The sequence below is a fragment of the Salmo salar genome, chromosome ssa03 (assembly GCF_905237065.1).
Source record: "Salmo salar chromosome ssa03, Ssal_v3.1, whole genome shotgun sequence".
Taxonomy (NCBI): Eukaryota; Metazoa; Chordata; class Actinopteri; order Salmoniformes; family Salmonidae; genus Salmo; species Salmo salar.
In genome coordinates, this window is record NC_059444.1 from 10,637,244 (window position 1) to 10,751,374 (window position 114,131).

The window sequence follows — 114,131 nt, forward strand, 5'->3', positions numbered from 1 at the left end:
AGCGTCACAAATTAAATAATTAAAATTAGAAAACATTGGTAAAATATTATATTGTCATTTAAAGAATTATAGATTTACATCTTTTGAACGCAATCAACTTGCCAGATTTAAAAATAACCTTACTGGGAAATCACACTTTGCAATAATCTGAGCACTGTGCCCAGAAAAATACGCGTTGCGATACAGACTAGACGTCATGTTGGGGAGATCTAAAATCGAAAATACTATGTAAATAATCCATTACCTTTGATTCTCTTCATCAGATGTCACTTCCAGGTATCACAGGTCCATAACGAATGTAGTTTTGTTCAAAAAAGCTCATCATTTATGTCCAAAAATCTCCGTCTCGTTAGCACATGATGTAAGCCAGCCGGACTTCTCGTCATGAACGAGGGGAAAAAAATATATTTCCGTTCGTTCAAACATGTCAAACGTTGTATAGCATAAATCATTAGGGCCTTTTTAACCAGAACATGAATAATATTCAAGGTGGACGAATGCATAGCCTTTTATAACGTATTGGAACGAGGGTACCCAACATGAAGTAGCGCGCCAGGTGTCTAATGGGACATCACCGTTCCATGGCTCTTGTTCGGTCAGATCTCCCTCCAGAAGACTCAAAACACTTTGTAAAGGCTGGTGACATCTAGTGGAAGCAATAGGAAGTGCCAAAATATTCCTAAACCCCTGTGTTTTTCAATGGGATAGGTTTAAAGTCAATACAACACATCAGGTATCCACTTCCTGTCAGAAAATGTCTCAGGGTTTTGCCTGCCAAATGAGTTCTGTTATACTCACAGACACCATTCAAACAGTTTTGGAAACTTTAGAGTGTTTTCTATCCATATATAATAAGTATATGCATATTCTAGTTACTGGGTAGGATTAGTAACCAGATTAAATCGGGTACATTTTTTTTTATCCAGACGTGCAAATGCTGCCCCCTAGACCCAACAGGTTAAGAGCCCAACAAACAAGACTTGGGTCTTAGCTTTTATAGGAAAGTACAACCTCTTTTGTCTGTGGCAGTTTAGCAGATGTGTGAGAACCTGGTGGGAACATAGCATACAAACAAGTACAGAATAAGAGTAAATCTTAGGCATAAGATTTCTAGTCTGCAGCTAGAAATTACGTAAACCTAGGACGAGAATACCGACAACCGCCGAAGCATCTATTCTATGAGAACATTTCGGAATTGTACTTTGAAGTATCCATTATAACCACCTATAACCACGAAAGACTTTGACTTCAATGAAAGTTAACCAGAGACTCTGATGAACCCTACAGGACGATCAAGGATTCCAACAGAGAAGAAAACAACAACATACGGGCGTAAATATATATACATTGCAATTATTCTCAAATGAGCGGCCGTTCATGTGCAAAGGATTAGCATTTCAATTCATATAATTATAGACTGTATGTAATAAATCCATTGTCTTTCCTGCTCTTTCTCAGTCCCCACCCCTTTCTTTTGACAACCAAGCCGTCATATCGGCTTAACCCACTAGGGACTTTTCTATCATTGTTAGTAACTGTTTGTTTTATGTATTCCTGTGGTTAGTTAGTTAATAAATAAATAAATAAGCCAATTTGTATATTGCTGATTCATCATTTATGCTAGGGTTCGTGCAGATAAGCAAGAATTTTACGACATTCAGATGAGACTGATAGAAGTTAAAGAATAATTAATGATTGACTGCTATTGATATAAAAGATCTTCAGATCTTTAAGAGTGGATTCGGGAGATAGCCGCTCTACATAAACTAATTGCCCCGGATTCCTAATGAGTTAGTTATTGCCTGATTAATTTAATAAAATAATTAAATGTTAGATAATTGATTTGAAAATATCATGTCATCTCATTTAACCATAGTAAAGAGACGACAGACAGTATGGTACCCTGAGAGTGGCATCAGTAGACCATCAGAGGGTAAGCTTTGGGTGCCCATTTGATAATTGATGCCTTTTGAAGCATTTAAACTCTTCAAATGTGCTGAACCATGATGGAGAGGCATTGGATGTGGTGGCGGGCAAGTTGGTGTTAAACACCAGATCTACCACTTTTAAAAGAAACTCCAAAACCCCTACCACTGTTACTTTAGACCCAGGCTGTGTGGTGCAAGATTGAATGGTGGGACTTGAGGCAGAGGCAAATCTTCCTCTCTGGTGTGGTCTTCTTCTCTGGTGTGATCTTCTTCTTCCTCCTGTCTCTCTTTCAATGACACACACAACAAAAACTATTGGTTATGTTCAGGTTTTGTTAATATTTGCAGTGGATTACGTGACTTCCAATTCAGCTCGCTAGCTAGTTAAAGTTATGTGGTCTTACCTTCGGCATGCTACATCGATCTGGTATTTGGATCCCAGGTCCACTCCATTCTTCTGGCTGCACAATTTCTCCCGTTTGATGAAAAGGTACGCATGCGGTTTTTCCACTTGAGAATTAGAGTTAGCCCCTTGGTTCATCCGCAGAAGGCATACAGTGGGGAGAACAAGTATTTGATACACTGCCAATTTTGCAGGTTTTCCTACTTACAAAGCATGTAGAGGTCTGTAATTTTTATCATATGTACACTTCAACTGTGAGAGAATCCAGAAAATCACATTGTATGATTTTTAAATAATTAATTTGCATTTTATTGCATGACATAAGTATTTGATCACCTACCAACCAGTAAGAATTCCAGCTCTCACAGACCTGTTAGTTTTTCATTAAGAAGCCCTCCTGTTCTCCACTCATTACCTGTATTAACTGCACCTGTTTGAACTCGTTACCTGTATAAAAGACACCTGTCCACACACTCAATCAAACAGACACCAACCTCTCCACAATGGCCAAGACCAGAGAGCTGTGTAAGGACATCAGGGATAGAATTGTAGACCTGCACAAGGTTGGGATGGGCTACAGGACAATAGGCAAGCAGCTTGGTGAGAAGGCAACAACTGTTGGCGCAATTATTAGAAAATGGAAGAAGTTCAAGATGACGGTCAATCACCCACGGTCTGGGGCTCCATGCAAGATCTCACCTCGTGGGGCATCAATGATCATGAGGAAGGTGAGGGATCAGCCCAGAACTACACGGCAGGACCTGGTCAATGACCTGAAGAGAGCTGGGACCACAGTCTCAAAGAAAACCATTAGTAACACACTACACCGTCATGGATTAAAATCCTGCAGCGCACGCAAGGTCCCCCTGCTCAAGCCAGCGCATGTCCAGGCCCATCTGAAGTTTGCCAATGACCATCTGGATGATCCAGAGGAGGAATGGGAGAAGGTAATGTGGTCTGATGAGACAAAAATTGAGCTTTTTGGTCTAAACTCCACTCGCCGTGTTTGGAGGAAGAAGAAGGATGAGTACAACCCCAAGAACACCATCCCAACCGTGAAGCATGGTGGTGGAAACATTATTTGGGGATGCTTTTCTGCAAAGGGGACAGTAAGACTGCACCGTATTGAGGGGAGGATGGATGGGGCCATGTATCGTGAGATCTTGGCCAACAACCTCCTTCCCTCAGTAAGAGCATTAAAGATGGGTCGTGGCTGGGTCTTCCAGCATGACAACGACCCGAAACACACAGCCAGGCTCCGTAAGAAGCATCTCAAGGTCCTGGAGTGGCCTAGCCAGTCTCCAGACCTGAACCCAATAGAAAATCTTTGGAGGGAGCTGAAAGTCCGTATTGCCCAGTGACAGCCCCGAAACCTGAAGGATCTGGAGAAGGTCTGTATGGAGGAGTGGGCCAAAATCCCTGCTGCAGTGTGTGCAAACCTGGTCAAGAACTACAGGAAACGTATGATCTCTGTAATTGCCAACAAAGGTTTCTGTACCAAATATGAAGTTCTGCTTTTCTGATGTATCAAATACTTATGTCATGCAATAAAATGCAAATTAATTACTTAAAAATCATACAATGTGATTTTCAGGATTTTTTTAGATTCCGTCTCACAGTTGAAGTGTACCTATAATAAAAATTACAGACCTCTACATGCTTTGTAAGTAGGAAAACCTGCAAAATCGGCAGTGTATCAAATACTTGTTCTACCCACTGTATGTTGATTGGACCAGCCGTGGGGACGTCAGCTAGTCTTTTAGACACGACACAGGCTACATGGTGCAAGGACTTAGTATGGCGTGACAGAGCACACAGTGCATCTGTCCTTTTGCTGGTCATTTTCGACCCATGTTTATTGCTGACTCCATGACTGAAGGAACTCTCTCGTAGGCTCTGGGGTTCGCAGCCATTTCAAAAGAATGTGTGCTCTACAAGGCGGCAGAATGGTGACAATACCCAAATCTGCGTACGCAAGTATGATTGGTCAAAATAATGACAAGCCTCCAAACACGCCTCTTGATCTTGTGACACACACAGAGACGCAGGAGGAGGGGTACAGAAGGCAGATGTACATTTTAACATGAGATCATGAACAGAGTTGTGAAAATTGAGGACTGGCCCCAGTGACTATCTTGGCTTACTGGCCCGACGTTACTTTTCACTGGCCCCGGGCCAGCAGGCGATCTTTAATGCAACTCAGGTAGCAGCTAGGCAGTTCAAATAATATCAAGGTTTATAAATAGTGGCATTCTCTCCCCCTGCAGAGAGGTATACTACGATGCAAGCTAGATCTACTCTGGGTTTTATAACGCTAGCCAGCTTCAGATAGCTTCACATTCCAGCTCAGGCTTTATCCATGTTACGAAGGTGGATATTTATCGTCCACCCGCCGCTTACTTGAGCTGGTCTTGTAACTCTGCGTGCTCTGAGCTCTAATTCTATGGGTGAATCAGTACTACTTTTTTTTATTTGTGCTGAAATTAAAATGAAAAAAAAGTTTCCTTGCAAATTCAGCAGGCTATGGTGTGAAATAGGCTTTTAGTCTTTATTTTGTTACGTATCGTTAATGCCATCTTTGGTGTGCACAAGGACCTTTTTTACCATTCCTGTCTATAAAATACTTAAGTTGTCACGTCCTGACCAGTAATTAGGGGTTATTTGTTATTTATAGTTTGGTCAGGACGTGGTAGGGGGTATTTGTTTTATATGGTTCGGGGTGTGTGTGTATGTAGAGGGGTGTTGGATTTATGTGTTCCGGGGTTTTTGGTTTATGTTCTTGTTTTGTTTTCTAGGGTTTCTATGTTGTGTATTTCTTTGTTGGCCTGGTGTGGCTCTCAATCAGGAACAGCTGTACATCGTTGTTTCTGATTGAGAGTCATACTTGGAGCTTTTTTTCCACCTGTCCCTTTGTGGGTAGTTGTTTTTGCATTGCTTTTGTGTAGCCTGCAAAACTGTCATTCTTTGTTTATTGTTTTTTCGTGTTCACATATAAATAAAATAATGATGAGCATGCAACCCGCTGCGCCTTGGTCTAATCCCTTTGACAACCGTGACATTAAGTCCTACAAGAAGTTTTAAATGCATTCTATAATTTCAAAATTTGTTATGTGATATAGGTATTTTAACAATTTAACACAAAACTCTGGCCTGGATTCAATCAGATCGAGCGTTAACCAATGTTGTCTGACATCCAAATAGCAGATGTTTTGGAGGTGTAACTGCAGTATGAGCTGACATAGCAAACAGCGGCTGCTCATGTTTTCAAAACCACTCCCTTCCTTATTATTCCTACTGTTACTGTGATGTTCAAAATGGCGCTAGAAAGTGTAGGCTCTATCGATAATAGAAATGACTCAAATGTCAAACCATTGATGTTAGGCTAGGGATTTATGTCTGTCAGTCTAATTAGTGTTTGAACTTGTAACGGTGCTGCATGACTTTCAAACGCGGCTGCATGGGATTTGTCAGATTATAGTCAGGTGTGGTTTCGTTGCATCAAATGTAAGTCTCTGTGATAAGGTAACGCAACGAGCCGCTTGTGGATTTGACAGCTGTAAACAGTAGCAACCCGTCATCCAGTGCACCTGTTCTGAGCCCCACATTGTGAGACGTTTTACGATCCCGTGACCAATTGTGCTAAAGTGTACATTTTTTCACGTTGTTTTGTACATAATGTTTCTGCCACTGTGTCTTATGACCGAAAAGAGCTTCTAGATATCAAGACAGCGATTACTCACCCCATACTGGAGGAATACTTTTTCTTCAACGAGTTGGACGGGAAGGATTTACTTCAGATGCCCAGGAAAGCCCTCATCCCTGTCATTCGCAGGAGAAAGAGACGGAGGAATCCGGGTGTCTTGTTAGGATCCGTCGCCGAGAGGGTAATCTACCTTTACCATCGGTTTTATTAGCCAACGTACAATCAATCTATAATAAAATAGACGAGCTACGATCACGTATATCCTACCAACGGAGATGACTGTGGACTACATGAAAAGGAGGACCGAGCACACCCCCATTCTCATCGACGGGGCTGCAGTGGAGCAGGTTGAGAACTTCAAGTTCCTTGGTGTCCACATCACCAACAAACTATCATGGTCCAAACACACTAAGACAGTCGTGAAGAGAGCACTACAAAGCCTATTCCCCCTCAGGAGACTGAAAAGATTTGGCATGGGTCCTCAGATCCTCAAAATGTTCTACAGCTGCACCATCGAGAGCATCCTGACTGGTTGCATCACTGCGTGGTATGGCAACTGCTCGGCCTCCGACCGCAAGGCACTATAGAGGGTAGTGCATACGACCCAGTACAGCACTGGGGCCAAGCTTCCTGCCATCCAGGCCCTCTATACCAGGCGGTGTCAGAGGAAGGCCCAAAAATTGTCAAAGACCCCAGCCACCCTAGTCATAGACTGTTCTCTCTGCTACCGCACGGAAAGCGGTACTGGAGCGCCAAGTCTAGGTCTAAAAGGCTTCTTAACAGATTCTACCCCCAAGCCATAAGACTCCTGACTAGCTAATCAAAGAGCTACCCAGACCCCTCTTTACGCTGCTTCTACTCTGTTTATTATCTATGCATGGTCACTTTAACTCTACCTACATGTACATATCACCTCCATTACCTCGACTAAACGGTACCCCCTGTATATAGCCTCGCTATTGTTATTTTACTGCTGCTGTTTAATTATCTGTTACTCTTATTTTCATTTTTTTTTTCTTATCTATTTTTTACTTAACACGTTTTTCTTCTTAACTTCTCAAAGCATTGTTGGTTAGAGCCTGTAAGTAAGCATTTCCCTGTTATATTCGACGCATGTGACAAATAAAATTTGATTAGATTTTTTGCTATAAAAAATGAGGGGGTTGCCTGTATTGCATGTTATTTTGGCATTGATACGTGTCACATATTAGTTTGCAAACAATGTAAAAAATGTATTTAAAAAAACGTTGAGTTAATAAAGCCTCCATACAAACATGGTCTCTTTTTTTGCTCTCTTGAGTAAGGCAGCTCCAAAATGCAGGTGTTTCAGCCTAGCTCAGTGCTTTCTGTGGTGGTGGGGCAGCCAGCGGAAAATACGGAGCATAGGGGCTGGTAATGTTCTCTAGTTACGCTGTAATTGGACTCAGTGTTCTGTCACTCATGGGGACACTACGTCTCTGCCAAATCTAAGGGTAGAGCTCGAAAATTCAAGCCCCTTGGGTGCTGACATTGATTTACATTAGAAGTGCCCATCCAAGAAGGCTCATGGTCATTGGCCACATATAAAATGACGTCAAATACAGTAGCTGTGTATGGACTGATCATGTCAACATCATACTTTCAAAATCTTAGCTAGCAGTCGTCATCATGAGTAAAGTCGACAATCTACTGGCAAATCCTTGTCATTTGAAGAGACATTATAGATAAAACATATCGGTGCTCATTGGACATGAACATGGGTTGAGAGAAGCTGGGTGAGAGAATGCCAAGAGTGTGGAAAGCTGTCATCAAGACAAAGGGTGGCTACTTTGAAAAATATAAAATATATTTTGATTTGTCTAACGCTTTTTTTGGTTACTACATGAGTCCATTTTTGTTATTTCATAGTTTTGATGTCTTCACTATTATTCGACAATGTAGAAAATAGTAAAAATAAAGACTAAAAAAGTCAACTTTTGACTGGTACTGTAGTTTATTAAATAACACACATTTTAGTGCCAATACTGAGCAAATGGCGGTCTACCATTTTCAAACAACATCCGAAAACTGCTACCTGTGAGACTGTAATTTCTAAAACCCTTTTTGTCTTGTCCCCTAACTCATTTCATTGGTGGCCATACAACAGTTGCAACAAATAAATTAAAATGAAAAGTCACAATTCCAACATAACATTTCTTCTGAATTTTGCCATTCACGTTTTAGACGATAATACCTTGAAACCAGAACTATTAGTCTGAGAACAATGAGTATGTTTACATGCACACTAATAATTCGATATCAAACTGATTTATGACAGTAGACAGATTATACAATAGTCATGTAACCACCTTACTCTGCTTATCTTAATCGGTGTAAGGTCAAAATAAAAGTAAGCATATGCCGATTGCTCAGAAAACCATTTTTTTTTTTTTTTTTTATCTTTCGATTTATTAGGACATGTAAACACCTTAAACGGCGTTCCAGCGGTGTATTTGATATGCACATTTTCTAGCACCAGCCAAGCGAGCCTCCCTCTTAAGCACAAGTGAAGTGAGTTCGGAACTACTGAATGTATGCGTAGTAGAAGTAGTTTTCAAATACAAACTTTATATGTCCAAACTCAGAATCAAATATTCTTACTAGAAAATGTTTTTTGATTGCCGATTTTCGGCATTGATCAGAGTGCCATCAGGTAGCCTGATTTCATATGTGTCCGTGTAAACAGGATTATTAGAGAAATCGTTCCTCTTGCAAAGCATGTAAACGTTTTAATTGAACTATTATATTAATCCGACTATCCACAATAATCACATTATTGTGTGCATGTAAGTCACACTCAATGAGAGCAATTCTTTTTCACACCCTGCATTAACTCATTTCTTAGATGACTAGAATAAAATACAGTCGTCTGGTACATGTATTGTATGAAATGAAAGTACAACATTGTAGTACCGCATCAATACGCACACAGTGTTGTGTCTTGATGGGCAAACAAGCACACTGGTCCATGAGTCTTTCTCTCTGAGAGTCTTTTCCTTTTTTCCATTGATTTGTCATTCAGGTCCTGATGTTCTCTATTGATTCTTCAAACCACCAATGAGGCTTTATTTTTACCTCCCTGTGAACAAGAAGCATAACCACACACAATAAGATGAATTATATTAATTGTGAACCTTATTGTCATGATCAGTAAAAGCCAAAACAATATTAATTATTATTGTCATCGTCAACATCCTCATCCTAATCAACAGTATGGAAAAGCAATGGTTGAAACTAGGTTCTTCAGAATAGGGAGAACCTTAGAATGGGAGTTTTCCCCAATATTATATAAAAAAAATCTCTGCTCTCTGCCCCCTAAAAATATTAGATAAATCAGGGGACATTTCAATGTGAACCAGCAGATGGAAAGGGGGAGGGAGAGAGTGTCTTTTTGACATGCTCAACAGACATCAGAGATAACTGCTGAAAAACAGCCATTTTACTGTTATAGACACCAAAAATGACAGGCAATTTAGAAAAACTGTGAATTAAACTAGAAGATAATGATTGCCTATTTGGGTTCTTCTCAACTTGAAATAAAGACAAGTAAAACACAGCATTTGTTATGGAGCAAATTCCTAGCCTGGTACCAGATCTGTTTTCCTAGCCTGGTACCAGATCAGTTTTCCTAGCCTGGTACCAGATCAGTTTTCCTAGCCTGGTACCAGATCAGTTTTCCTAGCCTGGTACCAGATCAGTTTTCCTAGCCTGGTACCAGATCAGTTTTCCTAGCCTGGTACCAGATCAGTTTTCCTAGCCTGGTACCAGATCTGTTTTCCTAGCCTGGTACCAGATCAGTTTTCCTAGCCTGGTACCAGATCAGTTTTCCTAGCCTGGTACCAGATCTGTTTTCCTAGCCTGGTACCAGATCAGTTTTCCTAGCCTGGTACCAGATCTGTTTTCCTAGCCTGGTACCAGATCTCTTTTCCTAGCCTGGTACCAGATCTCTTTTCCTAGCCTGGTACCAGATCTCTTTTCCTAGCCTGGTACCAGATCTGTTTTCCTAGCCTGGTACCAGATCTGTTTTCCTAGCCTGGTACCAGATCTGTTTTCCTAGCCTGGTACCAGATCTGTTTTCCTAGCCTGGTACCAGATCTGTTTTCCTAGCCTGGTACCAGATCTGTTTGTGCTCTTGCAAGACAGACCATAGGAGTTGTCAAGACAACACAAACAGATCTGGGACCAGGCTAATCCCTGCATTCTATGGACTAATCATATTAAGTCAAACGAGTTGTGGATCTACAGCATAGGTGGCCATTCTTAGCCGCAGTGAGCCTGTGTCGGTGCAGGCTTTTGTGCAAACCAAGCCATAACAAACTCGATTTTAAAAGTCTTGACAGAAGACTATGATTTGCTGATCATTGCTATCAGGTGTCTTACTGCTTGGTAGTGATGGGTTGTTGGTGAACGAACAGATGTTTTTAGTGAACCTCAGGAACCGAATTGCATCTGTAAAAGAGCCGCTCATTTGGCTCTCTGAGTAAAGACTTGCCAAAGTGCCAAAATTAAGTATTTTTACATGTCCCTCCATGCACCCGCTGTGACTTCTAGGAAGATTTTAACCCACTTAACCCCAAAATGTCAAGTTTTCACCATCATTGTGAAGCCCTAGTTATTTTGTTGCTTTTACAAGTCATTTCTGAAGATTATTATTTATTTACTGTGATTTCATTTACATCTGTTCCTCATTTTAAAGTCAACTCTGTTATGTGAACTGAACTCTCATTTTAATATAGTGAAATTATTCCTTTTTCAATATTTTTTTTCTAAAGAAATAGACATCAAATTGTAAAAGCAGGTGAGCTGGTCCTACTCTTTTTGGCCAATTTTTCTGGTGTTTTGTGGTGGAAAACTGAGCGGGTTGAGCATAACACGCTAACCATAGAACAATGTGTTTTTTTATTTATTTTTAGCTTGCATTCAATTGCCCCTCCCTGTTTCACACAATAAGCTTCCATTCCCCCCATCAGACATGGTTATATGGCTGATTTTAAAATGAAATCGTCAACCCTGTAGTAAACGTTTTTATTTAACCTCTTGAGATGGAAACATTTTTTATTAAGTCTTTATGACAGAATGTAAACATTTTTGTGAAATGTACATGTATTTAAATTTGCACCAAGTTTACTCTTCTCAAAAGGCACTGAATTGGTGGAACGGTCCTACTATTGCTTTATGAGCTACAGACAATGATTATCTGTAGGTAAGTTGTAAAAACATTCCCTGAAGATGGTGATTCCTGAGTCACTGCAGGAACAACAGGTAGTCGGGGGGGAAAAAAGCCTCATTCTGGTCCACGCTCAATTTTTGCAATGTGCTATTTTTAATCCAAATAGACGGCTCATTTAGGTGAGCGGAGCCAAAAGATCTGGAATGCCGTCACTACCGCTTGGCTGGAACAAAAGCCTACACCCACTGGCCCTTACAGTGACACTTATAATAAACACTTCTAATTAACACGTTTAAATTGAACCAAACATGTCACCTGAGTGATAACTGACCTCTCTCAATTGTCAATGTCTGATAAGTGGTTTTCTATCTGAAAAGAAGAAAACAACACAGTAAGCAGTGATACTGTTTTAACCATTCAGCATTCAGGATTAGACTCACCCATTGTATATTGTTTAACAACACACAGTGGCTTACTCATAATGCTGCTTAGGTATCATCCACATAGGGCTCTGGGCAAAAGTAGTGCCCTACATAGGGAATAGGGTGTCATTTGACCCCATTCAGCCTTCAGATGTACGATGACAGACTAACCTCTAACTTGACATTTAAAAAAAATTCTGTAGTTCTGTCGTTGAGCTGTTCTTGTCTAATGATGTTCTGTATCATGTCATGTTGACCCCAGGAAGAGTAGCTGCTGCTTTTGCAACAGCTAATGTGGATCCTAATAAAATACCTAAAATACCCCTTGGCCTCCTCACCATATCGTTAGTGCCTTCATCGTCAAAGACATCCTCGTTGGCTTCGTCTGTCATCTCTCCCGCCTCCATGTCTCCGGAGAGGTCCGCTGTCTTGGCACGGAGACACTTATACACTCCTCCCTGTTTCCTCTGGGCTGCTGGGGGAAGGGGGGGATGAGAGAGAGAGAAGATGAGGTCAGGTTAGAGGTTTGTCTGACACTCACACAACAGGACACACACAGTCTGAACACGCTTACCTGCCTCTGTGCAATGCTGTCTCTCAATCCTCTCCAGACGCCCCAGTAGAGAGTCGATTTTGGTCTTGATCTGGGACAGCTCCCGTTTGATGGTTACCAACTGGTCGGTCTTTACTGGGAATATACAAAAACAGAGACAAATTATGTTTTTTGAAAAGAATATGCTTCTTAACTGTGACTTCACCAAAACAGTTCTGTCAAAGAGTAGGAGACAGAGCAGTGCAGAAGTAGGAGAGAGGGGAGGATAGAGATAGAGGTGAGAACGGAAGGAGAGGGGAGGACAAAGAAAGGAGAGGGGAGGAGAGAGGTGAGAACGGAGGGAGAGGGGAGGACAAAGAAAGGAGAGGGGAGGACAGAGGAGCCGAAGACAGAGATAGGACAGAGAGAGGGGAGGATAGAGGGAGAAAGAGTAGGACAGAGGCAGGCAGAGTGACTAGAGTATTAGACATACGCATAGGTCCTGCAGCTGAAGACCCAGAAGTGAGAGGTAGAGGCGAGGACGGAGGAAGAGGTCTGGAAGAAGAAAAGGAGTCGGAGCAGGTCCTGACCGGCAAGGAAGATTTGATTCTCCGCAGGGACGGGACCACGACACGAGAGCGTTTGGCAGGTATCGGCGATCGGATGGGGGGCTCCACCACGCGTCCATGATACTCAAATAATCTGGGGAGACGAGGAAAGGAGAGGGGCAAAAGTTTTAAGAAGTAATTAAATAGGTAAAGTGGAGTACATTGTTTTCCAAAGAAAATACTAGAATGGAACAGATCAGAACGATTTCCATACCTGCTGTAGAAATCCTCTCTGTAATAGTCGTAGTCAAACTCATAGCCACTGTAAAGACAGAAATAGAGATGTACATACAATATGCCACTGATACACTGACAAAACAATACAAGGGATGTTGATCAGTCCCTGGTATGGTTGGATGACACTGATTTTGTCCCTACTCAAGGGCTAGTATTAATGTAAGTGGGTTTTAGTGTAAGTGGTTTTATAAATGAAAGTGGGTTTTTAGTGTAAGTGGTTTATTAATGTAAGTGGTTTTAATGAAAGTGGTCTTCCAAGAAGGAAGTGGCCATAGCTTGTCGCTCTCTGGCACAAAAAAAAGGTTTGAGAAACGGTCCTTTAGCCAACTCTATTTATAGAGTAGTACAGAGTGTTTCTACGGTTGTCCTGCTCACAGAATGACAATCTATTTCTATGGTCATGCTATGACCCTGACCTGTAGAGAGAGGAGAGGGGCCTCTTGGAGCCCACCACCTTTGGCCTGTAGGGTCTCGGCTCTCCCGCCATGTTGATGTCTGGAACACAAACACAGCAGCTTCAGGATCACTGTCTGAACACCTCACACAGACCACACACACTTTTAGGATCCATGGCCAACTGTCAGCTAATAACTTTAACTTCTAACTCTATTCATAATGTGTACCAGTCTGGTTTTAGACCTGGACATAACACCGTTTCAGCAGCTGCACTTGTGTTAAATTGCTTAGATGATAAGAAATCATTGTGCTGCCCTATTTATAGATCTTTCCAAGGTCTTTCGCACTGTTACACACTCATTCAAAGGTTGACTGAAATCAGGCTTATTGCAAGTGGTCAGACAGGACACAATGTGTGATTTTTGATGGTGTCAAGTCTAAGACCTGTAGCTAGCTAGCTAGCTAGCTAAACAATAAACCATAATCCCAACTCATGATGTTACTACCCTGCATGAATCTGCAGGTAGCTAACCAACCAGATCCAATGTTAGTTAACATTAGGCTATAACTAGCAAGGCAAATGGTTCTGAGATACGAATAATATTACTACACAGATCATACAGTTAACTTTAGCTAGCTGACCTAACAGCAGTCAAGCACCCAAGCCAGCTGGCTAATGTTGGCTAGCTTGCTAGCTACTTCCAGACACAAATGAGAGAACAGCTCACTGACCATTTTACTCGCCCTATTGAAATGGATACTTGCATAGTGGATTATTTTGTTAAACAATGAACCATAATCACAATTTATTGACGTTAGTACCCTGCATGAATCTGCAGGTAGCTAACCAACTAGATGGTTGGCTAACCAATGTTAGCTAACCAACCAGCTAGAACTAGCAAAGCAAATGGCTCTGAGATATGAATAACTAGCTAGCTAACAGTACACTATAACTTGAAATGAAAAAGATTTTGTCAAAATTAGAAACGTGTAATATCTGAAAGTGTAGCTAGCTAGACTCTTTTCTGTATACGTGGAATGGACGCTTCTCCCTGTTATGGATGCCATGGTTGACCTTAGTTTGAAGATGTAATCCGGGGACAGGTGTTTTCTCCATCTCCTTAGCTATCATACTCTAATTCCACTGATTTCAAAACTCGGTCCTCTAGAAAGTGAAGAGCAGCACTTATGCAGTTCTACTACGCAATATACAGTGGCAAGAAAAAGTATGTGAACCCTTTGGAATTACTTGGATTTCTGCATAAATTGGTCATAAAATTGTATCTGATCTTCATCTAAGTCACAACAATAGACAAACACAGCCTGCTTAAACTAATAACACACAAACAATTTATGTTTTCATGTCTTTATTGACCACACTGTGTAAACATTCACAGTGCAGGGTGGGAAAAGTATGTGAACTCTTGGATTTAACCTCAACCAAACGTTTTCTGTTGTTGCAGATCAGACCTGCACAACGGTCAGGAGGAATTTTGAACCATTCATCTTTACAAAACTGTTTCAGTTCAGCAATATTCTTGGGATGTCTGGTGTGAACCGCTCTTTTGAAGTCACAGCATCTCAATCGGGTTGAGGTCAGGACTCTGACTGGGCCACTCCAGAAGGCGTATTTTTTTTCTGTGAAGCAATTCTGATGATTTACTTCTGTGTTTTGGGTCGTTGTCCTGTTGCATCACCTAACAGCAGTGGCTTCTTCCGGGGTGTCCTCCCATGAACACCATTTTGGTTTAGTGTTTTACGTATCGTAGCCTCGTCAACATAGTTGTTAGCATGTTCCAGAGATTTAGCTGACACTCTAGGATTCTTCTTCACCTCATTGAGCATTCTGTGCTGTGCTCTTGCAGTCATCTTTGCAGGACGGCCACTCCTAGGGAGAGTAGCAACAGTGCTGAACTTTCTCCATTTATATACAATTTGTCTTACCATGGACTGATGAACGTCAAGGCTTTTAGAGATACTTTTGTAACCCTTTCCAGCTTTATGCAAGTCAACAATTAATCTTAGGTCTTCTGAGATCTCTTTTGTTTCGAGCTATGGTTCACATCAGGTAATGCTTCTTGTGAAAGCAAACTCCAATTGTGTTTTTTTTATAGGGCAGGGCAACTCTAAACAACATCTCCAATCTCATCTCATTGATTGGACTCCAGGTTAGCTGACTCCTGACTCCAGTTATCTTTTGGAGAAGTCATTAGCCGAGGGCAGGTATTCCCAAACTGGGGTACGGAAAATAAAAATGTGATTCACATTTTCAAACAGTCAATTTATATTTTCCAACGAGGCTATTCATTTGGGTGAGTTTTTTTTTCTTCTATAAATATCTGGGGTTTTGGATTGACAAGAATTTAATATTTAAAAAACACTGATGAACTAGTTAAAAAGCTAAGATTTAAAGCGGGCTTCTTTTCTAGAAATAGATCTTGCCTCTCCCGAAACAGCAGCAAGCAGATTGTACAGTCAACTTCCCTACCAGCTCTGACTCAATTTACTAGAATGCAGCATCCATTTCTCCTAAACCTTTGGATGCCGTCTACCGTGGCGCCCTTCGCTTTATCACAGGTGACAGTTTTAATACTCATCAAAGCGTCCTGTATCAAAAGCTTGGCTGGTCCTCATTAAAATCCCGTAGATCTCTTGCTTTCTCCCTTTTTGTTTACAAAGCCCTACTACACACTCTTCCCGACTTACCTAACTTCTTTATTGAAGTATAAAGACATGAGTTACCAAACCAGTTCACGGGGTTAGTTAAATTCCTCGGGTCTCCACTGAATTAGGTAAATCCGCATTTAAGTTTTAATGCGTCTCACTGCTGGAACAATTTGCAGAACTCATTACAATTGGATGTTCTGGTGCCTCTCTGGCAGTTTAGGGTGTTGATTGAAGACCTAGCAGCTGAGGAATGTAACTGTTTTGTATCGATTGCCGTTTTGTTTTACATTGTATTGGTTGTCGTATTGTTGTGATCTGAGAATGACACCCTGGTCTCAATGGGTTTTCCCTGAATAAATACAGAGTAGTACAACAGATAAGGAAACATCTGCACACACTGACAGCACTGACTCACACCTCATCCCTGTCCCATTCAGAGTGGCAGAACACTGGTCGGGGGCTGAGATGATATCAGTGTTGAAGCGTCTGTCTGTCTGCTCAATCCTATGAGCCCTGAGGGTCTCTCAAGGTAATAATATAGACAGGCACAAGCACGTAGACACAGCAAACACACACACACACAGCTACATCAGAGACAGCTACAGTGGATCACACAGTGCCTTTCTTACATTCATACTCATGTGAGGGTCTTGATGAACAACTCATCCATTCCATAAAAGACACTCTCCCCTGGAATCCTGCTGAGGTCACTAATGATAGAGTGGCACTCAACAGAGTACGCTCTCCCCTGGAATCCTGCTGAGGTCACTAATGATAGAGTGGCACTCAACAGAGTACGCTCTCCCCTGGAATCCTGCTGAGGTCACTAATGATAAGAGTGGGACTCTAAGTGAACACTGTGCCGTTCAGCCAGGGAACACACAGTACTGTGATTGATGTCATTATACTAATCATATAATTGTGTGCTTTGGGGTTGTGTAAGAGAGTGCGTGCATATGGTGAGAGACAGAGTGTGTGTGTGTGTGTGTGTGTGTGTGTGAGAGAGAGAGAGTACATGTGGGTGTGTGTGTGTGTGTGTGTGTGCGCGCAAGACAAGGTACACACACATGAATGTGTTGCTAAGCAATGACCACGACTTAAGAACATGCATATAAATACAATTTGAACTCTGACCTTTTACAATGTTCTATTTTGGCTAAAAGGATATCAAAGGACATCTGAAGTGCCAAACCATCCCCATTTAGCAGAATGTACACCATTAGCATTGCTACATTAACTTGTACTCTCTTCAAACCATTCTTATCCCTGTCCACAGGCCTTGATGGAGGGAACAGCCTGTGTTTTAGAGACCATCAAAGCTGCTGCTGAGGGCTCTCAGTCACTTGGTCTATGCCTCCCTTTTAGGAAACTACAGTATGGTACCTCTATTGGACTAGCTATGTCCTCTTGCCTACGTACAATAAAGTATAGTTGAGTGAGTGAACAGCAGGTTGTGTTCATGATAAGAGTTTTTTGAGAGTTTCGATGCGCCTTGAATTTGAATGTGTGAGAGACCTCTCATGTTGTTGGTAACAGATACCGTTAGATAATAACTGTGCTTTTAAAGTCTGGATGTCTGGGAGAGCCAAGTATGAGTTATCTTTGTTTAAGGGCATGGATGTCATGGTTGTCATAGGATGAAGGAGCGGACCAAAGCGCAGCGTGTGTATCGTTCCACATTTTCTTTATTAAACTGTGAAACTATGCAATACATACAAAATAAACTGAATGAACAAAAACAACAAACCGTGACGAAGAGTTACAACATACACTTACTCAAAATCAATCTCCCACAAACCCAGGTGGGAAAAACACCTACTTAAGTATGATCTCCAATTAGAGACAACGATGACCAGCTGCCTCTAATTGGAGATCATCCCAAACAAAGCCCAAAATAGAAATACAAAACTAGAACGTAACATAGAAAATCTAAACTAGAAAACCCCCCTGTCACGCCCTGACCTACTCTACCATAGATAATAACAGCTTTCTATGGCCAGGACGTGACAGTACCCCGCCCCCAAAGGTGCGGACTCCGAATGCACCTAAAAAAAATGGAGGGTTAGGGTGGGTGACTAATGTCTATGGCGGCTCTGGTGCAGTACGAAGAACCTTCTCATCCCGCGGATCCTCCAGCAGAGGAGGCGGCTCCGGTGCGTAACCACCGCTCCGCCTGCTGATCCCTCCGCTTTTGTGTCACCGGACCCTGGATCATCGCCGAAGGACCTGGACCGCTGCAGGCTCCTTGGCCGCGGGCCGTCACTGCAGTCTCCGGGCTGTGGATCACCGCTGGAGGCTCCGGGCCGTGGATCACCGCTGGAGGCTCCGGGCCATGGATCATCACTGGAGGCTTCGGACCGTGGATCATCACTGGAGGCTTCTTACATGGAGCCGGAACAGGTCTCACCGGACTAGGGAATGTCGCTGGAGGCTTCTTACGTGGAGCCGGAACAGGTCTCACCGGACTGGGGGACGTTGCCGGAATCTCTGGACTGGGAAGGCGCACTGGAGGCCTGATGCATGGGGCTGACACAGGTGGTGCTAGACTGGTAACACGCACCTCAGGGCGAGTGCGAGGAGCAGGAACTGGGCGTACCAGGCTGGATAGACTCACTGGAGGCCGGGTACGTGGAGCAGGCACAGGATATACTGGGCCATGGAGGCGCACTGGAGGTCCCGAGCGTAGAGCTAGCACAACCCGTCCTGGCTGGATGCTTACTTTCGCCCGGCAAATGCGGGGCGCTGGCACTGGACGCACAGGGCTGTGAATACGCACTGGCGACACAGTGCGCAGAGCCGCCACAGGATATCCTGGACCGAGAAAGCGAACTGGAGACCAGGAGCGCTGAGCTGGCACCACCCTTCCTGGCTGAATGCTCAACCTAGCTCGGCGAATGCGGGGCGCGGGCACAGATCGCACCGGGCTATGAATGCGCACTGGCGACACAGTGCGCATCACCGCATAACACGGTGCTTGCTTAGTCACTCGCTCCAAACGGTAAGCACGGGGAGTTGGCTCAGGTCTCCACCCTGACTCTGCCAATCTCCCCGTGTGCCCCCCCAAAAAAGATTTGGGGGGCTGCCTCTCGCACTTGCCTCGTGGTTGGTATAGTGCCTCATAATATCGCCGCTCCGCTTTCGCTGCCTCAATCTCCTCTTTAGGACGGCGATACTCCCCAGCCTGCCTCCAGGGTGCTTTCCCGTCCAGTATCTCCTCCACGTCCACTGGTCCATTCCATGCTGCTTGATCTTATTGTGGTGGGAGATTCTGTCACGGTTGTCGTAGGATGAAGGAGCGGACCAAAGCGCAGCGTGTGTATCGTTCCACATTTTCTTTATTAAACTGTGAAACTATGCAATACATACAAAATAAACTGAATGAACAAAAACAACAAACCGTGACGAAGAGTTACAACATACACTTACTCAAAATCAATCTCCCACAAACCCAGGAAGGAAAAACACCTACTTAAGTATGATCTCCAATTAGAGACAACGATGACCAGCTGCCTCTAATTGGAGATCATCCCAAACAAAGCCCAAAATAGAAATACAAAACTAGAACGTAACAACATAGAAAATCTAAACTAGAAAAAAAACCTGTCACGCCCTGACCTACTCTACCATAGATAATAACAGCTTTATATGGCCAGGACGTGACAATGGCTGATATCTATGGCTCAGTATATGGCTCTATCATGCAGGAGACTGGCAAAATGGAACTTCTTTTTTGTGATCAAATGTTTTTATTGTTTTTGGTAAACAGAATGGATGTTTGTTTGTTTTTTTATTTTTTTTATTTACTATTTGATATTCTACAAGTGTATCCATCGGCGCTCCCTACCAGTCTATTCTCCATATAGCTAATAGGGATGAGCAAACTTGTTTTTCCACAGACAAACTTGGCACAGAGGTTTGGCACCTCATACCAGCCAGAAAGAGCCTCTCCTACAATCTTAGAAAAAAAGGGTTCCAAAAGGGTTCTTCAACACTCCCCGTAGTGGAACACTTTTTGGTTCCAGGTAAAAACCTTTTTTAGTTCCAGGTAGAACCATTTGGGGTTCCATGTAGAACCCTGTGTGGAAAGGGTTCTATATGGAACCCAAAACGGTTCTACTTAGAACCAAATGGGTTCTACCTGGAACCAACAAGGTTCTCCAATAGGGACCGCGAAGATCCATTTTAGTTTCTAGAAAGCACTTTTGTTTCTAAGAGTGTATAGCCCCCCCTGATGCTGAGCCAAGACGGGCGCGTTGTAGAGCATTGCACTAGATAGCCAACAATGCGCATTTTACCCGATGTTTGCGGAGATCGCATTCCCAATAAACGCTGTGCATGTCGGCTGTAAAGTGTAAATCGCCTTTAAAGGTCAAATGCTATGCGTTTGTCGATAACATGCCTTGGATTGACTAGATAAAATAACTTTGACTTCAAGCTAAGGCTTCTTTTCCTAGTATCCATACTAAATTAATGCTCCTCTATGGATTTAGTGACCTATAGATACCAGGTCAAAAGGCCCCTGGCTTTGCACAATATGACTCTATAGTCAACACTGTAACTGCAATCCGATCGCCCTTTTTCGACGATGCACCATTAAAAGGTCATCTCCGATTGAGCTGACATATGCATCGTTTACCATGAATGTGGTCTTCGCGAACGCAGGAATATTGCCTTTTAAAGCCGCATTGTCGACAGCGCTATACAGATTGAATCCCTGCCTTAGGCTGCCCACTACCTTGACATTTTAAAGCATATTATGGCATTTCAACTCAAAAACACTCAACTTCAAAAATAATCCACTCAATAGAACTCTCTATACTATAACTGCAAGTAGGCTTCCAAGGCATTATCAAAGGCATATGATGACATTCCAAAACACTCCTTACATCAGTGTTTCACAAACTAGGGGTCGCGACTCCACATGGGAAATTCAGATAAAATAAATATGTCGGTAACCTCCGGTAGCCGCTAGATGTGGTTTTAATAAACAGAGTGGTTTCTGGTTTCTTCCTACAAATGTGGCTCGGTTTAAGTTACAAAATATTATGACCTCATCACTGAAAGATAAGACTCTCAGGAACACGTATGTCTTCTGCTTCCCTCTACAATGCCCACAAGGACTCATTAGAACAGAGTGGACAAGACCAGGCACTAAATCAGACTGGGGGGAAAATATCATCAATGTTATTCTTTTCAACACAGAAGCTCATACAACATTATTGCCTGATGATCGTCTGAACTTCCCAATACCTTTCTGATGCATACTTTCTTTAGATGGAAATACTGTCAGACTGATTTGTAACAGACTGTCATAGCCCCAATTAAAAAAGTAAACATTGGCCGTTGATTACATCATTTTCTTCACATGGATATCAAAATGGGATCGCGGGTCAGAAAGGTTTGGGAACCCCTGCCTTACGTACATACACAATCCTTGTTATCTCATTTGCTATTACTGTTGACTTGCTGTTGTCTCCACTTCAGTTCTCTTTGGAATCAACTACCTGAGGTACTCACTTTAATGATTTAAATTAGTGACTGGGGCAATACTCTGTCTGTCCACTTAGAGGAGGTCCATCCCTTTCATACTAGCCTTGAATGTGTTTTTCTGAGGACTTTCTCATGGAGGAAGCAGGGAGCTAATCAATAAGTAATTTGGTGAAGGTTTATATATGAGAGAGACTACTCTTCTACCTGTTGCATCTGTCTCATCCTCATACACAACACACGCATCTGTCTCATCCTCATACACAAAACACACGCATCTGTCTCATCCTCATACACAAAACACACGCATCTGTCTCATCCTCATACACAAAACACACACATCTCTCATCCTCATACAAAACACACGCATCTGTCTCATCCTCATACACAACACACATCTGTCTCATCCTCATACACAACACACGCATCTGTCTCATCCTCATACACAACACACACATCTGTCTCATCTTCATACACAACACACATCTTCATAGTAATTTGCTGTAGGGTTGGTTGGTAAAAAAAAATTATATATATATATATATATATATATATATATATATATATATATAGAAGCCTAATGTGAGAAGCGCAAATTGTACTGTACATAATGTAATACTGTAAATACAAGAATGATGTAATTAATACATCTTTACATAGAAACATGACTAACTACTCACATCTTTACATAGAAACATGACTAACTACTCACATCTTTACATAGAAACATGACTAACTACTCACATCTTTACATAGAAACATGACTAACTACTCACATCTTTACATAGAAACATGACTAACTACTCACATCTTTACATAGAAACATGACTAACTACTCACATCTTTACATAGAAACATGACTAACTACTCACATCTTTGATTGCGGCGTCTGCCCTTATTATACATTGCCATGACGAACTGGAAACGGTTTCATGGAAGTAGAGATGCTCTATTCTAGTCGGAGTCCCAAAAATGGACTGCCGACAGTACTAGGCAGGACTCACAGTGCCTCCCTGGACTGTACCATGGCACAGCCGATCCGGGGGGGGGACTACAGCATCACACACACTCACACACACACAGTCTGAGTGGATTAATCAATGGACACATGACAATCAATATACACAATGTAATATGGGGAAAAATGCACCAAATTATTTCGTAATCTTCAACATACTGTAGAAATGCTACCAAAAAGAATTTACTGAAACTTGTTACAAATGACGGAGTCCACCATGATTCACCAAGTAATATTTTGAAAGAGGAAGCAAAGTACTTTAAGGATATGTTTTCATTTCAGTCTCCATCTCCACTAATCAAAGTTAATTGTAAGGATGTTTTTTCTATTAATAATGTAAAATTAACATCTGTACAGAAAGACTCATGTGAAGGCCAAATTACAGAGGAGGAACTTCCTGATGCAATTAAAGCCTAAAGTCTGGGAAAACTCCAGGGCTGTATGGCATACAAGTTGAGGTATACCAATCCTTTTTAGATATACTCAGAGGACCGTTATTAGCATGTTTTAACCACTCCTGTACAAATGGTAGATTATCAGATACTCGACACAAAGTTCTGATTTTATTATTACTGAAACAGAACCCAAGTGGTAAGTATAAAGATCCAGTCCATTAAAAAAATTGGAGGCCCTTTACACTTCAGTGTTGTAATGAAAAAATTCTAGCAAAATGCATAGCACACAGAATGAAAAAGGTATTGTCGTATATTATTCATCCAAATAAGACTGCTGTTTTACATGGACGATACATTGGAGATTACATAAGACAAGTACTGGAAACAATAGAACACTATGACAAATCTGGGAAATTATCTCACTACAATACAATTTAATAGCAAGTTAGCAAAAATAGATAAGATCTTGCATGGAAAGGAAAATACCTGTCTATTTGTGGAAAAATCACCCTGATTTTTAACTCTTTAGTCATATCTCAGTTTACCTATTTGTTTATGGTCTTGCCTACACCTAGCAACTTGTTTTTTAAATTATATGAGCATATTTCCATTTTATTTGGAATGGCAAGCCAGACAAAATTAAACGGGCCTATTTATATAATGAATGTGGAAGGCCGCAATGATTAAATATTAAAGCATTAGATCTCTCACTAAAGGCTTCAGTCCTATAAAAGTTATTCTTAAATCCGAACCGGTTCTCTAGCAGATTAGTAGAAATGTCTCACCCCATGTTCAAGAATGGCCTTTTTCCCTTTATTCAGATTACCTCTTACTTTCGGTTATTTGAAAATGAAATCATCTCCAAAATATTGCTTTTTTAAAAACAAGCCATAGAAAGTTGGTTGATTTATGTTTAATTCACCAGAAAATACAGAACAAATATTATGGTTAGACTCAAATATACGAATTGTTAAAAAACACATTCTTTTTGAAGATTATTTTTTTTAACGGTATAATCTTTGTAAATAATATCATAAATAAGACTGGTGGAGATATGTGATACATGCAGCTAACAAAAATATATGGAAATGTCTGCTCTACTCAAAATTACAACCAACTAATTGCAGCATTACTGTCACGTCCTGACCCTAGTAAGATGTCATTTTCTATAGTAGAGTTGGTCAGGGCGTGACGGGGTGTTTTTGGGTGGTTTGTCTTTTCTATTTCTATGTTTAGTTCTTGGTTTTCTATTTCTATGTTGGAGTTTTGGGATGATCTCCAATTAGAGGCAGCTGGTTCGCGTTGTCTCTAATTGGAGATCATATTTAAGTTGGGTTTTTTTCTATTGTTATTGTGGGTAGTTGTTCTCCGTTTAGTTGTATGTTGCCTGACGGAACTGTTTGCTGTCGTTTTTGTTTCTTTGTAAAGTGTTTCGTTTTTCATTAAAGTATAATTATGAGCACTCAACACGCCGCGCCTTGGTCCCCTCTATACGACGAACGTTACAGAACTACCCACCACGATTGGATCAAGCAGCGTGCCCGGGCAGAGATGGATACCTGGTCGATGACCGAGTGGACCGAAAGGAGAAACTGGACTTGGGGCCAGGTAATAGACAGGTATCGTAGCCTACCGGGGAAGAACAAGAGGCAGCCCCAAAAAACTTTTTTGGAGGGGGCACACGGGTAGTTTGGCTGGGCCAGGGGTGAGACCTGAGCCAACTCCCCGTGCTTATTGTGGTGAGCCTGTGCCTGCTCCTCGCACTCTCCCTCCAATGCGCCTCCAAAGCCCAGTACGTCCTGTGCCTGCTCCTCGCACTCTCCCTCCAGTGTGCCTCCATAGCCCAGTACGGCCGGTGCCTGCTCTGCGCACCCAGTCCTCAGTGCGTCTCTCCAGTCCGGTGAGACCTGTTCCAGCTCCACGAGAATAGCCTCCAAAGATAATCTATGGTCCGAAGCCTGTAGAGATGATCCATGGCACGAAGCCTGTAGGGATGTTCCATGGCACGAAGCCTCCAGAGGTAATCCATGGCCCGGAGCCTGTAGAGATAATTCATGGCAAGAAGCCTGTAGGGATTATCCATGGTCCGGAGCCTGTAGGGATAATCCATGGCAAGAAGCCTGTAGGAATGATCCATGGTACGAAGCCTGCAGCAACGGTCCCTAGTCCGGAACCTATAATGACGCTTCCCAGTCCGGAGCCTCCGGGGACGCTCCTCAGTCCGGAACCTCCGGCGACGCTCCTCAGTCCGGAACCTCCGGCGACGCTCCTCAGTCCGGAACCTCCGGCGACGCTCCTCAGTCCGGAACCTCCGGCGACGCTCCTCAGTACGGAACCTCCGGCGACGCTCCTCAGTACGGAACCTCCGGCGACGCTCCTCAGTACGGAACCTCCGGCGACGCTCCTCAGTACGGAACCTCCGGCGACGCTCCTCAGTACGGAACCTCCGGCGACGCTCCTCAGTACGGAACCTCCGGCGTCGCTGCTCAGTCCGGAGTCTTCGGATGGCGGCCTGCAGCCCCGTGTCTTCGGCGGCGGCCTGCAGCCCCGAGTCTTCGGCGGTGATCTACAGTCCGGTTCCGACGACGACGATCCACGGTCCGGTGTTACAGAAGCAGAGGGATCTGCGGGCGGAGCAGGGGTTACGCCACGAACCGGAGCCACCTCCGCTGCTGGAGGATCTGCTGGATAGTATGGTTCTGGGTACTGCGCTATAGCCTCCATAGACAATTATCACCCTCCCTACCCTCTTGTTTTGTGGTTTCTTTTGTTGGTTTATGTTGCATTCGGAGTCTGGACCTTTGGGGGGGGGTACTGTCACGTCCTGACCCTAGTAAGATGTCATTTTCTATAGTAGAGTTGGTCAGGGCGTGACGAGGTGTTTTTGGGTGGTTTGTCTATGTTTAGTTCTTGGTTTTCTATTTCTATGTTGGAGTTTTGGGATGATCTCTGTTACGGATACAGGTATCCTGTGTGTGTATCCTGTATGTGTGTGTTTCTTGTCTCTCCTTCTCCCCTCACAGGTGACAATCATCACTCCCCAATCAGTCATCAATCAGTCCCCAATCAGAAGACACCTGTTCCTTTTCCCTCAACCTATCACAGCTCCTTTCCCTTGGTTTAAAAACCCAGTCAGTTGTTTTCTCCCCAGCTCATTATCTCGCTAGCTCATTCTCACTCTGTGATCAATCTTTGTGCTCATTCGCTCTTGTGTCCAATCTCTATCTCCCTGTGTCTCTCTCTATCTCTGTATTGATCACTTTTGTTTTGCAACTACATGTCACATTTGTCCGGTAATCCTGTGAGTATTGTTTTGTTGTTTGACTGTTTGTTTGTTTGGTGGGAAAAGGGGGTACCAAGACAAGTCGCCCATGGGCATACATTACCCGTAGGAATACTGTGTCTAAGTACCCTAGTTAGAACTGGGCGGACCACCCACTGTATTTTTGGTTAGTTAGCTAGCTGTTGTTGAAATAGGCTAGTCTAGCTTAGGGGTGGTTTTGGATTATTGTTTCTTTGCTTGGGTCCCGCTCAGCCCCTTTTCTCACACCCCCCTTACCGTGTGTTTAAACAATAAACCTTTAGTGTTTGACGGTAGATTTCAGTTGTCTATGGTTTTTGTTCTCACTGTTACTTTTCACTATTATAATTTGCAGGATTTATGTTACGGGTCTCAGTTCCATCTCCCTTAGACTGCAGGGCCAAAGGGATTCGTAACAATCTCCAATTAGAGGCAGCTGGTTCGCGTTGTCTCTAATTGGAGATCATATTTAAGTTGGGTTTTTTTCTATTGTGTTTGTGGGTAGTTGTTCTCCGTTTAGTTGTATGTTGCCTGACGGAACTGTTTGCTGTCGTTTTTGTTTCTTTGTGAAGTGTTTCGTTTTTCATTAAAGAATAATTATGTGCACTCAACACGCCACGCCTTAGTCCCCTCTATACGACGAACGTTACAATTTCCGCAATAATGCAAGAAGCAAGCGGAAAGGGGGAGAAAGTAAGAAACTCTGCATTAAAGACAAAAACTGGTTAAAGAACATTATGATAAATAAAAAAGTATACCAGCTTCACTTAAAGACCAAAGAATTGACAGCTGTACAGATTGCAAAATAGTTTGTTCCAATGACACATAGTTTCTGAACTGATACACAAATCAATACCGGATTTAAAACTTTGGTTTTCAATTTAAATTATTTTACAAAATTCTTGCAACAAATAGAATGTTATATATATGGGGGATACAGATTTTTCTGCGAAGAGACAGAATCATTAGATCATTTGTTTTGGTACTGTCCATAGGTAGCTTGTTTTTGGTCGCATGTTTAAGAATGGCTGAAGAAGTACAACATTTACCTGGAGCTGATTCCGCAAATAGCACTACTGGGTGATTTTGAATAGTCACAGTCAATAGATCAATAATTTAATAATACTCTTAGTAAAAATGTGTATCTTAATTTACAATCTGTAGAAACTATGTGAATAGAAAAGTTCAGAACTTGGGACAAAAAAAGGATTAAACGGCAAAGCTGTCATCGAGGCAAAGGGTGGCTACTTTGAAGAATCTCAAATATAAAATATATTTTGATGTAAAACATTTTTTTGGGTTACCACATGATTCCATATGTGATATTTCATAGTTGTGATATCTTCACTATTATTCTACAATGTAGAAAATAGTAAAAATAAAGAAAAAACATGGAATGAGTAGGTGTATGCAAACTTTTGACTGGTACTGTGTGTGTGTGTGTGTGTGTGTGTGTGTGTGTGTGTGTGTGTATACATACAAAAGTATGTGGACATCCCTTCAAATTAGTGGATGGATTGTCACGCCCTGACCTGAGAGAGACGTTTTGTTTCTCTATTTTGGTTAGGTCAGGGTGTGATTTGGGTGGGCATTCAAGATTTGTAGTTCTTTGTTGTATTCTATGTTTTCTATTTCTATGTTGTTAGGTTCTAGTTTTGTATTTCTACGTTGGTTTGTTTGGGATGATCTCCAATTAGAGGCAGCTGGTCCTCGTTGTCTCTAATTGGAGATCATACTCAAGTGGGTTTTTTCCACCTGGGTTTGTGGGAGATTGTGTTTTTGAGAAGTGTATGTTTCACCTCTGCGTCACGGATTGTTTTTGTATTTCAGTTTATTTGTATGTATCGCATAGTTTCACGCTGAAAATGAAATGTGGAACGACACACACGCTGCACTTTGGTCCGCTCCTCCTTTCGACAACCGTGACAGAATCTCCCACTTCCAAAGGACCAAGCAGCGTGATCAGGATTGGACTTGGGAGGACATTCTGAACGGCAAGGGATCATGGACGTGGGAGGAGATCCAGGCTGGATGGGATCGCCTCCCATGGGAACAGGTGGAGGCAGCGAGAGCAGAGCGGCGACGAGAAGAGGAACTAGCCTGGCAATGAGGCAATTACAAGAGGCAGCCCCCCCAAAAGAATTGGGGGGGGGCACACGGGGAGATTGGCAGAGTCAGGGTGGAGACCTGAGCCAACTCCCCTTGCTTACTGTGGGGAGAATAGGACTGGTCAGGCACCGGGTTATGCGGTAATGCGCACGGTGTCTCCAGTGCGCAGCCACAGCCCGGTGTGCTCTGTGCAAGCTCCCCGCAGTTGCCGTGCTAGAGTTGGCATTCAGCCAGGAAGGATTGTGCCGGCTCAGCGTTCCTGGTCTCCGGTGCATCTCTTCGGACCAGGTTATCCTGCGCCAGCTCTACGCACGGCACCCCCAGTTCGCCAGCACAAACCAGTGCGACCTGTTCCGGCACCCTGCACTTGCTGGGCTAGACTGGGCGTCCAGCCAGGACGGGTTGTGCCAGTCATAAGCTCCAGACCTCCAGTGTGCCTCCAAGGCCCAGTATACCCTGTGCCTGCTCTGCGCACCCAGCCTCTAGCGACGTTCCCTAGTCCGGTGAGACCTGTTCCGGCTCCACGTATGAAGCCTCCAGTGATGATCCATGGTCCGAACCCTCCAGTGATGATCCATGGCCCGGAGCCTCCGGCGAAGATCCACGGTCTGGTACCTCCGGCGACACAAAAGAGGAGGGATCAGCGGGCGGAGTGGGGGCTACGCCCCGAACCAGAGCCGCCACCATAGGTAGATGCCCACCCGGACCCTCCCCTATAGGTTCAGGTTTGTGGCCGGGAGTCCGCACCTTTGGGGGGGGTACTGTCACTCCCTGACCTGAGACGTTTTGTTTCTCTATTTTGGTTAGGTCAGGGTGTGATTTGGGTGGGCATTCGAGATTTGTAGTTCTTTGTTGTATTCTGTTTTCTATTTCTATGTTATGTTCTAGTTTTGTATTTCTATGTTGGTTTGTTTGGGATGATCTCCAATTAGAGGAAGCTGGTCCTCGTTGTCTCTAATTGGAGATCATACTTAAGTCGGGTTTTTTCCACCTGGGTTTGTGGGAGATTGTTTTTGAGAAGTGTATGTTTCACCTCTGCGTCACGGGGTTTTGTTTTGTATTTCAGTTTATTTGTATGTATCGCATAGTTTCACTCTGAAAATAAAATGTGGAACGACACACATGCTGCACTTTGGTCCGCTCCTCCTTTCGACAACCGTGACATGGATTCTGGTATTTCAGCCAGACCCGTTGCTGATAGTGTATAAAATCGAGCAGACACCATGAAATCTCCAAAGATAAACATTGGCAGTAGAATGGCTTTACTGAAGAGCTCAGTGACTTTCAACGTGGCACCGTCATAGGTCAGTTCCTCAAATTTCTTCCCTGCTAGAGCTTCCCCGGTCAACTGTAAGTGCTGTTATTGTGAAGTGGAAACGTTTAGGAGCAACAATGGCTCAGCCGCAAAGTGGTAGGCCACACAAGCTCACAGAATGGGACTGCCGAGTGCTGATGCATGTAATACGTAAAAATCGTCTGTCCTCAGTTGCAACACTCACTACCGAGTTCAAACTGCCTCTGTAAGCAATGTCACCACAAGAAACGTTAGTCGGGAGCTTCATGAAATGGGTTTCCATGGCCGCACACAAGTCTAAGATCACCATGCGCAATGCCAAACATTGGCTGGAGTGGTGTAAAGCTCGCCACCATTGGACTCTGGAGCAGTGGAAACGCGTTCTCTGGAGTGATTAATCACGCTTCACCATCTGGCACTCCGACGGACGTCGGAAGCACTCCGACGGACGGGTTTGGCAGATGCCAGGAGAATGCTACCTGCCCGAATGCATAGTGCCAATTGTAAAGTTTGGTGGAGGAAGAATAATTGTCTGGGGTTGTTTTTCATTGTCCGGGCTTGGCCCCCTAGTTCCAGTGTAGGGAAATCTTAACGCTACAGCATACAATGACATTCTAGACAATTCTGTGTTTCCAACTTTGTGACAACAGTTTGGGGAAGGCCCTTTCCTGTTTCAGGATCACAATGCCCCGTGCACACAGCGAGGTCCATACAGAAATGGTTTGTTGAGATCGGTGTGGAAGAACTTGACTGGCTTGCACAGAGCCCCTGACCTCAACCCCATCGAACACCTTTGGGATGAATTCAAATGCTGACTTTGAGCCAGGCCTGATTGCCCAAAATCAGTGCCAGACCTCACTAAGTCCCCGCAGCAATGTTCCATCATCTAGTGGAAAGCCTTCCCAGATGAGTGGAGGCTGTTATAGCAGCAAACGGGGGACCAACTCCATGTTTAATGCCTTTGATTTTGGAATGAGATGTTCGACAAGCAGGTGTCCACATACTTTTGGTCATGTATATATTTACAAAAAATATACATGGTTGATTGGAAATTATGCAGACAATTACATTGATGGAAGCCACAATCTATCTGCAATATCAAAGCTGATCTATCTATCCTCCCAAAAAACAAACAAAATAAAAATAAAAATAACAGTAGACCTCTAAAACACACATGAATAGGGTCAGTCTGTACCTAAACACTACTACTACATCTTATTGAGAAAGCTGATAGCAGCATGCATGAAGGATAGTTGTGACCTGTAGAGACCTGCGCTCTGTAGAGAAGCAAAATAAATGAATCAAACGAGGAATGCTGGAAGTCCCTCAGAATGGATTGTGCCTTGCGAATGACTCATCTGATACAGGTGAAAGGTTAGATTTGTACCAATGATCCTGCTACCTAGTTTCACAATGTTACCCAGCCTGTTCTTACTCTTTAGGTTTAGATTACTGAACCAGCAGATCATGTTGAACGTTAAAATGGATTCAATGAATGATCTGTTGAAAATAGTGTTATCCACTCTGAGACTGCAGAGATTCCTCAGGAAGAACAAGCACCAATTTCCCTTTGCACACATAGCATCCACATTGGCCTCAACTTAGTTTGCTGTCAAGGAAAGTGCCAAAATACACTGCTCAAAAAAATAAAGGGAACACTTAAACAACACAATGTAACTCCAAGTCAATCACACTTCTGTGAAATCAAACTGTCCACTTAGGAAGTAACACTGATTGACAATACATTTCACATGCTGTTGTGCAAATGGAATAGACAACAGGTGGAAATTATAGGCAATTAGCAAGACACCCCCAATAAAGGAGTGGTTCTGCAGGTGGGGACCACAGACCACTTCTCAGTTCCTGTGCTTCCTGGCTGATGTTTTGGTCACTTTTGAATGCTGGCGGTGCTTTCACTCTAGTGGTAGCATGAGACGGAGTCTACAACCCACACAAGTTGCTCAGGTAGTGCAGCTCATCCAGGATGGCACATCAATGCGAGCTGTGGCAAGAAGGTTTGCTGTGTCTGTCAGCGTAGTGTCCAGAGAATGGAGGCGCTACCAGGAGACAAGCCAGTACATCAGGAGACGTGGAGGAGGCCGTAGGAGGGCAACAACCCAGCAGCAGGACCGCTACCTCCGCCTTTGTGCAAGGAGGAGCAGGAGAAGCACTGCCAGAGCCCTGCAAAATGACCTCCAGCAGGCCACAAATGTGCATGTGTCTGCTCAAACGGTCAGAAACAGACTCCATGAAGGTGGTATGAGGGCCCGACGTCCACAGGTGGGGGTTGTGCTTACAGCCCAACACCGTGCAGGACGTTTGGCATTTGCCAGAGAACACCAAGATTGGCAAATTCGCCACTGGCGCCCTGTGCTCTTCACAGATGAAAGCAGGTTCACACTGAGCACGTGACAGACGTGACAGTCTGGAGACGCCGTGGAAAACGTTCTTCTGCCTGCAACATCCTCCAGCATGACCGGTTTGGGGGTTAGTCAGTCATGGTGTAGGGTGGCATTTCTTTGGGGGGCCGCACAGCCCTCCATGTGCTCGCCAGAGGTAGCCTGACTGTCATTAGGTACCGAGATGAGATCCTCAGACCCCTTGTGAGACCATATACTGGTGCGGTTGGCCCTGGGTTCCTCCTAATGCAAGACAATGCTAGACCTCATGTGGCTGGAGTGTGTCAGCAGTTCCTGCAAGAGGAAGGCATTGATGCTATGGACTGGCCTGCCCATTCCCCAGACCTGAATCCAATTGAGCACATCTGGGACATCATGTCTCGCTCCATCCACCAACGCCACGTTGCACCACAGACTGTCCAGGAGTTGGCGGATGCTTTAGTCCAGGTCTGGGAGGAGATCCCTCAGGAGACCATCCGCCACCTCATCAGGAGCATGCCCAGGCATTGTAGGGAGGTCATACAGGCATGTGGAGGCCACACACATACTGAGCCTAATTTTGACTTGTTTTAAGGACATTACATCAAAGTTGGATCAGCCTGTAGTGTGGTTTTCCACTTTAATTTTGAGTGTGACTCCAAATCCAGACCTCCATGGGTTGATAAATTGGATTTCCATTGATTATTTTTGTGTGATTTTGTTGTCAGCACATTCAACTATGTAAAGAAAAAAGTATTTAATACGATTATTTCTTTCATTCAGATCTAGGATGTGTTGTTTATTAAGTGTTGCCTTTATTTTTTTGAGCAGTATATTTGTACTGATCAATGGTCTCCACTGGCTCACCATTGATAAGAGTCCTCATTGGTGTCAGTGAGCTCCAGTAGCCATATGATTGGTAGAAGTCAATAGCCATATGCTTGGTAGAAGTCAATAGCCATATGCTTGGTTTTCTTAACATTCAGTTCCAAGTAGGAGCGGCCACACCATCCAACAAAGGTATTCAATAGAAGGTCACATGTCTGTAGTTGTCTAGAGCTCTCAAGACCCAGTTTCAGACCAAGATTAGACCTCTTGAAACCGGCTATACCCAAACCACACCTTCGGAGACTCATTGTACCCAGTGTATTGAGACCATCTTTTGAATGACTGTCAAATGTTGCAAACGATTCAAATCCATGCTCATTTCACCATCACACAGAAAGAACAATGAAGCCTGTTGAAAATAGAGGCCTCTGTCTCTCCTGGATGACATCTTTATCGTCTAACCTTTTCTTCCACACAAGAAAAGAGGCTCATCATTACCAACTTGTCTCTTTCAATAGCCCACTGACTCTACACCAGTCAATTTGTATTCTCTTGAAGTGGTATAACTTTTCAGTTAGACTGTCCTGGCATTCATGTATCATTGAACAAAGGCTTTTTTCCCCCCTAGACCAAGATATTTCTAACCTTTCTCTATACATTTTAAAGCTGCAATATGTAACTTTTTGGCCGACCCAACAAAATTCCCATAGAAATGTGACTTATAGATCTGTAATTATCATGGAAAGCAAGTCTAAGAAGAGGAAGATCTGTTCTATATGTGTGATTTCTATGCTTCCCGTTTTTAAGTTTTGTTTTTGCATCTTTTACTTTTGGTTTTGTACACCACCAGCTTTAAACAGCTGAAAATACAATATTTTTTGTTATGTAAAATATATTTCACAATGGTTTAGATGCTAGAATGATTGTATACATTATACTTGCTTGTTTTGTCACATAAACTGAAATTAGGCAAACTATCAGAATTTTATCCACTATATTCACAACATGAGATTCAGTTGTACAGGTAAAGATGGTCCGAAGTGGGGGAAACAGCTGTCCGCCCCATGGCCGTTGCTATTGTTTTGTTGACGGTGACAAGGTGGAGGTGGGGAGCGTCGCACAAAGTGATAAAATAAATTGCAGTATATATTCTGCTGTTCTATCGCGAGGACAGTGATGTCCGAGGGGGAAAAAACTGTCAGTTGTTTGCAGAAACGTATTTGTTGTTGTAATATTTCCAACGGGCGTGTTAGTTCCACCAATTAAGAATTCCCGCTTTAAAGTACAAATATCAGATATCACAATGTGTTCTCAGGAAAGATAACGTGAAGCTGTTGAATCTTAATAAGATGTGTTTCACAACTGAGACAAGTGCTGTAGTAGCTTCCATATCTACTCCGCTACCACCACCTAGTGTTCACATTAGGAAAGTGCAGTCCACTCACGTAAATAGTAACTGTAGCCTGGTTCCAGATCTGTTTGTGCTGTATAACTTCTATGGCAAGACAGCACAAACAGATCTGGGACCAGGCTAGTATAACTGTATTACTACTGCTAAAATCAGTAATATTACAAATCAATCACCATGTCAGAGTGGACTGACATGTAGAGATAGATACTACATGATCCTCCTATTGATTTTAAACGACTTATTTAAATTACAATTCAAGAAAATATATATTATCCAGAATAAGAACTATCAACTTGATCATACGGATGCAGAGAACTATTTAAGTAACATTTTCATGGATACATATGCAAGGGTTGAAAGAATATGCATACAATTGTGATATTTTCTCTAGTCTGGTTCAAGATAATAAAATGCTATAAATGACTGCCAACCCTGCATAAGTCTCTGGAAATGTGTTTGTTAAAAACATACATATACAAACCTCAATCAGGACAATACACTTGAAATGCATACTAACCTACACCCAAACAATACACAAGAATCAATGCACAATCCTGTACTGTAGTTATAATAACAGACACAACAAGGCGCTCAAGCACCATTAGAGAGCTCTCCTCTCCTGTCAGAATGGCACAAGGCAAGCAGAAAACCTCTGGGTTTCAGAAATAAATGACTAAAACCAAAGACCATCTTACCTCATACTCCAATCAGACCAGGGTTCAAATAGTAGGTTTTCTTTTAACACTGGAAGTGAGTTGTTTTGACTAAATATGAATTTAGAATTCAAATATCTCTGCCATTTTAAAAGTCATGCCCCCCTCTGTCCTTGACTTTTCCTAAATAAGTATATAACATATTTAAATAAATATATTTACCATTTAAATACGTATATTTAACAAACATATGTTGTAAGAATTTTGATATCACAAACAATGTGTCAAAATAAGTTTTAAGAGGACGTCATTTTTGCCAGAAAGTCACTTTTTTCAAATCCTCATACACCTACAGAGTCACATGCAGGTAAGATATTTTTCTTTCTATATAGTATGAGAAAGAGAAGATTGAGGTTTTCCCAAACCCTCACCATTGCCAATTAACTCTCAAAATGGAAGCGATGAGCTCTATTTCAAAATCAACGTTTTTCCAAGAATAACCACTGTTCCACGCGCTCCACACATAAACTCATGAAAATACATTCATAACAAATTTCACAACACACCTGGGAGCCCAGCGGGCTGCAGGTCTTTTCCCTTGCCCTAGCACACTTGATTCAATTGACCAACTCATTGCCAAACTTGTGACAGGAGTCGAGTGAGTTGGATGCAGGGGTGGGAATGTGTGGCCCCCTTCGGGTCCCGGGGCCAGGACTGGGGGATGATGTCATGGGCCAGATGGTGTCTGAGCCGCTTGTGGAGAATGGCTATTTTAATCATTTTATTTCTCAGTATAGGTAGTTATGTCAGTGGCTACAGTGTGCAGATGGGATTCCATTGTTATTATGACACCTACTTTATGTTATTCATTGTATTTTATTTTCTCTTTTGTGTATCGGTGTGGTGCGATAATGAACTGTGGCTGTTGTATTGATGTCAATGTCTCCATGTTCTCAAATTTGAAAACGAACAAATAAAGTGTGTATATATATATATATATATATATATAAACTCCGCAAAAAAAATAAACGTCCTCTAACTGTCAACTGCGTTTATTTGTATGAATATAACAAGCTTCAACAACTGAGACATAAACTGAACAAGTTCCACAGACATGTGACTAACAGAAATGGAATAATGTGTCCCTGAAGAAAGGGGGGGGGGTCGAAATCAAAAGTAACAGTCAGTATCTGGTGTGGCCACGCATTAAGTACTGTAGTTCATCTCCTCCCCATGGACTGCACCAGATTTGCCAGTTCTTGCTGTGAGATGTTACCCCACTCTTCCACCAAGGCACCTGCAAGTTCCCAGACATTTCTGGGGGGAATGGCCCTAGCCCTCACCCTCCGATCCAACAGGTCCCAGACGTGCTCAATGGGATTGAGATCCGGGCTCTTCGCTGGCCATGGCAGAACACTGACATTCCTGTCTTGCAGGAAATCAGCCATACTGCTTGTTCTGTGCGTGGTGGCATTGTCATGCTGGAGGGTCATGTCAGGATGAGCCTGCAGGAAGGGTACTACATGAGGGAGGAGGATGTCTTCCCTGTAACGCACAGCGTTGAGATTGCCTGCAATGACAACAAGCTCAGTCCGATGATGCTGTGACACACTGCCCAAGACCATGACGGATCCTCCACCTCCAAATCGATCCCACTCCAGAGTACAGGCCTCGGTGTAACGCTCATTCCTTCGACGATAAACGCAAATCCGACCATCACCTCTGGTGAGACAAAACCGTGACTTGTCAGTGAAGACCACTTTTTGCCAGTCCTGTCTGGTCCAGCGACGGTGGGTTTGTGCCCATAGGCGACGTTGTTGCCGGTGATGTCTGGTGAGGACCTGCCTTACAACAGGCCTACAAGCCCTCAGTCCAGCCTCTCTCAGCCTATTGCAGACAGTCTGAGCACTGATGGAGGGATTGTGCATTCCTGGTGTAACTCGGGCAGTTGTTGTTGCCATCCTGTACCTGTCCCGCAGGTGTGATGTTAGGATGTATCGATTCTGTGCAGGTGTTGTTACACGTGGCCTGCCACTGCGAGGACGATCAGCTGTCCATCCTGTCTCCCTGTAGCACTGTCTTAGGCGTCTCACAGTACGGCCATTGCAATTTATTGCCCTGGCCACATCTGCAGTCCTCATGCCTCCTTGCAGCATGCCTAAGGCACATTCACCCAGATGAGTAGGGACCCTGGGCATCTTTCTTTTGGTGTTTTTCAGAGTCAGTAGAAAGGCCTCTTTAGTGTCCTAAGTTTTCATAACTGTGACCTTAATTGCCTACCGTCTGTAAGATGTTAGTGTCCTAATGACCGTTCCACAGGTGCATGTTCATTAATTCAAATCAAATTTTATTGGTCACATGCAGATGTTAATGCGAGTGTAGCGAAATGCTTGTGCTTCTAGTTCCGATCGCAGTAATATCTAACAATTTCACAACAACTACCTTATACACACAAGTGTAAAGGAATGATTAAGAATATGTACATATAAATATATGGATGAGTGATGGCTGTGCGGCATAGGCAAGATGCAGTAGATGGTATAGAGTACAGTATATACATATGAGATGAGTAATGTAGGGTATGTAAACATTATATAAAGTGGCATTGTTTAAAGTGACTAATGATACATTTATTACATCCAATTTTGAATTATTAAAGTGGCTAGAGTTTGAGTCAGTATGTTTGCAGCAGCCACTCAATGTTAGTGATGGCTGTTTAACAGTCTCGTGGCCTTGAGATAGAAGCTGTTTTTCAGTCTGTCAGTCCCAGCTTCGATGCACCTGTACTGACCTCGCCTTCTGGATGATAACGGGGTGAACAGGCAGTGGCTCGGGTGGTTGTTGTCCTTGATGATCTTTTTGGCCTTCCTGTGACATTGGGTGGTGTAGGTGTCCTGGAGGGCAGGTAGTTTGCCCCCGTGATGCGTTGTGCAGACCTCACTACCCTCTGGAGAGCCTTACAGTTGTGGGTGGAGCAGTTGCCGTACCAGGCGGTGATACAGCCCGACCTCGATTGTGCATCTTTAAAAGTTTGAGTGTTTTTGGTGACAAGCCAAATTTCCTCAGCCTCCTGAGGTTGAAGAAGCGCTGTTGCACCTTCTTCATGACGCTGTCTGTGTGGGTGGACCATTTCAGTTTGTCTGTGATGTATACACCGAGGAACTTAACTTTCCACCTTCTCCACTACTGTCCCATCGATGTGGATAGGGGGCTGCTCCCTCTGCTGTTTCCTGAAGTCCACGTTCATCTCCTTTGTTATGTTGAAGTTGAGTGAGAGGTTATTTTCCTGACACCACACTCCGAGGACCTTCACCTCCTCCCTGTAGGCCGTCTCGTTGTTGTTTGTAATCAAGCCTACCACTGTAGTGTCGTCTGCAAACTTGATGATTGAGTTTGAGGCGTGCATGGTCACGCAGTCATTGGTGAACAGGGAGTACAGGAGAGGGCTGAGAATGCACCCTTGTGGGGCCCCAGTGTTGAGGATCAGCGGGGTGGAGATGTTTCCTACCCTCACCACCTGGGGGCAGCCCGTCAAAAAGTCCAGGACCCAGTTGCACAGGGCGAGTTTGGAGGGTACTATAGTGTTAAATGCTGAGCTGTAATCGATGAACAGCATTCTTACATAGGTATTCCTCTTTTCCAGATGGGTTAGGGCAGTGTGCAGTGTGATTGCGATTGCATAGTCTGTGGACCTATTGGGGCAGTAAGCAAATTGGAGTGGGTCTAGGGTGTCAGGTTGGGTGAAGGTGATATAATCTTTGACTAGTCTCTCAAAGCACTTCATGATGACGGAAATGAGTGCTACGGGGCGATAGTCGTTTTGCTCAGTTACCTTAGCTTTCTTGGGAACAGGAACAATGGTGGCCCTCTTGAAGCATGTGGGAACAGCAGACTGGGATAGGGATTGATTGAACATGTCCGTAAACACACCAGACTTGCGAGGGCAAACACATTTAAAAGTTTTACTCACAGTGAAGGAGAGTCCGCAGGTTTTGGTAGCAGGCCGTGTCAGTGGCACTCTATTGTCCTCAAAGCGAGAAAATAAGTTGTTTAATTTGTCTGGGAGCAAGACGTCGGTGGTTTTCTTTTTGTAATCAGTGATTGACTGTAGACCCTGCCATATACGTCTCGTGTCTGAGCCGTTGAATTGCGACTCTACTTTGTCTCTATACTGACGCTTAGCTTGTCTGATTGCCTTGCGGAGGGAATAGCTACACTGTTTGTATTCGGTCATCTTTCCCGTGGCCTTGCCATGATTAAAAGCAGTGGTTCACGCTTTCAGTTTTGCGCGAATGCTGCCATCAATCCACGGTTTCTGGTTGGGGAAGGTTTTAATAGTCACCGTGGGTACAACATCACCGATGCACTTGCTAATAAGCTCGCTCACCGAATCAGCGTATACATCAATGTTGTTGTCTGAGGTTATTCGGAACATATCCCAGTCCACGTGATCGAAGCAATCTTGAAGCGTGGAATCAAATCGGTCGGACCAGCGTTGAACAGACCCGAGCACGGGCGTTTCTTGTTTTACTTTGTGTCTATAGGCTGGGAGCAACAAAATGGAGTCGTGGTCAGATTTGCCGAAAGGAGATCGAGGGAGGGCTTTGTATGCGTCATGGAAGTTAGAGTAACAATGATCCAGAATGCTATCAGCCTGGGTCGCGCATTCCATATGCTGATAAAATTTAGGGAGCCTTGTTTTCAGATTATCTTTGTTAAAATCCCCAGCTACAATAAATGCAGCCTCAGGATATATGGCTTCCAGTTTACATAGAGTCGAAATAAGTTATTTCAGGGCCGTCGAGGTGTCTGCTTGGGAGGGGGGGGGGGGTTATACACGGCTGTGATTATAATCGAAGAGAATTCTCTTGGTAGATAATGTGGTCGGCATTTGATTGTAAGGAATTCTAGGTCAGGTGAACAAAAGGACTTGAGTTCCTGTATGTTGTTATGATCACACCACGACTCGTTAACCTCTTGGGGCTAGGTGGGACGCTAGCGTGCCACCCGTGGTGCACTCCATCAACAGCAGGTGCATTTCAAGAGCGGCAAATTTGAATCCAAATAAATGTCAAAATTCAAATTTTTCAAAAATACAACTATGTTACACCATTTGAAAGATAAACATCTCCTTAATCTAACCACGTTTTACGATTTCAAAAAGGTTTTACGGCGAAAGCATAAATTTAGAGTATGTTAGGACAGTACATTTACAAGAGTTGTGTGTAATGTTTTGTCAAGTCAAAGACAGGGTCACCAAAACCATAAAACCAGCTAAAATGATACACTAACCTTTTACAATCTCCATCAGATGACACTCCTAGGACATTATGTTAGACAATGCATGCATTTTTAGTTCTATCAAGTTGATATTTATATCCAAAAACAGCGTTTTACTATGGCATTGATGTTGAGGAAATCGTTTCCCTCCAATAACCGGCAGTCAAGTCAGCGTCACAAATTAAATAATTAAAATTAGAAAACATTGGTAAAATATTATATTGTCATTTAAAGAATTATAGATTTACATCTTTTGAACGCAATCAACTTGCCAGATTTAAAAATAACCTTACTGGGAAATCACACTTTGCAATAATCTGAGCACTGTGCCCAGAAAAATACGCGTTGCGATACAGACTAGACGTCATGTTGGGGAGATCTAAAATCGAAAATACTATGTAAATAATCCATTACCTTTGATTCTCTTCATCAGATGTCACTTCCAGGTATCACAGGTCCATAACGAATGTAGTTTTGTTCAAAAAAGCTCATCATTTATGTCCAAAAATCTCCGTCTCGTTAGCACATGATGTAAGCCAGCCGGACTTCTCGTCATGAACGAGGGGAAAAAATATATTTCCGTTCGTTCAAACATGTCAAACGTTGTATAGCATAAATCATTAGGGCCTTTTTTAACCAGAACATGAATAATATTCAAGGTGGACTTCCTGTCAGAAAATGTCTCAGGGTTTTGCCTGCCAAATGAGTTCTGTTATACTCACAGACACCATTCAAACAGTTTTGGAAACTTTAGAGTGTTTTCTATCCATATATAATAAGTATATGCATATTCTAGTTACTGGGTAGGATTAGTAACCAGATTAAATCGGGTACATTTTTTTTATCCAGACGTGCAAATGCTGCCCCCTAGACCCAACAGGTTAATCATAAGGCATACACCCCTGCCCTTCTTCTTACCAGAGAGATGTTTGTTTCTCTCGGCGCGATGCATGAAGAAACCAGGTGGCTGTGATAACGTATCCCAAGTGAGCCATGTTTCTGTGAAACAGAGAATGTTACAATCTCTGATGTCTCTCTGGAAGGCAACCCTTGCTCGGATTTCGTCTACCTTGTTGTCAAGAGACTAGACATTGGCGAGTAGTATACTCGGGAGCGGTGAACGATGTGCCCGTCTACCGAGCCTGACCAGAAGACCGCTCTGTCTGCCCCTTCTGCGGCGCCGTTGTTTTGGGTCGCCTATTGGGATCCAATCCATTGTCCTGGGTGGTGGTCCAAACAGAGGATCCGCTTCGGGAAAGTCGTATTCCTGGTCATAATGTTGGTAAGTTGACGTTCTCTGTCGGCGCCATCTTTTCAATTGTTTATGGTTCAATGAACAAGTACGGGAAACAGTGTTTAAACCCTTTACAATGAAGATTTGTGAAGTTATTTGGATTTTTACGAATTATCTTTGAAAGACAGGATCCTGAAAAAAGGATGACGTTTTTATATATGTATATATGAATTACATTTTTTAGACTCTTAGAATGTTTGAGTCAAAATGACTGCTCATTGGCTCAAAGGGGCTCGAGGCCCAGCTTTTCTAGTGTTAAAAAACTTTACTTCCACTTTATTGAGCATGTCTTGTGCAATGGAACAAATGGAATAGTCCAAAAAGTATACTGATGAAAATATAAAGGCAACATGCAACAATTTAAAAGATTTTAGAGTTACTGTTCATAGAAGGAAATCAGTCAACTGAAATAAATAAATTAGGCCCTGATCTATGGATTTCACATGACTGGGCAGGGGCGCAGCCATGGGTGGGCCTAGGAGGACATAGGCCCACCCACTTGGGCGCCAGGCCCAGCCAATCAGATTTCTCCACAAAAGGGCTTTATTACAGACAGAAATGCGCAGACCAGCTGGCTGGAGTGTTTACGGACACCATCCACCATTGTTCCTGTACCCAAGAAAGCAAAGGTAGCTGAACTAAATGACTATCGCCCCATAACACTTCTGTCATCATGAAGTGCTTTGAGAGACTAGTCAAGGATCATATCACCTTTACCTTACTAGACCCACTTCAATTTGCTTACCCCAATAGATCCACATACGATGCAATCGCCATCGCACTGCACACTGCCCTATCCCATCTGGACAAGAGGAATACCTACGTCAGAATGCTGTTCATTGACTATAGCTCAGCCTTCAACACCATAGTAATCTCTAAGCTCATCATTAAGCTTGAGGCCCTGGGTCTGTACCCTACAAAATGAAGGAGCTGTTCATGGACTTCAGGAAACAGCAGAGGGAGCACGCCCTTATCCACATTGACGGGTACCGCAGTAGAGAAGGTGGAAAGCGTCAAGTTCCTTGACGTACACATCACTGACGATCTGAAATGGTTCACACAGACAGTGTGGTCCACACAAGAAGGCGCAACAGTGCCTCTTCAACCTCAGGAGGCTGAAGAAATTCGGCTTGGCCCCTAAGACCCTCAGGAACTTTTACAGATGCACAATTGAGAGCATCTTGTCGGGCTGTATCACCGCCTGGTACGGCAACTGCACCTTCCGCAACGGCAGGGCTCTCCAGAGGGTGGTACAGTATGCCCAACGCATCACAGGGGGCACACTATCTGGAGTCAGTAGATATCTTTATCTGGATCAAAATATTCTCAGTTCCTGTTAGCTCCCCCAGTATGATTAAGTGGCATATGCAAATAATATACACACTCAAAGTCATTGTGATGGAAATGGGGCCCTGGCTGGTGAAATTAACCTGAGTGAATGAATAGAAAGCCTGAGCTCCGTCTCTCATATGGCTATTAAATTCACTCAAGCATTCAAGCCTCTCCTCACCTGCTGGCCAAACCCACAGCAGTATCATGATCACGAACCTAAGCACACACACACACACACACACACAAACACACACATCTTTTGTAATCTGGGAAAATGTAATTCTCTGCATCTGCAATTTATTCTGCAGCTTTGCTCTTTTTTTAACCCTTTCCTACTTCTACAAGTGCGAGAGGTGGAAGAAAATAGGATAGTGTAGAAAACCCCTCTCTTTGGTCTTGGGAGAGAGACCGAACCTCTCTCTGGGAGTTAGAGACAGACCCTCTGGCCCTGGGAGTTAGAGACAGACCCTCTCTCTGGGAGATAGAGACAGACCCTCTCTCTGGGAGATAGAGACAGACCCTCTCTCTGGGAGATAGAGACAGATCTTCTCTCTGGCCCTGGGAGATAGAGATAAACTTTAGGACTCTGTCCCCAGGAGATAGAGATAAACTTTAGGACTCTGTCCCCAGCAGAGGCTACCATCCCCCTGATTTCACACCTCTGTCCTTGGCTACTCCATTGCTAGGGGGTCAGCCAATCACATTCTTTACCTGGTGGGGATCTCAAACCCCCAACAGTCTGTTCTTTAGTTGGACACAGAGGTCCAGAGATACAAAAGGTCAGAAGAACTCTGCACCACCTCAACACAATTCACCCTTCCTACAAGGACAAGCCTCCACCCTGGACTTCCTAACCGTGTGTCACTGACCATAATCCACTGTCACTACCACTAGTCTCTTCTTCCTGTTTGTCGTGTGTCTGTTTGGTGTGAGGTAATAAAGTGTGGACTGTAACTCTGTCTCCTACTGGTCATTTCTGTCCTCTAACTGGGACAGATGTACCTACAATCTAAACCAGAACCTCTTTCAGAGACCACCACATGATGGCGCTCTGTTTCAAGTAGATTACATTAATCGAAGGGTGTGAAAGTCAAAACGTTTTAACAACATTTTATCCTTAACATTAATGCAGCATCTTTCAAATGATTTGCCATCATAGTTAACAGTTGGAAAGTTGAGTCTCGCTTATCAATATCACTGTTCACCGTTTACTCCCGTTTTAACAGGGTTTTATTCCCTTTATGAATGAATAGATTACATTTAAATGTTTATGTCAAATCACCAGTTGGCAACCCATCCCGTATGGGATTATTTAACACATAAACAAACATTACAGTGATTCATAGCGATAATTCAGTGAAAATTCTTCCAGTGTTTTGAGCAGGGAGTTGAGACATACGGTTAACAGCAATTACAAAGCATAAATTCTTCCCTTTTTTAACCAATAGATGCACGTGTTTTCTTTTGCTCTGTGTTTGATTTGTGAGCTTAAACTTGGTGGGCAGGCGTTTGTTAAACATTGAACAAAGTAGGCCCCTATAGACTAATGAATATGCAATTTGACTTCATCGAAACAATGTTTTTGTTGCATATTTCAGTCTGGAACCTGCCTAGGTTTAGGGAAGGGGGGGTGTAACCTAATCTACGTGGCACACTACAGCTGCGCACTAAGCAAAAAAAGCCTAAAATAGACGACACGCATTTATTATTCCTAACTGCAGCACGTGGTTGGAACTCATGTTTCCCTACTGTAATCAACCAGTCCATTTAGAATTTGTTTTAAAGCTGTAGTGATTTGGCAAAAAAATGTATCGTTTTCAGTTTTGTTTAGTGCATACCGTCAGTTAGACACGTCTTTATAGGCAGTCATTTCTGTAGGTCTAATGGGAGGTGAGCAGCACACGTGTGTAGAGGGAGAGGTGGAGGGAAAAGAGAACGTAGGGAGAAGATCTGTGATCACCTGGCTACGTTTATTTTTTTTAGTTTTGAGTCGCTAATACACATAACGAATGGAAGGGACACGAGTTAACGTGAATGAACGGTTGTCTAAGGGACTTAATTTCACCTGCCTCAAAGCAGATTCCAGATACCGCCCTACTGTTTGACTGCCACCTATCGGTCATACCACACAATAGGATTTGAAGTGGAATTTTATGAAATGTTACTTTCTTTTTAACAGAAAACCACAAATAAATGTCTGTTTAATTTGTAAAGATTTGTTTTTATTTGTCACATCCCTGCATTAAACCACATACTTCTATGCTCTTTCTGTCTCTCTCTCTCTACAATACATCTTCACCATATTACTTATTGATTAGCTCCCTGCTTCCTCCATGAAAAATGAGAAAGCCTGTCAAGTCCTCTTCTCTTATTAAATATGAACTATGAACTAGAGTCCAAAAGGTCGCAGCTGATATTCTATCCTGCTTATCATCTATCTGAAGCCATAGTGTTATGTTAGTGGGAGGGTGCAGTGTGACTGCAAGGTTAAAGATGGAATCTGCAGCAGGGGGGAAACAGCGCTACTGGTCGCCCCACCACCGTTGTTATTGTTTTAGTTGCAGAGCTGAGGAGCGTCGTGCAGCGTGGTAAAACAACAATCTGTACATATTGATTAATGTTTTAGTTGTAGAGCTGAGGAGCGTCGTGCAGCGTGGTAAAACAACAATCTGTACATGTTGATTCATGTTTTAGTTGTAGAGCTGAGGAGCGTCGTGCAGCGTGGTAAAACAACAATCTGTACATATTGATTCCTGTTTTAGTTGTAGAGCTGAGGAGCGTCGTGCAGCGTGGTAAAACAACAATCTGTACATATTGGGCTCTTCTATCACACGTGTGATGATGTCAGAGGGGAAAACACTGTGTTTGTTGTTTGCAGTAGCTTCTTTGGTGTTTTAATCTCACAAACTGACGAGGCTGTTTCACCATGAAGGATTCCAGTTTTAAAGTTTAAAGTGATGGGCCCTAGTGCTCTCCTCATTCAGAGATGTATTAAATACACAATCTGGGATATTTCCTGCTGTTATTTTCAAATGATATACTGTACCATATGTAAAAGAGTGGTTGCATACATTTCCCCAGCTCCATCCCTCAGCTAACCATGTTTGTGTTTCTTGGCCTAAGCAAGTCTCTTCTTATTATTGGTGTTCTTTAGTAGTGGTTTCTATGCATGAATTCGACCATGAAGGCCTGATTCACGCAGTCTCCTCTGAACAGTTGATGTTGAGATGTATCTGTTACTTGAACTCCGTGAAGCATTTATTTGGGCTGTAATTTCTGAGACTGGTAACTCTAATGAACGTATTCTCTGCAGCAGAGGTAACTCTGGGTCTTCCTTTCCTGTGGCGGTCCTCATGAGAGCCAGCTTCATCATAGCACATGATGGGTTTTGTGACTGCTCTTGAAGAAACTTTCAAAGTTATTGACATTTTCCAGATTGACTGACCTTCATGTCTTAAAGTAATGACAGACTGTCGTTTCTCTTTGCTTATTTGAGCTGTTTTTGCCATAATATGGACTTGGTCTTTTACCAAATAGGGCTAACTTCTGTATACCACCCCTACCTTGTCACAACACAACTGATTGGCTCAAACCCAAAACCAAAATATTGAATGTTCTTTATGTATGTTTACTATTATATCTGCATTCAATCCTAACTTATTATTTTTATGTTATGGAAAGAAATTCCAGAAATGTAGTTTTAACAAGGCTCACCTGTTAATTGAAATGCATTCCAGGTGACTACCTCATGAAGCTGGTTGAGAGAATCCCAAGAGTGTGCAAATCTGTCTTCAAGGCAAAAGGTAGCTACTTTGAAGAATATAAAATATATTTTCATTTGTTTATCACTTTTTTAGTTACTACATGATTCCGTATGTGTTATTTCATAGTTTTGATGTCTTCACTATTATTCTACAATGTAAAAAATAGTAAAAATAAAGAAAAACCCTTGTTGAAGCACCTTTGGCAGTGATTACAGCCTTGAGTCTTCTTGGGTATGGCACTACAAGCTTGGCACACCTGTATTTGGGGAGGTACTCCCATTCTTCTCTGCAGATCCTTTGAAGCTCTGTCAGGTTGGATGGGGAGCGTTGCTGCACAGTTATTTTTAGGTCTCTCCAGAGATGTTCGATCGGGTTCAAGTCCGGGTTCTGAATGGGCCACTCAAAAACAATCAGAGATTTGTCCCGAAGCCACTCCTGCGTTGTCTTGGCTGTTTGCTTAGGGTCATTGTCCTGTTGTAAGGTGAACCTTCGCCCAAATCTGAAGTCCTGAGCGCTCTGGAGCAGGTTTTCATCAAGGATCTCTCTGTACTTTGCTCCGTTCATCTTTCCCTCGATCCTGACTAGTCTCCCAGTCCCTGCAACTGAAAAACATCCCCAGAACATGATGCTGCCACCACCATGCTTCACCATAGGAATGGTGTAAGGTTTCATCCAGACGTGACGCTTGGCTTTCAAGCCAAAGAGTTCAATCTTGCTTTCATCAGACCAGAGAATCTTGTTTCTCATGGTCTGAGAGTCCTTCTGTCGAGTTCTGGCTGTCGTGCATTTTACTAAGGAGTGGCTTCCGTCTGGTCACTCTACCATAAAGGCCTGATTGGTGGAGTACTGCAGAGATGGTTGTCCTTCTGGAAGGTTTTCAAATCTCCACAGAGGAACTCTAGAGCTCTTTCAGAGTGACCATCAGGCTCTTGGTCACCTCCCTGATCAAGGCCCTTCTCCCCTGATTGCTCAGTTTGGCCGGGTGGCCAGCTCTAGGAAGTCTTGGTGGTTCCTAACTTGTTCCATTTAAGAATGGAGGCCACTGTGTTATTGGGGACCTTCAATGCTGTAGAAATTTTTTGGTACCCTTCCCCAAATCTGTACCTCGACACAATCCTGTCTCGGAGCTCTACTGACAATTCCTTCAACCTCATGGCTTGGTTTTTGCTCTGACATGCACTGTCAACTGTGGGACCTTATATACTGTAGACAGGTGTGTGCCTTTCTAAATAATGTCCAATCAATTGAATTTACCACAGGTGGACTCCAATCAATTTGTAGAAACATCTTAAGGATGATCAATGGAAACAAGATGCACCTGTGCTCAATTTTGAGTCTCATGGCATAAGGGGCTGAATACTTATGTAAATAAGGTATCTGTTTTTTATTTCTAAAAACCTGTTTTCGCTTTGTCATTATGGGGTTTTGTGTGTAGATTGAAGAGGAAAAAAATGGATTTAATCAATTTTAGAATATGGCTGTAACGTAGCAAAATGTGGAAAAGGGGAAGGGGTCTGAATACTTTCCGTGTGTGTGTGTGTGTGTGTGTGTGTGTGTGTGTGTGTGTGTGTGTGTGTGTGTATATATCATATTTGTTTTGCCTGTTTTGTTTGTTATTTTGGCATTAATAGGTGTCACATATCAGTTTGCAAACAATGTCAAAAATAAAATCATTGAGTTAATAAAGCTGCATACAAACATGGTCTTTCTTGAGTAAGGCAGCTTCAAAATGCAGGTGTTTCAGCCTAGCTCAATGCTTCCTGTGGTGGTGAAAATGGAGCATAGGGGTTGGAAATGTTCTCTAGTTGGGCTGTGATTGGCTCAGTGTTCTGTCACTCGTGGCCGCAAAATCTTTGGGGAGAGAAGATTCAAGCCCCTTGGGTGCTGCCATAGATTTACATTAGAAGTGCCCATCCAAGAAGGCTCAAGGTCATTGACCACAGCTAAAATGACGTCAAATCAAGTTCTATCTACCGTAGCTTTGATTGGACTGATCATGTCAACATCATACTTTCAACATTTTTGCTAGCAGTCATCATTATGAATCAGGTCGACAATCTACTGGCAAGTCCTTTTCAATCCTTGTCATATGAAAATAAATTATAGATAAAAAGTATCGGTGCTCATCGGCCATTGGACATAAACATTACACAACAAGTTGAAAATCGCAAATTCAACAATGAGTGGAATCAGTGGCTAACTGCAAGCATTGCGAAGCAATCACTAGTCTGCTATTCAGTGGAATGGGTGTGTGGTAAAGTGTAGGTTTAAGGGTCTTATTTCCAAGCTGAAAAGGATAAACATTTACATGTCATGGGCCAGAAAATGTTGTATTTACTTTGCCACCATGGCCTTTTTTGCCTTTACCTCCATTATCTCACCTCATTTGCTCACATTGTATATATATTTTTTTAAGTTTAAGACAACTGGGAACTCTGAAAAAAACGAGCTGGGGGAATACGTTTTGAACGGTCATCCAACTCGGAATTCAAAGTCGGAAACTGGGGCCTCTTTCTAGAGCTCTGACCTGAAGAAAACTGACGTCGTGATTCAACCTTGTTTTTTTCAGAGTTCCCAGTTGTCTTGAAAGCACCATAAATTCAGAAAATGCCAGACTTTGAAGACAAAGTTCAATGACAAATTTTGCCCACAAGAAGGATGCTGCTCCACCTTCCTGTTCAAGAGAGTACAGCACAACAAGGTGAGTCAAAAAATGTCTTGTGTGCTGCTGCATAAGTGATGTAATATTGGGGAGATATGTATATTATAGCTAAGAAAGTAATACTAAGTGTATGTTGAGGAGTAAGCTGTTAGTAGCCCATGTGCCCCACCCTAATAATTTAGTAACTTAGCCTACTGTTCTGACTTGGTGGTGCACATGTAGCCTATAGCCTGTTTTAGAGAAATGTAATCATTGAATATTGTAAGAGCTTTCATTATCTGCTTATATGCCCCCTTTATTTATCCTACAGTTCTGACTTGGTGTACAGGGAGAATACTGTAATAATGGACCATGTTCTGAATCCTGTCGCTGAACAATTCAAAAGTGCTGAACAAATGTGACTTGTTTCAGGAAACTAGGCTTATGTCGCAGGTTACTACTTTACAGGAGAGCCGTTTGAACGTAAACTTTTTTGTTTTAATCAAAATGCATTTTTTTTGTCAGAAAGGCCTTCTGGAACATGTGAACTTTCATGTGCCTTAATAACAAACCTGTTTGCCATCTGTAAATACAAATACAATTGTTAAATTACGAGCCTAGTTGGCTTAACCACAGAAAAAGTCAGCAACCTTCCCACTAGCCATTATTGGCTGAGATAATGAGTACATGCCGAGAGATGAGTTCAGATTGGTCTGCTATATACAGTGAGGGAAAAAAGTATTTGATCCCCTGCTGATTTTGTACGTTTGCCCACTGACAAAGAAATGATCAGGCTATAATTTTAATGGTAGGTTTATTTGAACAGTGAGAGACAGAATAACAACAAAAAAATCCAGAAAAACGCAGGTCAAAAATGTTATAAAATGATTTGGATTTTAATGAGGGAAATAAGTATTTGACCCCTTTGCAAAACATGACTTAGTACTTGGTGGCAAAACCCTTGTTGGCAATCACAGAGGTCAGATGTTTCTTGTAGTTGGCCACCAGGTTTGCACACATCTCAGGAGGGATTTTGTCCCACTCCTCTTTGCAGATCTTCTCCAAGTCATTAAGGTTTCGAGGCTGACGTTTGGCAACTCGAACCTTCAGCTCCCTCCACAGATTTTCTATGGGATTAAGGTCTGGAGACTGGCTAGGCCACTCCAGGACCTTAATGTGCTTCTTCTTGAGCCACTCCTTTGTTGCCTTGGCCGTGTGTTTTGGGTCACTGTCATGCTGGAATACCCATCCACGACCCATTTTCAATGCACTGGCTGAGGGAAGGAGGTTCTCACCCAAGATTTGACGGTACATGGCCCCATCCATCGTCCCTTTGATGCGGTGAAGTTGTCCTGTCCCCTTAGCAGAAAAACACCCCCAAAGCATGATGTTTCCACCTCCATGTTTAACGGTGGGGATGGTGTTCTTGGGGTCATAGGCAGCATTCCTCCTCCAAACACGGCGAGTTGAGTTGATGCCAAAGAGCTCCATTTTAGAAGGATTACTTTATCCTATCCCAGATATTCCTTAAAGAGGTGGGGTTTCAGGTGTCTCCGGAAGGTGGTGATTGACTCCGCTGTCCTGGCGTCGTGAGGGAGCTTGTTCCACCATTGATTGACAGTACTTTTGTGTTTCTTGCATTTGTGAATAATCACACCAACTGTTGTCACCTTCTCACCAAGCTGCTTGGCGATGGTCTTGTAGCCCATTCCAGCCTTGTGTAGGTCTACAATCTTGTCCCTGACATCCTTGGAGAGCTCTTTGGTCTTGGCCATGGTGGAGAGTTTGGAATCTGATTGATTGATTGCTTCTGTGGACAGGTGTCTTTTATACAGGTAACAAACGGAGATTAGGAGCACTCCCTTTAAGAGTGTGCTCCTAATCTCAGCTCGTTACCTGTATAAAAGACACCTGGGAGCCAGAAATCTTTCTGATTGAGAGGGGGTCAAATACTTATTTCCCTCATTAAAATGCAAATCAATTTATAACATTTTTGACATGCGTTTTTCTGGATTTTTTTGTTATTCTGTCTCTCACTGTTCAAATAAACCTACCATTAAAATTATAGACTGATCATTTCTTTGTCAGTGGGCAAACGTACAAAATCAGCAGGGGATCAAATACTTTTTTCCCTCACTGTAGCATGCTTCTGTCCATTTGATCTGGTCAGTATGTGTAGGTAATCCTGTGTTAACGCGGCTGTTTTTTAAATGCATTGCGTAGTAAAACTGCATAAGTGTTGCTCTACACATTCTGGAGGACCGAGTTTTGAAATCAGTGGAATTAGTACGATAGCTAAGGAGATGGAGAAAACACCTGTCTCCTGATTACATTTTCAAACTAAGGGCAACCATGGCATCTGTGACAGGGAGATGCGTCCATCCATGTTGTATACGGGTAAGATAGTCTAGCTAGCTACATTTTTAGATATTACACGTTTCTAATTTTGACAGAAGGTGGATTCATTTCAAGTTAAAGTATACTGTTTATCTAGCTAATGTTAGCTGGCTGGCTCGCTAGCTAACGTTACGTGTATGATCTTAATATTTGTATCTCAGAGACATTTGCATTGCTAGTTATAGCCTAATTTTAGCTAGCTAACATTGAACCTGGTTGTTTAGCTACATATCTGGTCTTCTACTCCAATTTCAGAGCACTGTGTGCCAGAGTGCTGATGGGATGAACGCTCAACACACCTTGAATATGGCTGGTGTCAGTAAACGTCGGCAAAAAAACATAATTAAATTGTTGCAGCCGCACAGTTACAGTCACCAACGCTCTGGATAATATGAAAATAGCCTAACCAGCTCTGCTGGGTGACTAAAATGGTCAGAGTGGGGTGATCATTTGTGTCTGGAAGTAGCTAGCAAACTAGCCAATGTTAGCAAGTTAGCTAGGGTGCTTGACTGCTGTTGTGAGGTCAGAACGCTCGGATCAACCCTACTCATCGGCTACAGCGTCCAGTGTGTGCTCTGAACACTCCCAGAGTGAAATGCTCTGAATTTATGAATGGACAATCTGACAGCACAGTTGCAGTCATCAACTCTCTGGATAACATAAAACAACATAACCAGCTCTGCTAGGGCGAGTAATGTTCAGTGAGTGTTCTCACATTTATGTCTGGAAGTAGTTAGCATGTTAGCCAATTGGCTTGGGTGCTTGACTGCTGCTGTTAGGACAGAACGCTCGGTTCAACCCTTAAAGAGATGGGTCGGTCTAAAGCTGGGTGTGAACGATGCTGAATGTGTGTAAACAAAGAAGAGCTCTCCAGTTGGTACCAAAACATTCAAAGGTCATTTTCTCAAAATTGAGGTTACAAGTTTATCAACTTTCAAAACAGAATTACTTTCCCATTGTTCCTCAAATGCAGTGTATGATATAACATTTTGTAGCTCTGTATCTCTGCTTTTATCCAATGTAAAAAACACAATTTCAAATTTTGATACATATATTGACTACGTCGGTCCTAGCTCGCTCATTAATGTCTTAATCAAAATTACGGATTGCCTTTTATCCACTCCTCGTTCCCTTATGCCATAGTTTGTACATCTCACAGCTTTATGTAGGCCCTAACAGTTTGTGGGCACCGTTTGTCACCGTTATAGTGCAATTAATGTATTGTTTAGTGTTGTTGTGTAGGGGCTTTTCTGGCATGTATCTAAAAAAAAATGTGGGGATTTTGCCCCACCAAGATTTACATGCTAAAATCGCCACTCATACTGAACGCAATGTACTGTATGCCTCTCTTGTACTCTGCATCAGTGGATCCACTCTGAAATAGCTTGTCCTTTGGAACTAATGATTCATTCAACAATTTAAGAGGCCTCGACAGTGAGTCCAATTGAGAGGCACTAGAACAGTAGAACAGCTGAAGAGAAGCACAGTACAATCACTGATGTGATATCAACAACAACTCAATAGTTATCTTCTTACCACAATATAGACCTAACATATTCCTTGCCTGCAATCCACGAACAAAAAAAAAGAAGTTACCCAAGGGCTGTCCAGCGATGACCCTGGCGTTCTCCCTTTCTACAGCCACTCTTGCGTTCCTCTCGCTGCCGTACTGGACGAAGGCAAAGCCCTTGTGGACGGAGCAACCCACGATCCTGCCGTACTTGGCGAAGAGGGCCTCGATGTCGGCCTTGGTTACCGCCGCTGTGTTGAGGTTGCCGATGAAGACTCTGGAGTTGAGGGAGCGTGGATCATTCTTGTTGGTCACGTTGCTGGTGGGAGTCTTACCAGTCATCCTACTGTACCCTGACCGACTGACCGAGGAGGAGAGAAGAGACGTCAGAGTGTGTAAGGTGGGTGGTTGTGTAGGGGGGAGTGTGTGTGTGTGTGAGAGAGAGTGTATTTCCAGTCATCCTACCACACCGCGCTGAAATGAGAGAAAAAATATGTCAGGGTCAGATACGGTCAGGGTCAGATACGGTCAGGGCCAGATACTGTCAGGGCCAGATACTGTCAGGGCCAGATACGGTCAGGGCCAGATACGGTCAGGGCCAGATACGGTCAGGGCCAGATACTGTCAGGGCCAGATACGGTCAGGGCCAGATACGGTCAGGGCCAGATACGGTCAGGGCCAGATACGGTCAGGGCCAGATACGGTCAGGGCCAGATACTGTCAAGTTAAAGTATTTGAAGTTTATTTGCCATTATGAATACATTGAAAATCTGAGATCACCTAAGCAAGCTCTCACAAAACACAATACTTTCAAGTATTTGAGGGTGTTTTCACACTTGGTCCCTTTCAGACAATGTTTGCAAACTCAGTGCGGTTCTCTTCAGTTTTTCTGCAGTGTGAACACTACAAAGGAACTCAGACCCGTCAAAAGAGGCCCCTGAAGTGAACCGAACCACGACCATCTTGAGAGGTGGTCTGAGTTCGGTTAGCTTGAATTACGTGGTCCGGTTCCCTTTTTTGGGGCAATGTGAACACAATGCTCCCGAGGTTCGCTTGTCATTATTCCTGCACTCACAGTAGACTACTGCAACACTGTTTCCCCTGACATAACCCCTCACATTAGACTACTGACATAACCCCTCACACTAGACTACTGACATAACCCCTCACACTAGACTACTGACATAACCCCTCACACTAGACTACTGACATAACCCCTCACACTAGACTACTGACACACTGTTTCCCCTGACATAACCCCTCACACTAGACTACTGACATAACTCCCCACATTAGACTACTGACATAAACCCTCACACTAGACTACTACAACACTGTTTCCCCTGACATAACCCCTCACACTAGACTACTGACATAACCCCTCACACTAGACTACTGCAACACTGTTTCCCCTGACATAACCCCTCACACTAGACTACTGTCATAACCCCTCACACTAGACTACTGACATAACCCCTCACACTAGACTACTGCAACACTGTTTCCCCTGACATAACCCCTCACACTAGACTACTGACATAACCCCTCACACTAGACTACTGTCATAACCCCTCACACTAGACTACTGCAACACTGTTTCCCCTGACATAAACCCTCACACTAGACTACTGCCATAACCCCTCACACTAGACTACTGACATAACCCCTCACACTAGACTACTGACATAACCCCTCACACTAGACTACTGCCATAACCCCTCACACTAGACTACTACAACACTGTTTCCCCTGACATAACCCCTCACATTAGACTACTGACATAACCCCTCACACTAGACTACTGCAACACTGTTTCCCCTGACATAACCCCTCACACTAGACTACTGTAATACTGTTTCCCCTGACATAACCCCTCACACTAGACTACTGACATAACCCCTCACACTAGACTACTGACATAACCCCTCACACTAGACTACTGACATAACCCCTCACACTAGACTACTGACATAACTCCCCACATTAGACTACTGACATAACCCCTCACACTAGACTACTGACATAACCCCTCACACTAGACTACTGTAACATGGTTTCCCCTGACATAACCCCTCACACTAGACTACTGACATAACCCCTCACACTAGACTACTGTAACACGGTTTCCCCTGACATAACCCCTCACACTAGACTACTGACATAACCCCTCACACTAGACTACTGTAACACGGTTTCCCCTGACATAACCCCTCACACTAGACTACTGTAACACTGTTTCCCCTGACATAACACCTCACACTAGACTACTGACATAACCCCTCACACTAGACTACTGTCATAACCCCTCACACTAGACTACTGACATAACCCCTCACACTAGACTACACGTTTCCCCTGACATAACCCCTCACACTAGACTACTGCAACACTGTTTCCCCTGACATAACCCCTCACACTAGACTACTGACATAACCCCTCACACTAGACTACTGCAACACTGTTTCCCCTGACATAACCCCTCACACTAGACTACTGACATAACCCCTCACACTAGACTACTGCAACACTGTTTCCCCTGACATAACCCCTCACACTAGACTACTGACATAACCCCTCACACTAGACTACTGCTATAACCCCTCACACTAGACTACTGACATAACCCCTCACACTAGACTACTGCAACACGGTTTCCCCTGACATAACCCCTCACACTAGACTACTGTAACAAGGTTTCCCCTGACATAACCCCTCACACTAGACTACTGTAACACTGTTTCCCCTGACATAACCCCTCACACTAGACTACTGACATAACCCCTCACACTAGACAACTGACATAACCCCTCACACTAGACTACTGTAACACTGTTTCCCCTGACATAACCCCTCACATTAGACTACTGACATAACCCCTCACACTAGACTACTGACATAACCCCTCACACTAGACTACTGACATAACCCCTCACACTAGACTACTGACATAACCCCTCACACTAGACTACTGTAACACTGTTTCCCCTGACATAACCCCTCACACTAGACTACTGTCATAACCCCTCACACTAGACTACTGACATAACCCCTCACACTAGACTACTGACATAACCCCTCACACTAGACTACTGCAACACTGTTTCCCCTGACATAACCCCTCACACTAGACTACTGTCATAACCCCTCACACTAGACTACTGACATAACCCCTCACACTAGACTACTGCAACACTGTTTCCCCTGACATAACCCCTCACATTAGACTACTGTCATAACCCCTCACACTAGACTACTGCAACACTGTTTCCCCTGACATAACCCCTCACACTAGACTACTGACATAACCCCTCACACTAGACTACTGACATAACCCCTCACACTAGACTACTGTAACACTGTTTCCCCTGACATAACCCCTCACACTAGACTACTGTCATAACCCCTCACACTAGACTACTGACATAACCCCTCACACTAGACTACTGCAACACTGTTTCCCCTGACATAACCCCTCACACTAGACTACTGACATAACCCCTCACACTAGACTACTGTAACACTGTTCCCCTGACATAACACCTCACACTAGACTACTGACATAACCCCTCACACTAGACTACTGACATAACCCCTCACACCAGACTACTGACATAACCCCTCACACTAGACTACTGACATAACCCCTCACACTAGACTACTGACATAACCCCTCACACTAGACTACTGCAATACTGTTTCCCCTGACATAACCCCTCACATTAGACTACTGACATAACCCCTCACACTAGACTACGCACTGTTCCCCTGACATAACCCCTCACACTAGACTACTGTAACACTGTTCCCCTGACATAACCCCTCACACTAGACTACTGACATAACCGCTCACACTAGACTACTGACATAACCCCTCACACTAGACTACTGCAACACTGTTTCCCCTGACATAACCCCTCACACTAGACTACTGTCATAACCCCTCACACTAGACTACTGACATAACCCCTCACACTAGACTACTGCAACACTGTTTCCCCTGACATAACCCCTCACATTAGACTACTGTCATAACCCCTCACACTAGACTACTGCAACACTGTTTCCCCTGACATAACCCCTCACACTAGACTACTGACATAACCCCTCACACTAGACTACTGACATAACCCCTCACACTAGACTACTGTAACACTGTTTCCCCTGACATAACCCCTCACACTAGACTACTGTCATAACCCCTCACACTAGACTACTGACATAACCCCTCACACTAGACTACTGCAACACTGTTTCCCCTGACATAACCCCTCACACTAGACTACTGACATAACCCCTCACACTAGACTACTGTAACACTGTTCCCCTGACATAACCCCTCACACTAGACTACTGACATAACCCCTCACACTAGACTACTGACATAACCCCTCACACCAGACTACTGACATAACCCCTCACACCAGACTACTGACATAACCCCTCACACTAGACTACTGACATAACCCCTCACACTAGACTACTGCAATACTGTTTCCCCTGACATAACCCCTCACATTAGACTACTGACATAACCCCTCACACTAGACTACTGTAACACTGTTCCCCTGACATAACCCCTCACACTAGACTACTGTAACACTGTTCCCCTGACATAACCCCTCACACTAGACTACTGACATAACCGCTCACACTAGACTACTGACATAACCCCTCACACTAGACTACTGCAACACTGTTTCCCCTGACATAACCCCTCACACTAGACTACTGTCATAACCCCTCACACTAGACTACTGACATAACCCCTCACACTAGACTACTGAAACACTGTTTCCCCTGACATAACCCCTCACACTAGACTACTGTAAATGCTGACATAACCCCTCACACTAGACTACTGACATAACCCCTCACACCAGACTACTGACATAACCCCTCACACTAGACTACTGCAACACTGTTTCCCCTGACATAACCCCTCACACTAGACTACTGCAACACTGTTTCCCCTGACATAACCCCTCACACTAGACTACTGTAACACTGTTCCCCTGACATAACCCCTCACACTAGACTACTGTCATAACCCCTCACACTAGACTACTGACATAACCCCTCACACTAGACTACTGTAACACTGTTTCCCCTGACATAACCCCTCACACTAGACTACTGTAACACTGTTCCCCTGACATAACCACTCAGACAGAAGGTGATGATGTGCAGGTTCGTAGAAAAAAACTTGTGCTGTTTTTGGATATTGATTAATGATTGTCAAGGATGCACAGAAATTCCAAAATATGTGTGGAGTTTTGTACTGACACGATGTTCGGATTATTTGTTTGCCATACGTGATCTATAGGCTGGCAGCTTTATAAACAGTTTTTGGGGTAGGAATAGTGTGAGGTGAGAATGACATATTTGGATAGAATCACAACTAGAGTACAAAATCAAGGTTTTTGCTATCCGGGATCTTTGGAACCTCCCAACTCTGATGTTACCCCATTGAAGTTGATATTTAAAATGGTTAATGTACGGGTTAAGGTTAAAGTTAGGTTAAGGGTAGGGGTTAGGGTTAGGATTTAGTGCAGGGACATCCTAAGGATCCCGGATAGCATTTCTCACAAATTCAAGCCTAGCTCTTAAAGGGGCAGTATCCTACATTCAGTGTACAATTTTCAATTACAGCATTATTTGATCTGCAGTATTCTTCTGCTATTTATTCTCTTACCAATAATATTTACATGTAAATATTATCTTCTGTTTATAATATTTATGTCTAATTAAAAATAAAATAAATCTATTTTTTTTTCTTCCTTTTTCTCATCACTGCAACTCCCCAATGTGCTCGGGAGGCGAAAGTCGAGTCATACGTCCATAACACCCGCCAGCTTAACCCAGAAGCCAGCCGCACCAATTTGTCATTCAACTGACAACCGAGGTCAGCCTGAAGGCGCCCGGCCGCCACAAGGAGTTTGCTTGAGCGCGATGAGCGACTCTGGGTACCTTTCCTCCCCATATAAATGTGGTAACACCCTGATTGATTGACTTTAAAAAACACTTTGGTAAAACCAATGGGATAGATTGAAATAGATAAAGGAATTTGGGTTAACTGTTCATTTTTACGGCATTAATCCTTCCTATAGGTGATCGTTGTAAGCTACCCCATTTCTGAAAATCAGTTTTCATTTGTGCAAGAAGGAGAGTAAATTTTGCAGCAAAAAGAGCATGTAAAGAACAAGTTACGTTCACAAACAAATATAAATACAAATATAAAACCAGAGCGGCTAAGCTAAAAGGCAAAGTCTGTCTGCTGGAGCTGTAGCGCTGCTGGATTGATTGGGAAGCACTAACTTTTCTGGAGATTCATCTTGTAAATTGAGAAGGAGCCAAAGTTCTCCAGAATAGAAAGGATAGAAGGTAAACATGTTACAGGGTTATTTACATAGGTTATCATTATATGCAGATCATTTGTTACTCTATGTTCAACTCCTTCCTGTGCTACACCTTGGAAAGAAGAGGATGCCCGCAAAGTTACTGAAAGGGGGTCAATGGCAACGGCGAATAATAAAAGGGACAGTGGGCAGCCTTGGCGTGTCTCACATTCCAGGGCAAAATAATCAGAACTGGTGTCATTGGTACAGACACTGGCCTGGGGAGATGTATACAAGAGACAGATCCATGAGCTAAATTTGTCCCCAAATCCACATTTTTTTAAGAACAGCAAATAGGTACTCCCACTCAATTCTGTCGAATGCCTTCTCTGCGTCTAGGGAGATTACCAGCTCAGGGGAGTTGGAGAATTGTTTAGAATAAGTAATGTTAAACAGAGTACGAATGTTAAAAAAATGAATATCTGTCCTTTATAAAGCCGGGTTGTTCCTGTGATGTGAGTCCTTGTAAGACTACTTCCAGACACCTAGCTATCACCATCGCCAGCACCTTTACATCCACATTAAGGAGACTTAGGGGCCTAAATGAAGAACAGGAAGTAGGGTCTTTCCCTTTCTCAAGGAGAAGCGCTATTGAAGCCTGTGTTAGGGTAGATGGCAATGAGCCACGTTCAACTGATTCATTATACATAGATAAAAGTAAAGGGGATAACTTGGTGTAGAACTCAGTTGGAAACCCACCAGGCCCTGGAGCCTTGCTGCTCTGCATTGACTTGATAGACTGAATAACTTCAAGGCTGAGAGGAGAATCAAAGTCATCTGCAGTATCAGCCTCAACTGTGGGAGTCTCCAGTTCACTCAAAAATGTAGTCATATTGGCAGTATCTGATGGAAATTCAAACGTACAGTTGAAGTCGTAAGTTTACATACACTCAGGTTGGAGTCATTAAAACTCGTTTTTCAACCACTCCACAAATTTCTTGTTAACAAACTATAGTTTTGGCAAGTCGGTTAGGACATCTACTTTGCATGACACAAGTAATTTTTCCAACAATTGTTTACAGACAGATTATTTCACTTATAACTCACTGTATTACAATTCCAGTGGGTCATACAATAAGTTGACTGTGCCTTTAAACTGCTTGGAAAATTCTAGAAAATTATGTCATGGCTTTAGAAGCTTCTGATAGGCTAATTTACATAATTTGAGTCAATTGGAGGTGTACCTGTATTTCAAGGCCTACCTTCAAACTCAGTGCCTCTTTGTTTGACATCATGGGAAAATCAAAAGAAATCAGCCAAGACCTCAGGAAAAAAAATTGTAGACCTCCACAAGTCTGGTTCATCCTTGGGAGCAATTTCCAAATGCCTGAAGATACCACATTCATCTGTACAAACAATAGTACGCAAGTATAAACGCCATGGCCGTCATACCGCTCTGGAAGGAGACGCGTTCTGTCTCCTAGAGATGAACGTACTTTGGTGCGAAAAGTGCAAATCAATCCCAGAACAACAGCAAAGGACCTTGTGAAGATGCTGGAGGAAACAGGTACAAAAGTATCTATATCCACAGTAAAACGAGGCCTATATCGACATAACCTGAAAGTCCGCTTAGCAAAGAAGAAGCCAATGCTCCAAAACCGCCATAAAAAAAGCCAGACTACGGTTTTTGCAACTGCACATGGGGACAAAGATCGTACATTTTGGAGAAATGTCCTCTGGTCTGATGAAACAAAAATAGAACTGTTTGGCCATAATGACCACCGTTATGTTTGGAGGAAAAAGGGGGAGGCTTGCAAGCCGAAGAACACCATCCCAACCGTGAAGCACAGGGGTGGCAGCATCATGTTGTGGGGGTGCTTTGCTGCAGGAGGGACTGGTGCACTTCACAAAATAGATGGCTTCATGAGGAGGAAAATTATGTGGATATATTGAAGCAACATCCGAAGACATCAGTCAGGAAGTTAAAGCTTGGTCGCAAATGGGTCTTCCAAATGGACAATGACCACAAGAATACATCCAAAGCTGTGGCAAAATGGCTTAAGGACAACAAAGTCAAGGTATTGGACTGGCCATCACAAAGCCATGACCTCAATCCCATAGAAAATTTGTGGTCAGAATTGAAAAAGCGTGTGCAAGCAAGGAGGCCTACAAAGCTGACTCAGTTACACCAGCTCTGTCAGGAGGAATGGGCCAAAATTCACCCAACTTATTGTGGGAAGCTTGTGAAAGGCTACCCGAAACATTTGACCCAAGTTAAACAATTTAACGGCGATGCTACAAAATACTAATTGAGTGTATGTAAACTTCTGACCCACTGGGAATGTAATGAAAGAAATAAAAGCTGAAATAAATCATTCTCTAATATTATTCTGACATTTCACATTCTTAAAATAAAGTGGTGATTCTAACTGACCTAAGACAGAAAATCTTTACTAGGATTAAATGTCAGGAATTGTGAAAAACTGAGTTTTTAAATGTATTTGGTTAAGGTGTATGTAAACTTCTGACTTCAACTGTATACAGGGAGGAATAGAAAGATCTGAAGGTGTCATTGATCCCTGCAGGGTCAGAAATCAAGCTATGAGTGGAATCTTTAATTTGGGGAATAAGACCGGTAGCAGCACAGCGTTCTAATTGGTGTGCGAGCAGACGACTTGCCCTGTCGCCATGTTCATAGTAGGTACCACGTGAACGCAATAATAGCCGTTCTTCATCAAACAGCATTGCTTGCTGTTTGGGGTTTTAGGCTGGGTTTCTGTACAGCACTTTGAGATATCAGCTGATGTACGAAGGGCTATATAAATAAATTTGATTTGATTTGAGATTGAATTCAGATTGTAAATTCAAGCGTTGCTTATATACCTCTGGAGACGGCGTCAGGGCATATTGATGGTCTGAGTCAAGGATGGCTTTAGTGAGTTCTTCTAGTTTAGCTTTCTGAGTTTTGTTTAAGTGAAAAGAATAAGAAATTATATATCCTCTAAGATAGGCCTTAAGTGATTCCCATAAGAGAGAATGAGCGATAGAGCTTGAGTGATTTGAATTTTTTTAAATTATCAATAGAAGTGCAGATAACGTTACAGAAGTCTGCATCAGACAGGAGAAGAGAATTGAATCTCCAGAGAGGAGTACGAGTTTGTCCTGATAGTCCTATGTCGAGGGCTAAAGGTCCATGGTCAGAAATTACAATGGATAAATATTCAGAAGAGGTGACATTTGGAAGTAACTTATGATCAATAAAGCAAAAACCAACAGAGGAAAGCTCTGCATAAGCCTGGAATCGTAGTTATGCATTGCTATGCTAGCCAAATAAAAAGGACCTCCCAAATGTGTAGCTTAAATGACAACCACACAAGACAGTATTAGTCATTTTTATCAGAGTTCAATAACGTTAGTATTTCTGCCGAGTAGAAAAGGAATAGCAACAGGAGAGAAAGAAAATGCCCTGCCTTAAAAGTCAAACATACCTTTGACTTAAAGGCTAGGCTATGCATGCTACCTGGCAAAATAGTAGGTCATAGATCCAAGATATGACTCAGAAGTGACTGTCAAACCAACGCTGGCGTCCTCGTGGGAGTCGAATTGTAGCTTCCCCGAGGCATGTTCAATGTGCAGGGAAGCGGAATGAGAATTTCACTTTCTTCTCATGAAGTTTGCATTTCACATCGAGGAATTTAGCTCTTTTCTTGGCGACATTCGAGCTGAGGTCAGGAAAGATGACCACCTTGCGTTCGCAGAAGTGTAGCTGGTCTCTGCCCTGCCTCTGGAGAATGCGCTCCTTGTCACCGTAGTAGTGAAAAGGACGATAAACACTCTAGGCTTGGAGTTGTCGTCTCCGCCAGCTCCGCCCACCAATGCAGTGGGCTCTGTCCAGCTTCGGGGGTGATGGAACGATGGCCGGACCCAGCACATCCGTAAAGAATTCTGACATGAGTGTGACCGCATGAGGCTTTGTAACAGTTGGACTGGAGTCGGCGGCATTATTACCATTCACGTTTGCCATCGCGGTTGAAACGTTAGTTACAGGTCTTCTGCCCCTCAGGTCGTGTGACATTTGAATCAAAATGGTAACTTCTGAACTCATCAATCAAATAAATGTATGATATGTAAGAAAGTGGAATGCAAAGTACAAATTTGGCAAAAGTAACTAATGTGTAGGAGCCTCGTCCACGAGCTTCTTCTCCATTCACATGCTAAACCGGAACTCTCCCATGTCTCATCTTTCAACTAAATGAAATCTATTTGCTTCCAAAATTACATCTAGCTGTCCGATAACACGATCTGATGTTATAGTTTGTCCTGCACTTTGTAAAAACCCACATTGCATTGAGTGAATGTTGGAAAAAGATCTTGGTTCCTTTCTAAACATAGCAATGTGAATGCAAAGAGGACTCAGACCACAAAATAGGTGAAGTGACCTGGCAAAAGAGTTGAGTCCTCATTCAAAGGCAAGGGCAGTGTAAACACAAAGAGAACTGAGTTCACTTTAAAGACGACTGAGATCAATTATTTTTAAGAGGACTATATGTGAAAACACCCCGAGGTCTGTCTGATTTTGCATGCGTCTTTGGGACTACTCCACAGGACAGTGGAAGCCAAATCAAGTGCATCTCAGCTATTTGTGCCTAGTTCTGATTGGAATGTAGTCTCTCAGCAGACACATGACAACCTCTCACAGCACTGTAACAATAACTGTTGGTAACAACAGCTGATTCCACTGGAGTGGCAGGCAGAACATGAGCTGTGAGTCTGGGGCTAGTCCAGCTCACACACACAAACACACACACTCAAAGAAGAGTCTGCCTGAGAACCCTATCAACAATTAATCTCCTCTCTCTAAGACACTATCTCTCCACACAATTCTCACCATCCCATCCTCCCTTTTCACTCCATTTCTCCATTTCTCTCACCAGCCACGTCTCTCCTCAGCTGTCACACACGGCAACGTTATCCTGCTTTTCACAGCCACAGAATATAAAGAATGGCAAGACAGAAAAACAGACAAACTGATCTGTGACCAGGCTAATGTACCTAACCTGAAAGTTAAGGTTGGTGACCCGTGCTCTATAGAACATTGCAGATGATGAGTAGGTGTGAACTGTAGAGTGCATTGGCTGTGCTCTGCTCTCTAATCTAAACCTACTCACTCTGTTGTCCATGTCACAGTTCCAGTCTGAGGTTTACAGTGGTGAGTCCATTAGCTGACTAATCAACCATCCAGGGGTCCTGTCATAAGTGGTTTTAATGGGAGGAGACGACAGCTGTCTCAGAGCTGTCTGTCTGTTCACTGAACTGGGCTAGCTACTGTAGGAGAGAGCTAATCTCTCCAGCGACACTTCATTACAGTCATTAGGGGCCCTGAGGTCAGTAACCATCATTAAAGCGACAATCAGCAGTTGAAACAATAACTCCCCGTCCCTGTTTCACTAAAAAGCTATGGGATGGGTCTGGAGAAATGTAACCACTCTCATGATATCACAATTGTAGTTTTAACCATGTTTTAAGGCTATACAGTGTTTGTTTTCATTTACAAACATTGGAGTAAAACAACCTGGACTGACCACCTGCTCTGATTTTCCACACCTTAGCACAGATACACTCAGTCATTCACGCACGCACGCACCCAGACATATATACAGTACCAGTCAAAAGTTTATTTTTACTATTTTCTACATTGTACAATAATAGTGAAGACATCAAACTATGAAATAACACGTGGAATCATGTAGTAACCAAAAAGTGTGAAACAAATCTAAATATACTTTAGATTCTCCAAAGTAGCCACCCTTTGCCTTGATGACAGCTTTGCACACTTTTGGCATTCTCTCAACCAGCTTAACCTGGAATGCTTTTCCAACCGTCTTGGAGTTCCCACATATGCTGAGCACTTGTTGGATGCTTTTCCTTCACTCTGCGGTCCAACTCATCGCAAACCATCTCAATTGGGTTGAGGTTGGGTGATAGTGGAGGCCAGGTCATCTGATACAGCACTCCATCACTCTCCTTCTTGGTCAAATAGCTCTTACATAGCCTGGAGGTGTGTTTTGGGTCATTGTCCTGTTGAAAAACAAATGATAGTCCCACTAAGCGCAAACCAGATGGGACTTCGTATTGCTGCAGAATTCTGTGGTAACTATGCTAGTTAACTGTCCCTTGAATTCTAAATTAATCACCGACAGTGTCAACAGCAAAGCACCCCCACACCATCACACCTCCTCCATGGTTCACGGTGGGAACCACACATGCAGAGATCATCCGTTCACCTACTTTGTGTCTCACAAAGACACGGCGGTTGGAACCAAAAATCTCAAACTTGGACTCATCAGACCAAAGAACAGATTCCCACTGGCCTAATGTCCATTGCTCGTGTTTCTTGGCTCAAGCAAGTATCTTCTTCTTATTGGTGTCCTTTAGTAGTGGTTTCTTTGCAGCAATTCGACTATGAAGGCCTGATTCACACAGTCTCCTCTGAACAGTTTATGTTGATGATGTGTCTGTTACTTGAACTCTGTAAAGCATTTATTTGGGCGGCAATTTCTGAGGCTGGTAACTCTAATGGACTTATCCTCTGCAGCAGAGGTAACTCTGGGTCTTCCTTACCTGTGGCGGTCCTCATGAGAGCCAGTTTCATCATAGCGCTTGATAGTTTTTACAACTGCACTTGAAGAAACTTCCAAAGTTCTTGACATTTTCCGGATTGACTGACGTTCATGTCTTAAAGTAATGATGGACTGTCATTTCTCTTTGCTTATTTGAGTTGTTCTTGCCATAATATGGACTTGGTCTTTTACCAAATACGGCTATCTTCTCTATACCACCCCTACCTTGTCACAACACAACTGACTGGCTCAAACGCATTAAGAAGGAAAGAAAATCAACAGATTTACTTTTATCAAGGCACACCTGTTAACTGAAATGCATTCCAGGTGACTACCTCATGAAGCTGGTTGAGAGAATGCCAAGAGTGTGCAAAGCTGTCATCAAGGCAAACGGTGGCTACTTTGAAGAATCTAAAATCTATTTTAATTTGTTTAACACTTTTTTTGGTTACTACATGATTCCATATGTGTTATTTCATAGTTTTGATGTTTTCACTATTATTCTACAATGTAGAAAATAGTAAAAATAAAGAGTAGGTGTTCTCCAAACTTTTGACTGGTACTGTACATACAACTGCTGCTACCAGACCCTTATTATACTGGTCACTTAATATACACTGACCCCCCCCCCCCCCCCCCCTCCACCCCCTTCTCCAATACAGTAAATGTTGGACTATTAATTGTGCCTTCCTGTATTATACTTACGCTAAAATGTTTATTCTATTCTACTGAGACATTTATTTTCTTTGTATTCTTATCTGTTATTATTTCTTGTTGTTATATTGTCGAGCAGGAACCTGCAAGTAAGCATTTCGTTGGACGATGTATACCATGCGTATCCCGTACGTACGACTAATAAAACTTTAAAACTTGAGCTTATATTTTGGGCTCTGATGGGTTACAGCAGTTGAACTAATCTCATTAAGCGTTTCTAAGTTATATTCTTCAAGAATCAATGGGTACATATCATTCATTTATAAGTCCAGAAATGGATGTAGCAGCTGCTGATTGCCCGTTTCACGGTCAGTAGATGTCATTAGTTGATGTGTTAGCAGTGATGGTCAGTTGGTTAGGAATACTCAGTACCCTAGTCAGGAGAAGTTTCCTGATATGTCACAGGATAACCTTTTCTACTCACATTGGCCTCATAGTGAATGTACTCAGCTTGTTTGTGACAGAGAGAGACATCGAGAGAGAGAGTGTCAGTGTTTTTGTGTAACGCTGTGATGACTGTACAACTGAAAGAGAGAAGCCTTTCTTCATACAGCTTTCTGTTTAAAACTGCATCTCAGCTGAGCTCAGACAAAGTTACTCAGCATTATTTCCCACCATAATTACTCACCATTAACGGAACATATCCGAGTGAAAGGGCATTATGTTATTCCTTAAACTCGGTAGGGGTAAAGGGGATTATGTCATTGCTAAAACTCAGTAGGCGTAAAGGGCCTTATGTTATTGCTAAAACTCAGTAGGGGTAAAGATATGATGTTAATGCTCAAATTTAGTATGGGTAAAGGGGATTATGTTATTGCTAAAACTCAGTAGGGGTAAAGGGGATTATGTTATTCCTTAAACTCAGTAGGGGTAAAGGGGATTATGTTATTCCTTAAACTCAGTAGGGGTAAAGGGGATTATGTTATTCCTTAAACTCAGTAGGGGTAAAGGGGATTATGTTATTCCTTAAACTCAGTATGGGTAAAGGGGATTATGTTATTCCTTAAACTCAGTAGGGGTAAAGGGGATTATGTTATTCCTTAAACTCAGTATGGGTAAAGGGGATTATGTTATTGCTAAAGCTCAGTAGGGGTAAAGATATGATGTTATTGCTAAAACTCAGTAGGGGTAAAGGGGATTATGTTATTGCTAAATAAAGCTCAGTATGGGAAAGAAGTATAATTGAAAGAACACTTCAAAGGGGTTCATTCTTTACAATATTCATGAGTCTGCAGATCCTTAGAGCTTATTTCAGTAAGAGGCATGACATGACTACAGGCAACGCTGGGAGAGTGCGTTGAAGCACACTCAGTCTGTGCCCATAACAAACCATATAGTATACCAGTCCAGGGGACTCTTGAAATGTTAGGTGAACATGGTCAGACCACTTTTGTTAAGTAAATAATTATGAAGTATTAAAATCCCACCATATTAAAACTGCAATATTTAACTTTTTGGGCGACCTGAACAAATTCACATAGAAATGTGTGTTATAGATCTGTCATTCTAATTGAAAGGAAGTCGAAGAAGCGGTAGATATGTTCTATGTGTGCTACTTGTATGCTTCCCGTTAAGTTTAGTTTTTGTGTCTTTTACTTTCGGTTTTGTACACCAGCTTCAAACTGCAATAAATACTATATTTTTGGTTATGGAAAATATATTTCACAGCGATTTAGATGGTTCTCTACGCTATACTTGCTAGTTTTGTCAAATAAACTGAAATTAGGCAAATTATTAGAATTTAACAACCAGGAAATGCCAGACTGATTTCTGCATAGTCCATCTTTAACAGTCAGTTACAGTCAGTATAAAAAGTAACAGAGTAACTGCAACCAGGAGAGTAAATAATCCAAGGCCCGTATTCACAATGAGTCACAGAATAGGAGTGCTGATTTAGGATCAGGTTTGCCCTCTTATTCATTAGGATTTAAAAGGCAAAACTGATCCTAGATCAGCACTCCTACTCTGAGACGCTTATGTATACAGACCCAGTAGTATTCCATCATATCCAGGTGTGAGAGAAGTGAGTCATCGTGTAGGTCTGAGAGGAGCTGCTGAAATGATTACTTTCTACCAGCTTCAAACCTTTTAACCTCTGGAGAATTCATACATGATGGAAGCTTTTTTTCGGGAACTGAGATTGTGTGAAAAGAGTGTAACGGAGGTGGCCTGATGAACCAAGAGTGTAACGGAGGTCATCTGATGAACCACTCTTACCTAATGTGGTACTCACTGCCCACCTCTCATAGCCTGGTTCCTCTCTAGGTTTCTTCCTAGGTTCTGGCCTTTCTAGGGAGTTTTTCCTAGCCACCGTGCTTGTACACCTGCATTGCTTGCTGTTTGGGGTTTTAGGCTGAGTTTCTGTACAGCACTTTGTGGCATCAGCTGATGTAAGAAGGGTTTTATAAATACATTTGATTGAAATTTGACTGTAGAATAGGATAGAAAATAATAGAATAGAATAACTACATTTTTTCCCAGAATGAACTTCAGCATCATTCTGTGTGACTGTCCAATTCAGTTGAAAACCAGCCCAAATGCTTTCTGGGTGATTTATCATGGGTATTATACTAGATAATTCAGTTTTTATTGAGTTGAATGTTTCATGAGTATTCTGCAATGCAGCTAAATCCGTCATTTCTCTTTTTAGCCCGCTTTTCCCACAAGTCCTTGTAAACAATGTCCTTTTCATAACTTCCCCCCTCCCTCTCTTCTTTCTTTCTGTTCCCTTATTGTAGCCATACATTTATAAATGACTCAGCTAATATCCCAACAGCAGCAGGCGTTGCTGAATCATTAAAATGCCCCAATTAGCCAATGGCTAATTTGTTGCTAAAAGGATTTAATGAATAGGAGCATCAGATCATTCTACACCCAGTCCAATGGAACCTAGTGGAACCCATAGAAATATAATTACTAGTTCATTTAATAACTAATCTATTTATATGGTGGAACCTCTCCTTCTGCACATATGGATTGCCTTGGACTAATGTTCCTTTACTGGTACACTGAAGTACCTTCAAGGGAACACTTTTTTTTGTAGGCAAGCACAATCATACCTGATTCAACTAATCAAGGATAATGAGATATACTGTAGGGGCAACACATTACCCTTACAGTGTATTAACCTCCAGCGGTTCCAAAGCCTTTGAGGCACACCATGTTTCTTTTGACCTCATCAAAGAATTGTTCTACCTATCCCAGCCTGGGTATGCTTGCAAGAGGATGATGTAGAGGATGCTGTAGTAGAGAGAAAGAGAGAGAGGGAGGGAGGGAGAAAGAGGGAGAGCAAGAGCAACAGAGAGAGTGAGAGAGACAGAAAGAAGGAGTGTGTGACAGAGAGAGAGAGAGAGAGAGAGACATTTTAAAAAAGAGAGCAAAAGGCCTTTGCAATGCCAATCATCTTCAAGGGGCTGAGAACTGGGTTTGTGGCCTGAATATCAACGTTTTACATTTTGACACAACAGAACTGTCACGCCCTGACCATAGAGAGCCCTCAGGGTTTTCTATGGTGTTTTAGGTCAGGGAGTGACTAGGGGGTGTTCTAGTCTTTAATTTCTATGTTGGTGTGAGTATGGTTCCCAATTGGAGGCAGCTGATGATCGTTGCCTCTAATTGGGGATCATACTTAGTGTGGTCCTTTTCCCACCTGCGTTGTGGGATATTGTTTTTGTTTAGTGCTATGTGTGCTACGAACGGCACGTTCGTTTATTTATTTGTTGCTTTGAAGTTTCACTAAAATAAATATGTGGAACTCTTTGATCCACTCATTATAACGAACGTGACAAAATATCCCACCACTACAGGACCAAGCAGTGTTCCCTGGAGGAAAAAGAGAGCTGGAGCATAGGAGGACAGCGACGACGCCGGGGTCCGCGGCCACAGAAACCCCAAGATTTCTTTTGGGGGGGGGGGGGCACAAGGGGCGGTCGGTCGAGCCGAGGAGAGAGCCAGAGACCATCGGGGAGTTGATGGAGCAGTGTGAGTAGGGAGATCGGAGAGAGATGTTGGTTAGGTGTATTCTGCAGCGCATTCACCCTGAAGAGCGTCTTCTCAACCCAGTACGTCCTGTGCCGGCTCCCCGCACTCGCCCTGAGGAGCGTGTCATCAGTCCGGTGAAACCTGTGCCAGCACCACGCACCAGGCCTCCAGTGCGCCTTCCCAGCCCGGTACGTCCTGTGCCGGCTCCCCGCACTCGCCCTGAAGAGTGTGTCACCAGCCCTGAGTCCTCTGCGCTGGTGCCCAGTCCAGGCATGGCGTCCAGTCCCTCTCCATGGCCGGAGCCTTCCTCTGCGCCGGTGCCTAGTCCAGGCACGGCGTCCAGTCTCGCTCCAGGGCCGGAGCCTTCCTCTGCGCCGGTGCCCAGTCCAGGCATGGATTCCAGTCCCGCTCCATGGCCGGAGCCTTCCTCTGCGCCAGTGCCCAGTCCAGGCATGGCGTCCAGTCCCGCTCCATGGCCGGAGCCTTCCTCTGCGCCAGTGCCCAGTCCAGGCATGGCGTCCAGTCCCGCTCCATGGCCGGAGCCTTCCCCCGCACCGGAGCCGCCACCGACGCTAGTTGCCCACCCTAACCCTCCCCATCCAGGTTCAGGTTTTGCGGTCGGAGTCCGCACCTTTGGGGGGGGGTACTGTCAAGCCCTTGGGGTTCTCTATGGTGTTTTAGGTCAGGGCGTGACTAGGGGGTGTTCTAGTCTTTAATTTCTATGTTGGTGTGAGTGGTTCCCAATTGGAGAGAGCTGATGATCGTTGCCTCTAATTGGGGATCATACTTAGTGTGGTCCTTTTCCCACCTGCGTTGTGGGATATTGTTTTTGTTTAGTGCTATGTGCGCTACGAACGGCACGTTCGTTTATTTATTTGTTGCTTTGAAGTTTCACAAAAATAAATATGTGGAACTCTATGCACGCTGCGCTTTGGTCCACTCATTATAACGAACGTGACAAGAACACACTTTTTACATTTATTTTACCTTTTATTTAACTAGGCAAGTCAGTTAAGAACAAATTCTTATTTACAATGATGGCCTACCGGCCAAACGCTAACCCGGACGCTGGGCCAATTGTGGGCTGCCCTATGGGACTCCCAATCACGGCCGGTTGTGATACATCCTGGACTCGAACCAGGGTCTGTAGTGACACCTCTAGCACTGAGATGCAGTGCCTTAGACCGCTGCGCCATTCAGTAAAGGACACACTGAGCAGTTAGACCGCTGCGCCATTCAGTAAAGGACACACTGAGCAGTTAGACCGCTGCACCATTCAGTAAAGGACACACTGAGCAGTTAGACCGCTGCGCCATTCAGTAAAGGACACACTGAGCAGTTAGACCGCTGCGCCATTCAGTAAAGGACACACTGAGGAGTTAGACCGCTGCGCCATTCAGTAAAGGACACACTGAGCAGTTAGACCGCTGCGCCATTCAGTAAAGGACACACTGAGCAGTTAGACCGCTGCGCCATTCAGTAAAGGACACACTGAGCAGTTAGACCGCTGCGCCATTCAGTAAAGGACACACTGAGCAGTTAGACCGCTGCGCCATTCAGTAAAGGACACACTGAGCAGTTAGACCGCTGCACCATTCAGTAAAGGACACACTGAGCAGTTAGACCGCTGTGCCATTCAGTAAAGGACACACTGAGCAGTTAGACCGCTGCACCATTCAGTAAAGGACACACTGAGCAGTTAGACCTACTGCTGTGCACTACTGTCAACTGGCTGGGAGGGTCTACTTGAGGGCGTGGGAGCATATACAACATGCACGCACGCACACACACACCCACTGCACGCACATACACCCTGCATGCACGCATGCACACACACACATACACAATTGATTCTCATTCAAAATCCTATTTCACCTAACCCCTAAACATAACCTTTCCCCCTAAACCTTTTTCCTTGTGGGGACCGGCAGAATGTCCACAAATTTTCCTTGTTTTACTATCATTGTCATTGTGACTCCACAAGGATATTAAAACCAAACACACACACACAGCAGCCAGCCAGGAAGGCTCTCACATACAGTGCCTTCAAAAGTATTCAGACCCCATGACCTTTTCCACATGTTGTTACGTTACAGCCTTATTCTAAAATAGATTTTGTTTTTATTATCCTCAGCAATCTACACACGATACCATAATGACATCACACTACCCCATAATGACATCACAATACCCCATAATGATAAAGCGAAAACAGGTTGTTAGAAATGTTTTCTAATTTATAATAAATTTAAAACATAAATACCTGATTTCCATAAGTATTCAGAACCTTTGCTATGAGACTCGAAGTTGAGCTCAGGTGCATCCTGTTTCCATTGATCATCCTTGATGATCTACAACTTGATTGGAGTCCACCTGTGGTAAATTCAATTGATTGGACATGATTTGTAAAGGCACACACCTGTCTATATAAGTTCCCACAGTTGACAGTGCATAAAAGAGCAAAAACCAAGCCATGAGGTCGAAGAAATTGTCCTTAGAGCTCAGACAAGATTGTGTCGAGGCACAGATCTGGGGAAGCGTACAAAAAAACACAGTGGCCTCCATCATTCTTAAATGGAAGAAGTTTGGAACCAAGTTTGGTTCTCCCCCGCTCAGTTTGGCCGGGCAGCCAGCTCCAGGAAGAGTGGTCAGGGAGGTGACCAAGAGCCTGATGGTCACTAACAGAGCTCTAGAATTACTCTGTGGAGATGGGAGAACCTTCTAAAAGGACAACCACCTCTGCAGCACTCCACCAATCAGGCCTTTATGTTAAGAGTGGCCAGATGGAAGCCACTCTTTAGTAAAAGGCACATGACAGCCCACTTGGAGTTTGACAAAAGGCACCTAAATAGTCTCAGACCATGAGAAACAAGATTCTCTGGTCTGAAGAAATCAAGATTGAACTCTTTGGCCTGAATGCCAAGCGTCACGTCTGGAGGAAACCTGGCACCATCACTACAGTGAAGCATGGTGTTGGCAGCATCATGCTGTGGGGATGTTTTTCAGCAGCAAGGACTGGGAGACTAGTCAGGATCGAGGCAAAGATGAACGGAACAAATTACAGAGAGATCCTTGATGAAAACCTGCTCCAGAGCTCTCAGAACCTCAGACTGGGGAGAAGGTTCACCTTCCAACAGGACAACGACCCTAAGCACACAGCCAAGACAATGCAGGAATGGCTTCGGGACAAGTCTCTGAATGTCCTTGAGTGGCCAAGCCAAAGCCCAGACTTGAACCCGATTGAACATCTCTGGAGAGACCTGAAAATAGCTGTGCAGCAACGCTCCACATCCAACCAGACAGAGCTTGAGAGGATCTGCAGAGAAGAATGGGAGAAACTCCCCAAATACAGGTGTGCCAAGCTTGTAGCGTCATACCCAAGAAGACTCAAGGCTGTAATCGCTGCCAAAGGTGCTTCAACAAAGTAAAGAGTCTGAAAACTTATATAAATGTGACATTTTTATTTTTAATAAAAAAGAAAATCCAAAACCCTATTTTTGCTTTGTCATTATGGGATATTGTTTGTAGATTGATGGGGGGAAAAAAGCAATTCAATCAATTTTAGAATAAGGCTGTAACGCAAAAAGTGAGGCACCAAGATATTTCACATTTTTTTATTCCCCTTGTGTTGATGCCAAATACAGCTTAGTTCGTTCCACCACCCAGCTAAAGTAAATGGGTCATTGGAGTTGTAAGTAATAAGTTGATAGTAAAATATGTACACTTCCTGGTCTGTATGGTCCAAGTGTCATTCTGGGCCCAATAGCAAATCTTCGGCTGTCCCCTTTTTGGTTCCCTTTTTTTCTAAGAGTGTATACATTTGTGGAGAACTGAGAAGATTTGATTGGTATAAGCATTATGGCAATACCTTCACCTAGCCAATCAGACGACAAGGGGGGTGTATTATCATATTTGCTTATACCTGTCAAATCCTCTCAGATGTCCACAAGTACATAGGGAGTAGGAAGTAAGGGTAGATTTGGGATTGGGACATTGTTCCACTGGGAAACTCTGTGGAGGTTGGAGTTAAGGTCAGGCAATGGGGCAAGTGGCCACAGAGTTGTGCAGTGGAAGTGGTATGGGGAATGAGTAACTCAGGTGAGTAACCATGCCTGAGACTAGTTCCCAGAACTATCTAGTCTTTAACTCAGTGGGCTAACTCAATCTTGAGTTTAATACCAGTTGGTCATAGTTGCAGTCAGTGGAAGAGCCCATGCATGCTAAAACAAACTAAAATGGTATGATTACTTTATCTGCTTCCAGGATAATGGTCTAATTACTTTATCTGCTTCCAGGATAATGGTCTAATTACTTTATCTGCTTCCAGGATAATGGTCTAATTACTGTATCTGCTTCCAGGATAATGGTCTAATTACTGTATCTGCTTCCAGGATAATGGTCTAATTACTTTATCTGCTTCCAGGATAATGGTATGTCAAGTGTGTGCGTACTGGTAGCGAAGTCAGGTACAGGAAAGCAGAGTTTTGTGAACAGGCGCTCACTTTATTGAGGCAAAAGTGCAAAATGTGCAAAACAGTCACAAGAATTATGTTTAACAATAAACATCTTAGTGAAATACCACGGAAAAAACAAACCAGTCTGGCGCGTCAACAATAAACACGTAACACAAACAATCTTTCACAAAGACATGATGGGGAACAGAGGAATAAATACATGTAGATTGATTGGGGAATGAAAACCAGATGTGCAGGGAACAAGACAAAACAAATGGATACATGAAAAATGGAGCGGCAATGGTTAGAAAGCCGGTGACGTCGACCGCCTAACGCCGACCGAACAAGGAGAGGAGCCGACTTTGGTGGAAGTCGTGACATGGTCTGATTACTTTATCTGCTTCCAGGATAATGGTCTAATTACTGTATCTGCTTCTAGGATAATGGTCTAATTACTTAACTGCACACAGGATAATGGTTGAATTACTTTATCGGCTTCCAGGGAAATGGTCTGATTACTTTATCTGTAACAGGATAATGGTCGAATTACTTGGGCAACTCCAGTCATCGGGCCTGATTTTTGTCACACTTTTTCCCCAGCCCTAGCTAACACACCTGACTCGAATAATTGACTAATCATGATCTTCAGTTTAGTCCTACTGTTTAGGGGCAGCACTACTGTTCAGTACCACTGTCCTACTGTTCAGTACAATTGTCCTACTGTTCAGTACAATTGTCCTACTGTTCAGTACTACTGTCCTACAGTTCAGTACTATTGTCCTACAGTTCAGTACTACTGTCCTACTATTCAGGGGCAGTACTACTGTTCAGTACTATTGTCCTACAGTTCAGTACTATTGTCCTACTGTTCAGTACTACTGTCCTACTGTTCAGTACTACTGTCCTACTGTTCAGTACTACTGTCCTACTGTTCAGTACTACTGCCCTACTGTTCAGGGGCAGTACTACTGTTCAGTACTATTGTCCTACAGTTCAGAACTACTGTCCTACTGTTCAGGGGCAGTACTACTGTTCAGTACTATTGTCCTACAGTTCAGTACTATTGTCCTACTGCTCAGTACTATTGTACTACTGTTCAGTACTATTGTCCTACAGTTCAGTACTACTGTCCTACAGTTCAGGACTACTGTCCTACTGTTCAGTAGTACTGTCCTACTGTTCAGTAGTACTGTCCTACTGTTCAGGGGCAGTACTACTGTTCAGTACTATTGTCCTACTGTTCAGTAGTACTGTCCTACTGTTCAGGGGCAAGCTGCTATCAAGATCTGGTTTCTCACAGTAGCCATATCAGATGTAGACGCAGTCAGTCAGTCAGTCAGTCAATCTCACTACTCCCAGACAGTCTCCAGTGAGATATGTAGACTCAGTCAGTCAGTCTGTCTGGGAGTAGTGAGACTGACTGACTGGCTCTACATCTCTCACTGGAGGGAGACTGTCTGGGAGTAGTGAGACTGCTGACTGGTTCTACATCTCTCACTGGAGGGAGACTGTCTGGGAGTAGTGAGACTGACTGACTGGCTCTACATCTCTCACTGGAGGGAGACTGTCTGGGAGTAGTGAGACTGACTGACTGACTGTCTCCCTCCAGTGAGAGATGTAGAGCCAGTCAGTCAGTCCCACTACTCCCAGACAGTCTCCAGTGAGAGATGTAGAGCCAGTCAGTCAGTCCCACTACTCCCAGACAGTCTCCAGTGAGAGATGGCTAAGTATTGTTTGCATATAAAGCATATTTCATGCTTCGTTTCCTCCATCTATTATCTGACCTTCCCAGTCTGAATGGTGAAATGGTTTTCAGAAGGCATCCCATCTGTCCAATATCAGCCCATCTTAAGTAGGGCTCAGTCAAGCCTGAAAAAAAGGAGGGGAACCAACTCATAGCTGGTTTCAGCACCAAGGATAGTGGCTGATGCTGTCATTATGGATGAAGCTGGAGTGATCAGACCCCGATCAGAGCCTGTTTTCTGAACTGAATGACTGAGTTACAGCCTGAATAAAGTTTGAGGTGCATTCATGAACATAATCCAATGGTCATTGGTTATTTCACCTCAACATCAGCAAAAGGGAGAGACTTTTTCAGCTCCTAGAATACAAAAACGAAGCGAAACTAAGGTGTCAAGCCTGTGGCCAACTAGCTAACATTAGCTAGCTTAGCTCACGTTGCTTTCTTCAGCTGGCTAGTTATTCGCTAGTTGTTCCCAATGTGCGTAGCTCTCTAACGCTAGATTTCTTAGCATAGTTAGCTAGCTTTCTTGAGTTGTTGTAGGTCGTCTGTGCCTTGGATGTTTTTGGACTATTGCCAAACTTGAACTCCACTTGGATTTACTGTTCTGGACTCTGTGTAGCGCTTGCCACGCTCCCAGCTTTCCACCGGCCTGTACTAGAAACGACATCCCCTCCAAGGTGCTTCTCTCCTGGCTATCATACTGGTACATTGCTGTTTTGATGGCCCCCAGCATTTAATCGCATTGAGTAAGTCACCACTCTCTCTCTCCTTGCTGTTTTTATGCTGGTGAGTTTTGTGCCTTGGTTGTGTTTATTGTGGGTCCTAGTGCTGGCTGGATTCTAGTCTCTAACTACCTTCAGAGACTACGGTGAACGTTTCATCCCATGTAGGACCTGCACCTATTTTGCACAGTTCCAGGATAATATTGTACGGCCAAAATTCCAATGTGGAAACTGTCAGCTTATTGAGGAATATATGTCTGAGCTGGACGAGTAAGTAAATTGAGACATTGCAGTGTATCCTGAATAGGTCCCACTCTAAGAGCTTTTCCTTCTCTACTCCTCAGCCTGGTTGTCATGCCACTGCCTCAACACCGTGTTGTCACTCTCTGACTGACTGGCCAGGGCTGCCCTGGAAGGACCCCTTCCCTAGTGAAGTCACCCCCCCCCCGGCGAATAAGGCAGCATGGGCACTTTATGAGGAGCTGGTGGATGCCACAGTTATCGAACCTGCATCCCAGTGGAGGCACGTCACACACCGTAAGCCCAGTGCTATAGACCACCAAGTGCTAACAGTCAGTATCTGGGTAATATGTGTGAAATGCTTGATAATGTATGTGATTTCAACAGAGAGGTATATTTCCTGGATGACCTAAATATTGACTGGCTTTTATCAAGCTGCCCACTCAAGAAAAAGGTTTAAACTGTAACCAGTGCCATCAACCTGGTTCAGGTTATCAGTCAACCTACCAGGGTATTTACAAACAGCACAGGAATGAAATCATCCACATGTATTGATCACATATTTAAAAGACAATTACATTGGATGTAGTGATCACAATATGGTAGCCTTATCTAGGAAAACCATAGTTCCAAAAGCTGGACCTAATATTGTGTATAAGAGGTCCTACAAGAGGTTTTGTAGTGATTTCTGTGTTGATGATATTTGCTGGTCTGTGGTTTTTAATGAGGAGCAACCAGACGCTGCACTTGACACATTTAGGAAATTGCTTTTTCCAGTTACTAATAAGCACGCACCCATTAAGAAAATGACTGTAAAATCTATTAAATCCCTATGGATTGATGAGGAATTGAAATATGTTATGGTTGAGAGGGATGATGCAAAAGGAATGGCAAATAAGTCTGGCTGGATAATCGATAGCCAAACTGCAAATTGAGAAATCATGTGACTAAACACAGTGAGTGTGGAAGAGGTGAAAAAATATATATTGTCTATCAACAATGACAAGCATCCTGGGTCTGACAACTTGGATGGAAAATGACTGAGGATGATAGCAGACGATATTGCCATCTCTTCAATCTAAGGTTCAAAAAAGTGTGTTCCCTCAGGCCTGGAGGGAAACAAAAGTCATTATGAGACCCAAGAATAGTAAAGCACCCTTTACTGGCTCAAATATCTGAACCTGTTACCAACCCTTAGTAAACTTTTGGAAAAAGTTGTGTTTGACCAAATACAATGTTATTTTACAGTAAATAAATTAACAACAGACTTTCAGCACGCTTATAGTGAAGGGCATTCAACATGCACTGCACCTACATAAATGATTGATGATTGGCTGAGAGAAATTGATAATAAAAAGATTGTGGGAGCGCTTTTGTTTGACTTCAGTGCAGCTTTTGACATTATCGATCATAGTATGCTGCTGGAAAAACATATAGGTTATGGCTTTACACCCCCTGCTATATTGTGGATTCAGAGTTACCTGTCTAACAGATCACAGAGAATGTTCTTTGGGCTCCCGAGTACTCCCTAAGGCACTGCATCTCAGTGCAAGAGGCATCACTACAGTCCCTGGTTCAAATCCAGGCTGTATCACATCTGGCCGTGATTGGGAGTCCCATAGGGCGGCGCACAATTGGCCCAGCGTTGTCTGGGTTTGGCCGGGGTGGGCCGTCATTGTAAATAAGAATTTGTTCTTAATTGGCTTTCCTGGTTAAATAAAAAAATGGATGATTTAATGGTAGCCTCTCCAAAATAACACAAGTAGAATCAGGCATTCCCCAGGACAGCTGTCTAGGCCCCTTCTTTCAATCTTTACTAATGACCTGCCACTGGCTCTGAGTAAAGCCTCAACACTATACATATCAGCTACTACAGCGAGTGAAATCACTGCAACACTTAACAAAGAGCTGCAGTCAGTTTCAGAATGGGTGGCAAGAAATAAGTTAATCATAAATATTTCAAAAACTAAAAGCATTTTATTTGGGACACATCATTCACTAAACCCTAAACCTCAACTCCAATCTTGTAATGAATAAATGTGGAGATTGAGCAAATTGAGGAGACTAAACTACTTGGAGTAACAGTAGCTAAGATGGGGAGAGGTCTGTCTGTAATAAAAGCACTGCTCTGCCTTCTTAACAGCACTATTAACAAAGCAGGTCCTACAGGCTCTACTTTTGTGGCACCTGGACCACTGCCCAGTCGTGTGTTCAGGTGCCACAAAGAGGGACTTTGATAAAATACAACTGGCCCAGAACAGGGCAGCACGACTGGCTCTTAAATGTATACGTAGAGCTAACATTAATAATATGCATGTCAATCTCTCATGGCTCAAAGTGGAGGACAGATTGACTTCATCACTACTTGTTTTATAAGAAGTATTGACATGTTGAATGTACACAGCTCAGACACCCATGCATACCCCACAAGACATGCCACCAGAGGTCTCTTCACGGTCCCCAAGTCCAGAACAGACTATGGGAGGTGCACAGTACTACATAGAGCCATGACTACATGGAACTCTATTCCACATCAAGTAACTGATGCAAACAGTGAATCTGATCAACAACAAAAAAAAACAGATAAAAATACACCTTATGAAATAGCGAGGATAGTGAAGAGTCATACACATAGGGACAATCACACACAACACACACACTATACACACACATACACCTGGATCACCTGGATCACACACATAACATACACTATACACACACAACATACACTCTACACACACATACACCTGGATAGTGTTGTAGTACAGTAGTGGCCGGAGGTTACACACTTAATGTATTGTGAAATGTTGTAAAATGTATTTTAATGTTTAAAAATTGTATTATAATGTATATTACTGCTGCACCCCAGGAAGAGTAGCTACTGCCTTGAAAGCAGCTAATGGGGATCCATAATAAACCCCAGGAAGAGTAGCTACTGCCTTGACAGCAGCTAATGGGGATCATAATAAACCCCAGGAAGAGTAGCTACTGCCTTGGCAGCAGCTAATGGGGATCCATAATAAACCCCAGGAAGAGTAGCTACTGCCTTGACAGCAGCTAATGGGGATCCATAATAAACCCCAGGAAAAGTAGCTACTGCCTTGACAGCAGCTAATGGGGATCATAATAAACCCCAGGAAGAGTAGCTACTGCCTTGACAGCAGCTAATGGGGATCATAATAAACCCCAGGAAAAGTAGCTACTGCCTTGGCAGCAGCTAATGGGGATCATAATAAACCCCAGGAAGAGTAGCTATTAGCTGCCTTGACAGCAGCTAATGGGGATCATAATAAACCCCAGGAAGAGTAGCTACTGCCTTGGCAGCAGCTAATGGGGATCCATAATAAACCCCAGGAAGAGTAGCTATTAGCTGCCTTGGCAGCAGCTAATGGGGATCCATAATAAACCCCAGGAAGAGTAGCTATTAGCTGCCTTGGCAGCAGCTAATGGGGATCCATAATAAATACCAATTGAACAATTCACCCACCTATTAAACCCAGAGATGGAGGCTGGTTTCTGGACCAATGACAGCGTCCAATGTTGTCAGTATGGAGGAGTCTGAGTAGATTAGGCCCTTGTTTAGTTATTTTGGAACTGAGTGGGTATTCAGCCCAGGTTGCCCATATGCCTCTAAACCCCGTTAGCCCACTGAGCTAAAGGCCTTTGTAAATTAGAGGAGGAATTTGTAAAGCGATCCTTTGGGTCATGCTTGAATGAGTCATGGTTTGACACCTGTAAATGTTTTTAACGTGTAAGTATCAATACAGATAGACAGATATAAATGATGTTTTTGAATGGTTATTGTCCATAGTTGGGCTATATCAGCTATCAGCCTGCAGATAAGTTGTGTGTTAAAGCTTCCGGTCTGTATGTCAAGGTCACATCATTAATCAAATGTATCATTAGGGGACCTGCAGAGACCTTCAGCAGACATTTGCATATTGAATGACTGCAGAAAGCCCTCACACTCAAACACACACACAGACACGATTTTAACTGAGCCTCTGCTTTAACTCCCTGAGATATCATGATTGGATTCCACAAAATACCAGTGCAGTGAGTGACTTCTTTCAGGAATGGCAAACAGTGAATAACAACTTCAACAGTGTGAAAGTATGCCTGCTTCCACTCAGTAGAAATGATCTGGAACAATAAATTAGTAGAAATATTACTTGGATTCATTCAATATCTGTCCAGCATCCTGTTATAGCCTATCGTAAACAGGTGGGGAAAAAAGTGACAGGAATTGTAAACAAAAATAACATGAAGTACACGAAAAAAATAACTCCAAGCAAAGTTAAATTCTCACCTAGTTGAAAAGCAAAATCCCATCTCAAAGACCTGAAGACCACAGCAAGATCAAAGACAAGAAGCAAATAAAACCACACCAAAATAAGACAAGAGAAAATGAAAGAAAGAAAGAAAGAACGGGGGATAAGAGTGTCGGAGTACAACTGCTTCAGGGATGAAAAATATAAAGAGCTCCGCAAGCACGTATATTCCAGAGGCTGAATTCTGTGCATCCAACATTCCAATCATTGCATTCAGAAAATTAGAACACACCAGTAAAACCAAAATTTCTCATGTCTGAACACCAAGACAAGGAGGAAAAGAGGACAAAAATATGCTTAGGAAAATGCCATGAAGAAGGTACTCACCGAGTGGGAGAAAAATGTTTCAATTAAAAAAGAAATTGGGCGTAAAGCGGAGGGAGGGTGACGTTGTGTAGGTTTGTGTACCGGATAACTCTGCCTCACTCGCTCGCGCTCTCGTTCACTCTGCCGCTAGCTGGTCATGTGATAAGCATCGGCCCGTTTTTTTTTTTTATTAATCCACTGCACTGGTAGCCTGTAGTTCTCAACTTTATTGTGTTGTTCATTGCAATGATATATTCCAGAATTTGGAGCTGAACTAGACTCAAGCCAAATGTATTCGTATAAGTGCCAAATAGTGTGGTTTGTGTTAGTCAAATCCATTGTTTGGAACCAATGTCTTTGGAGGCTAAACTAACAGTGTATAACTTCGAAATATGGTTAAAACTATCACACTGACCTCGGACTGTCCTTGTCTCCATAGCTCCATCTATGAATTAGAGAGTGGTTACATTCCTCTTGACCAATTCCTCAACTTTATAACAAACCAAGAGATGGAGGCTGATTTCAGCACCGGGGACAGCAGCCAACACTGTCATTATGAAGGGAGCGTGACAGAAATGGCCTCTACCATTGATAAGTCACTCTCTGTTCAGTGCACATGGTCATTCTATGGTACTGCCTGGCAGGGCTCCTGAGAAATAAACGGATAAATGAACAGTAGCATGTCTGCCAAGCAGGGCTCATACTCTGTCTGACACCACATCAATGGCCATGTATCTAAGAAAGAGGGAGGCAAATCTGGTCTTATAGGGAGCCACAATGTCTGCCGCTTTCTTAAAAAAAAAAGTTATTATTATTATTTACTACTGATTGATACATGGGAAATAATTCCCTCTTTACCTCCTTTCACCAGCCTCCTGTGTGATGTGTTGTCCACAGAACCAGACACAGCTAAGACAAAATCATTGTAATTCAGATTCAAAGGATCCACTGTTGCCATTTAAAGTAATTTCCTAGTAAATAACAAGCAACTTTATACATCCTCATGAACGCCTGTTTCCAGTGGAAACAGGACAGTAAAATAAAGGGTTGCCGAAATGTCTTTGTTTTTTATTGATTCAATACCAAGAGCCTTACATTCTATGCATTATATACAGCAATAGGACAATTGGGCACTACTCTATCCTCCTTGTTCAGTCGGTATGGGCCCGATTCAGACTTGAGATAAGTTGACTTAACATGAACTTAAGTAAAAAATGTAAAAAGATTTGACTTAAGTCCATTTTAAATCTACTTATCTCAAGTCTGAATCAGGCCCTATGTGAGGAGAATGGTTGATTCAGAGAGAGTTCAGATAGGTGTCTGGACTCCTCCTGAATGGTGGAGTGTGCATCCATCTGTTTCATTACTCTGTCGATATGGTTGCCCATCTGGTCAGAGCTTTTAGTCTGCTCTCACATTAACCTGTTTCGAAACCTGGGTCTGTCACGGATCCAGCACCTATCACTGACTTCCACCGCCGACACCCTGGTCAACCAGGTATGGGCCCAGGTAGGACGCCAGGTGGCATACTGTCACGCCCTGATCTGTTTCACCTGTCCTTGTGCTTGTCTCCAACCCCCCTCCAGGTTTCGCTTATTATCCCCGGTGTATTTATCCCTGTGTTTCCTGTCTCTCTGTGCCAGTTCGTCTTGTTTTGCGAAGTTTACCAGCATTTTTCCTAGCTCCTATTTTTCCCAGTCTCTGTTTTTCCTAGGCCTCCTGGTTTTGGCCCTTGCCTGTCCTGACGCCGAACCCGCCAGCCTGACCACTCTGCTCATTCTGACCTCGAGCCTGCCTATCCCCTTGTACTGTTTGGACTCGGACCTGATCACTGAACCCCTGCCTGTCCTGACATTGAGCCTGCCTATCGCTTGGTACTGTTTGGACTCTGACCTAGTTTATGAACTCTCGCCTGTCCCCGACCTGCCTTTTGCCTACCCCTTATTGTTATAATAAATATCGGAGGTCAACCTCCTGTGTCTGCATTTGGGTCTCACCTTTTGCCCTTATAGGGTCTCCTGTGCCGCTCCACAAGACTGTGTTAGCCCTCTGAGATAAAGCCTAGGCGTTCATGAGGACGTCTCTGAGAGATACAAATTTGACCTTGTGTTTGTCCTGTGATTCGAGTGACAGTGTGTTACCAGCATGTTGACGTCGCAGCACTCAAAATAATACTGAACTAAGTAAACAATTTAAGTTGCCAACATTCTGAAGTAACACTTACACAAAGTCATGAATTTGTATGAGTATACAAAATAAAAATATCTCAATGTTCTTTCCTCTGTTGTTTAGCAGTGTCCCCTGGTTTTTCATTTGGAAAACGTGTTCATTCCAACCCAGAGAGATTGTTGTTTTCAATGTAAATCAGGTAGGAGTAGACAGTCTGTGAATCAATACAGTAGCCGAGCGAAGTGGAATTAGCTGTCATGCCTTAGGGACTCTTAAATTACACTAGTTTATTACAAGAGGGAAGGACAGAGGTGTGGATTTCCTAGTGTCAAACTATTGGTTGGTAAATTAGTATGCAAAGGCCTTGCCTTAAGAGATCATTTGGCCAACTGGCCTTATTTTGCCCATAGAAATAGTATTTATAGAACGGATATCTCTATTTTATTTCTATGGTTTTGCCAGCCATACCTTTTAAATGTGTACAAAGCAAGGTCTTTCTGTACAAACATGCATACATATTTATGTTGTGGGACATTTTCATCAGGGAAGGGAAAGTTATTACTTAACTGCAATTCTTTCACCATTATGCAGAAGTTTAATGGGGAAAGAGTGTTTAAAGTTCTATATGAAACCCGTTGTGCCCCAGGACACATTAGTAGAGATGCACAGAGCTCTGCTCAACCCTGAAGAGTACTTAAGAGTTCTTAAGCTCTTGATTAATTTAAGTTCTGTAGAAGTTGGAAAATGAATTTTCTTTGCTTTGTCCTAGATACGAGGGAATTGAACCAAGTACACAATGTTGTTCTTCACTGTGTTAAAGTAGTAACTGCAAGCTGAGTAGTGAGTACAACTGTAATTATTATTTTAATATTAAAATGTTGTAAATGTACTGAAACACTAACAGACACAACGTATAGAATGAATAAAATAAATATGATCAGAGGTGGAATATAATGACAAAAACCAGTAGCTTTGAAAATCTGCTACATTCAGTAATGCAGTAATTCAGCAATGCAGTAATTCAGTAATGCAGTAATGCAGCAATGCAGTAATGCAGCAATGCAGTAATTCAGTAATTCAGCAATGCAGTAATTCAGCAATGCAGCAATGCAGTAATTCAGCAATGCAGCAATTCAGTAATGCAGCAATGCAGTAATTCAGTAATGCAGTAATGCAGCAATGCAGTAATTCAGTAATGCATCAATTTAGAAATGCAGTAATTTAGTAATGCAGTAATTCAGTAATGCATCAATTTAGTAATGCAGTAATTCAGTAATGCAGTAATTCAGTAATTCTCTTCACAACAAGCCTATAAATTCCCAATGTGTCATGTGACCAGAACAGAGAAAGACTCTTGAGTTCTGTATAAAAGGGGACAAAGGCATTACTGATAGAAATGACAAAGTTATCCTGCATCCACTTGTCTGCACTTTGTATCTGTATCTAAAATACCATACCACCATGTGCATACTCTATCAAAGAGTTTGGGTGTGCATACAGCAAACCATGGTTTCAAATAGTATTTGATTTTTGTTTTTAATATTTTGAGAATTTTATTGAGCATGCCTGGAGTGGCAGATGGGTTTGCAGTTTTTTGGAACTATTCCATTGGATTCCATTAAGCCAGGCAAGCTCAATCAAACGCTGATAAAGTATTTTCTTTAAATCACATCATATTTGAACCCAGGTACTTTAAAGTTACCTTACATGTCATTCTGTACGGGTTAGTATCGGAATTTCAGAACCAGAATCTATTATTATTATTATCTACGCCTCTTCTTTCCCTCTTGTCTCTCACTCCTCTCCCACATGTCACAGATGAAAAGAACTGAGTTCATCTTTTATAGATTTCAAAAAGCAGCGAGCTGGAGCTCCATCTTAAATCGAATCTTGAAAAGAATCATCTTCTTGGCAGCTGGCTCAATGGAAGTTGAGATGTTGATAGTTTCAGAGTGCTCCTCCATTCAGGGCAGGCTGATTCATGTTCTGTCACCATTCTCTTGAGACCTGTCACACACTGTGTCGTTTTATCAGACCTCAAACCCCACGCTAAGTTCAGAACTGCTATACAGTATAACATTGAATATCATTTTCTTATCCATTGTTGAATGGAAATGTATTTTTTGCTGCTACGTTGCAGGCTATATGCAAATTACACACACACACACACACACACACACACACACACACACACACACACACACACAGAGAGGTTTGAGTACCTGTTTGAGTGTGTGTACGTAGTTGTGGTGGCGAGGGGAGGGGTGGGGGGGGCGTCTCCCAAACAAAACGCTAGGGGCAGGGGTCACAGTTGCATGGCCGTTTAGGACACACCTGTTAAAAAGAAAGTGAATTCCTCTGACAGTTGGTCAACGTCAACAATGTTGTTAGCAGGACATCTGGCAAACATCTGGTAGTCGATCATGACATCTGGTAGTCGATCATGACATCTGGTGCAGAGCCTTTGTGCTGGGTAATATGTTTCTGAACAGACTATAAAAACACAGAAACAAACAAAAGAACTGTTCTGAATACGTGCACAGTAGGGGTCAGTTTGCCTCCCTCCATCGGTGTATTCCTGTTTCACAGTTTACAACTCGGATTGCTCACATTGCTCTGCATTTTTTCTTATTTTTTATGTGAGTAGCTAAATGCACATGAACAAATGGAACATGAGAGTCAAAACGAATTAATGGTAGTCTTCAGGGCATATTCCACCTACCCCGTGTGGACATTTTTGTTATTATTAGAATTTTTTTTCGTAATTTTACCCACTTTTTCATGAATACGATCTTGTCCCATCGCTGCAACTCTCCAATGGGAGTTAATCCAGAAAGAAGCCAGCTGCACCAATGTGTCGGAGGAAACACTGTTCAACTGACGATAGATGTCAGCCTGCAGGCAAACGGTCCGCCACAAGGAGTCAGTAGAGCGTGATGAGCCAAGTAAAGCCCCCCCCGGCCAAACCCTCCCCTGACTCAGACGACACTGGGCCAATTGTGCGCCGGCATATGAGACTCCCGGTCACAGCCGGTTGTGACACAGCCTGGGATCGAACCCCAGGCTGTAGTGACGCCGCAACACTGCGATGCAGTGCCTTAGACTGCTGTGCCACTCGGGAGGCCCCACTTATGTTACTTTAGATGGAGCTTTGGGAGACAGATAGTTCAGCAGTCTAACGTCTGCTGTTAGACTGTAGCTGTGTTGTTGAAAGGCTGAGACAGACAGCTACTGTGAAGCACCGAGTAAACTCTAATCTCTGTCCACATTGACATTCTTGTTCTGTATCTATTGGGATCCTTCGCCCCAAAAATGTAAACGTTTGAGATTGAATCAGCATCTTGACAAGTGAACCAAGAAACTTTGTTCACATTCTCTTGTTGAGGCTATGGGATTTTATCTTGTATTAAACTTTGATGAACATATTTCTTGCAGTCCGCTACTCTCTACTCATTCGTGTACTGAATGTAAATGTACAGTACTGCATCTCAAACTGCAGAAACATTCAGACAGACACTGTTCCACCCAAGTTGAAGTTAATATTGCCTTTTCATGAACGTATACAAAGGCTCATTTCAATTGGTTAATGTGACCGACCAGGGTTTGAAACCCAGGTATCCTGCGGTTTAAAACACTGTATTATCTCTCTGAGCTGAAGCCTTTTACTGCTTGTGTTTAGCCTCATTACCAAACCTAGCTAGCCCTGTTTGAGCTAATTATATTCCTATAGGGTCTCATGGGGTGCTGAGGACTTGCAGAGGTAAAGTCAGCACAAACGCAGCCCCAATGCTGACTCAAGCACCCCGGGCTAACGCTAGGTCTTCTCCAGCCGCCAAGGCCATGACTTAGGGAGGAACGACCAATGCAAGTCAGCTAGAATCTGCACCACAATACTTGAGTGGAGTTGCCAAGTGAATAACAAGCTAAATTCTTGGTTACACATGCACGCAAGTGCACGAACACATGCTCGTCCTAATATTTATTTATATATTTCTTAATTCCATTCTTTTACTTTTAGATTTGTGTGTATTGAGTGTATTGTTGTGAAATTGTTAGATATTACCGCACTGTTGGAGCTAGAAACACAAGCATTTCACTACACCTGCAATAACATCTGCTAAACATGTGTATGTGACCAATAAAATGTCATTTGACTTGACACACACACACACTTTCTTTCCCTCTTTCGCATCTGCTCTCTACACTATCTGATAGTGTTACTGTTACCCCTAAGTTGCCCATCGTTGGCAGGCAGGCGTACTGAAGTGGGATAGATCGATGACAAGGGCTGTCAGAGCGCCTCAATGTTCCTCACAGCTTGATTGTGTTTGAAAGACTCTGTGCCACGCAGCTAATGATTGAAAGAAGTGCACAGTCAAGTCTGATCAGTTCTCCTGACAGCCATCATCAATACTGTCTGTTAGAACAGAAGCGCTCCATTGGACAATGTGACGGGTGAGTCATGAAAAATAGGTAGATACACACCCCCTCTTCAGAACAGTTCGGATCCTCCGCCAATCAGCACAGTGGACATGGTTGATGTTACTAGAGGTTATTGGCATTATTCGTTTTACCTTGATACATAAAGAAAGTGAATAGCTGAAATGTGGTCATTTTAGACCAGAGGTGGGCAACTCCAGTCCTCGAGGGCCTGATTGGTGTCACAGTTTTGCCCCAGCTAACACACCTGACTCCAATAATCACCTAATCATGATCTTCAGTTCAGAATGTAATCAGATTAATCAGCTGTGTTTTCTAGGGATGGAGAAACAGTGGGACACCAATCAGGCCGTCGAGGACTGGAGTTGCCCACCCCTGTTTAAGATGGCGCATATCTTTCTCATTCATTTTGGAGTTGGACCTACACAAAATATTGTGTGGGACACGAGACTCATCTCACCATTAGGTTACTATTTTGATCTGAAAACATTGGATAAACTTTGATTTTGGAGAACACTATCCCTTTAATAATGGCCTCAAAACACTGAAGCAAAGCGCACTGAAATAACACCAGCAAAACCAATTAGGCTGCTTTGCCCCTCTTCACTGCTGCAGCGAATGTTTATGAGTGGAAATAGATCTGAAAAGCACTAGCAATAATATGGGAAAATCTCCACAGGATCTTCCTACACTGTTATGTGTTTGCTAGCCTGCTGTGAGGCACCACAATGTTTAGGTATCGAACACTAGAGAAAACTCAGAGGAAAAAATTTCACATGAATATGGATGTGACTTTATAACTTAATTGCTAACTTGTCTCCCTTCTCACACGGCCTAAAGCACAACCCTTCTTCAACCCACGTCCTAAAGCACAACCCTTCTTCAACCCACGGCCTAAAGCACAACCCCTTATCAACTTACATCCTAAAGCACAACCCTTCTTCAACCCACGTCCTAATATACAACCCTTAATCAACCCACGGCCTAACGCAAAACCCTTCTACAACCCACGGCCTAACGCACAACCCTTCAACCCACGGCCTAATGAACAACTCTTCTGCAACCCACGGCCTAACTCACAACTCTTGTGTGTAACAGAGCCCCTGTGTGTAACAACCTCCACTGACTCTTTCATATGTAACTATGGTTACTATCTTCATATCATTCTCAATGTATAATGTCTATCCATAACATTAAACTTTTATCATTGAAATACTGTAGCAGATGGTTTGGTTAGTATCAGTACTACCTTCCTTAAATCTGTAGGCTACTGTCAGTCCTGACCTAGAAATGCCTTTTCTGGATCAGTGGTATTGACAGTGTTCCTGGAGTAGGTTGTGGCCTGGGTTCTCGGGTCCACCATGGTAGGGATGGACCATTTTATAACACTACATAGAGGTATATCCAACATGCAGTATTCTACAAGATATCTAGATTTATAGTTTTGTTAAATACATAGTGTTTGGCTGGTGTAGGTCTAATCAGAAGTGTTGTCTGCCAACTGTGTGTCACTGTGGTCATATCTCCTCTTTATATAGTGTACATGGACAGACACCTGCACAAATACACACACACACACACACACACGCACGCACGCACGCACACACGCACGCACACACGCACACACACACACTGGTTATAGTTACAGCTCTAGCAAAACTAGGCCCCATCTTGTTTGGGGCATATAACTCAATGACACACAGATGAAGGCAATTTCAATCATCTCAAAAAAGGAAAAACACACTGAATGATCAATGTGACACATTCCAAGTTGACATTACAGCAGAGATGAAGCAACATTATCTCTATTGCTCTGTCTCTGGTGTGATGTCACAAAGGAATGACCTCTGGAGTTTCCCTCACTGTTCTACTTCTTCTCTGGCAGTGGAATTCCTATGTGGTAACACACACCCTGCCAGATAGCTGGAAATACAGCTTCAAGCATTTCCCATTCTACTGTATTTAAGACGACGATTCATTACCAGCCAATAATTACTACAAAATACAACAACCATGATGATTAATTACAAATGTTATTCATTGTGAGATGCTGCTAGAAACTTATCATAATAATATCATAATAACATAATTCAGAGCATTTAGTCTTCACAGAAGCGTGAAATTGATTCCAAATATTCTCTGCTCTATTCAGAGTATTTTATCTCAGTTCCTCAAAATAAAATATTGTTCATTCAACTTTTTTGGCAGATTCGTCGGAATGCAGGCACCAATTCAATTTGCTAGATGACTAAACTGATTGGTGTCTGAGGCAATACAAACATTTTTTGGGAGTCAATAGTCACAGCATTTTACTCCAAGGATATCTAGACAAATAAACAATGTTTTATTTCAAAACATACAGTTGTTTTCCAGATGAAGCCACAGAAAGGTATTGCTTATTATACAAGAGGTATCCCCTTTTATGCAAGAAACAGTTATTTTGGCATCCAAAACTTTCAGCACACTACCCAGGTTTCTCTGGTTACTGGTGCCACCTTGTGGAGGAAGTTTTTCATTGCGAAAGGTGAGTTTACAGTCTTGATATACCTGGAGACATTTTGGCATTCTGTCTTTACAGTTTTGTTTTGCCTAACCTGATCTACCTAACCATCTCAAATCACTTCAGAGTAACATCAAACCAAGTAATTTAGCTTATTACTTTGATGTGGGATTGGAGATGTGTACAGTATTTGCCCAATGTCAATCAAATATTACATTTATTTGAAATATACATCAAAGCAATTTGAGTTTTACAATAAATACATTTTTATTGAAAAATGTTTGCTAAAAGACTCCACTGGAAAGTGGCAGAATGTTTGGTATGTGATTTATTTTTTAACTGCAAGGTATTTAATGGCTTAATTAGCTGGGTTTAATTCACTGAGATGACTTGGTTATGCAATGTAATGTATGCCAGGTGGAGAACATTCAGTCCTATTGTTACTCTGATTACAAATCAAGATCAAGTTAGTGGTTTGGAAACAAATTCAACATGTAAATTTTAGTCTCTCCACAAAACTCAACAAAACTCCACAACTCCTTTAAACAGGTAGGACCATGTCTTACTGCAACTTTCACTTTCATGTATCTGGCCCAGTACAGACATTTTAAGAATGAAATGGCGAACGCTGCATCATTCAGAGACAAAGGTAAGAGCAGTAAATCCTTCAAAATATATCTGTAGGCCTTATGTTCATCATTATCTGTAATGTATCATTCATATAGTTGGCCTACATATCTAATTAAATTTACCCATCGAGCAATATATATAATATATATTTTGGGGCTCATCTTGGGTAACTGCTTTTCGTCTAGTATGGCCATCCTCAATCTCTATGCTTCAGTGCTCTGTCTTTGGAAAATACATTTACAGGAAATACCTGAAACAAGTGGTTATTGTTATCCAGTTTATATTTCTAAACATGTAATATCCCCCAAACTTATTTGGGTTTGAAAATGACTATCAACATTCTATTAAGCAAGGACATAGAAAGAGAAAAATATTGATATATCTACAGTTGAAGTCAGAGGTTTACATACACCTTAGCCAAATACATTTAAACTCAGTTTTTCACAAGTCCTGACATTTAATCCTAGTAAAAATCCCCTGTCTTAGGTCAGTTAGGATCACCACTTTATTTTAAGAATGTGAAATGTCAGAATAATAGTGGAGAGAATTATTTATTTCAGCTTTTATTTCTTTCATCACATTCCCAGTGGGTCAGAAGTTTACATACACTCAATTAGTATTTGGTAGCATTGCCTTTAAATTGTTTAACTTGGGTCAAAACGCTTCGGGTTGCCTTCCACAAGTTTCCCACAATAAGTTGGGTGAATTTTGTCCCATTCCTCCTGACAGAGCTGGTGTAACTGAGTCAGGTTTGTAGGCCTCCTTGCTCGCACACGCTTTTTCAGTTCTGCCCACACATTTTCTGTAGGATTCAGGTCAGGGCTTTGTGACGGCCACTCCAATACCTTGACTTTGTTGTCCTTAAGCCATTTTGCCACAACTTTGGAAGTATGCTTGGGGTCAGTGTCCATTTGGAAGACCCATTTGCGACCAAGCTTTAACTTCCTGACTGATGTCTTGAGATGTTGCTTCAATATGTCCACATAATTTTGTTGAGAGTGTGCAAAGCTGTCATCAAGGCAAAGGGTGGCTAATTTGAAGAATCTCAATCTAAAATATATTTTGATTTGTTTAACACTTTTTTGGTTACTACATGATTCCATATGTGTTATTTCATAGTTTTGATGTCTTCACTATTATTCTACAATGTAGGAAATATTAAAAACAAAGAAAAACCCTGGAATGAGTAGGTGTGTCCAAACGTTTGACTTGTACTGTATATAGCAATTGGTTTTGAGCTAGAGACTTCCTGGATGTGTCATTTGCCTTATCTATTTGGGCTAAGTGAACCTTGGTCGCTCGCGTGAAAGGCCAACACCCTATGCATTGCGCCAATAGGGTTAATCCACTTGGTGGGAATTGTAAACTGTAAAAAAAGGATTCAGTTGGTTAGTAAATTATACTTGAAAATGTTTTGACATAAAAAAATGTACTTGTCATTTTTACTTGAATTTAATTAGTACTTTTCTTCACTTCACCAACCAAGAAAATTAAAATAATAATTCAACATAAGTTGAATGCATAATTTAAACAACTAATTATGTGTAAAAACAACTACAAGGTAAATAGTGTTTAACTTACTCAATTTTCCTAATATTTCCTTTAATATTCACATGGAGAAAGTCCACAGACCCACTCCAAAAGGCTTTCGGAGCCATCATCAACTCAGGGGGTTTTGTCCAACATGTCTCTGGACCTACTCACTGCCACAGTCATACTCTGGACCTAGTTTTGTCCCGTGGAATAAATGTTGTGGATCTTAATGTTTTTCCTCATAATCCTGGACTTTCGGACCACCATTTTATTACGTTTGCAATCGCAACAAATAATCTGCTCAGACCCCAACCAAGGAGCATCAAAAGTCGTGCTATAAATTCTCAGACAACCCAAAGATTACTTGGTGCCCTTCCAGATGGAAGTCTTCCGACTAGCTTGGAAAGACAGTACCGTGCATTATCGAAGAGCCCTCACTGCTGCTCGATCATCCTATTTTTCCAACTTAATTGAGGAAAATAAGAACAATCCGAATTTCTTTTTGATACTGTCGCAAAGCTAACTAAAAAGCAGCATTCCCCAAAAGAGGATGGCTTTCACTTCAGCAGTAATAAATTCATGAACTCTTTGAGGAAAAGATCATGATCATTAGAAAGCAAATTACGGACTCCTCTTTAAATCTGCGTATTCCTCCAAAGCTCCGTTGTCCTGAGTCTGCACAACTCTGCCAGGACCTAGGATCAAGGGAGACACTAAAGTGTTTTAGTACTATATCTCTTGACACAATGATGAAAATAATCATGGCCTCTAAACCTTCAAGCTGCATACTGGACCCTATTCCAACTACTGAAAGAACTGCTTCCTGTGCTTGGCCCTCCTATGTTGATCATAATAAATGGCTCTCTATCCACCGGATGTGTACCAAACTCACTAAAAGTGGCAGTAATAAAGCCTCTCTTGAAAAAGCCAAATCTTGACCCAGAAAACATTAAAAACTATCGGCCTATATCGAATCTTCCATTCCTCAAAAAAAAAATGAAAAAGCTGTTGCGCAGCAACTCACTGCCTTCATGAAGACAAACAATGTATACGAAACGCTTCAGTCTGGTTTTAGTCCCCATCATAGCGCTGAGACTGCACTTGTGAAGGTGGTAAGTGACCTAAGTAATGGCGTCAGACCGAGGCTCTGCATCTGTCCTCGTGCTCCTAGATCTTAGTGCTGCTTTTGATACCATCGATCACCACATTCTTTTGGAGAGATTGGAAACGCAAATTGGTCTACACGGACAAGTTCTGGCCTGGTTTAGATCTTATCTGTCGGAAAGATATCAGTTTGTCTCTGTGAATGGTTTGTCCTCTGACAAATCAACTGTAAATTTCGGTGTTCCTCAAGGTTCCGTTTTAGGACCACTATTGTTTTCACTATATATTTTACCTCTTGGGGATGTCATTCGGAAACATAATGTTAAATTTCACTGCTATGAGGATGACACACAGCTGTACATTTCAATGAAACATGGTGAAGCCCCAAAATTGCCCTAGCTAGAAGCCTGTGTTTCAGACATAAGGAAGTGGATGGCTGCAAACGTTCTACTTTTAAACTCGGACAAAACAGAGATGCTTGTTCTAGGTCCCAAGAAACAAAGAGATCTTCTGTTGACTCTGACAATTAATCTTGGTGGTTGTACTGTCGTCTCAAATAAAACTGTGAAGGACCTCGGCGTTACTCTGGACCCTGATCTCTCTTTTGAAGAATATATCAACACTGTTTCAAGGACAGCTTTTTTCCCATCTATGTAACACTGCAAAAATCAGAAACTTTCTGTCCAAAAATGATGCAGAAAAATGTATCCATGCTTTTGTTACTTCTAGGTTGGACTACTGCAATGCTCTACTTTCCGGCTACCCGGATAAAGCACTAAATAAACTTCAGTTAGTGCTAAACCCGGCTGCTAGAATCCTGACTAGAACCAAAAAAATGTATCATATTACTCCAGTGCTAGCCTCCCTACACTGGCTTCCTGTTAAGGCAAGGGCTGATTTCAAGGTTTTACTGCTAACCTACAAAGCATTACATGGGCTTGCTCCTACCTATCTTTCCGACTTGGTCCTGCCGTACATACCTACACGTACGCTATGGTCACAAGACGCAGGCCTCCTAATGAGCTCCATTTTTATGGAATGGTCTGCCTACCCATGTGAGAGACGCAGACTCGGTCTCAACCTTCAAGTCTTTACTGAAGACTCATCTCTTCAGTAGGTCCTATTATTGAGTGTAGTCTGGCCAGGAGTGTGAAGGTGGACGGAAAGGCTCTGGAGCAACAAACAAAATATATAAATACATTTGATTTAAACTTAAGAATTTTAAGTTATTTCAACAACTTGCCACGTGGCTCTGTTTTCAGAGGATTGTGGAGATTTTATTTTTACTTTACGATACTTTTACACAATGTTGTATGCATGTTTGAAGAACCAAAAGCACATTTATATATTAGTATCAAACAGTTTGTTGTGCTATGATATATAATGGATCATGATGAACGGATATCAAAACTGTCGAACAATTTGACATTAAATGATGAGACCACCCATTCTCCACCCATTCTCACCATTAGTAAGATCATGTGCGCTACTCTTGACAGAGGCAAATAGGTCAAGCTACAATGCTTTCCCTCCATTTAATGCTAGTGGAATGAGCATTGCACTCAACAATTCCTGGTAAAGTGTATAAAAATGTAAAGCGATGAAATAGTGTACATTATGTCATGTTTAACAATAAAATACTGTCAATGAAAGTAACTAATCAGAAAGATTAAGTACTGTAGATCTAATGTACAATAACAGTTCTATATTTTATACAATGAAGTTGGACCTTAGACATTTTTTTATGCTTGACTTAAAATACTAGTGTTTGCGAAACAGAAAAATATATTTTTAAAAATCATCATGTTGGAAATCCTCAATAAGCAGATGCAAATAGTTGCCTTTTTGTTTCAGGTGGAACTAGCTCAGTATTTTTTACAGTGTAATGTGGCTCATATAGCGAGGATCGCTACACTATCTATCTAGCTAGCATCCAACGCCCTCCTGTTAGAATTTCTCTTCAGAATCCTAGTACAAAGGCACTTTTCACCAGATAATTATCAGGTATGATGTTTTTATTGTTGACAACAGCTAAATGTATGGGCTGACCAGTGAAAAATTGCTCTTTTCATCTTGAACAGTAGCTAACGTTAGCAGCAGCTGAACAGGAAATGGGTTGTCAGTCAACCTGAATATTACTTCACGGCCGTCAATCCTGTACCTTCAAAGTTTAGAAACCCTGACATGTTCAAAAGCTGTTTATAACTTATTAGAATTGTTTTCTCACAATAACATTGATATGACATTAAATTAGCTTACCAATAACCTACATAGCTACTCAACATAAAATTACTTCAGAAGAAAATAAGTAGACAATCAACATTAAGAACTTTACAAAATACTGATGATTGTGTACATTTGATATGTTTTCAGTCTCGAATCCAGGGGCACAGAGATGCAAAAGTGTGGAATTATTGCCCCGAAAGGGTGAGTGATCAATAAAATATCAGACTTTTATCAACAGATTTTGTATTTCTCTGTGTAGAGAATAGAATAGATGTGTTTTGTTGTAATATGTTGCATAATGTTCATGGTGTAATCCTGAAAGAAAAGCAAACAAAAATGTTAGTGTCAACATTTTCAACAAAGTTTTACGGCAAACATTTTAAATAACGTTGTGGTGGTGTTTATGTAGTGTCTGAAAGTCCTACAGAGTTAAGGATTGTGCTGCTCGGCAAGAATGTCTCTAAGAAGAGTGTTGGGAACTTCATCCTGGAAAGAGAGGTATTTGACCTTAACTATGTACGAAGTCGCTGTGAGAGAGTCAGGGGTCAGATGGAGGGAAGACACATAGCTGTGATCAACACTCCAGACCTGTTAGACCCTCACATGTCACATGACAAACTCTCAGAGGATCTGCGTTGGTGTGTCACTCTGTCTGACCCGGGACCTCATGTGTTCCTGTTGGTGCTGCAGCCTGAGGAGTTCACACAGGAAGAGGGAGACAGAATCAGGACAATCCTAGACACCCTCAGTGACCGGTCCTTTGACTACTCAATGGTATTGACAACTCATGAAGACAAGAGGGGACACATGGATGAGAATCACCCTCTGAATCAGATGGTCAGAGCCTGTAGAGGGAGGCAGCACCTCAGTGACCGCACTCAACTTATGGCAGATGTTGACAAGATTGTAAAGGAGAATATCTCACCTGTGATGTATTTGAAGATACAAGTGACATGGTACAAGGGAAAGAGGAAATCCACAGGAGTAAAACTGATTGGAACCTCAAATCTTCCTCTGAGGAAGAACTTGGAAAGGATGTTTTGGAACAAGGTGAAATCAGCACAATTGAACAATTGGGAGAAAATTAGAACAATTGGTAAGTATACAGCACACTGACAAAAGTTATAATGAGATGAGCATTGAATACAACTGACAATTAACTTTTGTTTCATTATGACTGGTTTAAATGGACTGCGAAGAGGAAGTCACTGAAATTGATTATGTCAACTTTTCTTCAGGACTGGTATCACTTAAGCAAGAAAGACGGAATCCATCAAGCAGACATGACAAATGTGGGTAAAATTCAGTGGTTATACATCATAATGTAACTATTTGTTATTTAAGAGGGAGGCTACGGCTCAGAAGGATTTGTCATGGGGCATGTTTTCATTATTTTGTTTTCAAAATGTCTATCCTGAAAATGTCTATTGTTTTTCTAAATGTCTATCCACAGCTCATAAACCAACAGTATCTATCAATTTGAGGTTATTGCTCCCTCTGGTGGAAACAAAAAGAAATGTCGCTCAACATTTAGATTTAGAGATTTGCTCAGTGCAGCGATTTGCTGCTCAGTGCAGCGATTTGCCATATTGTGGCCATTAAAGGTGAAGCTTTGGAGTACAATGTGAGGGATTCCACGGGAATCACTGAGCAAAATAAAATTCTGGAACTGTACTCACTCAATATTACTGACTACTTCTGTCAAGTTTTTTGACAACAAGCATTGGGAGTAAAGCTTTGTTAATTTGCACTGGGACAATCCTCCAGTGTGAACATTTGGTAAGCAGGTAAACAACATGATGTTTTATATGCATATCCTTATATTAATCAATGTGTACATGTGATTTACAGTGTCTTCACTCAGGATTGTGCTTCTGGGGAAGAATGACAACAAGAAGAGTACTGTGGGTAACATGATCCTACAGAAACAGGCTTTTACTTCAACTATAAACAGCCATGTGAATCAGCCAGTGATAAGGTGAATGGCAAGTCTGTTACTGTTGTAAAGACTCCAGACTTCTTTGCTACACGTCTGACTGTGAAGTAACTGATGGAGGAGATGGAGAAATGTAAGTCCCTCTCTGCTCCTGGGCCTCATGGGGTCCAGCTGGTGTTGAAGCCTGAGGAGCTCACAGAGGAGAACAGAAACACATTCAAGTTGATCCTGAGCATATTTGGTAAAGAGGCCTTCAAGTACTCAATGGTGATCATTACTCACCACAAGGGAGTCACAGGAAATCCTCATCTGAGACAAATGATCGAAGAATGTGGAGGAAGGTATCATGAAATGTACAAACAAGGAAGTGACCACAAAGAGTTAACTGAAAAGATAGAAAAGATGGTAGAGGAGAATGAATGGAGATACCTCACCTCCAATGAAGAGACGACACACGATACCATGACACCAAAGGCTCAGAGACTGAATGTGGTGCTGTGTGGCAGAAGAGGAGCTGGGAAGACTTCTACAGCCAATGTGATACTGGGTCAGACAGAGTCCAGTCCAAAGTCCAGCTCCTCCTCAGTGTGTGTGAAGAGAGAAGGAGAGGTGTGTGGTCGGCCGGTCACCCTCATCGAGCTGCCTGCTCTGTATGGAACACATCTCACTCTGGAGGAAGTGATGCGTGAGACTTTCCACTGTGTCTCTCTGTGACTCTAGAGTGCATGCTTTCCTCCTGGTCGTACCTTTAGGTCCAATCACTGATGAAGACAAAGGAGAGTTGGAGACCATCCAGAAGATTCTCAGCTCACGAGTCAATGACTTTATCATGGTCCTGTTTAGACAGGATTACATTCCAGTTGATAAAACTGCAGTTAACTTTGTGGAACAAAATGCAGACACAAAACAACTGATCAAGATATGCGGAGGGCGGTATAAAATCTTTGATGCTTTGAAGATTGATAACACCAAGCAGACGACAGAACTTGTAACAGAAATAGTGAAGATGATGGATCAGAACAGAACCTGCTACACTCTGTACATGTACATGGAGGCTAAACACCAATCAGAACTGGACCAAAACAGAAGAATCAAGGATTTAGAGGAGAGAATCAGGAACATGTCACAAGGTGAGTTTGTTGAACACAGGGAGGAACAAATATTGGGGGGTGATTGGGAAAACAATGATTTAACACTATGAACTTTCTGTGTTGATTTCAATATCAGTTCATGCAGTAATTCACATTCATTTTTTATAATTTATTGTTTAATGTGTAGGTGCTGAAATGGAGTTTGCCAGCACAGAGTGCATAAGGGTGGTGCTGATTGGGAAAACTGGAAATGGGAAGAGCGCCAAACACTATCCTGGGCAGAAAGGAATTTGAGTCTGAATCCAGCACTGATTCCTTGACAAAGGTTTGCAAGAAGGTAGTCGTCAAAGTTGATGGAAGAACAGTTTCTGTGGTGGACACACCTGGACTTTTTGACACAACATTGTCTAATAAAGATGTTCAGCAAGAGATAGTGAAATGTGTTTCCCTGTCAGCTCCTGGACCCCATGTGTTTATCATAGTGTTGAGTATCGGGAGAATCACACAAGAGGAGCTGGACACTTTGGACCTCATAGAGACAACCTTTGGTCCAGGAATGTTGTGCTTAGTTCTGTTTACTAGAGGAGATGACTTGGAAAATACATCAATTCAAGATTACATTGGGAAAAGCAAGAATGCCAAACTGAAAAAACTGATCAGAGATTGTGGAGACAGATTCCATGTCTTCAACAACAAAGACAAAACTAACCACACACAGGTCACTGAGCTTCTTAAGAAGATTAACAAAATGGTGTCCATGAACTGGGGCAGTTTCTACACCAGTGACATGTTCCAGGAGGCAGAGGCATCCATTAAACAAAAACAGGAAGCAATACTGAAGGAGAGAGAGATGGAGATAAAGGCTGACATGGAGAAACTGAAGGTCAACCATGAAACAGACATGGAAAAGATGAAGTCAAAGTTGGAAGAGGAGAGATTGAAAGTTCAGGAGGAAAGACAGCTGAGAGAAAACATGTTGGAGAGAGAGAGGAAGCTATTAGAAAAGAGCATGAAGACAAGGAGAAAGCAGAGAAGGAAGGAAGAGAGTTGAGGACAAAAAGAATATGAAAAGTTGAAAAGAGAAAATGGAAAAAAAGAGAAGATGGAAAAAGAGATAAAAACTCAGGAAATAAAGTTGAAAACCTCCAAAGAGAAAAGGAGGAAGAATATAAAATGAGAATGGAAAAACTGAGAAAGGAAGAGAAAGAAAAAGAAGAACGGCTTATAAATCAAGAAATTATGTTTGAAAAATTAAAAAAGGCAGAAATGGCCAGGAGAGGGAAGGATGAGGATGAGAGGAGAAAGAATGAAGAGAAAGAAAGACAAGAGTGGCAAAGAAAAATAAAGGAAGCAGAGAAAAGTCAAACAGAAATCATGCAGAGAAAAAAAAGGGAATGGGAGCAACATTTAAAAACAGTAATAGACAGACAACAGCATAGAGAAATGCTGAGGAGACAGAATGAGTTACAAACTCATGTAGAACAAGAGAAAAAACAGAGAAGATTGAGAGAGCAGTTTGAAAGAGAGAGGGAACAAGATAGATTAAGGAATCAGAAGAGCAGAGGAGAGAAATAGAGCAGAAAGAAAGAGACCGAATAGAAAAAGACTTTGAAGAAAAGAGGAGAGAGTTGACAGACAAAATGACAACGCAACAAGAGCAGTGGGAGAGAGAACGTAGAGAGGAACAGGAAAGAAGACAAAAAGAGGATGTAAATCGAAGAGTGGGGGAGAGGCGAAGACTCAAGGAACTGCAGAAACATTTTGAACAAGAACGTGAGAGCGAGAACATGAGGAAAGAGAAGGAAGATGAAGCCAGGAGAGAACAAGACAAGAAACGGAAGGAAATGGCAGCAGAGTACGAAAGAAAAACAAAATAAATGGGTAAATACGAAGAAGAGGCCAGAACACAAGCAGAGGAGTTTAATAACTTTAAAGAGAAATATGAAAAAAAGCTAAATAAATTGTTGAACAACTTGAAGATGAGAAGAAAATGGAAAAATCACAAAGTGGAGCATGACCTATTAAACAATCTATATAGTCATAATAAAGAAGAATGGAATAGCAAAATGCAGGAGTTGAAGGAAAAGCATGAGGTAGAGATACATTCTTTGAAGGAAGCAGCCAGATGTGTTGTACAGTGAGGAATCTTGAGCCCCATGTGAATTGGACTGGTTTAACCAATGAACATCGTAATGTAGTTAATACCAGAAGTTGAGTTATATTTTAAACAGACTGCAGTGATGTGAACAGCATTGTGAACCAAAGATAGTTGTATCACAATGCTGAGCACATGTATAGAAAACAATGTCATTTTTACTTTGAGGCACTGTCACTTCATTTTGAAAGCTGGTTTGCCTCTTAGGGCCACTGTTGTGAAGCCCTACTAAGGTACAAAATGTAATAGTGCCCACTGTTTACTGTTAAATGACGATGGTAACACAAATGCACCATTTATAAAATACACCACTTGTGGCAAAGATGAGACATGGAAAATAAAATGTGAGAATATGGCCTCTGATAATACATCATGATATAATTGTTTTTATTTTCCTTAAAATAGGGTTTGTACATGAAATGTAAATACAAACTGGACAGCAATGATGAGAAGGAGGAGGAGATGATGACAATGGTGATGATGATTGTTGATGGATTAAATGCTGAGAAATTCTTAGTTTTGTACTCTTTGTTCCCCATTCTTTTGACAGTCTGTTGAAAATCACAACATATTTAAACAGTTACATACTGTACTATGCAGACAGAGAACTACTAACGGCACAGAATGTTCACCTGTACTAGCCCAAAGTAATTGCTTTCCAGGCCTGTAGTAGCAACTGTCGTGTGACTTGTCTTTGTTGATTTCATACTTGTCATTTTAATGTGTTACTGTGCTTTATATATATCACAATTTCTGTCTTTGTTGTTCAAACAACAAGATAATAAAATGTCAAAAGAGACACATCAACAAATCTGTTAATTGTCCAGTTTCCATAAAATCACTTTACAGCTGTTCCCATTGTCTTGTTAATATGAGGCTGAGTTCGGGTCTTGGGTGAGGTCCACCTAACCAGGATCTCGTCACGGTATTTTTGTGCATTCAAATTGCCATCGATAAAATCACATTGTGTTGTCCATAGCTTATGCCTACCCATACCATAACCCAAACTCCACCATTGGACGCAGTGCAAAATTCTCTATAACAACATTGGAGGTGGCTTATGGTAGAGAAATTAACATTCAATTCCCTTGCAACAGCTCTGGTGGACATTCCTGTAGTCAGCATGCCAATTGCACGCTCCTTCAAAACTTAAGACATCTGTGTTGTGTGACAACTGCACATTTTAGTGGCCTTTTATTGTCCCCAGCAAAAGGTGCACCTGTGTAATGTTCATGCAGTTTTGTTTTCATTTACATTTTTATTGAATATTAAAACATACAATCTAATTGCAGTGAAGCCGGTCAACATTACATTCAGTCATCTAACAGACTCCCATCCAGAGCGACCCACAGAAGCAACCAAGGTCAACTCCCTGCTCAAGAGCAGGTTGACAGATCTCCTACAAGGTCAAAAATGGGGACCTGAACCAGCAAACTTTCAGCCACCTATGGGGGGTGATTCCTGCCAGAATTACGCTTCGTGAAGCTACTGATACCTCTCACCAAGTCATCTAACGTCTTCCTAGCACCATAAAATACTGCCATGAATTAACATGGATGTCAATGGAGACAATTTTTTTCTAAGGCGTCAAACTGCTTGTAAGTTTATTATGAAAGATCTCACCATGAAATCTACATGTACATGATTTTGTAAAATATATTTAATTGCCAGAGTAATCTAATCAATTTAATTTGGCGATTTAGATAAAATAGGCATATCACCTCAATACATAAATGATTAAGCAAGTTGATATTGTAGCCAGCCACCATTTCTGTGTAGATATGACTATTTCTCACATCAATACAGAGTCAAGGGCTACAACAGAATGTCGGCTTGCACGGGAAAAACTGTACGTTTCTGACATTTATGGTTGAGATTTAATTCATATAAACATAAACTATGCACCTTATGACTTTCAGTAACGTGCAGGCGTCACGCAGATGTTAGTAAGATGTTCAATGGTAGGTGACAGCCACACGGTGGTACTGTTGCCTAGGTTTATTAACTTCTTTTGGATCAGTGGGACGGTAGCGTCCCAACTCGACAACATCCGGTGAAATTGCAGAGCGCCAAAATCTAATTAAATTACTATAAATATTTAACTTTCATAAAATCACAAGTGCAATACATCAAAATAAAGCTTAACTTGTTGTTAATCCAGCAATATGGCTAAAAAAGGAAAAATTGACTGGAGAGAAGGGAAAAGCAGAGGATGCAGGCTCATCTTGACTTTTATTCACTATCAAAATGAGAAAAAAAAGAACAACCAACAAACAGCGGCAAAGCATAGGCTCAACACAGAACAACCCCACAACCCCAAAAAACACACACACCTATATAGGATAATCAAAGGCAAAAAACTGTAAGAGAATAAAACATAACCAACAAAACAGCCAGTCCTGACAAAAAAAGCTATTGTGGCAGGACGTGACACCATATCAGATTTCAAAAAGGCTTTACGGCAAAAGCAAACCATGCGATTATCTGAGGACAGCGCCCCGCATACCAACACATGAAAAACATATTTCAACCAGGCAGGTGCGACACAAAAGTCAGAAATAATGATATAATTCATGCTTTACCTTTGAAGATCTTCTTCTGTTGGCACTCCAAAATGTCCCAGAAACATAACAAATGGTCCTTTTGTTTGATAAATTCCTTCTTTATATCCCCAAAATGTCCATTTATTTGGCGTGTTTGATTCAGAAATACACTGGTTCCAACTCGCCCAACATGCCTACAAAGTATCTAATAAGTTATCTGTAAACTTGGTCCAAACATTTCAAACAACTTTCCTAATCCAACCTTAGATATCCTAAAACGTAAATAATCGATAAAATTTAAGACGGAATATATTGTGTTCAATAGAGGATAAAAACAATGTGGAGCGAGCTCCAAATCACGCGCGCCACACAGAAGAGTACACTTGGCTTGAACAGCCCTACTTCTTCATTTCTCAAAAGAAAAACATCAACCAATTTCTAAAGACTGTTGACATCTAGTGGAAGCCATAGGAACTGCAACCAGGTTCCTCATAAATATAGTCTCCCATAGAAACCCAATTGAAAACACAGTGACCTCAAATTATTTTCCTGGATGGTTTGTCCTTGGGGTTTTGCCTGCCAAAGAAGACATAATTTTAACAGTTTTAGAAACTTTAGAGTGTTTTCTATCTACATCTACCAATTATATGCATATCCTAGCTTCTGGGCCTGAGAAACAGGCAGTTTACTTTGGGCACGCTTTTCATCCGGACGTGAAAATACTGCCCCCTATCCCAATGAAGTTAACACGCAGGTGTCACAAAGACATTAGTAAGGCGTTGGTATCAAGTCATGTCAGTCAGACGTTCAATGGTAGGTGACAGCCACACAGTGGAATGGTTGCCTAGGCTTAATTCTGGCACTTATCAACCCCCCATAGTCACTGGCTCAATCTCCCAACGGCCAGGCCACCAGCCCTCCAAGATCCCCCCCACAGTTTCCCCAAGAGATGCTCCTCAACCATCTGAGACCCCACCTCACAGTCACAATATTTTTTTGAATCATAATACAAATAACAAACAAAAGAGAGACAAAGGAAAACAGAAAATAACAATGCAGGTAACAAAAGACATCAAGGACAACAAACAGCATAACAGCAAGACCAATTGAATACGTTTTAGTTCATGTATGGCACTGTTTACGTGTGTGTGCGCGTGTCCGTGTATGTGTACGTTTGAATGAGAGTGTGCATATGCATGTGTACAAGGGTGAAAATACCTGCGCTGCATCAGCCACAGGCAAACAGGCATTAGCAACCTCAGTGTCATTCAAATGTACTTTTTGTTTTGTTTTATTTAGACTTAAAAGTAAAAAATATATATATTTGACCGTCATTCTATCCCCAGCCCAGCAACTCTCCTCCCCCTTGTCTCCAATTCCACATCCCAACCCTCAACTTCCCTCAGCCCATCCCACCTATCTCTGTTGGCCATCCTCTTCGGATTTCTATGCACCATATATCTTTCAACTATGCTGTGATGTTTAACATACAATTTTAATCTATGTAATCGAATAGAATTCACAGATTGCGAGTTGAAGATAAATACTTTTCCTAAGAGTATTAGTATATTAGTAATTGGCTGACCAGCTCTCTCCAGATCTCCCAACAATGCTATTTCTAGGGTCAATTTTAGAGGAATGTTATGCTTTTTCAGCCATTCCTGAACCTGAAACGGGCTACCTGAGGGCAATACCAAAACAAATGGTCTATTGATTCTGTATCCTCACAACAAAATCTACAGAGCTGCGATGATTGTATGCCCCAAATATTCAACATTTTGTTGGTGGCAAGAATTCTGTACAATAATTTTAGCTGAAAAGCACAAAGTCATACATTTTACGTAGTTTTATATATCAACTCATACACCCAACTATTTTGCATTCTGTATGGCACAGCCGTCAACATCCTGGTCTTCAAATGAAACTGGTATACTTTCCTATTTATGCTATTTTTATTCCTTCTCCAGTTTTGATCCTTTATATTGGGCAGACAGACCAGTTCCTTACCTCCTCCTGCTGCCAGCTGCCTCCATTTTTGGGTAATGATGTAATCAATTGTTTGTAATCTTGGATTGAGCAGACCTTCCCATACAATTATGATTACTCCATGAAAGACATAACTCTACAATTCGAATTTACAATATCATTTAAAAGTGAAATACCCTTTTCAAACATATTTTCCATAAATGCAGGTATTTTATAAACCAGCACATTTGAGTTCAGCTATAATATTTGTTGTAACATCTGTTCTGTCTTTTCAGGGGGATGAAATTAAAATTGTAGCCAGCTCTGCAATGCTTGTTTGAAAAAGAGAGATACTTTGAAAAGGTTGAATTTTCAATTAATCAAAAATGAGACATGGCAATCTACACAAAGGCAAAAAGGACATTTTTAAACAATGGATGAGCTTTTCTTAGTAATCTACTTGATAACCATTTAGGGTTCAAGTAAAACTTTTGTATATGTGAAGCTTTTAAGAGGGAGGTTTAGTGGTTTTATATGTAATAATCTTTAACACCCAGTTCATATTAATTATATAGATAGGTACACTTTATCTTGTCTGGTTTAGCATCCCAGATAAAGCCAAATATTTTTTGCTCATATGATTTGAAAAACAAATCATCATGAGTAGGTAGTGCCATAAGTAAGTGAGTAAACTGAGATATGACTAAGGAACAAAATCCAGGCATTTCTAAATAAAATCCGCTATAAATACCAGGCCTGAATTTTTAGATGTTTCATGTTGTTCTGTTATTTCTAGTAGTTGTCATATATTATCTCCAATGTATCGTCCATGTAAAAAACCTGTCTGATCAGGATGAGCAATACCTGGTAAAACCTTTTTAATTCCGAGTGCTATGCATTTCGTTAGTATTTTTGCATCACAACATTGAAGTGTAAGGGGCCTCCAGTTTTTTAGATAGAGTGGATCTTTATATCTTGTTTTAATAATAGTGAAGTCAGACCTTCCTGCTGAGTACCTGACAGACTACCATTTCTATAGGAGTAGTTAAAACAAGTTAATAATCAAGATTTTAGTTCTGTATATCAAAAAAGGCTTGATATACCTCTACTGGTATACCATCAAGCCCTGGGGTTTTTACAGACCGAAAGGATTTAATAGCCTCTAGAAGTTCTTCCTCTGTAATTTGGCCTTCACACTGATCTTTTTGTACATTTGTTAATTTAAAAAATATATATTATTTGGAAATAATTCCTTACAGTAATCTGCATTCAAAAGCTGAGGATGAGACAGAAAAGAAAAGAAAACATCTGCCTAAAATATTTTGTTTCCTCTTTTAAAATATAATTTGGAGAATCATAGATGACACCGTCTTTAGTAATCTTGTTTCTTTAGACAGAAACTGATTTATTATTATCGATGAATATTGAATTGAATGACCTCTGAAGGTACATTTAAAGCTATCCCAAACAATAAAGGGATTTGCCGAACCTATATTGTGCTGAAAAAATCAAGTTGTAAATTATTTTGTCTTAGTAAAAAATAAGATTGTCCTCCAATAGACATTGATAAACTTTCCAATATCCCCGTCCACGTGGAAATTCTGTAAGAGTTATGTGAAGGCCAATTAGATGATGATCCAATCACATTCTGTCTCTTATCAATACTTTTTGAACCTTTGATGCAAGAGAAAAAGATACAAGAAAGTTGTCGAGACGACTAGCTTGATTAAGTCTCCATGTAAATCTTACTAGGTCAGGGTTTTTTAGTCTTCAAATATCCACTATTTCTAATGTCCATAATATTTGTGATTTCCTTAAGAGCACAGTGATGATAGTTTTTAGAGTGATTTCCTTTACAGTCCATTGAGGTACTTAACACCGTGTTATAGTCTCCCACCATAATGATTTGATCATATGTTGCGTGTAAGTTCACTTTCATATTCAACAGGATCCACCTTCCTTGCAAATTATTCTTGACTATTTGCACATTCAAATCAACATTTTTGTTAATTCATATCATCACACCTTTTGAGTTCCTTTGTCCATGAGAGAAAATTATTTCACCACCCTATTCCTTTTCCACGCAAGTTAAAACAAAGGTCTCCGGACCTACTCACTGCCACAGTCATACTCTGGACCTAGTTTTGTGCCATGGAATAAATGTTGTGGATCTTAATGTTTTTCCTCATAATCCTGTACTATCGGACCACCATTTTATTACAATCGCATCGCAACAAATAATCTGCTCAGACCCCAACCAAGGATCATCAAAAGCCGTGCTATAAATTCTCAAAAAACCCAAAGATTACTAGATGCCCTTCCAGACTCCCTCCACCTACCCAAAGACGTCAGAGTACAAAAATCAGTGAACCACATAACTGAGGAACTCAATTTAACCTTGCGTAATACCCTAGATGCAGCCGCACTGTCACGATCCTCGTCTTCTGACGATATCGCGAAATCACTGTCGGAGAAAGTGGACCAATACGCAGCGGGTGGCGTGTTCAACATCATATTTATTAAAGACGTTGACCACGGAAAAACAAGAAATGCAGACAACACGACAGGAGACAGTTTCACAGGCTATACCTAGCAGTGCAAAAAACAACTACCCACGAAACACAAACACACCCTACTATATAGGACTCCCAATTAAAGGCAACTCAACACACCTGCCTTCAATTGGGAGTCCAACCCCAATTAACTAGACATAGAACCACAGACATAGACCAGTGACAAACCCCATAAACATACATCAACTCCCCTCTGCCACGTTCTGACCGAACTACAATAACCAAATATACTCTATACTGGTCAGGACGTGACACGCACCTCTAAAAACTGGAAGTCTTCTGACTAGCTTGGAAAGACAGTACTGTGCAGTATCGAGGAGCCCTCACTGCTGCTCGATAATTATATTTTTCCAACTTAACCTCTATGGGCTAGGTGGGACGCCTACTCAACAGCCAGTTGAATCCTGTGGTGCGTTATTCAAATACCTTAGAAATGCTATTACTTCAATTTTTCAAAAATATGACTATTTTACACCATTTTAAAGATAAGACTCTCGTTAATCTAACCACACTGTCCGATTTCAAAAAGGCTTTACAACGAAAGCAAAACATTAGATTATGTCAGCAGAGTACCCAGCCAGAAATAATCAGACACCCATTTTTCAAGCTAGCATATAATGTCACATAAACCCAAACCACAGCTAAATGTAGCACTAACCTTTGATGATCTTCATCAGATGACAACCCTAGGACATTATGTTATACAATACATGCATGTTTTGTTCAATCAAGTTCATATTTATATCAAAAACCAGCTTTTTACATTAGCATGTGACTAGCATGTGACTAGCATTCCCACCGAACACTGCCGGTGAATTTACTCAATTACTCACGATAAACGTTCACAAAAAGCATAACAATTATTTTAAGAATTATAGATACAGAACTCCTCTATGCACTTGATATGTCCGATTTTAAAATAGCTTTTCGGTGAAAGCACATTTTGCAATATTCTCAGTAGATAGCCCGGCATCACAGGGCTAGCTATTTAGACACCCAGCAAGTTTAGCACTCATCAAAGTCAGATTTACTATAAGAAAAATGTTATTACCTTTGTTGTCTTCGTCAGAATGCACTCCCAGGACTTCTACTTCAATAACAAATGTTGGTTTGGTCCAAAATAATCCATCGTTATATCCAAACAGCGGCGTTTTGTTCGTGCGTTCAAGACACTATCCTAAAGGGTAAATAAGGGCGCAATTCGTGACAAAAAAATTCTAAATATTCCATTACCGTACTTCGAAGCATGTCAACCGCTGTTTAAAATCAATTTTTATGCAATTTTTCTCATAAAAAAGCGATAATATTCCGACCGGGAATCTGCGTTTAGGTAAACAGACAAAGGAAAAGAAAGCATTCGGTCGACGCAGGCACGCGCCTAAGCCCATAGTCTCTGAGTGGCCACTTGCCAAAAGCGATAAAGTGTTTCAGCCAGAGCCTGCCTCGATATCGTTCAGCTTTTTCCCGGGCTCTGAGAGCCTATGGAAGACGTAGGAAGTGTCACGTTATTGCACAGATCCTGAGTCTTCAATAAACAGAGCCAAGATGAAACACTACTTCTCAGACAGGCCACTTCCTGCATGAAATCTTCTCAGGTTTTGGCCTGCCATATGAGTTCTGTTATACTCACAGACACCATTCCAACAGTTTTAGAAACTTTAGGGTGTTTTCTATCCAAAGCCAATAATTATATGCATATTCTAGTTACTGGGCAGGAGTAGTAACCAGATTAAATCGGGTACGTTTTTTATCCGGCTGTGTCAATACTGCCCCCTAGCCCTAACAGGTTAATTGCAGAAACTAAGAACAATCCAAAATGTACTTTTCATACTGCCGCAAAGCTAACTAAAAAGCAGCATTCCCCAAGAGAGGATGACTTTCACTTCAGCAGTGATAAATTCATGAACTTCTTTGAAGAAAAGATTAGAAAGCAAATTACGGATTCCTTTTTAAATCTGCATATTTCTCCAAAGCTCAGTTGTCCTGAGTCTGCACAACACTGCCAGGACCTAGGATCAAGGGAGACACTCAAGTTTTTAATACTATACCTCTTGACACATTGAAAATAGTCATGGCCGCTAAACCTTCAAGCTGCATACTATTCCAACTAAACTACTGAAAGAGCTGCTTCCTGTACTTGGCCCTCCTATGTTGAACATAATAAATGGCTCTCTATCCACCGTATGTGTACCAAACTCACTAAAAGTGGCAGTAATAAAGCCTCTCTTGAAAAAGCCAAACCTTGTCCCAGAAAATATAAAAAACTATCGGCATATATCGAATCTCCCATTCCAAATTTCCCAAATTGAAAAAGCTGTTGTTTTAGACCCCATCATAGCACTGAGTCTGCACTTGTGAAGGTGGTAAAATACCTTTTAATGGCGTCAGACCGAGGCTCTGCATCTGTCCTCGTGCTCCTAGACTTTAGTGCTGCTTTTGATACCATCAATCACCACATTCTTTTGGAAAGATTGGAAACCCTAATTGATCTACACGGAAAAGTTCTGGCCTGGTTTAGATCTTTACTGTTGGAAAGATATCAGTTTGTCTCTGTAGATGGTTTGTCCTCTGACAAATCAACTGTAAATTTCGGTGTTCCTCAAGGCTCCTATTGTTTTCACTATATATTTTACCTCTTGGTGATGTCTTTCGGAAACATAATGTTAACTTTCACTGCTATGTGGACAATACACAGCTGTACATTTCGGTGAAACATGGCGAAGCCCCAAAATTGCCCTCCCTGGAAGCCTGTGTTTCAGACATAAGGAAGTGGATGGTGGAAAATGTGCTACTTTTAAACTCGGACAAAACAGAGATGCTAGTTCTAGGTCCCAAGAAACAAAGAGATCTTCTGTTGAATCTGACAATTAATGTTGATGGTTGTACAGTCGTCTCAAATAAAGCTGAAGGACTTCGGCGTTACTCTGGGCCCTGATCTCTCTTTTGAAGAATATATCAAGACTGTTTCAAGGACAGATTTTTTCCATCTACGTAACATTGCAAAAATCAGAAACTTTCTGTCCAAAAATGATGCAGAAAAATGTATCCATGCTTTTGTCACTTCTAGATTAGACTACCGCAATGCTCTACTTTCCGGCTACCCGGATAAAGCACTAAATAAACTTCAGTTAGTGCTAAACACGGCTGCTAGAATCTTGACTAGAACCAAAAAATGTGATCATATTACTCCAGTGGTAGCCTCTCTACACTGGCTTCCTGTTAAGGCTAGGGCTGATGTCAAGGTTTTACTGCTAACCTACATGGGCTTGCTCCTACCTATCTTTCTGATTTGGTCCTGCCGTACATACCTACATGTACGCTATGGTCACAAGATGCAGGCCTCCTTACTGTCCCTAGAGTTTCTAAGCAAACAGCTGGAGGCAGGGCTTTCTCCTTTAGAGCTCAATTTTTATGGAATGGTCTGCCTATCCAAGTCTTTATTGAAGACTCATCTCTTCAGTAGGTCCTATGATTGAGTGTAGTCTGGCCCTGAAGTGTGAAGGTGAACGGAAAGGCACTGGAGCAACGAACCGCCCTTGCTGTCTCTGTCTCAAACCCTATTATGGGGGCTGACTCACAGGCTTACTGGTGCTCTTCCATACCGTCCCTAGGAGGGGTACTGCTCCAACTGTTCTGCCTGCAGCTATGGAACCCTGACCTGTTCACCGGACATGCTACCTTGTCCCAGACCTGCTGTTTTAGCAGGAGCGGTAGAGATACTCTGAATGATCGGATATGAAAAGCCAACTGACATTTACTCCTGAGGTGCTGACCTGTTGCACCCAAATCAAATCAAATGTATTTGTCACATACACATGGTTAGCAGGTGTTAATGCAAGTGTAGCGAAATGCTTGTGCTTCTAGTTCCGACCATGCAGTAATATCTAACAAGTAATCTACCAATTCCACAACAACTACCTTGTACACACAAGTGTAAAGGAATGAATACGAATATGTACATAAAAATATATAAATGAGTGATGGCCGAACGGCACAGGCAAGATGTAATAGATGGTATGGAGTAGAGTATATACATATGATATGAGTATTGTAGGGTATGAAAACATATAAAGCAGCATTGTTTAAGGTGGCTAGTGATACATTACATCAGGATGGCAAGATGCAGTAGATGGTATAGAGTACAGTATATACATATGAGATGAGTAATGTAGGTTATGAAAACATTATATAAAGTGTCATTGTTTAAAGTGGCCAGTGATACATCTAATTACATCAAGATGGTAAGATGCAGTAGATGGTATGGCGTACAGTATATACATATGAGATGAATAATGTAGGTTATGTAAACATTATCTAATATAAATAATATAAAGTGGCAAGTGATAAATTGATTACATCAATTTTCCCATTATTAAAGTGGCTTGAGTTGAGTCAGTATGTTGGCAGCAGCCACTCAATGTTAGTGATGGCTGTTAACAGTCTGATGGCCTTGAGATAGAAACCTTCTACAAACACTGTGATTATTATTATCTGACCCTGCTGGTCATCTATGAACATTTGAACATCTTGGCCATGTTCTGTTATAATCTCCACCCGGCACAGCCAGAAGAGGACTGGCCATCCCTCATAGCCTGGTTCCTCTCTAGGTTTCTTCCTAGGTTCTGGCCTTTCTAGGGAGTTTT

At 42.2% G+C, this 114,131-nt stretch overlaps 1 protein-coding gene and 1 pseudogene across 5 annotated transcripts; one reads left to right on the forward strand and one right to left on the reverse strand.

Moving 5' to 3' along the window:
• Positions 1-8,432: 8,432 nt before the first annotated feature.
• On the reverse strand, positions 8,433-82,770 carry LOC106598314 (RNA-binding Raly-like protein). Of its 5 annotated transcripts, none has more exons than XM_014189371.2 (9): positions 82,645-82,770; positions 53,263-53,537; positions 13,438-13,516; positions 12,999-13,046; positions 12,670-12,878; positions 12,219-12,332; positions 11,983-12,119; positions 11,554-11,591; positions 8,433-9,131 (listed from the first exon to the last, which is right to left on the reverse strand). In XM_014189371.2, the coding sequence occupies exons 2-8, from the start codon at positions 53,516-53,518 to the stop codon at positions 11,559-11,561; spliced, it is 876 nt and encodes a 291-aa protein (XP_014044846.1). In that variant the 5' UTR covers positions 53,519-53,537; positions 82,645-82,770; the 3' UTR covers positions 8,433-9,131; positions 11,554-11,558. The 5 variants fall into 5 exon arrangements, with proteins under 5 accessions (XP_014044846.1, XP_045570443.1, XP_045570444.1 ...); XM_045714487.1 differs by lacking the exon at positions 82,645-82,770 and adding an exon at positions 63,032-63,308 and having other exon boundaries at positions 11,983-12,116; XM_045714488.1 differs by lacking the exon at positions 82,645-82,770 and adding an exon at positions 63,032-63,308 and having other exon boundaries at positions 11,538-11,591; positions 11,983-12,116.
• A 14,954-nt stretch (positions 82,771-97,724) lies between these two features.
• Positions 97,725-103,201, forward strand: LOC123741654 (GTPase IMAP family member 8-like; annotated as a pseudogene).
• Positions 103,202-114,131: the final 10,930 nt, after the last annotated feature.

Coding starts and splice junctions, on each gene's coding strand:
- LOC106598314 (XM_045714485.1), bottom strand. CDS start 63,051: ATGACCTACTATTTTGCCAG. Junction 12,879..12,998: donor AGAGAGGATTTCTACAGCAG/GTATGGAAATCG, acceptor TCGTCTCCCCAG/ATTATTTGAGTATCATGGAC. Junction 12,333..12,669: donor TTCAGCTGCAGGACCTATGC/GTATGTCTAATA, acceptor GTATATTCCCAG/TAAAGACCGACCAGTTGGTA.